Source organism: Eupeodes corollae, chromosome 1, assembly GCF_945859685.1.
Source record: "Eupeodes corollae chromosome 1, idEupCoro1.1, whole genome shotgun sequence".
In the NCBI taxonomy this organism is placed as follows: Eukaryota; Metazoa; Arthropoda; class Insecta; order Diptera; family Syrphidae; genus Eupeodes; species Eupeodes corollae.
Window position 1 is genome coordinate 260,762,583 of NC_079147.1, and position 123,703 is coordinate 260,886,285.

At 37.4% G+C, this 123,703-nt stretch overlaps 9 protein-coding genes, 1 long non-coding RNA gene and 1 pseudogene across 12 annotated transcripts; 5 read left to right on the top strand and 6 right to left on the bottom strand.

Moving 5' to 3' along the window:
- The first annotated feature begins 2,774 nt into the window (after positions 1 to 2,774).
- LOC129942825 (intermembrane lipid transfer protein Vps13D) lies at positions 2,775 to 42,097 on the top strand. 2 transcript variants are annotated; one of them, XM_056051907.1, is made up of 18 exons: positions 2,775 to 3,432; positions 19,584 to 20,377; positions 20,436 to 21,575; positions 21,629 to 22,644; positions 22,704 to 22,840; positions 23,058 to 23,192; positions 23,282 to 24,017; positions 24,074 to 24,244; positions 24,318 to 24,813; positions 24,886 to 26,087; positions 28,898 to 29,039; positions 29,121 to 32,684; positions 32,750 to 32,962; positions 33,022 to 33,912; positions 33,967 to 34,293; positions 34,362 to 34,901; positions 34,969 to 36,078; positions 41,192 to 42,097. In XM_056051907.1, exons 1-18 carry the CDS (start codon positions 3,336 to 3,338, stop codon positions 41,264 to 41,266), a joined length of 12,786 nt encoding a protein of 4,261 aa, XP_055907882.1. In that variant the 5' UTR covers positions 2,775 to 3,335; the 3' UTR covers positions 41,267 to 42,097. The 2 variants fall into 2 exon arrangements, with proteins under 2 accessions (XP_055907882.1, XP_055907883.1); XM_056051908.1 differs by having other exon boundaries at positions 23,094 to 23,192.
- A 3,221-nt stretch (positions 42,098 to 45,318) lies between these two features.
- On the top strand, positions 45,319 to 47,354 carry LOC129950193 (tyrosine--tRNA ligase, mitochondrial-like; annotated as a pseudogene).
- A 789-nt stretch (positions 47,355 to 48,143) lies between these two features.
- Positions 48,144 to 49,595, bottom strand: LOC129940594 (uncharacterized). 2 transcript variants are annotated; one of them, XR_008780718.1, is made up of 4 exons: positions 49,400 to 49,585; positions 49,149 to 49,348; positions 48,765 to 49,088; positions 48,144 to 48,710 (listed from the first exon to the last, which is right to left on the bottom strand). It is a non-coding gene; the product is annotated as an uncharacterized LOC129940594 (long non-coding RNA). The 2 variants fall into 2 exon arrangements; XR_008780717.1 differs by having other exon boundaries at positions 48,144 to 49,088; positions 49,400 to 49,595.
- An 879-nt stretch (positions 49,596 to 50,474) lies between these two features.
- Positions 50,475 to 65,127, bottom strand: LOC129942089 (solute carrier family 25 member 35-like). Its single transcript, XM_056050887.1, has 4 exons — positions 64,277 to 65,127; positions 51,023 to 51,559; positions 50,845 to 50,959; positions 50,475 to 50,778 (listed from the first exon to the last, which is right to left on the bottom strand). Exons 1-4 carry the CDS (start codon positions 64,337 to 64,339, stop codon positions 50,561 to 50,563), a joined length of 933 nt encoding a protein of 310 aa, XP_055906862.1. The 5' UTR covers positions 64,340 to 65,127; the 3' UTR covers positions 50,475 to 50,560.
- A 3,410-nt stretch (positions 65,128 to 68,537) lies between these two features.
- LOC129940340 (uncharacterized) lies at positions 68,538 to 69,516 on the top strand. Its single transcript, XM_056048646.1, has 3 exons — positions 68,538 to 68,766; positions 68,833 to 68,995; positions 69,050 to 69,516. The coding sequence occupies exons 1-3, from the start codon at positions 68,616 to 68,618 to the stop codon at positions 69,495 to 69,497; spliced, it is 762 nt and encodes a 253-aa protein (XP_055904621.1). The 5' UTR covers positions 68,538 to 68,615; the 3' UTR covers positions 69,498 to 69,516.
- A 3,851-nt stretch (positions 69,517 to 73,367) lies between these two features.
- LOC129939578 (YEATS domain-containing protein 4) lies at positions 73,368 to 74,329 on the bottom strand. Its single transcript, XM_056047642.1, has 3 exons — positions 74,178 to 74,329; positions 73,619 to 74,102; positions 73,368 to 73,560 (listed from the first exon to the last, which is right to left on the bottom strand). The coding sequence occupies exons 1-3, from the start codon at positions 74,232 to 74,234 to the stop codon at positions 73,400 to 73,402; spliced, it is 702 nt and encodes a 233-aa protein (XP_055903617.1). The 5' UTR covers positions 74,235 to 74,329; the 3' UTR covers positions 73,368 to 73,399.
- A 947-nt stretch (positions 74,330 to 75,276) lies between these two features.
- LOC129940846 (larval serum protein 1 beta chain-like) lies at positions 75,277 to 78,024 on the bottom strand. The gene is made up of 3 exons (XM_056049350.1): positions 77,865 to 78,024; positions 77,642 to 77,769; positions 75,277 to 77,581 (listed from the first exon to the last, which is right to left on the bottom strand). The coding sequence occupies exons 1-3, from the start codon at positions 77,947 to 77,949 to the stop codon at positions 75,476 to 75,478; spliced, it is 2,319 nt and encodes a 772-aa protein (XP_055905325.1). The 5' UTR covers positions 77,950 to 78,024; the 3' UTR covers positions 75,277 to 75,475.
- Positions 78,025 to 84,357: 6,333 nt separating this feature from the next.
- Positions 84,358 to 86,880, top strand: LOC129942554 (larval serum protein 1 beta chain-like). The gene is made up of 2 exons (XM_056051549.1): positions 84,358 to 84,619; positions 84,684 to 86,880. Exons 1-2 carry the CDS (start codon positions 84,425 to 84,427, stop codon positions 86,787 to 86,789), a joined length of 2,301 nt encoding a protein of 766 aa, XP_055907524.1. The 5' UTR covers positions 84,358 to 84,424; the 3' UTR covers positions 86,790 to 86,880.
- A 4,402-nt stretch (positions 86,881 to 91,282) lies between these two features.
- Positions 91,283 to 93,887, bottom strand: LOC129942275 (larval serum protein 1 beta chain-like). Its single transcript, XM_056051139.1, has 3 exons — positions 93,730 to 93,887; positions 93,541 to 93,668; positions 91,283 to 93,475 (listed from the first exon to the last, which is right to left on the bottom strand). The coding sequence occupies exons 1-3, from the start codon at positions 93,812 to 93,814 to the stop codon at positions 91,364 to 91,366; spliced, it is 2,325 nt and encodes a 774-aa protein (XP_055907114.1). The 5' UTR covers positions 93,815 to 93,887; the 3' UTR covers positions 91,283 to 91,363.
- Positions 93,888 to 106,449: 12,562 nt separating this feature from the next.
- LOC129942311 (larval serum protein 1 beta chain-like) lies at positions 106,450 to 109,151 on the bottom strand. Its single transcript, XM_056051182.1, has 3 exons — positions 108,992 to 109,151; positions 108,797 to 108,924; positions 106,450 to 108,732 (listed from the first exon to the last, which is right to left on the bottom strand). Exons 1-3 carry the CDS (start codon positions 109,068 to 109,070, stop codon positions 106,624 to 106,626), a joined length of 2,316 nt encoding a protein of 771 aa, XP_055907157.1. The 5' UTR covers positions 109,071 to 109,151; the 3' UTR covers positions 106,450 to 106,623.
- Positions 109,152 to 117,394: 8,243 nt separating this feature from the next.
- On the top strand, positions 117,395 to 120,034 carry LOC129942383 (larval serum protein 1 beta chain-like). The gene is made up of 3 exons (XM_056051286.1): positions 117,395 to 117,553; positions 117,615 to 117,742; positions 117,807 to 120,034. The coding sequence occupies exons 1-3, from the start codon at positions 117,469 to 117,471 to the stop codon at positions 119,934 to 119,936; spliced, it is 2,343 nt and encodes a 780-aa protein (XP_055907261.1). The 5' UTR covers positions 117,395 to 117,468; the 3' UTR covers positions 119,937 to 120,034.
- The last annotated feature ends 3,669 nt before the right edge of the window (positions 120,035 to 123,703 follow it).

The following is a 123,703-nucleotide window of genomic DNA, read 5'->3' on the forward strand; positions in this document are numbered from 1 at the left end:
AAAGCAGGTGTCGTTTGGTGCAGCGTTGTAGATGGTTACATTGTATGCACATAGTTTTCGGGTGTAGTACATTTGACTAACGTCACTCGATGAAATTTTGCAAGACAGATTTATATATATATCACAGTTTTTATCAGAATGTCCTAAAGGTATTTTGACTTTAAATTAAACAAATACCATTCTGAAACAAAATTATCACCTTTTTTAAGCTTTAGTAGAACAGTCCTTCGACTTAATTAATTAAGAATTAATTTTTGTTTACGTAAAGTGAAAAGTTGAACCTTTTACACTGAGAACATTCAATAATGAACATTTCCTTACATGTAAATTCAAAGAAAATCTTTTAAAAGGCGTTTGAAAAACCCCCTCATATCTATTTTCAAAGTAGGATATGAAATATTTTTTCTGATAGAATATTTGAATTTGAGGACATGAGCTTTTTTTGCAGTAAAAACATAGATAATAGAAAAAAATTTGTCCAAGAAAAACCCAGGTCCACTTAAGATCTTTTTGCACCACACGTTTGGATGTTTTGGACATAGACTGAATTGTTTTTATACAATAACTACAAAACTAATATATGTTCATATAATAAGCACAGTCTTTGCTTGAAAATCATTAATAACATATCCTTTTTTTGGTAAAGAAGAAATAAATTTATAATCTTTATATTGATATATAATGCCTGCCTAAATACATCAGTCTAACAAAACTTATTCAAAAATGATTAACTTCAATCTAAAATTTTTGATTCCAATTAGGAAATACTTTATTCAAATCACGAAATTTTGTTTTAATAACAGAAATTATCAATGGGCAGGTTCAGACGACATAAGGGACTTGAAAGTGTTTCTAGCATCTAATTGAATTGATGTCAAAATGACAGTTGATAAAAGGGTTCTTTGTCAAATTGGAAATGAAAAAAGGTGATATCTCTTAAAAGTGCAAATCGTAATGAACTAATGATTGTTCTGTAGAAAATAATGTTTTTGGTAGTTTTTGAACTGAAGGTAAAGTTTAGTGAAGTAAAGATCTGGATTTGAAATACATCACACTTAAAAAACTAACAGGGCAACCCTGGTCAAAATGTATGTTCAAAGAATACAGTTGACTGCAAATAAAGATATTTGGAGGTTGACTAAAAATAAAAATTAATCGGAAATCACACAAATCATTTTTTTTGCGAAGTGTAATTACACATTTATTTTTCAATTTTCCGGACGGAAATTGGTCACATTCACAAAGCTAGTGACTACGTAGTCAATTGATTCTGATGAGCTAAATCTAACTACAAAAGTAGTTGAAATTTCTGCTCCAAAAAAATTCGGCTACAAAGTTAGTGGAGAATGATTCTGACGTTTCAGTATCAGCTGCTCGGTAAAGACACACGAATTCAAAATGAAATAAATCATTCAGTATTTAAATGCATGCATACCCGTGCCATGATGGTTAGTGCGTTGGAGATCTTGGGTTCAATCCCTGCCTGTGAAACCTTAATTTAAAAAAATTATTTTTCGCGGGTACTAGCTCTTGCGGGGAATTGACAAATCCTTCAAGAGTAATTCTTGTCATGCAAAAGTGCTTTCTCAAACTAGCCGTTCGGATTCGGCCTAAAATTGTAGGTCCCTTCCATTCCTGACAACAGTACTCGCACACAGAAATGGTTGAGAGTTGTAAGTCACTAGCCCCTGGTTCACAACGGACTGTTCCGCCACCCCATTTGATTTGATTTGATTTAAATGCAAATATAAATCATTCAAATTATGTCTTAAATTTGATTTTATTGAATTTAAAAACACGAAAGATAAGTTAAAGTTATCAAATCAAAAATGTTTCTTTTTGTATAAATTTGCATTTGTCAATAATATGACAGTTCCAGATTAACTATCTTTGTAGTGAAGTTTTGCATTCACAAAGCTAGTTGAATTTTGACTACGTAGCCACTAGCTTTGTGAATGTCGTATTCATTTAATTTTCCTGAACAGCTGATACTTTTATGTTCAAAAGTGAAACGAATCGTTCCACTGATTTGTGTTCCAATTTCACACAACTCCAATGACAGATTTCTGTCATTAAAAATTTTTCAGTGGATTTCAATCAGGAACTTTTTTCAATGACAGATTTTTTTAGTGATAGCTATAAACGACCTGTCAATAAAAAATCCAATGTTAGTTTTCAATGACAGCTATAACTGGCCTTTAAAAGAAGATTCCATAACAGATCTAATGTACCGAATACGATAATTACAAATCATAAAATTCACAATTTATTGATTTTTAAAAGCTTTTAGTTTTTAATTCACAACTGAATAGCAGAAATACAATGCAAAAGAACTTGTCAATGAAGCCTTATTATCTATATGAACATTTCTGCTTCGTCTTATTGGAATAACATCCAGATAATAATCTGATGAAAAGGTAGTAATACTCAAAGAACTCAAACTTGTCCAAACCCATATCGAGGTACATCTTAAAACGTATCACTTGTTTTATTAAAAACCATTTGTTTCTCTTCAATGCCATGCGAAATATTTAAATATTTAATACCTTTTTGAATTTAAAATGTACTAAGAAATTTTTCTTTTTGAGATTAAAAGTTTCCACCTTAAATTTCACATTATCTTGCGAATTATTAAATTAAACCTTAGCTACACCCTGTTTTTCTAATCAATTCCATTTTGTCTCGCAACTGTCATTGGAAGTTCCCCTTCACAATTTGTCAAAAAACATAAAACAAACGTCAGAAATTTTCACTCTCCCATCATCGCAATCGCAAGCACAAGACGAACAGAAGTTACGGAATATTTTGTTCTTTCGCGATGTGTTTTTAATTTTAAATATTTTATCATTTTATTCAATAAAAAAAGTATAAATAATCTCATCCCACTTGTGAAAACAATCAAACCAAAATATATAAGTGAATAAATCACCGGTTGTGCATCGAAAAAGAAGGAAAAAAGTGACGCGAAATAAAAGAAAAGAAAACTTTTTGAGATTGTGAAAAAAAATTTCAAAGTGCAAGATTTCAAGTCGCAATTTAATATTAAATAAAAATTCTATTAAATAAATAAATAGGTAGTGTGTATTTTATACAAATGAGTGATCTCATCACCGCCGTCGTCGTTTTTGTTGTTTGCTTCGCGTCGTCGTCTTCGGGGCTTTTATCAATTTATGTGCCCGTCTAAATTGATTACACGACTCGACTCCAGTAAAGTGAAAATAAAGATAGGAAATAAATCAATTCAATTTAATCACAACGCTCAATGTGCAACAAATTCATTTTAGTTTTAGTGCATTTCGTCGTTGTCTTTTCGATTATCGAACCCAAAAGACAAAATGCTCCGGGAACTAATTACATGGGTCCTTAACACATATCTGGGCAAATACCTTGAAGATTTTAATCCAGCACAGTTGTCAGTTGCATTGTTATCAGGTAAGCTGTGAATTTTCATTGTTTTTTTCTCAATTGAAAAGATTATGTAACGTGAAAATCACAAAATGTAAATAGAACTACAGGACGTGACCAACTTTTACTCTGTCCCAGACCCCAAGTGAGCCCCTATGTTCATGTGTCTCATGGTGAAAACAACTCTCAAAATAGACTCTGTTCGGTGGCCCTTCTGTGAGCAATCAGTGCTGCTAGGGCAGGCGCCACATTGACTCGAGATGTTCTTTCCTCATTCCATTCTTGGTCGATGAACTATTAAAAGAGTCACGACGGCCGACAATGTCTCACGTTTTGTGTGTCTTGTAGGGAATGTGGGGGAACTATTTGCATATCCTCAATCGAGGTCAGCCTGATGTGTTGTTTTTAGTGTTAATTGTGAAGGTTCGCTGTACTTTTTTCGTATTTTCTGCGCACTTTCTCCTTCAAGGAAATGTTTGCCAAACATAAGACTTGTTTATAATTCTATTTTTGTAGCCGCAAGCAATTATTTAATTTGAAAGTGAAACAAATTGCAGACTACAAAGATTTCTACTGATGCAGATGCAGCCAAATGAATTTAACTTTAATTTGGCTTGTGGGTAAATACGACGAGACGAAAGCGAGGGCGAGAGATGTTGGTATTGAAGTTCACAGAGCATTGAACTTGTACCTAACTCGTCTACGTCTTGTTTAGATTCGATTTGTTTTCAATTTCATGATTTCTAATTGGAAGAATTCACACCTCGTCCCTACTCCCTGCCCCTATTCGATTTTCAGGGGTGGGTGCAAAACAGAGTAAAATGAAATTGATCTTGGTCTTTCTTTAGGTATGGCGCAAAGTTGAGGTAATTGTTTTAAGTTTATCTTAAGATAAGTATACCTTAACTAGATTGGTATGTCGCAATTGCTTTCGTGAGTAATTAGTATTTTTCTAACGTCTAGGCTTCAAGCTTGATAAAACATAATAGATTAGTTCTTTCAATGTCAATTGAGTTTGTTTCTTTTTATTTATTTTAATTGTTTATTTTCTTTATTTTGTTATTTCGCGTTTTGAGTGTGTGTTTCACATGAGATTCAATTCATAACTTTTATAAGATGAATTGACATAAATGGATACATTTGTTTATACGATTTAAAATAAACTGAAAAGAATGTTTTACAAATTCCCGTTTGTTGTCTTTTTGTTAAAGAAAATAAACATTTTATAATTTTAGTGTTTATTTTTTCCTTTTTTTCAACCTTGCGTTTGATAACTTATTGCTTTGCCAGTTAAATGTATTCTACATCTCTGCAAAATGTCGCTGACAATACTAGTCCCAACAATTGAGTAAAGACTTCTGTATAGCGAGTCTTGCGTTTTCCTGTACCTTGCTCGTAGGTTGCCTTTCATGCAATAGTTAACTTACGAAATCGGATACAAGTTTTTTGGAGCTCGATTTTGTTCAGTTTAGTTTCTAGCTTTGTATAATTTAAAATCCCTTATCAATATACAGTACGTTCTCGATTAACTCAACTCTCTATTCCCGCAACTCCTCGATTTTATGTATATTTGTTTATTATTATATTTTCGCAACAGCTGAGTTTTAAATGGACATTTATGTATGTAAATAATGCAAAATGTTTTTATTAAGTTTAATGAATTTTGTTCAGTGAGTCAAAGAAAGAAAAATGTGCCAATTTCCGGCGAGGTCCTAAAAAGTATTTTGTATTTTATTTATTTCAAAAATCGCTTACAAGGTAGGACATGAGTCGATAAAGTGTTGCAAGCCTTTACATTAATTTCAGAATTTGAATAAAAATTATGTAACTAAGACTTCTATTTACATATTTATATAAACAAGAGAAAATTAAGCATCTATTTACATATTTATATAAAGAAAACGAAATTTAACATCAATTATTTGCCAAATAGTTGAAAAATAGAAATTTAAATCTACTTATAGGTAGGTAGGTAGAAATGGCGATCTCAAGGCAACCTAGCCTGAAATCCAATTAGCGCTGTAGTGCGCCGTTTAGATACCAAAAACTCGTTTGACCTTTGATTGAAAGGGATAGATTGATAGAGAAGCTTCATAGCGATTATGTTAGAGCCATTTTGTCGCATTGAGAAAAAAGATTAGGTCTCTAATCTTTGTATAGCTCATCAAGTTCTTGAAAGAATGCTTTTCCAAAGCATTTCATTCTGGTGTTTGCCAAAGCATTACATTTGCAGAGGAAATGGATTATGGTTTCACTTCCTCTTTGGTCACTACAACTACGGCAAAAGGTGTTGTAAGAGATACCAAACTTCTCTGCATGAACTCCTATAGGCCAATGTCCAGTACAAACCGCAACAATCCCGGCTATCAGTGGCTATTCCTGGTCATAATTTTAGGATTAGCTACTGGTCTTCTAGAAAATCAAAATACTTTTTCAAGAATAATAATTCATTTTATTCAAAATGATAGTTCAATAAATCCTTAAATAAATAAAAAATAATAACGAGCAACACAAAGAAAAGATAATAACACAAAAATGACCTCCGTACGAAATATAAAATCTTACATTTAAAAAAAGTAAAAATTTGCTCAGCGGCATACAAAATCAATTCTCCTTCCAACTTTTATAAAATTGTCTATGACTTTATCATAAAAATTAAAGTTTTCTTTGAGTTCTCTTAAAATGTCTTCCTCAATAGAGATAAGTTAGTGCTAAATTTACTAAACGTTCTTGCCCTTGCGTTTTTCGAAGATACGTTTTTATTCTTTTCAAAGCTGAAAAGGAACGCTCCACAGAAGCTGTTATGGTACAGATCAGTTTTGAAAGCTTGTAAACTTGCTCAAAACTGTGAGCTACATTTTCTACTATTCAGAGCAAGACATCAAGTGGGGTTATCATCTTTGATGATCCAACTGAGGTGGTCATTGGCTGTACACATTGAACATTTTCATAAAACACAGTTAATTCGTTTTTTAATACCGTGAACTCAAATATATCTGGATAGTTTTCTGTTAAATTGCGTATTGATGGTTCCGGAAAATTAGTTTTGTTGGAATAATTACTTAATTTATTTCCATTAAGTAAATCAAAATACTTCAGATTTTCCAATGATGAAAATCTTTCTTATATTTGCATAAGTAAGTAATCTATTATTTCAAAAAACAATTTTGTATATTTTATTTTACTCGAAAGCATGTTATCATTTCTTGATTTTCTTTTTTCATCCTCTAATGGGACAGTGAGCAGCGTTGCTTGCCAAATATCTTCGAACCCTTCGTTCCTTTGCACTTCAAGAAATTGTTCCATTTTTTGAATTTGGTTCGTACAAAACACAATGTGTTTTGTAAGGTATTAAACAGTACATTTTAATGTGCAAAAAGTTTTGAAAACACATTCAACAGAAAGACTGTATCAAAGGTTTTTAAAAATTTAGAATATATTTGTCACATTATCTTGGATGCCTTCAAAATATTGTTAAACGTTGTCTTTGTAGGAGTGGACTATATTTACAAGTCGAGAACTAAAGCTCCATCTTGTTGTGGCTAACCCTGGAACACTTCTTTTAAAGCATACGTTCTTTTGCTTGAATGTGATTCAAACGTTGCAATGCCATTCAGAGTGCTAAAAAATATTCTATACTCTCTAATATTACTTAATCCTTGAGACAGAACTAAATTTAAAACGTGGGCGTAACAATGAACAAATGTTGCTTTCGGACAAATAGTCTTCACCTTCACTTGAAGTCCGTTCAAATGACCACTCATAACGGAAGCTCCGTTGTAAGTCTGTGCAACTAGTTTATATTGAATTTCATATTTTTTCAAAAAGTCTTGACTAGTTTTGCAGTCCGCCCTGAGCTTACATCGATAAATCCAACAAATGTTTCTTGAATTATTTAAGTAATATTGGAAAAAAATGGATAATTGGGACTTTAATTGAATGTCAGAAGTCTCATCAAGCATAATTGCAACAAACTCTGACTGTTTGACTCTATAGGAAATTTGATTGCGTAAAAGCGTAAAGCATTGTTACATCTATTAGACGTTTCAACACCTTACGATTTTTTTTCACCAGAATGTTATGTTTCGTATTAGCATCTTTTAACTAGGAACTTAGAGCTTCATCTATCCTAGTCTGACCAAAGGTAGCTAGTTTAATTACTTTAATTTAACATTTGAAAAATCCGCCTACTAAACTCAAACACCACCTGTGTTCAATTTTCTCCTTCCCCACACATCGACACCACAAATCAGTATTATCTCTAAAAAGAGCGCTAAACAACGAACATATTCCTGTCGTAGTGCTGGCCGCTGGGCTGGGTCAAGTTCGCTAGCAAACCTCATTTTCACACAAATGAAAATAGATAGAACACAATTTTCTCATTTTAAAAAGGAATATGATATGATTTGAATCATATCGCCGAGTTCGACGATCATGTTCGATTAGTCGTCGGTCTTATTTTTCCTCACATAGTCCATACGATGTATAAAGAAAGGAGAAATCAAACTCATGGTTGCGACTCGTGCAACTTGTCTTTTGTGTCAGTTGTGTGCCTTTAATGTGTCGTATACTTCGCTGGGTTATCGCTTTTATTTGCGCTCACCCTTCTGTTTATTTTTATAGGGTTTTTTTCGAATGTGTTCATAAATCTGTGTGTGTGGAATGTATGAAATTTGGTAGCGCAAATTTTTGCGGTGCCCAAAGCCCAATGCTTTAAGATAAATTATTGTATGCGAGTTTTATTTCATAAAATGAAGATTTGTAGAAAAATTTCATATAATGTAACTACAACTGAATTTTTTAACATTATAGTCAACTGTTGAGTAATTCAATTACCAAATAATATACATATTAGAAAATTCTATTTATTCCAAAATTCTTGGTTTAGCGCCGCTAAACCAGCTAACTATGAGGAATCGCCCCTGCCGGCTATGTCTTGGCCTGCATAGAAGATCGTTTGTACGGGTTTTGTTATAGGTGGGCCATATCTTCCTAGATATAATGCAGGTGGGTAAATTGCTCCACCTTCGGTTTGATTCAGTTTGGTAGAAAGAAAAGATTTTACCCTTCATAGCACCAAAAGGAATGTTAACCATTTCCGCAAGTGAGCTATGAAGGGCCGATCCTTGCCTGGCTAGCTCGTCAGCCCGTTCATTTCCCACGATACCACTATGGCCCGGAACCCAGATCAGGGTGACACCGAGGTTAATATTCAGGTTCGCAAGCTCATCGCGACATTGCTGGACCAATTTAGATGAGGATATGGCCGAGTTAATGGCTTTGACAGCTGCCTGACTGTCTGTTATGATAGCCGCATTTCGGTTTTGGTTTGGGTTTTGTTAAAGTGTCTTACCTGCCTCCCTTATTGCCAGCAGTTCAGCCTGAAAAACGCTAGCAAAGTCAGGAAGCCTAAAGGATTTGGCTACATTTAGGGACTCAGAAAAGATCCCAGAACCAAATCCGCACTCCATCTTTGAGCCGTCAGTAAAGATGGTTGTGTCGAAACCTATCGACACGATATCGTCCTCCCAATCTTCTCTGGATGGGAAAATAACCTTAAAACCCTTAGTAAGCCTCAAAGTAGGAGTGCAGTAGTCAGTGTCTACCGAGATAATATCTGCGGGAATCAATTTCGTTGTGTTGCTGTGACCATAAGGTTTTGATAACCAGCTATTTGATTCCTTCAGCCTAATAGCGCTGCTGGAAACTATGTATTTAATAAAAAGGTCGATTGGTAGAAGATCCAAAATAACGTTAAAGGCGTCCGGTGGGCAAGTACGCATGGCCTCTGTGGTGCCCACTCAAGCTGTTCTCTGAACCTTCTTTAGCTTATCAATATTATAGGCTTAGCTAAGAGCAGGCCACCACACAATCGACCCATATGTTAAGGTTGGACGTACTACGGCTGTGTACGTCCATAAAATCATCTTTGACTGGAGTCCCCACTTTTTGCCGAAAGTTTTGCTGCAGGCGTAGAAGAGAGGCTCGAATCTTCCTACCACTGAGCATGGAAATAATTTATTCTCGAATGAAGTCTTCTACGCCGAACTTAACGAGCGATTCTTCTATGGATTCTGTAAGGACGTTGTTAAAAGCACCTTCTATGTCTAGGAAGGTGGCAAGAGTAAATTATTTATAATGGATTGTTTGTTCTACAATACGCACTACCTCATGGAGGGCAGTCTCCGTAGATTTGCCCTTAAGATAAGCATGCTGAGAGCTTTCGAGAGGTCGTCCAACTAGCATTTCTCTAATATGGTAATCAAGAATGCGCTGCAAGGTTTTAAGCACAAAAGATGTTAAGCTTATTGGTCTGAAATCCTTCGCGGATTCGTGACCTCGCCTACCCACTTTCGTGATAAAAACTACTTTGACCTGTCTCCACGACATGGGCACATGTTTGAGAAGGAGATATCCTTTGAAAATTTGTTCCAGTCATGGAGCTTCCACATCATGCAACTTTTGAAGCATAACTGGCAGTATGCCATCTATGCCTGGGGATTTATATGGAGAAAAAGTATTGATGGCCCACAAAATATTTTCTCTGGTTATAACGGAATTGACTTGCTCCACATGAGCTACGTTTAGCATTTTGGTTTCAAGCGATTCGGGGTTATCACTCTCGCAACCCGGAAAGTGCGTCTTCATCAGTAGCTGAAGAGATTCGGCTGGAGAGGCTGTCCAGGTTCCATCAGGCTCTTTTTAGAAATGAAGGATTACAATGTTCCTTCAATAAGCTGAACCTTGCGGAGTTCTTTATGTCTTCGATTGATTGACAGTATTCTCTCCAGCCTTGTCTTTTGGCTGATGACAGGGCTTGTTTGTAAATTTTAAGAGAGTCTTTATACGGTTGGTAAAACTTATGTTTGTGGCAGATATTGAAAATTGTCCTCGTCATTTTTCTAAGACTGGACAGTTCTTCATTCCACCAAGAAGGAATGGTTTTACGGAAAAAAGAGGTCAGCCCCGGCAGAGCCGATATACCGGCGTAAGGCAGAAGATAAGACGGACCCTGCCAAGGCATTCGAATGAGCTCGTTAGCGACTGGTTTGACAACGTGCAAGACAACTGTGGTGATCATTACCGTCCGGCACCCACTGGGAGGGTTTGAAACGAGGATTTTTACCAGGCTTATTCTTCTCATAGCGATGGGCAGAGAGTGTTTAGGACCTTGTTGAATGAGGGAAATTCACACCCATACAACACAATTGGTAGTATAAAGGCCTTAGCAAGTAGCAGTTTAGTTTTGATCGGGATGAAATTTCGAGTGAATCGAAGACTTTATCAATGGCACTATTAAGGTTGTCATCTCAAGTGAGAGTGCTATTGAATACTACTCCTAGGTTTCTAGCAGTGCTAACATATTCAATGTTTTCGACGTCAAGTTTGAACAAGTTTAAACCCGATAAATCAAAGTTTTTGCGATAGATGGGGAGGGATGTTGATTTGGCAGGGATAAGGCGGAGATCGTTCTTTTTTTACCACTGTGAAATGCGGAGCAGCCATTCTTATTTCATCAGTTACAAAAAGTAAAGCGAATTTGCAGCTGCGCTTAGGTCGAAAACCAGACTGACAGGTACTTAACAGGTTGTTGATTGTAAGATATTTTTGGATCTGCCCCAGAATTGTTTTTTCAAACACTTTCGAAAGAAACGGAAGAATGGCAATTGGCCGAAATTCTGTAGCAGTACCTGTTTGCTTTTAGCCTTCTTCCATTCTAAAGGATACTCGGAAGTAGATGCTGTTAAATATGTAGGTTATATAGCGCAGTATATATGGAAGAAGTAGTCTCAAGAACTTAGGGTCCATTCGGTCCAGGCCAGTAGCATTAGATTGTATCGATATTATTTCCTCTACAATGTCTTCCTCTTGTATTCTCATAAAACTCAAAGAGCTGTTAATAGCAGTTGGTTCCTCCTCAGTAAGGGAATGAACGGGTAAAGCAACGTTTAAGGGCGTGGGCGTAAACTTTTTGTTGAGTGCATCACAATCGACGTCACCAACAGGCTTTTTAGATTCTTTGCCAATACCGATTTCACGCAGGTTTTTTAATAATTTTTTGCTAGAGGTTAAACAACCAAGTTTGTTTTCATAATAAAGTCTTTTTGCCATTCTGACCATTGCGACAACTTGATTACGCAGTCTGCAATACAATTTGTGGAAGTGCTCCAGTTTGTAACGTCTCCATTGACTGTAGGCGGCATCTCGTTGTGACATCAGGGCAGAGATGTCGCTATTCAGCCAAGGTGGAACCGTATGCCCAACGAGAAGGGTTTTGATAGGAACATGTCTGTCAAAAGGCTGATTGACGTTTTGCCGTAAAAGCCTGACTTGATCATTTACATTTTGCATATGGTATAGTGAGTTCCATTCTCCGCAGTCGAAATCACGTAAGTCAGATGTGTTTAAGTTTTTGAAGTCTCGGTATTGAAAAAATTGTTGATCAACCTGAAAAACTAAATCCAAACATACAAAAAGTAAATCGTGCTTGGTAAAACCAGGTGCTAAAAGCTGGCTGTAAAGCATAACCTTACAAACATCGCTGGCAAGATACAGATCTAGTAGCGAACTAGCGAAAAGACATATTCAAATGAACATCGTCATCAGATTTGCATATTAATTTACAACTTATCCCGTCACGCACAAACAAAGCGGCACCTCCCCCACAATTGAACTTTATATCGGCAAATACAAATTTGTATTCATACCATTGCCAGTAATCCCTCTGGTGGCGTTAGCTGCACTCGCACTAAAAAGTAAAAACAAAAATGTGCTCTTTGCATGAAAAAACTAATGGATGACAAATTTTAAGAAAAGACACGGAATACGCGTGTTGAAAATATGTGGAGAAAAACTTTCAAACAAACTCCAGCTTGTAGATTGATAAAACTTAAGGAAAAAGTCTGAGAGCTCGATTTGACACCCAATCAAATTTGTAACGCCGTTGAGTCTGGATAATTCTACCGATTTCTGCCTAACAAAACCCTTGTAGCTTTTAAGGAATCATCAGCACCTATTCGACATTTGTGCCCGAAGTAATAAAATGAAAACGGACAACAAAAGCGCTCTTACTTTTGTATAACGGCATGACCGGCAAATTATACTGTTATTCTTCAGCCAATGGACTAGAACGTTATAAATTTAACAAATTTAGTTGGATCTGAGGGATAAGACCTTGAATTAAAAATTCAAGCACCTTCAAAATGCAATTTGCCTTCTATCCAACGCATGAAATGGATTGCAGGCTGATCCAATAAAAAAATGTTGGAATTTGTTGATGGACTCTCATAATGATTTTCAAAAGCACATTTCGAGCTGAAATTATCAATGAACTTTCCGTCAACGAATCCATTTCGAGTGAAGAAACGTATGATTGGGTACGTGAAACGATTTACAGCAATGAGAAATTCAGCCTCTATTGAATAAATATTGAGTTTTCAAAAACTTCGAGGAATAGCTATTTTAAAAAATCTATACATTCAAAAAATCCAGACAAAAGTGTCCAACTTTTTCCAAAACAAATAATTATGTAAACATATTATGTATTTATGTATATCTACTTTTATATCTTATAATGAATTAACTTATTCTAGTTTTGTTTCATGTTGCATTAAATAAGTGTTGGTTTTCCAATTTTCACTTTGCATCTCCAATTGAGCCTAGAAAAATATTTAACAGGTTATTGCAACAACCTCGGTCATTGTTTAAATAAGTTGCGATAATCGAGAACGTACTGTATTTGCAAGCTAATGAAAGAGGTACAGGGTGGCGCTAAAATTATGCAAAAATCAAAAATTTTAAAAATAAATTCAGCTACCGTTTTTAATTTTTGTTGTTATTGTTAAGTATTGTTATTTTTGCTTACATTCTCTGTGTCCTAAAGGGTTGAAGTTGCCGTGAAAACCTCACTTATCTTTTTTATAAACTGTTTCAATTCAAGAAAAGTTTCTTTATAAAGGGTTTTTCAATTGGCACATGGCTGTCATATTGTTCGGGTGACATCTTTCAAATATTAAGTTTTTTATTGGCTACGTTCAATCTCGTGTTGGATAGGGTATCTTGGAGAGGTGGATTTTTAGATACCTTTGGCGTTTCTCTTTTTTAGTTCAGAGCTGAGCACTGAGCAGAGTCTGAGCGAATAGAGTAAAGTAGAGTAGAATTCTGAGCAGAGTATGTTCAGAGCTCTCTGATTTAATTATGTAACAGCTTGAGCACTAAAGTGTCATGATTTAAAATATAGCCTGTTTGAAGGCGTTCAAAATTTTCTTTAATCAAATTAATTAAAAAAACAGTCATAGAGTTGGTCCAATTGAAGCCTGAAATAAATTTAATTCATAAAAATGCTATATGCAATTAGTTTTTTCTAAATTATCTTTCCTTCTGCACTAAAGCGACTAGCCTCTTCCGCCATTTTTATTGTTTTGACGATGATTTTTTTAATTAACCGGCTTTCAAATATTAAATTGTTTGTGTTCTTCATTTTACTCCGTTTACTTTGTTATTTTATTCTGAACTCACAGAGCGCGCTCTGAACATGTTCAGAACTAAAAATGAAACACGATCAGAGCTCAAAAAGAAACACAATTATTTTTTTGACAGTTCGAGCTCTGCTCCGAACTAAAAAAGAAAAACGCCACTTGTTGAACGAGTTGGATAGCTGTATTGGGATAGCTGTCAAAAAAATAAAAACAAACTTTTAGCTGTTAACAAAAAGCAGAGAAACATTTATAGCTGAATCGTCTGACGTTTACGAGTTCAGCCATATGAAATCAATGCATGCTATCACAATGGAGCTTCGACCTCACGTTTCGTTCGACAATCTTAAGAAAAAGAACGTAATGTAACGTAATGTGACTCCAAACGGAAGCTCTAGTTCATTTATCTGAACATTTGCTTTGTCTGACAGATCAACAGCTGTAAAAAAATGTCAACAAACTAAATATTAGCTCTTTGGAGGGATGAATTAATAGAAATGTCATTCAAAGCAACCTCGAAGCATGACCACCGTAGCGCAGACGAAGCCGAAGCTGAAGCGTGTTTGTGATTCAGCCATTAAGGTTTTTGTAAGATACATACAACATTTAATGGATAACTCAACTGATTCGTCGGACGATGATGAATTAATAGGTGCGTAACGATTTAATGAATAAGAGATAACCTTAATCTGTAATCTATGTTAAATTTCCTTTTAGCTAAATTGGCATAACTAAGTAACTAACTAACTAACATTTTGTATCTTTTTGTTAAACAACAAATACAAAAAGCTGTAATCAATTTTCAAGTTTCTTGAAATTCAACCGTGTGTTGAATCAGCTGTTCTGTCAGATACCTTCATACCCCAGAAATTCTTGGATACCTTTGGATTCCTTTTTGATCAGCAGTTATTTTACACGTAACACACTAACAAAAAGGTATCCGGTTACCCTATCTCCATATCTGAACATTTGCTTTGTCTGACAGCTCATCAGCTGTAAAAAAATGTCAACAAACAAAATATTTGCTCTTTGGAGGGATGAACTAATACAAATGTCATTCAAAGCAACCTCGAAGCAGGCCTAACGTAACGCAGACGAAGCCGAAGCTGAAGCGTGTATGTGTTTCAGCCATGAAGAAGAGCTTCCGTTCGGAGTCACATTACGTTCTTTTCCTTACGATTGTCAAACGAAACGTGAGGTCGAAGCTCCATTTTGAAAGCATCTCAAAACTCCCACATAAGCTCGTTGTGTGTTTCAAAATGACGGATTAAACATCACTCTGCTGCATCGTCGAGATGCTTCGTTTATTTTCCAAAGATAATCATTTAAAAAAATTGTAATATTAAACTACTTAATTTAAAAGACAAAAATTATTATGTGCTTTTTCTGTAGTACCCTGTACTTACGCATTTTATTAGTTTATAGTTAAGATAATAGTTTAAAGTTAAAAATTCAATAAAAAGCGTATAGATGTCTTAAAATAGACTTAATTTTATGAAGATTTAAATTGTTTAAAGTCAATAAATCTAAGATTTTTGTTTGAAGGTCATCAAAAGTCAAGAAAATGCAAATGATTTTCACTGTCGTTAAACTTTCAACACTAAACAAATAATGAAAGTTTGTCTATTCACGTTGAATAGACACTTGCATATAATTTTAGCTTCCCCAATAGAGTAAATTTTATACCCATGAATAAATAAATAAGATAAGTTATGTATTTTAAATGGTGTCATAAAATCTTTCAATTGCATGTTTTGTTTATACTTGGATTTTATAAACAATATAAATTATCAATAAACTAACGACAACTTAGTAATTAAATTTGTTTAAGTAAATTAAACCTTAACTATAATTATTTAAAGAGTGAGCGATGATCTACGAGTTTAAAAAATGATACCCATAAAATGTTTTACGATACAAACAGGGTGAACAATTTTTAAAACTTATGTTTTTTTTTTGTAGATAGTGGGAGTTGTGGCGCTGGCTTATGTCTTCTTCTAAGAAGAACGTTGCAATGATACTTTCCGCACAAATTCTAGTTAAAACAATCGCTTTTCTTTTAATCTATTGAGAGTTTTCATTAGTATTTAAAGAAAATTTTCCATTCTTTCCAGATCCATCAGTCTTTGAACATTTTGCTGAAAAATTTAGTTTTTTAGACGCCTCTATAGATGTTTGTTCCCATTAATCCAACATCGTGTGCGCTTTTACTTTACAAAATCGGTAACCTTAAACAGGTTTTAGTTTTTAACCCCTTTTTTTAGTCGAACCATTCGCGAGCCGAGGCATCAGTCTCCTTATTATATGAACGTCTGAAGCCGTTCGTCAATAACCTGATTGATCCTTATCAGATTAGCTTCAGACCGGGAAAGTCTACTATCGACCAAATATTCACGGCAGGTCTTGGAAAAAACCCAGGAACTTCAAATCGATCCCCACTATCTCCTTATCGATTTTAAGCTGCGTATGACAGCATCTATAGGGAAGAGCTCTGCAGAGCAATGTCTAGTTTTGGCATCCCTGTCAAACTTATTCGTTTGTGCAGAATGACGATGGAGAATGAACGCTGCTCTATCAAGGTCGGGAAAGATCTCACCGATGCATTTGATGTCAAAAAAGGTTTTAGACAAGGCGATGCACTGTCATGCGACTTCTTCAACAGCATTCTGGAAAGAATTGTGTAAAACTCAACCCTCAACACTAGAGGCACAATCTCCCAAAGGTACATCCAATTTTTAGTACGGCTAAAGAACAAATCTCTGTACTTGACAGTACGACGAAAGTTGGGCTCGACGGTATACTGATGAGCATTCCTAGAAGCGCGAGTATTACGGTTGAACGGTTTAAGGGGAGGAATGCAACAGGCTATTTCTCTTGAGCATAAACCATTAAAATTACGGTTCAAAAACCTGAGACAAGAAACTTTACGACGATGTTCAATCGACGTAAATGATCCTATGATGGTGTTATCACCGATTAATTTAAATGCTCTCCGTTCAATGCTGTCCAAGAGGCTTAAGTAGGTTGCAGCTCAGATTTGGAAGTTTTACTCAAGCTTTGAACGTATATAAGTTATGTAGATAACAGCCAGATCAGATGGGGAGAAAAACTTCTTGCATCGCATAGCGAGAATATCGAGATGTTCTCTCTTTAATTATACAAGACAGCATTGGGTTTTCGAAGCATTAAATTCCACGCGGTTTCTTATTCCCCATTGTACAATGCTGTTTAGGTCGGAATTTAATGAGCTTATCATATTTTTTCGTTGCAGTTCCACATCCAAAGAAGAGAGATGTGGCTCTGAAAACGAATTTGAAAACCTGAGAGTACGTTCGTCAGCTAAACAATGTATTGGATTAGAAGTTGCAGACAGGAGATCATTAATAAAAAGGAGAAAGAGTGTTGAAGATAGAACAGAGCCCTGGGGCACACCAGTATGTATTATGTGGTTTTCAGACTTGAATCCATCCAATACAACTTGTATTGAACGATCCGAAAGGTAATTACTAATCCGATGAAGCAGCGATTCGTGAAAACCGAAAGCACGCATTTTCGATAAGAGAGCTTGGGCCAAACCCTATCGAATGCTTTTGAAATATTAAGTGCAATAATATTACTTTCTCCAAAGCGATGTAAAGATTTGCTCCACTGTTCGGTGAGATGAACCATGAGATCACCAGTGGACCTAAGCCGTACTGCCGGTCATTAAGAAGCTTTCGATCTTCAAGATATTTCTTAAGCTGATAATTTTCCAGCGTTTCGTTTTCATGACCTGGGAAAGAAGGGACGTAAGTGCAATCGGTCGGTAATTAGAGGGTGAGGAAGATTCGCCTTTTTTGGGAATAGGCTGGACAAATGCAGTTTTCCATCCGCTCGGAAAGAGACTATAGAAGTAGGACAGATGAAAAAGATTAGGCATTGATTTTGCCAGCGTTGAAGAACACCTCTTCAGAACAATAGCGCGGATACCATCCGGACCAGCGCATTTATGTATGTTAAGATCTTTTAGGACTCTCGCCACAGTACAGAATTACTAACGCGTTCGATGACAGGCGGAGTCATAATACTCACTGGCAGCGTTGAATTGGCGGCGAACTGCCTAACAAAGAGATTAGCTTTCTCTAAAGAACTAACAAACGGAGTGTCAATTACTCGGATACGCAGATGATATTGACACAATTGGAAGATCAAAGCGTGATGTCAGTTGAGTGTTTTTGTGTATTGCGACGGAAGCGAAGAAGATGTGTTTATTGGTCAATGTGGACAAGACTATAAGTATATGCTGTCATCAAAAAAGGACACTGAACTACTACGTATTATGGACAAAACGTCACTATGGGCAGCTATAACTTTGAGGTCGTTGACGACTTTGTTTACCTAGACACCGCTATAAACTCAGACAACACACCAGCGCTGAAATCAAACGAAGAATAACTCTTAAAAAATCGCTGCTTCTTTGAACTTAGAAGGCAATTGAGTAGTAAAGTCCTCTCTCGAGAATCTAAAATCACCATCTATAAGAAACTCATCACCCCGGTTGTCATTTATGGCTCTGAGGCGTGGACCCTGTCAAAGAAAGAGGAGAGCACCTTAGGATGCCTTGAGAGAAAAATTCTTCGGATGATTTTTTGTCCCGTCTGCATAAATGGAGAATGAAGAAGAAGATATACCGACAAACTGTACGGGCTGTACAGCGACGCTGAACGGACATCAACGCTCCAGCCCGGAACGTCTACGAATCCAATCCCAAGGGACGGCGCAGAAGTGGAAGACCGCGACTCAGGTGGCGCACGCAGGTGGGTGAAGACCTCAACTAACTTGGCGTGCGAAACTGGAGACTGCTAGCTAGGGACCGAGCTGGCTGGAGACGCATGTTGGTTGAGGCCCAGGTCTGCCCGGACTGTAGCGCCACCTTGAATAAGTAATCGCGAGACGATAACATCTATTATCTAGGCTTTTCCTGTAGCACACCCTGTCGGGTGTTTTTATAGCAGTATAGAAATGTCGAAAGGGATAACTATCAAATAATATGTCAAAATAATAATAAGATGTGTTTTATTGTATGTTAGTGTACTTTGATATTACCATACAAAGATTTACACGGAAACAACGCTTACAAATTTAAAAAATGTGTTCTCTGTTTGACAAACTCCAATCATCCCTTTCGGGAATGTAAACATAAACGCACATATCGCACAGACCAGATTTGCAACAAGTAATGCAATGACCAACAGGTAGTACGAATTGTTTGTCATTCCTTTGCCCCCTGTCTTCGGTCGCTACGATTGTTTCCCCACTATTATTCTGAAGAGGTGTTCTTTCACGCTGAAATAAAAACTGAGTAAGCTTTTCCATCCTACCCTATTTTTCTACGCTCGTCCCGAGTACATAGGAAACAGCATTTTTTCACTCTATACCGAGGAGAGAAAAACATTCTTTCCCCTAACTATAATTTTATCGGTCTTAAGTCCCTTCTTTCATGGCTTATGGAAACGCTTATTAATTATCAGCTTCAATAAGTCCAATAAATATCGGTGTACCCCAGGGCTCTGTTTTGTCTCCGAAATTCTTTGTTATGCTGTAAATGATCTCCTGTCTACAATTTCTGGTCCAAACAACTGTTTCTCAGAACTCATTCATTTTTCTTTATACCACCAACCGCTAAGATCATTAATCTGTATATTTTTGTATTCTCTTTTCCAGGTGAAGTTGAATTAGAAAATGTCCCAATACGAAAAGATTCCCTCCGGAGCTTTGGCCTTCCATTACAAGCCATAAGCGGCAACATCGGCAAAATAAAACTACAAATCCCAGTTCGTCAATTTCGAACAGCACCATGGTGCATCATAATCGAAGGTGTCCATGCGGTTATCGGTCCAAAAGACCTAAATGATTGGGATGATGAGAAAGAAAAACAATCCGATCTTGAATATAAACTATGTCAACTAGACGACGCCGAAGCCAAATGGCGAGCAGCGAAAGGTGATAGCTGTGAGAGTAATTACTATGCCTCATCGTATTCCAGCTGGTTGAGCTATGGCACAGGTTTGGCAACGAATATCTGTGAAAATCTCCAGCTAAAAATAAATGGAGTTCATATTCGTTATGAAGATTCGATAACAATTCCGGATTTTAGTTTCGTAACTGGAATCACAATTGAATCCTTAACAGCGCACACATGTGATGCAAATTGGCAGCAGAATTCCACGACATCGTGGAATCAAGAAGTTGCCTTTAAGTTGGTTGAGCTCAAAGCATTTGCCATCTATTGGGATCGTCTGTTTCCCGAGAACACCTGCCGTGATATTCAGTCGAGTGAGTTGAGCAATTCGATGGAAATTGTATGCTCCACGAGGGAACATCGATACATTATAAGTCCGATTAGTGCAAAGGCTCATTGTCGGCACGATAGGAGTCCTCTTCCGTTGCGGACACGAAATCGACCGAGACTATCGTGTGAAGTGAATGTGACGGAGGTTAACATCTGTCTGAGTGATGTGAGTTGGATCTTTGGCTCTATTTTAAAAAACTAAAACTTAACTTATTTGATTTCAGTTCCAATACACCCAGATGGTGGATTGTGTGCGAGGACTTCAAGCGATCAGCAAAATCCGGGCTTACCGGGTCCTTCGTCCATCGAATTCAGTGCGAGGACATACAAAAGATTGGTGGCTATACGCAGTGCGTTGCCATGGATTCTTCTTTGAGACGACCAACGAGAAATGGTCAAAAGCCAAAGAGAACATCCGCTATATCAAAATGTACACCAAAGTCCTGCTGAATCCCAATGAGAACTTGTCGCCGGAAGACAAGCAATTCAAGTTTGACGTAGAGAAGTCTCGTGACCTGGACGATCTGCGAACTCTGCGGGAAGTTTGTTTCCTTCAGCTAGTGACAAGTGAATTGGATTTGAAAGGTCAGGATTGTAATCAGGGAAGGAGCATGCTCTTTCAATGGTTTCCAAATTGGTGGGGATGGTATGGCAACTCTGGAGCTGCATCTCCAGCTTCGGAGAACAGCGGTGGTGAATTACTGCCGTCAAGTGATTCATCACACACCCTCGAAGATGATATTTTAAATGCCCTCGAAGGCTCGGTAGAGAATAATTCTCTGCTTAAACGTGATGCTGTTTTTGGTAAATTCGACTTCTCCCTCACCGGGGGACAGTTGAATGTTTGCAGTGAGAATTTCACAAATGCCGAAGTCAAACCAATGATGGAAATGAATTTTGATAATTTGAATTTAAACATCGAAACGAGGCCGAGGTCAGGATCCCACTTGATTGGCTTGTCACTGGGTTCTGTGTGTGTCAAGGATCTATTCACACCGAATACTGAGTTTCCCGAATTGATAAAACCCCAAATGAAGGACGATCCGCTGGTGCCGCCGGCATTCAGTCGTTTTCAAAATGTCAAAGGGAAGAAGGACACAGAAGCGACGACGGATGACAACAACGAACCATGGTTCCTGCTGCAATATGAGAAGAAACCATTGGCATTCAACACCGACTACAGACTGGCTGTGAAAACGAGATGTCTTGATGTGGTTTACAATATGGAGGCTTTGAAATGGCTTACGGACTTCTTTACAGGTCCATTGCAGAATGCAAACGCACGTCGAAGACTCGAGCGGATGAAATACAGCACAAAAATGAGGCTTATCAAAAATTGGAAGAGTATAATCGAAGGAGATTTGGTAAGTTTTTTTTGTAAGGATTGTTGAAAAATGTTATAATAGTTAATTTTTAGGGTCAGCGAAAATCGTGGTGCCTTGAGATCGATGTATCTGCACCGCAAATTATTTTTGTAGAGAACTTCACCAAAAAGAACACGTCAATTGTTCTCGTAGACTTTGGACGTTTCCAGCTGTCCAAAAATTCAACCGACAATCGAATACGACAGCAAAACTCATTAAAATCCGAACAAGCTTCGGCGGGAGTCGAACAAATCAATGGTCAGGTCTTCAACTTCGAAAGCGAAGAAGATGAGGCATTCATGACACCTTGCTCGACTCCGCCCGGTTCAGAAAACAGTCCCTCCGATTCGACTACATTACTCTCAGCCGTGCCAGATCTGTCGGACATTGTAATAAACAACGATACAGGTCTGGAAGATGCTCTTCATGATAAAATCTACGATAAATACACGATTGACATGACCGATCTGCAGGTGTTAGTGTGCAAAGGCAAGGAACGTTGGGGCTTCGCTAGTGTTAAAGGTTCTTCGGCGTTGCATCTGCTCGATAGATTTAGTATATCGTTGCAGTTGGAACGACGTGTAGTTCATACTGTTGACCCAGAGTATCCATCACTGACTCTCTTTGGAACACTCCCAAAGCTTGTTGCACATGTGAACGAACATAAAGTCTCTGCTTTGATGGATATTTTAGCAATAATCTCGGCAGATAGTTCCACGCCGACACCTGAAGCTCATCCATCTCCAGCTAATATCTCAGATCATTCATCGACTTTCCATTTGGATGATGATTCAATTAGTTTGGATGAATCAGCAAACACAACAGAACAACAACAACAACAGATGAATCTGATTATGTTGCAATTTGTCATCGATCAGATGTCACTCGAGGTGCAATCGAGAGGTAGGAGTATTGCAGAGCTACAAGTTTCTGGAGTTCGAGCTGGTCTCAGTAAACGACCAGAAGATACAAATATTTCGCTATCTGTTCATGGCTTGTTGTTGGTCGATGCTATACAATCATTTGGACCTGATTTTGAGTTGCTTGTCGCAAGTCATAGACATGTTGGGTAAGAGATTTAAAAAATGAGGCTGCCTGAAAATGGTTTTGAATGTCTGTTTCTTTTAGAATGGACAGTGTGTCAGGAAGTCTCAAACAAAGTGAACCATGCTCACCAACGTCACCAGCATCACCAGATCCCTTGGACAATCGAAGGCCAACCAGTCCGCTTACCATAAGCAAAGCTATCAGTTCTCTTCAGAGAGGTAAGCATTATTCTTTTCTTTGGTTGCATTTTTCTCGTGGAACCCCGCATTTAATTTTTATTTATTCTTTTCTTAATTTTTGATTATTTTTTATATTTTTATTTAATTTTTTTTTTTAATTTTCGCTTTTCCTGTTTCGATGATTGGTATTTTCCTATGTTCTTCAAATTTGTTTGAATTTTTTGGTTTTGAAAACAAATTAAATAAATATGAAAAGCTAACTCAGCGACTTGGTCGACTTTCGGTGATTTAGATGCTCTCATCACATTGGAAATAAATTTTATAAACTCAACGCCAGATACAGAGCCATTGCAAATAGCAAATATTAATTTTAATAATTTAGATATAATTGGTAAGTTTTTTCTTTTTGCTTACGCAGTTTTCGTTAGATAAAAAATGAACATACTCTTTATCCAATTCCCGACACACTCCCTTTCTTAGCCAACCAAGAGACTATAGTTGAATTACTTGGATTTGTGAATCGAGTTGTTCCAAATAAAAAGCCAACCAAATCATCAACAACTGCTGCTCTCGTTTCACAAACTGGTAGCGCGACGCCAGCGCCAGCAAGACCGACATCAATTGATTTAAATCGTCGCCATCAGCTGCAACGTCAATTTACCGAGACGCGTCTTGGAGGTGGCGGCGCAACAACCAACGCTATCACATCAATTCGCACCGAAATCACCTTCGATTTCCATCGTTTGAATATTCTCGTTCTGCGTGCCCTGAAACGAGACTCCTATCTAGTTGGACGAAAAGTGGGCACATTCACAATGAGCGAGGCGAAAATTCATGCCACACTCGGTCAAGAGATATCGGTTAATGGTTCACTTGGTGGCTTACAAATCCTGGATCTCACTCCAGAAGGAATAAACCATCAGCGAATCTTCTCGGTGGGTAAAGATCCCCTAACCGATCCGCCAGACATGCGACAGGACCTGCTAAACTCTTTGACACAGGAAGTGTATGGCTATAGCGGTGGTGGCGGAGGAGGCTATGGCATGGGTAAGGATAAGATGATTGACCAAAGGCAGGCACTGTCGTTTAATGTCTCGCGAGATGTTACCGCTACTGTGAGTGTTAAAATTCGAATGGCTTCGGTATGGTATACACATTGTGCGAGATTTGTCCAGGAAATCAGTTGGTGTGCCAAGGAATTCAAACATTATCTTAAGTAGACACACTTTCAATTAATTTTTTGTCCATAACATTCATGTATAGCTTTTGCAGGAACTTTGCCCGATCGATTCGTGAGAAGGCCACTGATATGGCCATAGGTCTGGTTCAACCTCTGAATGACCCAGTTGAGATTTTCATTGATACTCCTTTGAACGAAAAACAACCAAGACTATTTGCCAGTCCACACAAAGTAAAAAAAGGCGGTAAAAAAGTCAAAATCAAGTAGGTCCTTTATTTTAGTTGCTTATGGAAAAAAAAATGTCAAAATTTCCTTCTCCCCTTTTTTTACTTACAGACTCGACATAATTCTAGACACTCCAGTACTTGTGGTGCCTCGTTCGAGCTGCAGTGCTCAGGTTCTTGTAGCCCATTTGGGCAAAATCACAGTCACAAACAATCAGGAGGAACTCCGATCACCACCAACCTACTCCCTGGACAACTATACCAATGAAGATGATGAAGAAATTTTCACAATTGACGAAGTCGACTTCCAACGAAACGAACCACAAATAGCTAACAAAACAAATGTTGGTGAAATTGTTCGACTATGTGACAAATATTCCATCGAAATACGTAACATGAATTTATTCTCCTTGGACACAAGTCGACGAAAAGGTTTCCGTTTGTCAGCTTTGCCTCGGGCTGAAGAATTCTATTCCTGTGCGACGGATGCAGTGGCGATACTTCATGACACCGTCATACAATTGGAGGTGAAGAAGTTTGCAATTGAAGATTATACAATAACTTCTACCGGTTACTCTCAAGAACAACGAGATGACGATGATCTTTTGGTAACAATTAAATGAGATAAAGAAGTCTTGAGAATATTTGTTTTATATTTTTGTTTTTGTTTGATTTTTTAGATCGATGGCAGTGTAACACAACCTCTGCAGATCTCTCTATCTCGCAGGCAATACGAACAACTTCTCGAGACATTGGATAACGTTTTCAAGATACCCAACGATCTGGTCCGTCCACCGGCTGAGGTGTCTGTGGATACAATGCATTTAGAATCTGACAATAATTCATCGCCATTCGAATTGAATAATCGCTTGCCGGAGAAAATGTTCCACAGCGAAAAACCCGATAATCAGCACAAAGAACTCACTCCGAAAATTTCATTTTCTCTCCCGATATTCATAATCCAATTGAAGAACGAACACGACAACCCCCTTATTGAGATAACATTTCGGGAGTTCAGCGTGCAGTATGACCAGGCAAGTCAGTACGAGACTGTGGTGCAGGTGATGTTGCGTTCGATTCTGATGGAAGACCTCAAGTGTCCCATCGATTCGAAATATCGACAAATGGTTGTGTCGTCAGCTCAGGAGGACAGAACTTGTCGACCAGTAAATGCTCCCTCGTCGTCGTGTCCTGATTTGGTGCGGGTGGCATTGAATAATGATATGCCGACTGGATCGTTACCAGAGAATCTAGAGTCAAGTGCTGGATTTGATTGTAATTCTTCAGCGGCAGCTCCTACGACTACTCTCAATGCTATAAACTACCATCGCAGTCGATTGCAAGTGAATGCAGGAGCCGACTGTCCGGGAACACCGCCTCCTTCACCACAATCGAAAGCACATGAAGATAACTTGGTCATATATTCGGCTCTGTTGATCGATCCAAAATGTCCTACTTTGGCGACAAACTATCAAAACCGCAGACAAACCAGTTCGATTGATTTCAATTGTTTGAATTTGATCATATCCGTTGAACGATGGTTTATGGTTCTGGATTTCTTTGGTCTTGTCTCGGATGACGAGGATGAGAACACACCCAAAGATGGAGCCGAAGAGCAAATCGATGAAGTACATTCAAATGGAAATAGTGAGCTTGAGATCACAGTGCGTTCGTTGAACTTGGTATTTGTTCGAAATGAATCGGAACTGGCCAAAGCAAATGTTTCGAATGCATTCTTTGTGGTAGCCAAATATGACTTGACCAAAACGGTGGAAGGTCGATTGGGTTCGGTTTCGTTATATGATCTGACAAACTATGGCAAAATCTATCGCGAGAAGTTCCTCACCAGTGGATCAGAGGCCTTGAAGTTTATTTATAAAAGGTGGGTTAATTTTTGGTTTGTGTTTTATGTTTACACTAGCATCCGTGGCGTGACTGATTGTTTTGTGATGAGTGATCTGGTGGTTGGACTTGAGGTTGTTAAGAATGGAAAAATTATCACTCCATCAAGAGAAGAGAAGTTAAGTTAATTTGTAGGGCGCTTTAAAGCTAGACAAAAATTCTTTAAAAAAACTAGCGTAAATTTCAAAAACTTGAAAAAAATATCTTACAGGCCCTATGCGGGTGCTCTAAGTTAATCCATTATCTTATCTCTACTGCCTTTCGGCCTGAGAACAATTTTAATACTAAATAAAAAGAACTTAATCTAAAACCAAGAAAATTAAAAAAAAAACTTGGTATCCTTATCATTATTTTTTTTTATTTTACATAAAAATTTAAACTAAATTTAAAAAAAAAAACGAAACCCATTATAATACTTAAAATTAACCAAAACCAATTATACTACTTAAAACTAATTAAAAATTACTTAAAAACTATTTAAGAACTAGAACAGCCACAGTAAGCTTTTTTTGTGTTTTTTTTTTTAAATTTATTTTATATAATTTTGTTTGGTGCCACCCTGACTGTCCTTAACCTAATCCTTAAACCTATGTAAGCCGGCTAATACCAAACGCCATAGACAACTTTAAATGACATTCTCAATTTAAAGCCACCAAAACTGGTTCTCCTGCCTCACCCTATCTCTTCGGTCCCTAAAGTCCTACTGAATCAAAGGCACTCAGCTCCGTCCAGTGCGAGGACGTCTCGACTGTAAAGGAGTCGCCTATCTACATACTTAGGGCTGACGTGGTAGACTAGCGAAACCACCTCCCTATCTTGTATCAGACCTCGATTGTCTAAATAGAGAAAAGCTTCGGGCGGAATGTTGCCACTTAAACGTGCACTTTCGTTGTACTCATTGTTGACAGCCCCAAAAATTAAGCTATTAGTCGACGACATCGCTCTCGCAATGTGACCTCCAGCAAGCTTCAGCAAGAAATTATCTATTCTGTTTATGTTGGCTCTGTTGGAATAGTAATGTTTGTACTCTGACTCTGGTGTTCTGCGTAGTCCAAGGCAACGTCGCAGACATTGTTTCTCAAACACGCGAATCTTTTCCATTTGAGATGGGTCAACGTTGAACCATACCGGGCACCCTAGGCAATCATCGGCCGGATAAGAGCCATGTAGCAAATAACCTTCACCATGCTGTCAAGACGAGTGCTAAAAAACAACCGTTTTGTCAGCGCAAAGGCTCCCCTAGCTTTAGCCAGAGCAGCACTCATATGTCTGTCGAAATACAAGTACTGATCCAACCAGGTACTTTACTACACTTTTATTCGCCAGTGGCTGTCGATTTGATCCAACGATCACTAGATTTTTCCAGTTCTTTCTCGTATCCCTTGAGGCTCCATACAGCGAAATCCTGAACAGAATAGTTTCGCATTTCTGAATGTTGATTTTCAACTTCCAGTCATCGCAATATTGCTGAATCTTGTCGAAGTCACCCTGCAAAAGTGTTATAATAACCTCAATTTTTGGGGGTGTTCTGTACGGAATTAGGTCGTTTTATGATAACCTCAATTTTTGGGGGCGTTCTGTACGCAATTAGGTCGTCGGCGTCAGAGTTGCTTTTATCAGATCACTGATGTAAATGTAGAATAAGATCGGCGAGTAACCCGCTCCCTGTTGAAGATCATTTTTAATATCAAAGATTTTGGTGATGTTACATTGCCAATTTTGACAATAAACCTTCTACCATTAAGCATGTCATAAAGCATATACAACAGTGGTTTACTTATACCAAGTCTGTTAAATTAAGATACAGACCCTCTAACCATACGGTGTCGAAGGCCTTCTCCAAGTCAACCAGACAAGCACCCGTACATTGTCTCTTAGATTTGTTCCACTGGATATCAGAAACAAGCTTAGACGCAGCATGAATAGTGTCATGTCCCGCCGAACATATTTTCCACCTCAGTCTCAGTCCACTGGATAATATGCATTATTCAGAACGTTTTTAAACAGAGTGGTATAAATGTCCACAGCTTCCTGAGTAAGACGGTATATCCAACATTGTCGTAGTACATTGTTGGATATACCATCGACACCTGCTGACTTCTTTTTCTTTAATTAATTGAAGATATGCTGGAGCTCTATCTTCGTGACTAATACGGTATTAGTCCCGTTTTGCCCGGCGATGATTGCATTTGCCAAGTTTTCGTCATTGAACCTGGTAAAACCGAGGTTCTCGGATCGCCACTGCGTTATGTCGTTACGCAGGTAGAAGTGGTACTGCAGGGCTCTATTCTCCAGGTTGTGATTAGGGCGAATGCTAGGATTCATCTTGTACACTTGCTCGAAAGCAGCCCCCACAGCCTCTGCTTTCTCCTGCGAATATTCGACAACAAAGAAGTCATCGTCCAAGACGGCATCTCCTGGATCTATTCCATCTGTCAGAAGTACGTTTCTGTTCTCTGTCGTCCTCTGAAGCTTAAGACAAGGAAGGTCGTTTTGATCATTCCTCCTAAAGATCATGTTAATTTTCGGAAACATGCTCGGGTCACTATGCTTAAAAGTTGGTATATGACGAATAGTAAACGCTTGACTACCCAAAACGTTTTCCATTGAAAAATATTTGAAGTATTATTATGAGTGTGGTGTTCATTAGGACTGCTTGGCGATATTTGATATCAAACCAATCAATCAGGCTCAGTGATGAGCTGGTCGTTTTGTATTCCTTTTAGAGGGTCGAGTGAAAACGTTTTAACAGGGTATTCATTTTTATTTATTTCTTTGTTTTTTTTTTAGGCAAGATGAAAAAGGAGATCAACGATCTTTGTCGAAAGACGCCACATTAAAGATTCAAATGTCCTCAGTACGATATGTTCATACGAAGCGATTTGTTATGGAAATCCAGGCTTTTATTAAGGAATTCCTGCAGCTTCAAACAGTAAGTTATCTCTCTCGACGATAAACACGATTTCTGGAAATAATCTTTGTATCTTGTTCTTTTTCTTTTGTTCATTTGCAGCCTGTTATGAAAAAAATCAAACTTTCCGATCGAGCCCCGAATGCCCAACAGCGTCCAACCCAGCTTGGGCTTGAAATCAGTGCTGGTTCACCCATTGTCCTCCTACCCCTCAGCTTTGAAAGCAATCGCATGATTGTCGCCGATCTGGGAGAATTCACTCTCTCGAATAGTTTCCATTTGGCGAGTGAAAGTCATGTGATAAGTAAAAAATCGGACCAAGCTTTGATGGATGAGATTCTTGATGTTATGCAAATCCATCTTGTCAATACGAACCTTTTCACCGGCGATCGAGTGTCCAAGTCTCAAGAACTCCAACGCAACGAGAACGATGCTGATATCTGTTTGGATATGGGAAGTTTTTGGGCATTGAAAACTGGAAATAGTATATTCAAGGAGAAGTGCCATTTGAAGTTGCAAGTCGAGAGGAATATGGATTCGGGGAGTAGTCACAATTGTCCCGATGTCAGTGTGCAGGGAACTTTATCACGTTTGAGTGGGGTTCTAAATTTACAGCAGTACAAACTTGTGAGGGGATTTTTGGCGTATAATTTGGGGGAGAATATCGACGACATCTATAATAATTATTCGTTTAGTTTGGCCGAAAGTCGAATGAATATCACGTCAATGGAACAAGTCCAACAACTAACAATACCTGATAAGATTGTCTGGAATAATCTGTCGATAAATCTTGATCTAGAAGATGTCTCGGTTCTGTTGAATTCTCGATCCGACGACCGTCAGCATGAGGATCAGCCTCTGGCTTGCATAAACTTCATCAAATCTTGGCTGAAAATTGACTCGTACAGCGATGCATCTCAAGACATCGACTTGGTGTCGCAGGAAATTCTAATCACCGACTCTCGCTTTCAGCGAAGCAGTCGGGAAGCACCGAAGAATGTTTTCACCAACATCTTGCAGCCGATTCGGGCGGAAGTGGGGTCGAATATCGTGCAGGCAGAAGTGCACAGTCGTCAGAGGAAGGACCATTCGAAGTTTACGATTCTGCTGAACAATATGAGAGTGATGGCAATCCTCGATTGGATCGAGAATCTTCAGGACTACCTCAGTCAAGATGCAGATCCTCCATCGGGGGCGATTATGCGAATGAAAAACACTGGAGCCTCCATGAGCTCAAGCACGTTGGACGAAACAGATAAAATTCCCATGGAAGTGATTCTTAACATCACCGATTCGGAGTTGGTTTTCGTGGAGAAGACAGACCAATACGACACCAATGCGATCATCCTCAAGAGCACAACGGTGTTCTCGTTCAAACCCATGGATCTCATTCGACCTATTTCGGTGAATCTGAATCATCTGGAAGTGTTCTCGTGCATGTTGGGCTTTGAGAATGAAACCGCTCTGTCGATCATCGATCCAATTACCGTTAATTTGGATTTGAGAGAGAACACCATCGATATCCAGATCCAGAAGCAATTGTGCATCCGGTTGTCGTATCACGATGTAAAGATGTTTATTCGAATGATAGAGTCCCTGCCAAAGCAAACTCGAACCGCACAAAAGAAACGCACAGCACTCCATCGGGAATCGGTTTACAGTCTGCCAGATGCCGAGTTGATAGCTCCTCTCATGGCCATGGGATTCAAGCGGGCCGATTGCATTAGGGCTTTAGAAATGTGCAAGAATCAGCTTAACGAGGCGGCTCTATGGTTGACCCAACAGAGAGCCACACGACAGCCGACTATGGAAGTTCATTCGGTGGTGGTAAATGCTCAGTGCATTTCGGTGTGCGTCATTGATGATTGCATGGACGCTGATGTTCCTTTGTTGGAACTCTCTCTGTCACAGCTTAAATTCAACCAGTTGCTGAATGAAAGACTGGCATCGTTGACAAGCCAGTATAATCCCCTGAGAATTCCGGTGTTCTGCAGTGGCCAGTTGGAGGCTGTGATAGCCAGTGACTACTACAATCGTCACTTGAGTGGTTGGGAGCCGGTGATTGAGCCATGGGAATGCACAGCGAATTGGAACTACAGCACTGGACAGACGAGCAATGAGAGCAACCTCCTCAACCTCTCTATTATGTCCAAGCAAATGTTAAAAGTGAACATCACAACAACTCTTATCGAGCTGTGGCAGCTTGTGAGAAACAACTGGACACAGGACTATTATGAGGGCACCAACAATGCTATTGCAACCTCAACCACCAGTGCCAACGATTGCCCCATAAACTATCGACGTCGGGCGCCATTCGTGCCATTCTCACTCAAAAATGACACCGGACAGGTGTTGTCATTTAAGATTCTCCTAACTCAACCGGGAGGGATCACCCGAACTGAGGTCACCAGCCACAATATGATCAGTGAATGGATCCAGGTGCAGCCGTATGAAACTGTTCCCTTTGGTTTTGGTCCACAAACTAAGTTGCGGCATTTGGACTCGCACAAATTGAATTTACATCAAATCCTAGTCCAGGTCAAGGGTTGGGCTCAGGTTGGACCGGTGTCCATTGACCGAGTGGGCATATTCTTCCGGCACGCTCTCCAAGATGATTCACCCTCGGAGAAAGCCCGCATTGTATTCGATGTATCACTTGTTGGTTCAGCTCAAAAACTCATAACTGTTAGGTCGGCTTTGCGATTGATCAATCGACTGGACAACAAGATCCTCCTTAAACTGGACCAGGAGACGGCGGTAGTGGAACCAAGTAAATGTTTCAGTGTGCCGCTCAGTCGGGTACGTTCGGATCTCTTCTTTATGCCGATGTTCGAACTGACTCCAGATGATGAAAGGAATGGTAACGCGTTGGAGCGGGTCAAGGACGCTCCAAGGGACTCAAACTTGAATCACCAGTTAAATGAGTACTTCTTCCAACAAACACTAACCACGTCAAGGAATGGCAACAGACACTTTGGTTTGTGTGATGAGGGAATCTCGTGGTCGAAGTGCATCGAGGATATCATTCAGGAGCCTCGAATTTGTCGGGCCAATCGGGATAAGGTATACAATGTCGTGACCACAATTAAACGGGACGGATATCCTCATCGGGATGGCGTTCCAGGCCACACGATCATGCTAATTCCTCCCCTTAGAATCACCAACCTCCTCTGCTGTGATTTGTTGTATAAGATCTCCGGCCAGGTGCAGGACAAAACCACCAGTCACACTCAGGGTAGGATAACATCATCGACCACCGCAAATATCTACGAAGTTAGTCTGGAGGAAGCCATCAGTTTGAGCATCACTTTAGACAATTACAAAGTATCTGGGCAGCTAAAGATACCAGTTGGTCACACGGGGGTAGTCGAGCCGAAATTGAAACTCCTCGATATAAATAATCGAGATCTACATTTGAGGGCGTCGATTCAAGCGATCAAGGGGAATGGAATGGAAATATTTATAAGTGCACCTTTCTGGCTGGTGAATCGCACTGGTCTACCGCTGGTGTTTCGACAAGAAGGTGTGTCCCAGCCAGCTTCGGGACAGTTTGAAGAACACGAAATGGCTCGCGTAGTGACTCCACTCATGTTTTCTTTCTCAGATCCTGAAGCATCACCGTCTCTGGAGATTCGTCTGGGCGAGCGTTATGGCATTAATAATCAAGTAAGCGCTACAAGAGTCTACTTTTGAAGTAAAGGTCTTTTTTAAAAGAGGTTTTTGTTTTCTAGTGGTGCCAGAGTTTCAGTCTTCACAAGGAGATCATCTATCGCCAGCTGAAGGCAGCCAATTCCAACGATAGCTTTGCCATCGGTGTGGAGGTTCGCCGAGGCCGTGGACGCTACTCGAGAACAAGTGTAGTGACGTTTTCTCCTAGGTTCCAGCTTTACAACCGAAGCAGTAGAAAACTACAGTTTGCTCAGAAATGTCATGTTACTAAGCCCGTAAGTAGATCCCTTGAAACTTCTAGAGTTTTTCCTCACAGACTCTTTGTGTTCTTAAGGTTGATTTGGAATCACGAAGTACTTACATCGATGCAGTTCCAGGCTGTCATTTCCCCTTCCATTGGCCACGATCCGACCAAGAGCCACTGCTCTGTGTGCGTATGGCTGATGTCGATTGTTGTCACTGGTCGAGTGGTATTCCCATCAACGAAGCACAATCTCTCTACATAAACATCCGCAACGACATGGGGGACATGCGATTTCTACGTCTCGAGGTCATTCTGCAGGGTTCCACGTATTTCCTGCTCTTCGGCGATGCTCATGCTCTCCCGCCACCAATTCGATTGGATAATTTCTCAGAGGTTCCCATCAAATTCTTTCAATATGGCTGCAAGCCTGAATGGAGAACCACAGTTCGTCCGAGTTCCTCTCTGTCTTATGCCCTTGATGATCCTATTGGACATCAATTGCTACAAATTGAAGCTCCTGGGGGCAATTCTATTGAAATACCTCTTCGAAATTTAAGCTGTTCCGAGGGATTGACTTATTCGAATTTCATATACCTCGCCTTCAAAGGAACCTTTCAAACGCCATCGGTGTCCGAGCATCTTTACTTATCCTCGGAGTTCGACATAGAGAGCCAGCATCTGGTGCTGGGTGTGAAGAATTCTAAGGTGATCCTGATGCGAAAACACGCCGGAGATCGATCTCAACTGTGGCTAATGAATAAGCTAGGGCAATTGGAGCATGAGGGCTCGTCCCCACCGAGTGAACCTGGCCGATCGTCAGCATACTCGGTGACTCGGATGGTACTGGACTTAGAGAAGGCTCCGAATCCAAATGACTACACTAATCTCTGTGTAAGAGCCCCTAACACCCAACGACAAACGACACAAACGTGGAAATTTGAAAATGGAAGACTGATGTGCCATGCAAATATGTGTGTCCAGGTGAGATCTTTTAGTTGATTCTGTAACAATTTGTCTATTTTGTCCTTTTTACAGGCCCGTAATGGAGTTTTTGGTCTTCGGCCTGGATCCGATGCTGTTCTGGGACGAATCGAGTCCGAAACACGAACTCTTAGTGATGTGCTGGTTCCTATTGAACAGAACATAGAAAGACAGAAGCTACGACCAGGTTCTGGTCAGCTAGATGTAAAAATTCGCATGGATGGACCAATAAAGACAATACAAATAGTAGATGTAAAAAATCCCCTCTCAAACTCTCTGACACCAGATCCGCAATGGAAGCATGCGTCGGCTGTGAAAATCAAATCGAATCGTGGCTTCCGGGAGAAGGATCAAAAATCACATTTCGTTGACGAATTGAGTGTAAGTTTTAAAAGACATTTATTTATTCCACAATTCCATTGGAATCAACAAAATATGTTCCTTTGTAGGTAAAAGTTGATCTGGAGAAGGGTATAGGAATATCTGTGATATCACGACAACCATGCGAGGAACTGACTTACATCACTCTACAAAACATCACAATCGAAGCTCTAGCCACGCCATCAGTTCGTTCAATTGACTTTGGAGTGAATACGCTGCAAATTGATAATCAACTGCTAGACACTCCATGTCCCATTCTATTGTATACTATCAAACCGAATATAAGTTCGTCGTCACCTGCCCCATCGATGGCCATCGAAAGTGGGAACCCAAATGCGTTGACTTTTAATGCTAGGGTTCTCTCGAGTCCAAATAAAAACGCTGTGATTGTGGAATACTTGAAATTTGACTTGAGACCGTGTGTAGTTTATCTGGAGGAGCGGTTGATTCTAAAGATGGCTATGTTCCTGGGTCTGGGCTCGTCACATCATTCGGCGACGAGTTTGGCTGATGAATCCGAATATGAAGCACAACAAGTCGAGAAGAGAATTCTGGCCTCAAATGCTAAACGATACTATTTTGAAAATTTACAAATTCATTCGACTCACGTAAGTTTTCTAAACAATTGTCATCACATCTATCAAATTTTGTTTTTAAATTGAATTCCTCCCGCAGATACGATTAAGTGTGATTACAGCATCAAAACTGTCTCCACAATTGAGCGAGATGAAGAGGAAACTCGGCTTGACCATGATCAAGTTCGAGGATGCTCTCATAGAATTCGACTACTTCACCGATAGACACCATTTCGAGACGCTGGAAATGTACATGAGGGCCATAAAGTCACACTACAAGAACCAGATTAAATGGCATGCTGCATACATTCTGGGATGCGTGGATTTCCTCGGCAATCCTCTGGGTTTTGCAAATGACCTGTCCGAAGGTGTTTCGGGACTTATTTTTGAGGGTTCTGTGAAGAGTTTGGTAAAGAACGTGACTCATGGAATTTCAAATTCCACTGCAAAACTCACCGAGACGATATCCGATGGATTGGGACGTGTAGTGCTCAACGAACAAGACACCGAAACCCGTCAGAGAATACTCGAGGTCCCAACTGGTTCCAACACATCTGGAGAGCATTTAGCTGCGGGTCTGAAGGGTTTGGGTTTCGGACTGCTGGGTGGTGTTACGAGTATTGTTCGTCACACGTACGAGGGAGCCCAGAACGACGGATTTCAAGGTTTCATAAGTGGTTTGGGCAAGGGAATTGTTGGCACTGTTACAAAGCCCATTATAGGTGTTTTGGATTTGGCCTCAGAAACAGCTTCGGCTGTAAGAGAAACCAGCAAGAGTGCTCATCGTGTACTGCCTGAGAGAAAACGCCCACCAAGATGTGTGACCGGAGCACCAGGTGGCCTCCTTCCACCGTACTCATATCGACAAGCCAAAGGTCAACAGTATTTGTATCTAATAAATCGGAGGAATTTCTCCGAACAATTAATGTCGTATGAACAAGACTTATGCAACGATAGAGACGCTAAATTGAGATTACTAGTGTCGACGGAATATTTACGACTGTTCTCTCGCAATGAGGAAGAACCTACTGTGATGTTGGAGTGTCATTTGGATGAGGTGCTATCGTGTCATCCAGTGACAGCACAAAGTTCGCACAATTCCAAAGCTAAGCCGCATTACTACATAGAAATATCAAAGAATCTAGGACAGATTGGAAGGCCAAGGGTTCGTTGTCAATCCGAGGAAATGGCTGAAAAGGCAGCAAGATGTGTAAGTTGAATAATTTTTTTTTTCAAAATTATCAGAGCAACCGTCGGTATTTTCATTTACGTTAAAGTTTCTTAAGAAAACCGGATCATATTTCCATAGGACATATTTCAGCTTAACAAACGTAGTAGAAAATATTAGGAGTTCAAACTTAAACTTCAATCGTTATAACGGTGATTCCAATGTTCACAATTCTTCTTGGCTTTTCCTGAGATTTTTGCGGATCACTCGTATCAAACCACCAAATCAAAACTGGGACCGTGTTTCCTCGATATCGTAATTTATAATAATTGTCACTGAAGTACAATATGATCAAAAATTTTATTCTTTAGGGAATGTTGTTCCAATTAGAAGAGTTAAGTCATGGTTCGATTTAGCTGCAAAGAGGTTAGCTAGGAAAAAGAGGTGAGCTTTCGGTGTTTTAGAGCAAACCAAACTGAGGGAAACTGGAAAAACTGTAACTTACTTACTTACTTAAGGTGGCGCTACAGTCCGGGCGGACCTGGGCCTCAACCAACATGCGTCGCCATTTTCGCACGCCAAGTTAGTTGAGGTCTTCACCCACCTGCGTGCGAAACCTGAGTCGCGGTCTTCCACTTCTGCGCCATCCCTCGGGACTGGATTCGTAGACGTTCTGGCTGGACCGTTGATGTCCATTCAGCGTCGCTGTACAGCCCGTACAGTTCGTCGTTATATCTTCTCCTCCATTCGCCATCTATGCGTACGGGACCCAAAAACATCCAAAAATTTTTTCTCTCGAAGTGTCCTAAGACGTTCACATCTTTCTCTGACAGGGTCTAGGCCTCAGCACCATAAATGAGACCCGGGATGATGAGTGTCTTATAGATGGTGATTTTAGATGTTCGAGAGAAGATTTTATTTCTCAATTTCCTTCTAAGTCCAAAGAAGCAGCGATTTGATGACAGCATATGCTTGGTCTTGCCCTTATTGACCACTAAACCCATCTTTTTCGCTTCCGTCGCAATGCTCAAAAACGCTCACTGACATCACGCTTTGATCTTCCAATTATGTCAATATCATCTGCGTATCCGAGTAATTGGATGGACCTTTGGAAGATTGTGACTCTAGTGCTGACGGTTGAGTTTTGCACAATTCTTTCCAGATCGACGTTAAAGAAATCGCATGACAGTGCATCGCCTTGTCTAAAACCGTTTTTGACATCAAATGCATCGGTAAGATCTTTTCCGACCTTGATAGAGCAGCGTGCATTCTCCATCGTCATTCTGCACAAACGGATAAGTTTGACAGGAATGTCAAAACTGGACATTGCTCTGTAGAGCTCTTCCCTATGGATGCTGTCATACGCGGCTGGTATCATACGCGGTGGGTATCGAGTTCAAGATCCTGGATTTTTTTGATCGATAGTTGACTTTCCTGGTCGGAAGCCACACTGATAAGGACCAATCAGGTTGTTGACGAACGGCTTCAGACGTTACGGCAGAGAGGATCTTATATGCAATGTTAAGGAGACTGGTGCCTCTGTAGTTAGCGCAATTTAGAGGGTCTCCTTTTTTATGTATTGGGAAAACTATGCTGAGATTCCTCTCAGCGGGCATGCTTTCTTCCGACCATATTTTGCAGATGAGTCAAACCAGGCGTTTCGCTGTTGTGGCCGTGTGAAACCTATCACTTCAGAGGCGGCATCTCTGATGGCTGCAAGACAATGTTGCCACTGGTTTTTAATGCTTATTGCAGGCAGCAAATGATTCCTTAATAGGTTACTAGAGACTTGATCGGAAAAGGACATGGCAGTCTCTTGCGATTGTAGCCGTCTAAAAACTTCTCGCAATACTTCCTTGTTTTGGCTTTGACCGAGATATCCGTAGCCGTACCTTGGCTACAACGAGGTAGTCGTCCGAGTCAATGTTGGCCCCTCAGAAAGTTCGGATACTAGCTACCAGAACGTCTCGCCCCGCAGCGAAGTCGATCAGTCTTAATCCGTTGTCGGAGGTGGTGTCGTGCAGGCTGTATCTCCCGATTGTGAAACCAAAGATGTCTTCTCTTCCTAGCTTGACGTTAAAATCTCCTAAGATGATTTGTCCTTATTTCGTTTGCTTGGATTGTCAACAGTGAATCCGTCCGTGTCCGAAGATTGTTGATGCTTCGCAACTAAGGTAGAACAAATCTTTACATCATTTTGGAAAAAGTAAGATTATTGCAATTAGTATTTCAAAAATATTTGATATAGTAGGACATCCAAATACTTTCTTCGTTGGATTAGACATACTCTATTTCGAACCGTTCCAAACAAGCTATTTTGGGCGGATTCACTTCTGGGCTTCGTTTTCTCCCCGACAGTCTATTTCTAAATACCTTTCTGGAACTTTTAATCCAATACATTATTTCGCTAAGAATTGTGCTCTTAGCTTTTCTTATTCCTTTTCTTCGGAAGTGGAACTGCAACGACAAAATGTAATAAGCTCGTTTATACTTCCGAAATGCTGTCCCTTTTCTATATCTTTGAATGGCATTTGCGTCAAAAGAAATATCTACATATTCTCTATATATACATACATGCAGTGGTTGACAAGAATATAAAAAATCATGTATTTTAAAGTTGTTTTGCACTAAAAGCTGCAAGTTTATTTTATTTAACGAATATGTTTTTACCCAAAAGTACATTGTTTAAGTTATACCTTAAAAAAAGTCAATGAAAAATTTGTTAAAAAACTTCTTTTATCTGGACATTTGTTTAGCACATTTTAAATTTTAGACAGATAACTTTTAATGTATGCAAGACCATTATGGAAGATTATGTATTTGTAGGGAATCCTTTGTTTTTTATGACTGCACTGATTCTTCTAGGCAAATTTTCAACCAAAGCGACTCATCGTTGTCTTGGAATGCCATACCATACATCTTGCATGAACTGCCGTAATTATTGCAAATTTTTTGGCTTTTTTTTGGCTTTCTTCATCAATTCACAAATTTTCGATCAGGTTCAGCTTTGTTCATTGCGCTGGCCACTTTAGAACGTTAATTTTATAAACCTCTAAGTAATTCTTCACAAGTTGTGATGTGTTCTTAGGGTTATTATCATGCATAAATCAGGATACTTTTGTACACTATAGGACCAACACAGTGCCAGGAAAATGCAGCCCAGACCATAACATTTCCACCATCATGATTGACCGTTTTTTAGGAGTATAACGAGGACTGTTTTGCATATTCTTTGGTCGAAGAGCCAGATTTAGAGATCCTCAGGTCCTCGCCCCAAATTATTTTCAAAATAAAGCAAACAATTTTTTTACATTCGAGTTTTTCATTAATAATTTATTGTGAAACCAAGTAGATTCCTTTGGTATTGAACAAAAACATATAAATATAAGTTGAAAACAGAATTATCTAAAATTAAATTTTAGGGTTAACGAACGGAAGCTTTCGAGTTTTTTTCGCCGAAAAATCGTTGATGATTGAACCAACTCATTACCAACACTAGGCTCTAAATCAATCGGATACACTTTCACCAATGCCTCTGCTTCAGCATCCATCTCGATGTTATTCAGGAATCCAAATGTCGAACGTACAACTTCACAGGCATTCAATCTTTCAGTAAGAGAAACGGATAGCTGGTAAATTACTGGGATGAAGGCGGATACTTTGTATTTTTCCTAGGGTGACAGATTAGCGTCTTGTGCTTTCCTTAATCGAGCGGATTCAAACTCTCATTTCTCGGTCTGGTGCGGATATCGTTGTTTAGTAGTGTTTACTTGTTGGAATTTGAAACAAAAATTTTCCGAAGAGTCTATTGTGGTGGGCCCCGTTTGTAGAGGCCACGGGGCTTACGCCTCGGTTGCCCCCTTCAATCCGACCCTGTGTAGCCGCCAAACGGATTCTTGGTTGACAAACGATAAATTACTTTGTCTTCTTTTGGTGTGGACTTCCTTTTACGAGGAAATTGCTCGATGTTTTGAATGGTTCCAAATTCTTCAAAATGCCGAAGCGTGTTGTAAACCATTTTTTTGGAGCACTGCAACAGCTTGGATATGTCAGAAACTGTCCTTCCCTTGCCTTTCATCTGCAAAATTATTTTTCGTTTATCTTCTCAGCACCATTGTCCTTTTGCCATGACAATTTAAGTACATTTTGATTTATTTAATAAGTTGATATTAACAAATATTGGACTACCACGAAAAGTGCACTTTTGTTCAACCGATTAAAACTAAAAAGCGCTAAATTTATGTTCAGCTAAAAATAGTTTGAATTACAAACTTATGCAATTTCTCAAAACGCAAACAAATTTACATACTTATTTAGAGTAACAGTTTTAAGTTTTTAATATAGTTGTCAATAACTACATTAAATTAAAAGTTGCTTAGAACAAAACTTATACAAGTAAAATAACGAAATTTGTATCCTTTTCAAGTGTGCTGGGGTGGAATCGGCTAAGGTGATAGTTGATTATCATTTTTTTGATAGTCAAATTGTATATCATTTTCATTCCGTCTGTGTAAGCTGATTCAACTTAATTCAATTCGGTTGAACAATTTCAGATTCAAATTGTCAAAATTCTTTGTTGCCTTGGTGAAATTTTAAATTGATTCTTATAAAATATCTAAATAAAAGTATCAAATTGGCTGATTTTGAATAAAATTCTTACTTTTATTGAATGTCGTAAGCTTGGCTTTTTTAAGTCTCTTGGGCAGTATTTAAAGAATAGCTTTAAAAATGATTGGTGACAGTACCAACACCAACACCATTTAAATTTCGTTAAATTTCTTAGGTCAACCTTTTTTACCGTTATTTTAACGACCAGTTGCAATCGCCTTCTTAAACAGTTAAATAGTAATACTAGGGCTTCTAAGAATGCCCATCAGTTCACCCTTGAATCCAACAACGTTTGCACTTAATAGTACAGAGATTCTTTCCTTACTTGTACTACGCGAATGTGGAATGCCTAATCATACTTGTCTTTTCTAGTCATTGTAATGGTTGAGAATTCAAAACCAATATACAATGACCAATATAATATACCTCCTTTAATGTGCTTTTTATAAAAAAAGACATATTCCATCCTAGAACGAGCAAAAAAATAAGCCCTCAATTTCAACACTTTTAACACGCTTTACTAAAATTCTGACATTTTTCTTTTCAGATAAACTACGCGAAAAGTGTGTACGATGAACGCGAACATACGCTTAGCTACCAATCATCACTTAACGAAAGCTAAATAATCATTTGTTTATAAAAATAAATATACATATAAATATATTTTGTAAATGTGGGCCTTAAAGCAATATACTTGTATGTAAACAAACAAAATAAGAATGAAAAAAAAAAACATTGTAAAAAGACTCTGTAAAAATATTTGTATTTTTTCTGTTACTAATTTATGCTTTAAAAAAAAACACGAAAACTTCTAATTTTAAATCAAAAAATAAAAACAAAGAAACAATATTGATGGGTAATATTGAAAATCGTATTAAGTTAAAATATTATTTTAGTTTCTAACTAAATAGCCAAGATTATTAATTGTGTAAAGAAGAAGCAAATGGAACTTAAATTCATAACCAAAGACTGTGTTTTATTCGAAAGTTATTAATTCGACGATATTTAAAAATGTTTTATGTGTGTTTTTAATTTGTATGTCAATTAAGTTTTTTTTTATTTAAGTAGAATAATATTGCTTACAATAATAAGTACATACAATAATTTTTTAAGCAATAAAAAGAATCATAATCATATAAAAAAACACATACATATAATAAAAATAGAATTATTCGTTTTATTGAAGCAAATGTTTTTTTTTTAAATAATGATACTTTTTTTTGTTCAAAGAATTTAGAATAAGTTTAAATTTTTAGTTTTTCTTAGATTTCCTTAAAAGCTGTATTTGATACAAACAAAAATTCACTGAACCAAAAACTAATGTAAATTAATAATTTTGTTTTTGTTTTATTTTCATTATTTATCTTCGTATTTAATTTAACTTTTTTGTATACAAAAATTTAAATAAATCTTTATACCCAAAATGTACTAACGCAGCAATAAAACTTTTAAACCACAATTTTTACTTTTATTAATCACCTTTTTCAAGACAGACACTGGAAAAGTATTTATCTTTTAATATTTTGTTAAATTTATCACCAATTTTAAAGGGTGAATGAAACACAAATTATTGTAATTTCTTTTTATTATCTTATCCCTTGGATCTTTAATTGTTGCTGGCTTATCGACGTGCACCTTTTCTTTTAAATAACCCCAAAGACAGAAGTCCAACTGTGTCAAATCACATGATCTTGGAGGCCAATTGACATCGCCATTACGTGAGATAACACTGCCGTTGAGTTTGTCGAAAAAGATAATATCTTTTATATTATATTGGGCAAGTTCGGACAACATAAGGGACTTTATTTGCAGTCAGCATAATTCTTTGCACGTAAATTTTGACCAATGCAACTAGCTAGTATTTCAAGTGTCATTAGTATGAAATTCAAAACCTTACTTTACTTACTTACTTTAAACGAAAACTTCTAGTAAAAAAACACTACCAAAAACATTATTGCCACAGAAAACACTCTTCAGGCCAGATACAAGTCCATCACGATTTGTATTTTGTATTGTAAGAAAATATTACTTATTTCTCTTCCAAATTCTCAAGGAACCCTCTTACAGAAAGCATTAAATGAAGTTGTGTGCAAAATAAATAAATCAAAGATTGATAAAGTTCAGCTTTCAGTTAAATGAAAAAACATGATCAACGTCATGTCGACAGAAGTAGGCAGATTTTACTTGACTAACTTTCCAGTCAACTTTCCATAAAAGTTAAATCCAGTTAAATAGAAATCCAAGCATAGAATTACCTCCTGACACGATTTAATCTATGCATGCATTCTAAAAATCCAGTTTGGAATCGAATACAACTCCCAAATCGTTATGATTAGAAACTCTTTGCTGGACACTCGCAGATAAACTATAATCAAAGATAAGAGGATTGAAAGATCTAGTAAGCATGAGAACACAACATTTATTGATATTCAATCTAAAATCATTTAAAAGGCACCATTAAGATAGTTGTTTTAAATCATCTTGGAGCTGTTTACTCTCCGACTGTAATTTATGAGCCTGTATATCTTCACGTCACCTTTCGAAAATCAAACATTGTGAATCTAAAATAAATTTCGGTAAGTCGTTTACGAAAAGTAAAAACAATAGAGGACCCAGGTGTCTGCCTTGGATAACTCCGGAGTAATTTGAAATTGGCACTGATACATGGAACCGATTTTAATGATTTGAGTTCTATATAACAGATAACTCTTAATTCAGTCAAACATCTGAGAATGAGAACCTAGCGATTTGAGTTTATTCAATAATAATTCATGGCTTACCCTATCAAATTTCTTTGAAAAGTCAGTATAAATAACATCCACTTGGCTTCTTTTTTCAATTGCGTTTATACAAAAATTTATAAGCAACGTAAGATTTGTAGCAGTGGATTTTCCACATGGTTTTTAACTGCATCATACATTTTAGTTTTTACCAAAGATTCAAAAACTTTAGGGATCAATTGAATTTTCGCGATTGGCCTGTAGTTTTCAATTTCTTGTTTTGATCCTGATTTATGAATGGGTGTAATGTATGAACTCTTCCCAACATCAAGAAGAACACCCTTGCGAAGCGATAAATTGAACATTTTTTGAAGTGGTTTTGATAAGCTAAATCTGCAGTTTTTTTTTAAATATCGCAGGTATGTTATCAGGAGGCAAACTCAAGTTATTGTCTAAATTGGCCAGGGTAGCGAGAATTTCATTTTCTGATAAGGACATTATACCAATATCATAGTAATAGCTGTGATATCATAGTCAGTCAGTCAGAGTGAATTATATTGGTTAAGAAATTTGATTGAAAGAACGATGCAAATAAATAAATTACATATCTGATTCAGATCACTGCTTCCAACACCATTATAACTTTTAAAGGCAGGAATTCCTAAAGATTTTCTCCTTGTATTTATATAATGCCAGAAACACTTTAATTTAGTCGTCACTTAACCAAGTCTCAGTGAGAGCAATAACAGCATAGTGACAATCAACCACAGCATTATAGAAAGTACCCAACTTAAACTGCATTCCTCCTACGTTCTGATAGTAAACTAGGATATCATCGGAGGTACTTAAATCTTCATGGGAAGTACGAACAACAGCAGCAGCATCAGAATTAAAATCAGCATTAACAACAAACGGACCGATTTTTGGAATGTTGTCCTCATACCTCTGAGAACAAGAGATATTTAGTTTTTTGGTACGAAGATGAAAGGTCGTATCCAGTGATCCAGCAACAAAATCCGTAGTTTCACTAACAGGCACAACATTAGCATGTCGGCTAAACCTGTCCATTGTTTTTTTATTGGTGTGTGGCAAGTGTCATCGTCCTGTTTCGAGCCATACAAATTTCGTTATCATTGCACTTCATTGAACACCATATTCTTAGTAACTATATTCGTAAAAACATGATCAACTGTCAATTTTTAATAAGTAGACTTGACTTGAAAGTAAGAGCGATTAGGCAAGTTTAGGCGATATAAGGGACTTGATAGTAAGCCAAGTTTCTAGTATATGATTGGCCAGCTGCCAAAAGATTACCTTCCAATTAATTAAGAATTAATCAAGAAAAATCTCCCTAACTATCAAGTCAAGTCTACTTATGTCAAAATGACAGTTGATCATGTTTTTTTATTGAACACAAAAAGCTGAACTTTAATATTTATTTTCTGCACAACTTCATTTAATTCTTTCTGTAAAAGGTTTCCTTGTCAATTTGGAAAAGAAATAACTAATATTTCTTTACAATACAAAATATAAATCGTGATGGACTTGTAGCTTGCCTCAGGAGTGGTTTGTTGTCAATAATTTTCTGGTACTTTTTGTACTATTAACTTAAAGAGGAGGTTTGTGGAATAAGGTTCTGAATTTGAAATTCATGACACTTAAAAAACTAACTAGTTGCCTTGGTCAAAATGTACGTTCAAGGAATGCAGTGGACTGCAAACTAAGTCCCTTATGTTGTCTGAATCTACCCATTGGTCATAGAGGAAATATATTATCTAGAGTCCCGACTTAATGGGTTTGCTCTCTTTCGGCCTACAAGCTAAATTGTGAGGATTTTGTCCATAAGGATAAGCATGTGTTAGTGGTCCCGTGCATTTCTTATGGGACCAAGCCATTATGAATGTAGTTGTTATGGAATTTGTGCCCACATTGCTCGACCGCGGGGGAAAAAACTATGAGGTGAACTCAGCTGTTCAAAAAAGAGATCCGTTGAATTTAAAAATTGAAAATAAATGCAATATTTTAAGAAAAATTAATTTTGCAACTTCTTTTTAGTGAAAACAGTCCTTAAAATAATATTTAACTGCTTTTGGCAAACAAATTCTATCATTTTTATGAAAAGTTTAGCTAAAAACAGAATAAATCATGCCGAAAGTATAGGCGCACCCTAGAACTGCAATGCGAACGTGGCGTAATTTGAGTTGTACCCAGTTTTGACAGATCAAAAGCGAGGTAAGTATTTTGAAAGCGAAAATTAAAAAGAAAACAAAATACAATTGCTGGGATTTAAATTTTAAATAAATCAAAACAAATAAATCAAAACAAAAGTGAAAATTAATAAAACAAAGTTGTTAATAGTGCTGCTGATTAACTGTTTTATCTATATCATATAAATAATTGTATACAAAATGATCCAGAGTCAACTAATTCATCGATCTAAAAAGTGACTTCATCATATCCGAAGAAGTATTTCCCTACGTAACTTGGCTCTAGCTGATAGAGGATTCTTTCAGGATCTCTTTCCAGACACCGCTGGGTAAGTTGTATATTGTTTTGTATGTTTATAAAAACTATAAGAAATCGTAATGAATTATATTCTGTTCTTCTTAAAACGGTAGCCCGGAAATGGCAAAACTTTTCACAGGTAAACAACAAACAATCTACGCCGGCTTTGATCAAGCTGCCGATAGTCTAACGTTGGCAATCTCCTGGTAATAATTGGACTTCTGCATGGCATCGAGAAAGACACAATCCAATTGCGTTAGTTGGAATACGGGTCTTATCGGTAATCCTAGTGGCAAAACAAAACGAAATAAACTAGGGTTGTCGGTCATTGAGACAAATTAGGTAACTATAATAGAAACCTAATGCGCTTTAAAAACTCAATCGTTTTGATAATCTTTTTTCAGAGTCGTCAACAATGCATCATGGTAAGAAAATCTGAATGTAGAGGACTTTGTTGCCAATATGGGAAGACACTTTCGAATGGGATTACTGCTCTCAATATCGTCAGTCCAGTCGCGACTTAATAGTGCAGCTAGAATGAGCTTTACCGAATTCACATAACAAATTTTCCAGGGTTATGACTTGTTGCATTTGCTTCAGAAATACAATTGTCGTTTTCAAATGGGAGGCTGTGAACAAATGGGTAACTTAATGATTGGCCACGAACTATCAGCAGAGTAGAAAAAAAGAAATCAGTATTTGGATTGGCACTTCCAATAGTGACCAACGAAGGCGAAGACAAGTTCGGAAAATCTGCTGGCAATGGTATTTGGCTGGACGAAGAAAAAAGTCGTCATTTGTTCTTTATCAGTTCTTTTTGAAAATGCCAGATTCTGAAGTCGAGAAGCTTCTCAAGTTGTTCACTTTAATCCCACAAAGAAGAAATTGCATTTCTCATTGAAGAACACAAAAAATTACCAGAGAAGAGAAAAGCACAAAGAAGATATGACGCTTCAAGTCTATGGAGGTGATTTTTAATAAAAAAATAAATCACTTCTTTTAGCTATTTAAGTTTTTCTCATTCCAGAGGTATGTCTAAAACAAGACGAAAAAGTCACAGCGGCGCTCTATAAGGGAAATGTTGAAGGACTAGGTGAACTGAATTACAACGAAATCCGATCGTTGAGATTTTTTCAGAGCCTGGACTATCCATTCTTGATCTGGCACTAAAAGCTAAATGTTTTACAACAGAGAGTAAGTGAAAAGTGTTAAGTTTTTGCTTCAGGTAATTTGTTTTAAAATTAAAATTCTTCTTTCAGCTGATGCGATCAGAATCATCACAACTGGAGGGTTCAATATCAATCAAAAGTAAATGTAGTTTATGTGTTCCGTTCCCATTTTCATATGTTTTTTATTTTATTTATTTATTACATCAATTAGAGTTAAGAGTATACTCAAATAGACTAATGAATATGACAAGTTTTATTTAAAATATTATATTATAAACTAAGAATGTAAAGTTAATAAAAAAATAAACTAAGCATACATATATTTGAAGGTATTTCTATTAATATGAAAATTAAAGTCGTATTCGTAATCAGCATCAACAATAAACTCACGAACTATTTAAAACCATAAAAGTATTACATTTCAATACTTTAGGTAGAATCAAATGAAACTCATGAGTCCACATGGAATCGCGAAAGAATACACACGAAAGTGATGAACCAAAACATAAGAAGAATAAGTATTACAAATATTAAATTTGTAATGCCTCAATAAAGAAAAATATACTTTATACAGCTTATTCGTTTTTCCAACGAACATTTAGTTATGTAAGTCCTCTGAAGCAAAAAGCACCAACATCTTTGAATTCAAAACAAATTCCTTTATTATTAAAGTAAAGTAAATCATAAATAATTTTGAATAAAAATGATCCTAGAAACAATAGAATATACAATATATACAAAATTACAGTATAGCTCAAAATAAATAAACAAGTTTTTTGCAAAAAAGATTATTTTCTAGATATACATAGAAATAAATCTAGGCTTCAATTTGACCAACTTTTACAAAAACTTTCGATGATAATGCGTGTTTTTGACATTCTTTCTTTTTGGGCGTGTGTATGTATTCACAAAAGTATATTTCATCAAGAAACTAAGGGTAACATCATCGCCTGGTTTCAATCCTTCTTCAGGTGTGAAGTTCAATTTAATTGTTACGTTATTGGACTTTCTCCAAGTGGTGAATCTATAAAAAAAAAAATAAGAAAAACAACATAGAATAAGAATTTCCAATTCGATTTTTTTTGTTTTTTACTTTGGATCCTTTCGTTGAACTTTTATTCGAAGTCGATCATTCGCCGTTCTTCTTCCTTGGTTAGCAGTTTCATAATGGTTGTGGTCATATGGTACATCGTTGGGTTAGTTAGCTTGAGGATCAATTCAGTGGACGTGCCAGGCTTCAGTGGCTTTTCACAACGCACAAGCAGAACGTCTGGCACATGGTAGTTAGCAAACAATTGAATGCGATACTTGATCGATCCTGGATGGTACTCCGGCTTGATGACATTGTGTTCACATTGTCGACAACGCAGAGATCGCTTCTGCTACAAATAGAGGTTGTTCACTGTGAATGGTTGATCGGCAGGTTGACCATGACGCTGCTAAATTGTCGTGACTATAAAGAAATTAATTTTCATTATATAAGGAAATCTGAAATGGAAGTTGACTTACTTTTTTTGATGTTGATTTTCTGTGTGAAAATCGATGGATTTAATTGCCGACATTGTCAGTAGCTGCCGAAAGACTGATCTGAATCTGTTTGGCTTCTTGGGGGATTCTTGTCGGGCCAGCTCATTTGCCTCCGAATGATTGACACCGTTAAGCCAGTGCGATCCTTAGGAGCAAAAAGAATGGATTCGTTGTAGATTTAAAATTTGAACTCACTTACAGTCAGGGTTGGACATTTTTTGGAGTCTTCCTGCGATTGTATTCTTGTTTTGTTTGCGTCTCTTGCAGAACTGCAGACTGGTAGTACTCTTTACACCTAGAAGATGAAGATTAAGCTAGTTGACTACGATATGAATGTTTCGATACGTACTTACACAATTGATGGAGAAGGGCGTCAGCGGTCGACTATTACATGGCAAAACTTCCACTTGCATCATTGACTTGGTCGTGTTGTTTCTAATGGTTTTGATGGTGACACCTCCGCCGTCAACACCTGCGGCAGCTATTGCAGTTGAGAAGTACATACAAAAACAATGGGCAGTATCTGTAGTTAAAAACATTGATATTATTTTGTTGAGAGAAATATAATATACAAAAAACTTACCTGCAAATCAGCGCCTTGTTTGGTTTGCTTTCCAAATTACTTAAAGGAAATTGCTTCCTGCATTTTGGCACTATCTAAAATGAAAAGAAAGAATATAAAATAAATCCATTATTGTTGCACCTCCTTCACTGCAATTTGACTTAATTTTTATTCAATGAAGTGAACTTGTATATACCCTCTTCATTATAAAGAATTTTGGTCTGAAAAATATCAAATTATATTAAAAATCAAAACAATTAACAAAAACTTACTCTAAAAATCCGAAACCCATTGTTTTGTTTTGCAAAATTGATTGTCATTTTTGACAGGTCACAAAAATTCCATAAGTTTCTTTTTAGCCCAATCCCCCATTTTGCTTTTTTTTCTCCACTCACATGCATTCACCGATAGAGAATTTGTGAGAGTTCACCTCGAATTTGGGAGAGTTCACCTCGAATAAAATTTGAGGGTGTTTCAGGTAGGACGGGTACCGGTCGGGACTCTAGATAATATATTTCCTCTATGATGACGTGTTTGTGTCTATTTTGTGTTTCAAATGGTAAGGTAGTGTGAAAATCAAGACAAAAAGAGATAGCTGTTTGCATATGTTTTATTTTAGCAGGGTGGCCTACAAACATATGAAGTTCAAACCTTCAATCGAAAAATTTGAGCATACAATTCGATGTTATTCATATAGCCATAGTTTGAAACAGGTTTTATTGATAAAATTTAGTTATTTTGCAATAATTTTATTTTTGTTATATATTTTGACATTGACAGTTTTGTTGTTGGTATGTTTACTTCAAAGTTAGTATTCATAGTTGTCTACAAATTTAAACTGTTAGTTCTCTGACAAATGGTGCCAATGAGCTTAATTAGTTCTGAACATTAGAATATTGTATGTACCTAAGTAATTGTCAAAATTATCACAAACAATGACCACATAAAAGACTTAAAAATGAGGCAAGTTTCTGGTATCTGATTGGCCAGCTGCCAAAAAAATTACATTCCAACTAAAGCAACTTTAATGGAGAGCTGACTGGAAAGTTAGTCAAGAAAGATCTACCTAACTATCAAGTCAAATCTAGAACTGAGCAAGCTTTTTTTTCCAGACAATTATAAGCTGAACTTTATTGCTTTCTGATTTATTCATTTTCTTCACAACTCCATTTGATGTTTTGTCTAAAGGTATTCCTTTCCAACAAAATTGCCTTAATCAGAAGGCAATAGGGCTTCATTTCCTGTTCATATTGTTTATTTTGGTCCAGTCCTTAGTTCAAAGGAGCATAAATACGATTCTTTTTTAATTTGTTTTGAAAAACTTACAACAAATAACAAACACAAACATTCTAAAATATTCTTAAACTTTATTGCAATACTTTGTACCCGCACAGTTATGTATGTTCACATTTTAACACCACATTGATTTTGATTTATTCAAAGTAAACAGCTCCTTCTTCGGCTAGGTAAATATTTTTCCATCTTTTAAATTGTTCCCAAAATGTTAAATTAAGTATCGTGTGTGGAGCCATCCGCCAATAATTAGGTACAAAACCTTTATACAGACCTTTTAGGCCTTCATAACGGAAAGTTTTTTCGAAACAATCGAAAATATTTTTATACATAAGTCCTTTTCCATTTTTATCAACTCCTGTTAAAGTTAGAGAGCATAAATATTAATCATGCAAATGATGAATAAATAAAATTAAAAACTCACCTTGATTAAACATTCTTGTTGCAACAACATCAAAAGGTGTCATACAAACAACAGCAAAGAAACCACTCACCATACTCGCCCCCATTGCCGTCAAAAGAAAGGAATTTTGAAAAACCTGCAATACAAATTTTGAACCTCGTGAATTTTTCCTGAACCAAACTGATCTTGCATAACTTACTTCATACTGCACAAGAATATCTTTGCACGATGAAAAAGTTCCAAGTTGTGCAGAAGATGCGACAGCAGTTCGTGGTACGATTCCCGAGAAACCACGCCACAATCCAAAATAGCCTTGTTCTTTGACAATATTGACCAGAGCAAAGATTGTGTTCTTATGATGATGCTGATAGCCTACAGCATATTTCCCGACAGATTGTGCTTGCAACTGAGTTTTTATCATATAAAACGGACAGCCCAGCGCTGATCCTAGAATACCAGATACTCCACCCCAAAACACGCAAAGAGGCGGTGAATGATGTGATTTGTCTTTATCTAATTTTGTCCAATTCCAGTCTTCAACGGTTTGATAAAATCCCAATCGGGAACTGTTGAGGACAAATTGAAATGTAAGAGCAGCTCCGAGACCTTTTTGTAGGCCCCATACTCCTTCGGCTTTGATAATGGAACGAATAGATTGATAGACTCCTCTATAGGGTTGTTTAGTTTCTTTGGTAGTTTGGAGTTCACCTTGTAATTGTTGGCGGGTTTTTATCACCTTTAATTTAAAAAAAAATATTTATTTTAAAATAAAAAGATAAATGCTTTTACAAAAAATATTTTATTTAACAAAAAAAAAACATAAAAGCATCCTTGAGAAGTCTGTAACTATTTAAAAACTCTGCTGCCTATCAAAAATCTTCATGTATACGGTTTTGATAAGGCCGTTGTTGAAAATGGCCCCCACGTTAAAGTCATAATCAACACCAAGTCATGTTGCTAAGTTATGGAGTTTTCAATGGATAAATTCAGATTTACTTGAAAAATTGTTTTTTTTTTCGTGACAAAAGCTGTCAAATTCTTAGCTAGGCATTTTAAAAACTGAAAAAAGTTGGGTAAATCTGACAAAAAAACCAGATCTGCAGATTTAATCTTAAATCAAAAATAAATCAATTTATTTTGTCCCATGGAATTCAAAAACAGGGCTTATTTTTGTTTTGACAGATCTAGATCAAAAATAAATTGATTTAAGTTGCAAAATTTACTTACATACATATTAAGAACTTAAAGAACTCAATTATAGATCATATGAAAGTGGTATCGATCGAAGTTTGTGGATTATTCATTCAAAATTGTTAGTTAAAGTTTCTTTTCTACATAATATAATATATTGTTTTTCAAAAAGATGATTGGAAAGACTGCTATTTAAGCGGCTGTCATCTTTTGACATTCGGCAAGCGAAGACTAAGCAGTTATTGAAATTTGTTAAAATGCATTTAAAAGTAAACATTTTGCAGTCACAATTCGCACTTTCCCAAGATATCTTTTCTGACTGCATTAATTCTAGAAAGGCCTTCACAATTAATTCTAGAAAGGCCATCACAACTGACCACCATCAACTTGTTATTTAACACCTTTCGTTGGTTCATGTTGTAAAGTAAGCCCAGATAGAAGGCCAAACACTTTTATATGTATCTTCCTTTTGTTATTTTAAACATTTTTTACCTTTTAAAAGAAAAACTACTACTTTTTCACTAACATTAATGTTTTTATTATTAATTTAACATAAACAAATTGATAAGCGTTGGTGAACGTGGTGGAGCGCATAGAAACAAGTTTTCGAATATATATTTTAGCAAATTATATACTTGTAAATTTTGGTAATCTTGGTAAACCATTTGAGCTATAGAAACTCAAATAATGGATGAGTTCACACGACATAAGGAAAGTTAGGCAAGTTTCCACTATCTGATTGGCAAGCTGCCAAAAAATTACCTTCCAATTAAGACAATTTAAAAGTTAGCCAAGACAAATTCCCCTGCATAAATTAAAAGTGTTATTTTTGTGAAAAAAAAACTATTTTTAAATATGGGTGGAAATAAATATGATAAACATACTAACCAATTTATTATCGAAGCATTTAAGATCGGGATAAGGCAAAGGGAAATAGGAAAGCGGTTAAAAATCCATGAGTTGACCGTTTCTAGGGTTATTTCAAGGGATCGAAATAATTTGCCCATAGAAACAAGACACTCTGGTGGTCGTCCACGTAAAACGGACCATCGCATGGACCAAAGAATATCGAATCTGATTCGGCGGGAACCATTTATCTCGTCGGCATCAATTGTAAAGGAGCTCAATTTAAAGGTGGATTCAAGCACTGTGCGTAGACGTGCCAAAGAGGTAAATTTAAGTTGATTGCGAGTAGTGAAGAAGTCGTTGTTGACCATAATACATCGTCAAAGAAGGTAAGGCTTGTGCAAAACTCTGTAATGGCACTCATTTCTTGAAATTTAGGTTGGAATTTGCCCTAGATTGGTCTTTGCAAAGATGGAAAACAGTTCTATTTAGCGATGAGAGCAAATTTAATATGCTTTCTTCGGACAGTATAGCGTTTGTGCGGCGAGAACCCAGGACCCGATATATGCCAAAACATGTTCGGGCTACTTTGAAACATGGAGGTGGCTCAACAATGCGGTATGTGGTGGTTTTTCAGGTCAGGGATGTGGTCCCCTTCATCAAGTAAGTGGTATTATGGATCGATCAGGCTACAAAAATATCCTGGAAACAGTAATGATTCTATATGCCGAGGAAGAGATGCCGATGGTGTGGAGCTTTCAACACGACAACGATCCAAAACACACCTCGAAGTGTGTTAAAGAATTTTTGGAGGTCAAAAAAGTTGAAATGCTATATTGACCAGCTTAATCTCCTGACCTGAACCCCATCGAAAATTTGTGGGGAATTTTAAAACGCTAAGTTCTTACTCGACCAGAAGATATATGGTATCAAAATAAAGATAATTTTTTTACGAAAACAATATATTATGATAGTACTATAGGTCTTGTACAAAGACACCATCAATTAAACGAAATAAAATGAACGAAATGCTGGTATTTTGCTGTCAGCTGTTCAGTAAGGAGCAAAAGATTTTGTCTTGAATGCCAAACTTTTCAAAGCATCTGAAGATAAATTGGTTAGGAGCATGCAACAACTTATATGAAAGATATGGTCTCGTCATGCCCATTAACGGAACTTCAGTATTGTTTGCCCGATATTGAAAAAAGGAGACCCTCTAAACTCCACCAACTTGAATTAGTCGCCTTAAGATCGCTTATAAAATATTAATCAGTTTTTCAGGAAAATGATTTTCCATCCGGAAAAATTTCATTTTTTCCAAACAACACTTTTGACAGAATTCCGATCTATCAATAGCACGTCTAATCTAATCCCAAAGGAATCTAAAATGAAAGCTCTAAGACTTTCAAAAATTTAAATGAAATATTTTACTGATGGATTTTAATGATAGCTATAACCAGCCCCTAAAACAAAAGTTCTCCATTGAATAAAATATAATATAATCTACAACTCATTATCTTTATTTTGATAGCATAATAATAATCTTTACTAGATATTTAGCTGAAAAAACGTCCCAACTTAAGCATATTTATATGAAAATGTGTCTTAAAGTTATGTTTGTATTTCAGCTTTAATCAATATCTTGATAACTGCAAAATTTTAAATTAATTAATCAATATCAACATGTTGTCTTGTGATCCTCACATCACATGATTATATATACATTTTTTTTTAATTTAAATTGCTATCATAAGTGGTCCTCAAGCACACTACTCGAAGATACAGAGATTTTGACTCTAGATTCATTGAATTTAATCATTCATAAAATAATAACAAAAAGTTATGTAAATGATCACGTTTTCATTTTTTTTTTATTAAAAATTATATTGCCGAAGTCAAATACCCAAAATAATATATAAAATGATTTTTTTCGGAATTTAAGGTTTTCTTAATTCTGGGTTTTAGAAATTTTGAGTTTTCGAAGCTTTCAATTTTCGGCATTTGGGTTCTTATCTGATCAAAACCTTCCTTTTTACACTTCAGAATTTTCAAAAAGTAGTTAGCTTATAGCAAGTGTCAAACTACGATCAGAGGCTCATAATAAGTGCATGTGTTAGTTGTTTGTAAGAAAATAATACAATTATAGCCTAACACACGCATAAAATACAAAACATAATTAACAATTAAATAAGAACTATTACAGAACAAAAAATAGAAAAAAAACGTTTACAATAGTGGCACACTGGTTCTAAACAATGATTTTAAGACCACTTTATTTTAAATGCTCATTCGATTTAAACTTCATTCTTCCCGTAGTTGGTTCTATGGAAGTCAATCTCCAACAATCAATAAAGGCGAGGCCTCACTTCTTATTCGTCTGGTAAGAAACGGAAAAAACATTGCCCTGATACAAGAGCCATGGATTGTGAGATCCGTTGTTCGACGACTCAAGACTCATGGGTACTACACACTGTATGAGACAGATAAAGGTGAACCTAGATCAAGCATACTAGTGAAACGTAGCATTAATGTATTTTTACTCCATAATTTCAGTGATAAAGATACCACCGCATCTCGGCTGGAAACAACGAAAGGAAGTTTCTGGCTGGTGTCGGCGTATCTTGGCCATGACCACCTCTCCCTGGAAAAACCCTTGAGAGAATCACCACTGAAGCGTAACGACAAAGGATCCCCTTAATTATTGGGAGCGATGTCAAGTGAGTTTTTTTTTGATTATATTTTTGGTACTAACCTCTTAGTAAGTAATGTTGGAAATGAGCCAACCTTCATAACTAAAACTCGACAAGAAGTATTAGACATAACTCTTGTTTCAGATACTATGGTACACCATATGATCTTGAAAGAACACTCGTTCTCTGATCGTAGATATACTTTCTTACTTAATTAAGGTGGCGCTACAGTCCTGTGTGAACTAGGGCCTCACCCAACAAACTTCTCCGTCTAACTTGTCTCCAGTTTCGCGCTCCAAGTTGGGTGAGATCACCTTCCACTTGTGCATGCCACCTGATCCGCGGTCTTCCTCTACTGCGCTGTCCTGTGGGTGCGGATTCGAAGACTTTCCGGGCCGGAGCATTGGTTTCCATGCGCTCTACGTGACCCAGCCATCTTAGTCGTTGGACTTTTACCCTTCTGGCTAAGTCTAAGTCGCTGTTCAGCCCGTACAGCTCGTCTTTCCATCTTCTCCTCCACTCCCCTTCGATGCATATAGGACCGTAGATCACACGAAGAACTTTTCTCTAGAAGCGACCCAAGGTGCTTTCATTCTGCACCGTATAGCAGGACGGGGATGATAAGGGTCTTATATAGCAACATTTTGGTCCCTCGAGAGAGGACTTTACCACTCAATTGCTTTCTTAGTCCAAAGAAACAGCGGTTAGCAAGATTTATTCTGCGTTTGATCTCAGCGCTGGTGTTGTTTGCTGCGTTTACAGCGGAGCCTAGGTAGACGAAGTCCTTGACTACCTCAAAGTTACGTCTGTCGATGGTGACGTTTTGATCAAGACGTCGGTGTTGTATGTACTTTCTAGACGACAGCATGTACTTTGTTTTGCCCTCATTAACCGTTAAACCCATTTTTGCCGCCTCTGCCTCAATACTCACAAAAGCCCCATTGACATCACGCTGAGTTCTTCCGATTATGTCAATGTCATCAGCATATGCCAGTAATTGGACGGACTTTTGAAAGATGGTGCCTCTATAGTGTTGACGTGTAAGCTCTGCACTATTCTTTCAAGCACGATGTTAAAAAAAAATCACATGACAGCGCATCACCTTGTCTAAAACCTTTTTTGACATCGAAAGGAGGTTCTGTTAAGTTGTTCCCAACCTGTATAGAGCAGCGTGAATTATCCATGGTCATCCTGCACAAACGGATGAGTTTGACAGGGATGCCAAAACTAGACATGGCTCTATACAGCTCGTCCCTGTAGATGCTGTCATATGCGGCCTTGAAATCGATGAAAAGATGGTGGGTGTCGATTTGGTGTTCTTGGGTTTTTATTCAGGATCTGCCCTAATGTGAATATTTGATTAACTGTGGACTTTCCTGGTCTAAAACCACATAGATAAGGACCTATCAGGTTGTTGACGATGGGCTTTAGACGTTACATATTACAGCAGAGAAGATTTTATAGGCGATGTTAAGTAGACTGATTCCTCTATAGTTGGTGCAGTTTAGAGGGTCTCCTTTTTTCAGTATCGGGCAAACAATACTGAGGTTCCATTCATCGGGCATGCTTTCTTCCGACCATATCTTACAGATAAGTTGGAGTATGCTCCTAATCAACTTATCTCCAGCTGCTTTAAAGAGCTCGGCATTCAAGCCATCCGATCCAGCGGCTTTATTAGACTTGAACTTAGATATGGCAATCTTTACTTCGTATAAATCGTGGGGACGGGATTGTTGGCTTTCGTCGTCTATATTGAATGGATCATCCTGCCTGACAGCGGAATTCAGTTATTCGTCGCCGTTATACAGTCTGTAGAAGTGGTCCTTCCTTATCCTCAGCATTGACTGCGGTTCCACTATGAAGTTTCCACTTTCGTCTTTGCAGAATTCGGTTCTAGGTTTATGTACCTGTGAGTTTCGTAGATCGTGGATATATCTAGTTCAATATCAATGTCGATAAAATCCCTAGTCCATTGACTTTTCAAAATTATCGGAAAACTAACTGGGCTTCATAAAGGAACTTATTACAAAGTTTACTAAAACCTGGACTATCTAGTCCTTCCTCTAACGCTTACGAACTTGACAACAAAGGCAATTACCTCACCTTAGCTAAAAACAGATCGCTAGAAATTGCTTGTCCACTTATACTCATAAAGAGACAGAGGAAACCACAATGGTTGGGTCGCTCAGAAGAAAATAAAGAAAACTCTTCAACCGAGCCAAAGCCGAAAGACTAGCTTCTTACAAAAATCGCTAAGAATTTACAAGAAGGCACTATTAAAATCTAAGCGATATTGGTGGCGATCATTCTGTGGCAAGATAGACGAAATTTCTGAAGCCCCCAGGTTACGAAAAATTCTTTCAACTTATCCAGCGATGGCAAGCTGCTTGAAAAATGCAGACTTCTCCTGGAAAAATTCAAGTTATGAATCGCTAAACTTACTACTGGATACTCACTTTGCTGGTAGTTCTCTAACCGAAACTTGCAACAATCATATTCGTTCAAGTTTTAATACAACATATCCACAAAGTCTGATCAAAAGGGGACAATCTACAATGGGCTCTCAACAGCTGGCCAGATTCAATAATACCACCCGGACTACAAAAACTTAGACATAAATGCACCAATCCTTGAGGCAATTTTTACCAGCTGTCTTTACCTGGTCTATATTTCCTCGGCATGGAGGGAAGTTAAAGTTGTTTTTATACCCAAAGCATGCAAATGCTCGCAAGTAAATCCTAAAGATCTACGACCTATAAGTCTATCATCATTCCTTCTTAAGACCTTGGAAAGATTGACTGATATCCATTTAAGGGCAAGCATTGATATAAGACTTCTGTCTTCGTCTCAACATGCCTACTGTAAAGGTAAATCGGTGGAAACAGCGTTACACACCTTAGTACGAACCATAGAATATTCCCTCCATCATAAAGGTTGTTTTCCTTGACATGGAAGGTGCTTTTAACAACGAGGACACATCTGCAATTACATCTTCACTAACATTTCTAAACGGAGAGAGTTCGCTGAAGAGTTAATTCATTTCACCTGGCAGACGATTCGTTAGTAGGGGCACACCGCAAAGTGGTGTTCTATTGCCTCTCCTCTGGAACCTAGTTGTGAATGAAATTCTAACCAGTAAAGATGCGGAGGGTTTCAGAGCGATCACCTATGCGGACCATTTTCCACCTTAAAACCCTCTTACAAAATTCCTTAGACAGACTAATACTTTGGGCTGATCGGTGTCGACTGGGAGTTAACCCACACAAAACCGATTTAGTCTTATTTTCGAGGAGATTCAAAATTCCATTTGTCAACTCTCATTATATTAAAGGAATATTGCAGAAAAAGCTATTGGTAATAAAAGAAGCTTACAGCCCAGAATCACGCATTGGCTATACACATCGGTAATTAGACCAATTTTAATGTACGGTGTGGCAGTATTGTGGACTTCTTTAGAGAAAGCTATAAACCGCGATAAATTTAATAAAGTCCAACGTTCAGCTTGCCTATGTATAAGCGGATCGTTTCGCACGACCCTATCTCCGGCACTGGACACCTTACTCTACCTAACACCTCTTGATACATATATGGCAAACAAATAGCTGCAAGCTCTGCTATTCTCCTCAAACCTTCGTCACAGTGGATTAACAACAACATTTGTCACTCCGTAATTCTTAGATATTTAGAATCAATTCCAAAGCACACAGAGACTACACAATCCCCCAACTGCAATTCGACAGAAACGTTTAGATTTCTATACCCTCCAGATCTTTCGGTTTGATAGGGCATTTGTGGAGGACGAGTCAATCTATTTTTATACAGATGGTTCAAAATCAAAAGAAGGGCTGGGAGGTGTGTACTCTGAACGACTGAAATTAAGTCTCTTGTTCCGCCTTTGCAATCATTGTAGCGTGGACCAGGCGGAACTTTTTACGATACAACAAGTCTTTTCCTGCCTTAAAGAAAACGTGATATCAACATCTGATATCTGTATTTTCTCAGATAGTCAGGCCACTATCAAATCTCTAGATTCTGTCTCTACAAACTCTATAACAGTCCGTAACTGTCGATCATCTCTAATGAAGATGGCACAACAGATTAATATTCACCTTTGCTGGGGCCAGGCCATAGAGACATTCCAGGTAATTTTAAGGCAGATGAACTCGCCAGGAACGGTACAGTACGGATCATTGTACTTCGTTTGGCAAATACTGGCATACCAATCGCTACTTGTAAGCTATTGCTGATGCAAGACGCTATGAAGAAGCAAACACCAGGTGGAACAACATCACCACGTGTTAGGTCACAAAAAACATCTGGCCAACACTAGATTTGAAGCGATCACGGTGCAGATCGCATATAAGCTCGATAAAAGGTGCCATATCCACTGTCTAATAGGAAAGCACCCCACGTGGCTAGGTGTATCCTCAAATGACTTTTGCAGAAGCTGTATGGACGAGGAAGAGAAGGAAATAGTTCTTCATCTTCTCTGTACATGCCCTGCTCTGGCTGGAAAACGCAAGGGTTGCCTAGGAGAATTCTTCTTAAACGATCTAAATCATATTAGCATAATCAGCCTCTCACGTTTCGTAAGGGACTCAAACTGGTTCCATTGAGCTTAGGAGGAAGCCTCATAATTCATGTGGTATCTCAATGGGTCTAAATGTTTCCGATTCCATTATGGACAGCCACTTTAACCTAACTTAACCTAACCCGTAGTTGGTTCTATGGAAGTCAATATGTATAAAATGAAATGAACGTAGGTGATGAATTCCGCAACGATTATTCAAATGTACATACACAAGATAGCAAATAAGGTCGATCAATTTCACCATTAATGAGTTGATGAAGAAATTTTAAGTCATTATAAACACGCCTTTGATGGAGAGATTACATTTAAAGAAGCTTAATACGATGATCAGAGGGAGGCAGATCATAAGGAGCATCGCAAGGAAGACCCTTTGAGGCTAAGCGAATGAAATTATGTTGAATTGATTCAATACGTTTTCCATACGTATGCATATTCAAGATGAGGACGAACATGGCAATTGTAGAAAGAAAGAATAACATAGGGATCATTGAATTCCTCTGCCCGGCGTTCTATAAAACCAAGCATAGAACTTGTCTTATTGACAGTAAAATTAATGTGATGAGTAAATTCTTAGTTGGAACAGAAATGAACACCTAAATCTTTAAATGTGAAGACGTGAAAGAGTTTTTGCTTTGATATACATGATCAAATAAATTACCGATTCGTTTTTTAGTACAAATTATCGTCTGGCATTTTAAAGGGAATAATCGGGAAGAACAGCCTGCACGACAACACTTCCGACAATGGATTCAGGCTCATAGATTTTGCTACGGGGGGAAACGTCATGGTAGCCAGTACGCGTTTTCCACACCTCAACATCCACAAAGGAACTTGGACTTCTCCAGATCAATCTACCGTCAACCAGATTGACCATATTGCGATCGACGCCAGACACACTCCGAGCATTATTGATGTACGAACTTTCCGAGGAGCTAACATCGACTCGGACCACTACCTCGTTGTAGCCAAGGTAGCACTTCGGATTTCCAGACCCAAGGCAAAACAGGGAGGTGCTGGGAGAAGATACAACGTCGAACGGCTACAATCGCCAGAGATCGCCAAATCCTTTTCCGACCGAGCTACAAGTAACCTCTCTCGAAGTTCTCTCCCGCCAACACAATGTATCGAAAACCAGTGGCAACATTGCCAAGATGCAATCAGAGAAGCCGCCTCTGATGTGCTGGGTTTCAAACAGCCACCAACAAGGAACCCCTGGTTTGATGAGGAATGTCGACAGGCAGATGCAGCCAAACAACAGGCACGCAAAGCGGCGCTGCATAAAAGGACGAGAGCTGCTCTGCTCGTAAGCTCTATGAGCAGAAGAGGCGAGAGGAACGCCGACTTCTCAGAAGGTAAAGAGAGGGCATGAGAAGCGTGCTGTCGAAGATGTTGAGAGGTTTAAAAGCAGGAATGAAGTTCGAAAGTTTTATGAACAGGTGAAACGAAATTCACAGATACATAAACCTAGAGCAGAAGGCTGCAAAGACGAAAGTGGAAACATCATAGTGGAACCGCAGTCAATGCTGAGGATATGGAAGGACCACTTCTGCAGACTGTATAAGGGTGACGAAGAACTGAAGAATTCCGCTCTCAGGCAGGATGATCCATTCAACATAGACGACGAAAGCCAACAATCCCGTCCTCCCGACTTAGACGAAGTAAAGATTGCATATCTAAGCTGAAGTCTAATAAAGCCGCTGGAGCAGATGGCTTGAATGCCGAGCTCTTAAAAGCAGCTGGAGATAAGTGGGTTAGGAGTATGCACCAACTTATCTGTAAGATATGGTCGGAAGAAAGCATGCCCGATGAATGGAACCTCAGTATTGTTTGCCCGATCCTGAAAAAAGGAGATTTCAAGGCCGCATATGACAGCATTTACAGGGACCAGCTGTATAGAGCCATGTCTAGTTTTGGCATCCCTGCCAAACTCGTCCGTTTGTGCAGGATGACCATGGAGAATTCACGCTGCTCCATAAAGGTTGGAAACAACTTAACAGAACCTTTCGATGTCAAAAAAGGTTTTAGACAAGGTGATGCGCTGTCATGCGATTTTTTTATCATCGTGCTTGAAAGAATAGTGCAGAGCTCACACGTCAACACTAGAGGCACTATCTTTCAAAAGTCCGTCCAATTACTAGCATATGCTGATGACATTGACATAATCGGAAGAACTCAGCGTGATGTCAATGGGGCTTTTGTGAGTATTGAGGCAGAGGCGGCAAAAATGGGTTTAACGGTTAATGAGGGCAAAACAAAGTACATGCTGTCGTCTAGAAAGTACATACAACACCGACGTCTTGGTCAAAACGTCACAATCGACAGACGTAACTTTGAGGTAGTCAAGGACTTCGTCTACCTAGGCTCTGCTGTAAACGCAGAAAACAACACCAGCGCTGAGATCAAACGCAGAATAACTGTTGCTAACCGCTGTTTCTTTGGACTAAGAAATCAATTTGAGGTGGTAAAGTCGTCTCTCGAGGGACCAAAGTGTTGCTATATAAGACCCTTATCATCTCCGTCCTGCTATACGGTGCAGAAGCATGGACCATGACAAAAGCGGATGAAAGCACCTTGGGTCGCTTCGAGAGAAAAGTTCTTCGTGTGATCTACGGTCCCGTATGCATCGAAGGGGAGTGGAGAAGAAGATGAAACGACGAACTGTACGGGCTGTACAGCGACGTAGACTTAGCCAGCAGAGTAAAAGTCCAACGACTAAGATGGCTGGGTCACATAGAGCGCATGGAAATAATGCTCCGGCCCGGAAAGTCTTCGAATCCGCACCCACAGGGCAGCGCAGTAGAGGAAGACCGCGAATCAGGTGGCGCGCACAAGTGGAAGGTGACCTCACCCAACTTGGAGCGCGAAACTGGAGACACCTAGCTAGGGACCGAGCTAGATGGAGAAGTTTGTTGGGTGAGGCCCTAGTTCAAACAGGACTCTAACGCCATCTTAGGTAAGTAAGTAAGTATTTTAAAGAGTTGAGGGCAAGGCTGTTTTTCCCACACTATCAATGTCGGCTTGTAAAAGGATACGATCATGTGTAAACTTTTTTATTTTAAAAATCTTCATGTCATCAGCAAAAATGAGAACTTTACTTGAGCGTAGACATGACGATACGTTGTTAATAGACAGGATGAACAAAAAAGGGCTAAGATGGCTTCCCTGGGGAACACCAGATTGAGAGCAACAAAAGGTTCTGAATTACAATTTCTAAGTGTTGCCTGCTAAGAAAAATAGTTAAAAACCAAGAGCTTTAAGTTTAAAAAAAAATTACGTGGCTAAGTTAGTCAAAAGCTTTAGAAAAGTCAGTGTATACACAGCAACTTCATAACCTTTTACAGGTTTTAAATGCTTAAAATAATTTTTTTTAACAACAAAAAGTGTAATTGCGCATTTATTTTTTTGTTAAAATGTATTTTTCTATTTTCCGGACGGAAATTAACTTTCCTGATCAGCTGATACTTTTATGTCCAAAAGTGAAACGAAACATTCCACTGATTTGTGTTCCAATTTCACACAATTCCAATGACAGATTTCTGTTAATAAAAAATTTCTTGTCAATGACAGACATTTTTATTGATAGCTATAAACGACCTGTCAAAAAATTTCCAATGTTTGTTTTCAGTGATAAAAACCAATGGTAGCTATAACTGGCGCTTTATTGCTCACTGTTTTGAGAAGAAAAAATGAGCACTCTAAAAATTTAAATGGCTGTAACGAAAAATATACTTATTATCAACTAATGACATTTTTAAGTAAGCCGTTGTAATGTTACCCTAAAGCTCATTGCTACAAATGAATACTTTTGATTTTATTTTATTGAAAGGATTTTTGATAAAATGTTTTAAAAACTGATCATAAAATTAACAACAAAAAAAAACAAATGTATCTAATTAAATAAAATAGCATAAATAAACTGACGAATGAATTTACAGTTTCCGGTTTTTAGTACGAGTACTTTATGTTAAAATTTAAAAAACCTGTTCGTTTGTATTTATAGCGTGTGGATAAATGTAGCGGATTAAATCTCTTCTAGCTGCGTGTCTTCTAATCATTAATTGTCATTATATTTCTAACATTTTGTATGTAATTACAAGTAACACAATTGATTTATAAATAACCAAAAATTACTTACATCTAACGGATTACTAAATAATCCAGCGCACATGGCAGCTGTACCACCCAAAAGATAATCCATATCTTCTTCTAATTTAATGGGAGCTTTTTTGATATTGTTAAAGCTCTGTTTTATTTACAAACAAACTGACGCGACAGTACGAAGAACCGGTAAAGTGCCATTAGGTCATAACATATATCTATATTATTCAAAAATGAAAAGAAACACACGACAGTGTGAACGACGCGCGTATTTATTTTAAGAACTGCAAAATTCGTAAATAAAAATAATATAGTGCAACACCCGAAATAATTGACATTAATCAACGTAATAGCACATTTAGTCACGTTTTTGCACTATCTCGATGCAAAATTATGTAAGAAATGGAAAATTTCAAATCGAAACACTTATATTACAACTAAGAAATATGAATAAAGCGTGTTTGACTATTATAAATTTAAACTAACACTTTATATGTACAAAAATTGTATCACTTAATTTGTTAATTATACTCTTCGGGATAATTTGATTGATAATAAAACTTTATTCAGAAACGAAGGTTAATTTGTATTAAAAATAGTATCAGCAAAATGTTATAATTTTGATTAGGTTAACACTATAATTTTGACCTATCCACAATCAAAATTCACGCACAAATATGTCATTGTTTTAAGACATCCGATCCATGTTTAGCGGCTTAGGTAGAGTGTGTTGTCTTTTCTAGTGAAACACCTTCCGCCGTTGATTGTTTTAAACTAAAATCTTCTTCTTCATTTACATACTAGAAGTATAATAAGTCAATGAAAATTGTAGTCTAATCTGCAAGATACCGTGACAGTGACAGTTCAGAATCTGTACAATTGACATACAAGATTAGAACTGATAGTTTTGTTTTTTCTTTCATAAAAACGTGTGTTTGAGCTTTATATACTTTAGACAATTCTTCAGACGTTTGCATGATAAAGTGGGCAAATATAACGAGACATAACTGATAAAATATAAAAAAGCAATAACATTTCCTGTTTTAAATTGAATGCGATAAGACATATTGAATAATAGACTAATATTAACTCATTATTTTGTTTTCATCGATCTATAGCATGTTTTTGAAACTATTTATTATTTATATACTATAGTAACTTGAATAAGGTTTTAATTATATTTAAATTTATTTTATGTTTAAGTTTCATCCAACATATTGAAACCATTTTTAGAATACCATTTTAAATACTTAACGCATGCCATCAAATATTATAACGACGTTTGTTTCACTCAAAAGAGTAATTTTAAAATCAATTAAAAGTTTGTGAAAACAAACTATTATGAAAAAAAACATTTAAGAATAATTAGTTTTACTTTACTTTGCAATGATTTAAAATGTTTGATTATACAGGGACCAGCAAAAAGATCTCCCATATTTTAAAAGGTTAAATAAACAGAAAAATTTTATTGAATTTTATAAATTAAATACTATGCCATTTTACTAAATAAAATAATTACTTAGTTTTAAACATTACCATTTTATCTATAAATAGCTTTAAATATAAACGTCTAAAAATACGGGAAGTTTTTTGCCGGATTCTGTACAATTACGAAAACACTAATAGATCCTGAAAAATTAAGGTTCTGTTTCACGATACAAAACTAAATTTCTGTTAAATTTAATAACTTGCCTGTTAAATTTCACATCCGTCCTTTTCATAAATGTTTGTACTAACTACTTGTAATTATTGCAGTTTTGCAATATTATTAAGGTTTTAACAAACACGAGTTGAGAACAAAATGTAAAATTGTTTATTTTTTACTTGTCTTTGTGTAGCGGTAAAAATCTCTCTAATAATAATCTAATACATTTCTCGAAACTCCTTTCTTCAAATGCACCCTTAAGTCGACTTCGTCAAAAGATTTCATTTAGTTTGTTTTTATTCGAAATCCGTGATTTCTTCATAATGCTGAAAAGAATCTTATCGAATTTATTCTTTCCCGAGGGATATCAAATAGAATATATGTTTTGATTAAAAAAGAAAATCAAATTGTAGCTCGTTACGATAGTACTTTGAATACTATTAACTGTCACCAAATAACTTACTTGACACATTAACTTCTAGTTAAACCTTTCCACTAACTGTGAAATACTAATCGAATTTTATCTGTTGATAAAGTTTCAAGAAGCGGAACTGTGGCCTTATTTTTAAGTTTTCAAACGGACCCTAATCTCATTTTGAAAATGATGTTCACATTTCAACTTTTTGACGTCGCATAATTTTTTCTCGCTGTCAGTATTTCTTTTTCATACTTTAATTTATGTCTAACTTTTTTCTATCATGCATCTCTCTAGCGCAATTTGTGTTTAGGTATTACTTTCTTATGATAAGTCCCTGAGACATCCCGAACATTTTGTACTAAATGTCTATTAGGTTAATTTTCAAGGATTTATATTTAATTAATTTAGCCCGTTTTAATTTAAATTACAACTCTGTTATCGAACATCTGTATAAAATAAACATCTGTATAAATCAAACATAGACAAACAAAATCAAATTAAAATCAAACATACCTGTTTTCCAATTCAGCACTTTATTCAGCAAAAAAAAAAACAAGACTTTCAAACTGTCAAAAACATTAAATTCGACTTTCGAATTTGCAGGCTACATAATTATTAAATAGAATTTAATTATTTTTCTTGTAACTAATGCTATAATGCACTTTTTATTAGTAAAACATAACAAAAAAGGTATACATTTATGCTTCCACGTTTAGCGTTGCGTACTACTGATTGTGTAGTACGTGCATTAATAACTCCTTAAACTAAAAGTTGAAAATAATGCTATTTGGAGTTGCTTTGTTAAGCGGCATATACACACATCAAAATCTCATCAAGCATGTGGGAGCGTTTTTGTAAATTCTTTTTCGAGTTGAATACACACACATCAAGCATGAGGCATCAAGCAACATTTCTTCGTAGATTTTGGATGTGAATGGATGTGCGGATTCTTTGTTAGAAAAACATGAGTGACATGGACGATTGTTGCATAGCTCTGGGACTAGCACTGGCGTTAAAAATGAATAAGACAAATTTGCGGTAAAAGCGGATCTGGATGAAAGAGTGGCTGAAAAAACGAAATCAGTTTACACATGAAAATCTTTCGAATGAACTGAAATTAAGTTCGCCAAGTGACTTTAAAAATTTCGTTCGCATGAACGAGGACACATACAACCAACTTCTAGAAATGATAACACCCAAAATTATCAGAAAAGAAACCGAAATACGAGAAGCTGACCTGTTAGTCAACGTCTGTCAGGGATACATTTGCAGACTTAAAATTCATCAGTGCTATTTCTGAACAGTCTATTGGTCGTATTGTCATGGAAACGTGCAAAGCTATTATTGAAGCTCTTAACGATCATATCAAAGTAAATAAAACTTTATTTTTTCAATGTAAATATTTTTAATTTGTATTATTTTCTCTGTATTTTAAATCAAAATTAGAAATATAATTATTTAAATGACGAAAAATACCTTCAGTACAAAAAAACTTCAGTATTTTGGGGAGAAAACTCCGCTGCCTCCTCTTCCAGCTCTGACGTTAATTCCCATACTTCGATAATGTTTTGTGGCGATACCGAACCCAAGTTTTCATCAGCATATGAAAATTCGGATGCTGAACTCTGTATATTGGGAGATATTATCATTTCTAAAAAAGTCGAACTTCCTGGGCTGATCTGGAATAACTGGCTTGATACGATGTGCTTGGCCTACTCTTATCCTCCATCATGCACGTTAAAAAAAATTCTTCCGAATGAGCTTTTGATGCTCGTATATGCCACTTTAGTTGTTTAAAGCAATTTCAAACCGACCTAATGGCATATTCATATTATAAATAACATACTTTTTATTAAATTTTTGGTTTATATTTATTTAATGACAAAAGATATCATAACTACCCAAGTATTTAGTTATAACATTTTATGTTAACATCTGTTGCACTATTGTCACCGATTGTAAATTTATGTTCCGGTTACTCTCTGATTGTACTTTCATCTATAATTTGAAGCCATTACAAATCCATTGACATTTTCCACTATTCCTTCCTCAGTAAGTGGATAAGCTATTATGAATTTTGGAAATAGAATATTCAATACTTTCTGGAAATACTTTCAGAAAAAACTTAGTGTTATAGGGGTTTAACCAAACTCCTTTATCAAAATCAAATCAAACTCTACTTTAATTTGACAGTAGTTACGCCATTTGACATTTTTCAAACAAACTAACCTTTTGTATTGAATATTTTTATTTATAAACAAAATAATACAAGAATTTCTAAAATCTAAATGATACCTTCACTTTTTACTCAAAATGAACAAATTAAACGCTGCTCAGGTTGAAAAATTAATAACATTGATTAAAGAACATCCGATAATTTTCGACAAGAGTGATAAATATTACAAACATCCAACGAAGAAGGATGAAATATGGCAAGACATATCCGAATCTATAGGCGCTGAGGGTATTTTTGTTTTCGATTGTTTTTGTTTATTGTTGTTTCAATAAAACTTTACAATTTTGCGTATAGAACATGAGTGTAAGACCGCTTGGAAGTCTCTGAGAACCCAGTTTGTTAAGGCCTGCAATAAAAATAAACCTAAATCGAAATCTGGACGGCAGACATCAGGAAAAAAGAATTATAAATATTACCACCACCTTTTATTCCTTAAAGATTCAATTTCGTCAAGAAAGTGAGTGATATAAGCATCATTCCTTTATGTTTCATTTATATTTGGTCTTTATAGGACGAGGCCTAGTAAGGGCGACAAATCTAATGAAAAACCAAATGAGAACTATGATGTTCTTTTATACGACGAAGATACTGAAGTCCAAGAAAGCAAAACCGATGTATTCTTCGAAAATATAAAACAGCCCTCGGTTTCCCATAATAGCACCCCAAGGTCTAGTCCTTCACCATCAGACTCTCCAGACCGTGACAATGATCGTCAAGAAAATAATCTAAATGACACTAAGCACTTGAAAGAATTATTCAATACCATCGTTACAGAAGTTAGGGCGTCGAAAGAAACCAGACCCCAACAAGACGACATAGAAACATATTTTGTTGTTATAGGCAATATGGTTAGGAATGCTAACCTGACGACATTTCAGAACCGACAAATTCAAAAGAAAATTTTCAATTTTGTATCTGATGAGCTTGACAAACTTGAAAACAATGAAACTAATAAATAATGTTATTTTACAAACAAAAGTTGTGGAGAAAGTCAAATTCACTATTTGTAGCGCAGATTAGAAAAGTAAAGAATGTATTCTTAGAAAGTTGTCTGCACGGTTAATGATTCGGTTTAAAAAGTCAAATACAAAAAAGGGATGCTCCTTTACTCTAGATGTCAAATATTTTGTGTGCTATTTACCCCAAAGTTCCGTCAAGTTGAGAGAACGAATTAAATAGGGCAGGTTCAGGTGACAAAAGGGACTTGAAAGTAAGGCAAGTTTCTAGCATCTGATTGGCCAGCTTCCAAAAAAATGCCTTCCAATTAAGGCAACTTTATTGGAAAGTTGTATGAAAAGTAAGTCAAGAAAAATCTCCCTAAGGGGCCAGTTATAGCTTTCAGTAAAATGCATCAGTAAAATTTGAAACAGGAGGAATTTGAAATGTTTTACTGATGAGCGATCATAGCAATCAGTAAATTTACGTCATTAAATTAAATGTCACTTTGAAGTTTCTATTTGAAGAGTTCGTTTTGTTATTCATTTGTTTGTTATCGTTTGTGCTTCTGTGAAATTAAGTTGATCTTATCATGGGTCGTGCAAAAAATAAACAAAATTTATTGATTGCAACAGCTTTGTGTATAATAAATAAAAGATCTTCTCAAAAAATACGACGCTTTCAAGTACACCCGCTTTTCCATGCTCGGAAGATACATGGCGAATATTTTTCACTTATTGAGAGACTCGAGTTGTTCCCAATTAAGTTTTTTGAGTACTTTCGGATGAGCCGTCAGCAGTTCCAGTGTATACTTTTAAAAATTCGAAGTGATATCCAGCCTAGATTTAATTTGTTTCGAAACGATACCATAAGTGCCAAGGAGAAACTTTGTTTGACTTTAAGGTACAAAAATTTATTATTTATTCGTGCCATTTTGTCTGAATACTTTTGGTCGTCTTTGGCATAAAGACACATATGGTTTTTCACTTAAAGTATTAATTTGGTTTCAAACTCTTTTTTTGAAGTCATTTTTGTTATTTTTTTAATTTGTTTTGCTAGGAAAATGTTGTTTACTTTCGATCATAACATCGAGCTTCGCGCCTCAGACAATTTTTTTGCTGTTGCTTTCATCAGTAAAATTTTTAATGATGTGATCGGAACAGCAAAAAATTGAAACACGAACAATAAAACGAAATGGAATTTCTTTTGACTTTTGGCAGTCAGCTGTTCAGTAAAATGAAATTTCATCATTAAAAAAATTAAAATGGATTTATAAATTAAATAAAACTTTAAATGCATTGTTTCTTTTTGAAAAAAATACTTCAATATAGGATTCATCTTATTGCATCAATCTTTTGTTAGAAATAAATCTATAACACGCTCAAAAACTAAAAACAAAAATTTTACTGATGGATTTTACTGATAGCTATAACCGGCCCCTTACTATCAAGTCAAATCAACTTATGTCAAAATGACAACTGATCATGTTTTTTTCATTCAAGTGAAAGCTGAGCTTTACTATTCTATAATTTGTTTATTTTCTGCACAAATCCATTTAATGTTTTCTGTGAAATGACTCCTTGTCAATTTAAAAAATACAAAAGACCAACCGTAATGGACTTGTAGCTTGTCTGGGGAGTGTTTTGTAGACAATTATGTGTTTGGTAGGTCTTGTACTATGAACTCAATGTAGAGGTTTGTGAAGTAAAGTTCGGAATTTGAAATTTATGACACCTGGAAATCTAACTAATTGCATTGGACAAAATGTACGTTTAAAGAATGAACTTGACTGCAAATGAAGTCACTTATTTTGCCTGAACCTGCCCATACACAAAGCTTGACACTTAAAAAAAAAAATAATTTTAGAGTAATTTAGCAAAATAAATAAGGGTTGCATTCTAATGACAGAATCTTTCCAAACATTCTTCAAAATAAGAAAAAGAATGAAGACCAGGAGTGAATTCTTTACTTATTTGTGAAGAACTACAAATTTAAAACACTTAATTTATCCGTCAAATTTGAATAAAAGAGGATTGGGTTCGTTTAAAAAATTTTATAAGAAAACAGACTTATTAACATAAAAATTGATGTTTTAAATTTATCTATTTTTGAAATAAAATTGAATTTAAGCTCAGGTAAGTGATCTACGGTGACGATCATGACACGATGACAAAACTAATGTGAAAGCAACGTATGCAGTAATTTATTGGCGTTTTTCTTTTTTAGTTCAGAGCTGAGAACTGACTAGTGTCTGAGCGAACAGAGAAGAGTTCTGAGCAGAGTATGTTTAGAGCTCTCTGATTTAATTATGAAACAACTTGAGCAATAAACTGTCATGATTTGAAAAACTGTCATAGCGTTGGTCCATTTCACGCCTGAAATAAATTTGATTCATGAAAATGCTATAAGCAATTAGTTTTTTTTCTAAATTATCTTACATTCTCCACTAGAGCGACAAACCTCTTCCGCCATTCTGAACTAAAAAAGATAAACGCCATATATTACATTTTCAACTGCACCGATTTAAGTTTCTTGGCGTCTTTCACATATGGCATATTGTCCAAGTTTTGTCCAAGGCCTGCTAGTAGCCAACTTCACGTTGATGCCGTCTATCTCTTAAAGCAACTAGTCGTTCTATAAGTTAAGTTAAGCGGAAACATGGAGAAACTTTCGGAAATTGATTTTTCATAAATCCATGTCTGTCATGTCAATGCTAAAAGCCTTTGTGAAACCCATGTTTCTATTCATTCGTATAGGGTTTTAATTTTGTATCGTGTACACCACCACGCTGGTTTTTTTTTACTAAACTCTCAAGTGTGGAGGACGTTTGGGAAAGTTTAGTTAAGTTAACTAAAAAAGATAATCTCACAATTAAGCAATTTTTATTTTCTATCCCTGAGCAGGGCACTGAGCTTAAAAAACAAACACTGTTCATGTGTTAAATCGGAGTGTTATGAATGCTTGAATTTCATTACATGAACTACCTTGCATATAGTCAATTTTAGGTTTTAAATATTTGGAAATGGTTGGCTTTGACGTTCGTAACTTATTTCTAAAGAGTTCGATCAATCTCAAGAAGATTTTCTGAAGAGCCATGAAAAAAACAACAGTTGTTTGCTTTGTTTTCCAGTGACAACTTATTCAATTCGGTATCCATATCCATGTTTATAATAATTTTGATTACAAAAACAGCGTTTATCTTTTCTCTGAATATACAAACCGAAATAACATCCTGACTTTTGCAAATTTATAAAACAAACATACCTTTTTACAAACTATGATATTGAAAGCGAAAAGGCAGCATACAAACAAACGGCACTTAAATTACTGTTACGGAATCAACCGGTGGGTGAACAGAACATAAACAACCAACTCAAACTTTTTATTATTTTAGGTATAATTAATTAAGCACATTTTAACTTAAATTCTTTGCCTTTAAACAAAATAAATATTTCGTAGTGATAGAAAAATGGACACGATACATTCATCAGCTATTATTACCTCAACTTCAGATACAAACGATGAAGTTCTAGCGGCAGAGCTAACTCGTATAAATGAAGCAACTTCAAATGCAGCTGAACTGCATTTGCTCCAAGTCGAGCATGCCAAAATACTGTTGCTCCAAGTAAAGGAATCAGTTATTCATGCACGGAAAAAGAATGCACTCGAAATTGAGCAAATGAAACAACTTCATCAATTAAAACTTAAAAAACTTGAAATCGAGATAAAACGAAGTAATTCAAGTGGAGACAAAAATTAAGTTACATTTTTGTTCAGTATTACGCATGTTTTTTTAATTACTTAAAAGAAAGAAATAAAATCTAAGAACCTGATATAAAGGTTTTCTAAAATTTTACATTTTTATTTTGGAGAAAGGAAGTAAAAAAGTAATAGCAAGTTTCTTTTTCAATCACGCTGCGTCAAATTAAGTAATTTGCGTCTTTTGTACTTTAGCCAATTCCGTTTTAAACCTTCCGATAGACTCTCGAGCCAGTTTTAACTTATCCTTCAGTTGTGTTATTTCCGTCTTGACTCGTCCTTTCACTTCGAGGATATTGTCAAGTGTTTTAACTTTTTTGTTTTCAACTGCAAATAAAAACAGAAGTCACGAAAAGTCCTATCAATCGATTAATGCAGAACTTACAGTCTGTGTCATGGACATACGGTCCATTTGTTATTGGCGTTACATTCGTCAAGTAGTGCTGCATTAGTTGGGTGGGCTCCTGGAAGACAATCTCTTCATATTGTTCCGACACCAAGCCTTTCTTACTATCTATAGTCGACGAGGAGATTTCCCCATCGACTATGGGCGACTGGAATAGCTTCAAAATGTGATAACATGTTACCGGACGTTCAGTGGGATCGTGAAAGTAGATTTTTATGACCACTTCGAATTCACCCCATCCAGTTTCGGTAACCTCATATGGTGGCTTAGTCACTATTCGATTAGGATTTGCGTAGCTTTCATGTAGCTTGAAGTGCACCTTCTTCACATAGATGGACATATCCTCATTGAGATAGGGCTTCACATAGACTTTCCACTGATGTGTATGTCCATCTTCTTCTCGTTTCTTTCCAAACGAACGGGCGATGTTGCCATAGACAATAGCTTTCACTATTGTTAAGCCCTATGGTGGTGATGTATGAATTTAATAAACATGGAATAAAATAGCAAATGATTAAAATTGTATAGCTTTTTTTACCTTAACTCTGCCGCCTGAATCTGGGCCGAAATCAGTGGGAATATTTAAACTATTCATTATTGTTCATAGAAATCAAATGAAACTACACAAAAGTAAACAAATTTAGAATTTGTGTTTGACAGCTTATAATTTGGCATATAGAGATGACAGTAAAGTTTTCTTACAACGCGGAAGAATATAAGAATAGGAAATACTGTACAGCGGTTTATTCAAGAAGAAAACATTTAAACCTCGAACTCATTATATGCCCATCTTTTCCCGATTTGGTTTTGTATGCGAGAGATAAAATTCTGGAATCGAATCATAAAAATGTAGTTAAGTATTAGTCTCGACTACTTACAGTTTTTATTAAAGGAATTTGTTTTAATTTAATAAGTCAAGGACCAAAAGTCGTATTTAATAAATTGCTAACAAGTTAGACAGGTGTTAAAGAAATATTGTTTTTTGACAATTTTGTTATGGAAGAAATGTCAAAATTGATGAACTAGAATCTGTAATAGGTCGCATTTATAAAGCTAGTGGCTACGTAGTCAAGGGATTCTGATTGGCTCAATCTAACTACAAAAGTAGTTTAAATTTTCCCTCCGAAGTAGTGTACAAAATTCGGCTACAAAGTTGGTGTAGAATGATTTTGACGTTTAAGAATCAGCTGCACACACGAATTCAAAATGAAATAAATCGTTCAGTAATTAAATACAAATATAAATCATTCAAATTGTGTCTTAAATTTGGTTTTATTGAATCTAAAAACACAAAAGATAAGTTAAAGTTATCGAATCAAAGATGTTTCTTATTCTATATATTTCCATTTGTCAATAATATGACAGTTCCAGATTGACTAGCTTCGTAGTGTAGTTTTGCAGTCACAAAGCTAGTTGAATTTTGACTACGTACGTAGCCACTAGCTTTGTGAATGCGACCATGTTTTTTTTACAAAATCTGTTCAATTAGTCAAATCTTGCCATAATTAGTCAATACAAGTTAGTTTGGTTTTCAAAAGTTAGGCCATTCTCAAGAACCACTAAGTCAATTTAAATTATATTTTTTCTAGGACAAGCTATAAAAAGAAGACATACAAAATCAAAAAGAAAAATCCATATTTTTTAGGTTTTTATAAACTATATACTTTATTTATAGTCTTTTATTCAAATTAAAGCTATTCAAAACAAAAGTCAATACTTAAATTATTCAAAAAAAGAACATTGACTGAAAAAAAATTATCGTATCGTAGGTATCACATTTGCGTAAGTCATGTATTTCAGATGTATGCAGATGTTGTCTCCCAAATTATGAACTCCTTAGTAGTTGTAGTCGAAGTTACCGTAGTTCTCGTATTTCAATGGGTAGTATTTGTCAAGTTTATCCTCGTGGTAGATCTTGACATTCTTGACATACATGTTTGGTACCAAGAATTCTTGATAGTTTTCAATCTTCCTGTCGAATGGATAACCTAATGGACGGTTGTCAGAGTAACGAGCTCCTGAACCGATTCCGCATGTGATCTTGTAGTCGTATGTTGGGACTTGTTGTTGTTCGCTATTGTCTGGGCTGATGACAACAACCAAGCTCATTGGCATACCCTTAACCCAACCACGGGGTAGGGCCAATCTAGCTGGGTATCCGCAGTGAGCCTCACTGATTCCATATGGCAGTTCTTGTTTACCTTCGTATGCCAACATAACGTACTTGTACAATTCGGTGTAGGTTGTTTGATCGTTGGTGTTGTAGTAGATGTCCTTTGAGTTGCGCTTGATGATGGTTTCTCCAGCGGGCAATTCGTAGTTGAAGATGTCAATTTCCAAGAAGTTCTGACGGTTGCTCAATAGATCGATCTTTTGGCCGTTTTGGTCGAATTCGGGGGCAAGGTAGGTACGGATAACGACCTTCTTGGGGGCATCAGATTGGACCTTGATGTTGTAGTTGTATGGGATGTGGTTCAAACGCATTTGGCGGGCCAACAGGGTCTTGTCCCACACGAGTTTTCCATCGGCAAATACCATTTTCTCGTTCAACAAGTTGGTCATATCGAGATCGACCAAGTCGAAGTATGTTTTCAGTTCGCTCACTTCAACATCTTGGATCTTGACACCGGGAACGTTGAGTTCTTCACGTTTGTATGATGGCAGGTTGTTCTTGAATTTATAGTAAACTTCAACAATACGCTTGAAAATCTGGTAAGAGGCAGGGTCACGTAGCATGGTTTCGTAGTTTTGGAGTGCGTGAGGTTGGACAATGAATGCTCCATATTTGTCACCACTGAAGTAGGCATTGGTAAGGGCATACCAGTGTCCGAAGATGTTCTTGTCGAGGATATCAACGTTGCCTTGCATCAAGCTGCCAATGTAATCAATTGCATTGGGACTGGAAAGATCGATTTCAACGCCTGTGCTGGTGACGTATTTGCCAGTGTCAATAATGTCCATGACTCTGCGGTGAACAGAAATTACGCGGAGAGCTAGGTCCATGTTCAAATTAGATTGCAAGTCGTAGTAGTTCTTCCTGTATGAGAACCCGTTTCCATTGTAAGCAATTAATTGTGGATCGTAACCGGCCTTGACTGTTCCGTACATTGAAAGTTCACCAATTTGTCCCAAACCGTTTGAAAGACGTTCCATGTAGTAACGAGCCAAAAGTTGTTGCACATTGTAGATCCATAATTCTCCACGACGGTCCTTGTTCAAACCATATTCTTCACCATTGAGAATGTCAGCGTAGTCCATGTTCAAGTAGTACCAGTAAGCGTTCAAACCAGCATCTTCAGTGAAGTAGCTCAATTTGGATTCTTCGTTAAAGATTCCGATGTCACGGGTGTAGTCAACTGGTAGATAGTAAGCTTCAACATCCTTCAAAATTTCCTTGTATTTCGGGTTGTTAATCAACTCCTGGATGTTGTTACGGAGGAAAGTCTTTTCTTCAGTGTAGAATTTCTCTTCCAAACCCATCAATTTCCACCATTGCCAGGTCTTCCAGTCCTTCAAGTAGAATTGTTTGGAGTTTTCAACATTTGTTTCTTGTTCGTAGATGGATTTAAGTTCCTTTTCGAGCATGATTCTCCTGTTGTAAACATCAGAATCGAATTTCTCGGCCTGGTAGACGGATTTAGCGTTGAGGTGCAATTGTGGGAAGATTTCAAAGATGGATGGGAGGATGAGCCCCTTCATGTCTGGGCGATGGATGACAGCAAGGGTCAAGGCGTAGACGAACATACCTTCGTTGACATTCAAACGAGCCCATGCGATGTTTTGCACCAATGTCTCGTAGTCCTTAGCGTAGTAGAAGAAGTTGAAGAGTCCAAGAGCTTGTTGAGAGTGAATCTTTTGAACAGCACTGAAGTATTCTCCCTTGGGAAGAAGACCACCAACCTTGTACGTAGCATAGAACTGGCTCATGGAGTTATCATATTTCTATGAGGAAAAATAAGTTCAGTAAAGTGAAATGAATCAGATATTTAACTTAGGAATTACCTGGTATTTTGACGTATCATTGTTGAGCTTGCCACCAAGTTTGATGTATTCTTCAAATTGAAGAGGGTCCTCCACACGGTACAAAATCTCAAACAAGAACTTTTGCTTCTCCAAGTAAGCCTTGTCAACTATTAAAAAATTGAAATAAAACTCAAGTTAGTGTTAAGTCTGTTTGTTGTTCGAGAAGTTTGACCAAATAACAGATCAAAGAAACAGTACTTACCGACATAAGATTGGTTCTTGGGAACGTTAGCCGCATTAAGGCCAACGATGACCACGCAGGCTAAAATTGCGAGAGTTAATTTCATTATGATTTTTTTGTTGCCGATCCTATTGATGCAAGATTCGTTTGCCGATGCCAACTGTCTAGAAATCTGAAATACCGGCGTCTTTTATAGTAATTCCCGAACTTCAGATCAATTATTCTACATAAATGGAGGTGGTGATAAGCTTGTTTTTTGTTTCACTATCTGCTGTAGGTCTTCTTGAATTTTAATTGCACTGCGATTTTTTTTTTTACTTGAATTTCAAAGGAAGGTTTCCTTAACTTGTTATCAAAATTATATTAATAAATAAATATTATGCTCTTGTATTTTTAATGACTGCGATAGATATTTTTGAAAATAAATTGTGTAGATGGACATCTGCTTCACAACCTTTATGTTATTTTTAATTGTCTACGAAAAAAGGAACACAAACAATTTTTTTGGATTTATTTAATCAATGGTTAACGATATCAAATTGAAAGTGCAATTCTCTTGCTCTATTTGTTAGGCTCAGGTTTATTGAATGGATTTTTTCAATGTCTACATTTTTTTACTATTGGAAATGTGTAAGATGGGAAGTTTAATGGTGCATTTGAATAACCTGTAGGTAACTTCCGGAAGAAGCTAACCTTTGAAATGATTTAGACATTCATTCTTAGTGTCTGCTAATTGTGAATTTTGTACATATATGATGAAATAAACAATTGGCATTAGGTTTTGGTATTATCTCGATTTGTTAAAAGTAACATTATGTTTTATTTAAAGTATGGGGAAAAATGAGGCATGTTTCCCTTTAGAAGTTAATCAATTTTAGTAAAGAAACTTCAAATTTCTAAGCAAAAAACTAACTAGGATAAGGGTGTGAAGCCTCATCCAGTAAGACACTAATATCTATTTGGTGTTCTTCAGATAATTTTGTGTAAATTACATAAGTGCTTTGATAATTCTACTGGCGTCAAGCAAGGTTGCGTCCTCACTACGCTTCTTTTTATTTTATATAATATACATGATATCGTATAACCTATTTTGTGAAAAAAGGCGTAATCATAAGAGGGACAAATCTTCTAGGACTGAGGTTCGCATGTGATATAGTTTTTTTTTAATAATTCAGTCAGCCACTGAGAGAAGATGGCAGGCATATTATTGAAAAATAATCTTTTAGAGCCTTTTTAATTCTTGTGTTTTGGATATAGCGCGTGGGAGAAAGTTACACAGTCGGACTGAGTATAAGGAGCATAAGTCCCTAAGAGTCTTTTATTACCTTTAACCTAAATGGGAAGTAACTAGGTTAGGTTAGGTTAGAGTGGCTGTCTAGATATCATTGACACACGTAGACCTCAAGGGTCCATTGTGATACCACTAATGAGGTTACTCATGGGAGAGTAATGAATTTAAACAAACCATTTTGTGCTTTTAATAAAGTTAGAGAGACGTTTTGTGTCAATATTTGCCAGTTCACTGGTATTATCGAAGAAGGGATTACCGAGAAAGTAATTCCTTCTAATGGAGAGTGCTGGACATGTACATAGAAGGTGTTGGACTGTTTCCTCTTCCTCCTCGTCCATGCAGCTTCTACAGAAGTCATTTGTGTAGACCCCTAGCCTCAGAGCATGTCTACCTATGAGGCAGTGTCCCGTTATTACTCCAATTGTAGAGCTTATACTTTGTCTGCTTAGTGATATCAAGCCTTTTGACCGCTTTAAGTCAATACTTGGCCATATTTGCTTGGTTGCCAGGCAGGTGGTACTTTGTGACCATCTAGTATTTGTTGTTTCTAAAGCATATTGCTTGAGAAGATATTTGCATGTAGCAAGTGGTGTTCCTATGTTATGTTTTTGTCTAACATAAGGCAGAAGTGTTCCGTTTTTGGCGAGCTCATCGGCTTTGCAATTTCCCGGAATGTCTCTGTGGCCCGGCACCCAAATGAGGTGAATGTTAAACTGTTCCGTCATCTCCTTCAGAGATGATTGACAATCGTGGACTGTTCGAGAGTTTGTGGAGACAGACGCGAGAGATTTAAGAGCGGCTTGGCTGTCCGAGAAGATTCGTATATCCTTACAAGATATAACGTTTTCTTTGAGCCAGGATAGTGCTTCTTTAATCGCCATTACTTCTGCCTGGAATACACTACATTGATTGGGAAGTCTATAGGATAGACTGAGATTCAGTTGTTCTGAAAAGATACCACTTCCAACTCCGTGATCGGTCTTTGAACCGTCAGTGTAGAAGTGTACCGCATCGTCTTCCAGCGGTCCCTCTTCTTCCCACTAACTAACTATAAAGTCTTTCGAAGAACTGCATTCCTATGTTACAGAGTTCAGGTTTGGGAATTTAAATAAATAATAAATACATTTTTTTTGGGGACTGGTTCTACCAGATATTATAAATTCAGAAAGTGCGTGGGTAAAGAAGTTTAATAAACTAGCAAACGAATGCTTAGCTACATACTTCTAGAATACTAGCCTACGAAAACCCTGATTCGCTTAAAAACAAAATTTGAAAATTTAAAGAATAAATTAGGGTCTTAGATCTATATACAGACGGAGCTCACTAAGCTTAACCATTTGTTTAATCACAAAACTTATTTTTTAGCTAAAATATGCAAAGGAAGAAGTGAAATCATACAAGGTTGAGCTACGTTACACACTGGCTGGAGTACCAATTTTTGTGAATTATGTAGTTTTAAAAATAGAGGAGCAAATTGAGTCATTAATTCAGTGTGCAGTACTTTTATTTGTATTCTTATTATTCTTCTATATGTGGCACAACTATCGGGGAAAAGTTCCAACGTTGCCGCATAACACGCATCTATAGTTACGAACACACCCCTAATACGCCCGACTCATTGACATACTATACATGAACTGCTAGCAGCCAACTTGACGATGATTCCACTTTTAACGGACAAAACACTAGCGCAAAGAGGGCTATGTGGAAAAATTGTGTAACATTTACATTCTATACTCACAGCGCACAGCCTGCTTTTGCTTCATTTTGCAAGAACTGTCAAAATTTTTCAATAACATACAAAAAAAACAAAACATGGCATCGTCTGTCTTTAACTAGATGTCAATACTTTCTACGTCAGAAAAAGCTTATCTCAACTAAATATAAACAGATGTCGCTAAATATTTCATAACTTTTGTTGCCACTATGTCTGAAACGGCTTGTGTAGCTAGTTTGAAGTTCACACCACTAGCAGTCCATGTATAGTATTTCAATGGCCTGACTATATCTAGCGGGTGTTTTTTTGATTTTCAATCTGGCAGCATTCTTTTCGGAGTCAGTCTTTTTGACAGATATCACTTGGTTATTGCTTCGTTTTGTTTGCCATTTCGTAAATGAATAGATTGGCTCCTGAACAAAACTACTAAAAAATACTGCCAAATTTTGTTCGGTTAAAAGTTTCCAAAAGTAAAAATATGAATACTATAATGGCAGCCCAGTTTATTTCTATTTCGATATAATAAATTGACTTATCACTTTAATGGCTGTGGCTGAAACACAAACACGTTTCAGCTTTGGCTTCGCCTGACTTTTATGGCTCAATCACAAACATGTTTCAGCTTCGGCTTCACCTGACATTTACGAGTTCGGCCATAGGAATTCAATTCACCATAACGCAGACGAAGCTGAAGCGTGTTTTTGATTCAGCCTTAACACGCTCCAGCATTGGATTCGCCTGACGTTTACAAGTTCAGCCATACGTATTCAATGCACGCTATCACAATACAGCTTTGACCTCACGTTACGTTTAACAATCGTAAGGAAAAGAATGTAATCTTACGTAATGTGACTCCAAACGGAACCTTTAGTTCAAATTTGCTGAATATTCGCTTTGTCTGACAGCTCAACAGCTATAAAAATGCAACAAACAAACTACATTTGCTTTTGGAGGGATCGCATTGTTTATTATAGGCTGTGTAAGCTACTTCCGCTATAAATTAAACTTGTTTTCAAAACTCATGTTTTTTACTTCGCAAAAAATCAAAACAAACTTTTGAGAAAAAATAACAGCTGCTAATGACAATAGTTGCATTTTAGAAACGTCATATTGGAAATTTCATTCAAAGCAACCTCGAAGCATGCCCATTATAACGCAGACGAAGCCGAAGCTGAAGCGTGTTTGTGTTTCAGCCATAACTAGTTTATCAATTCCGATGCTACAAATCTCACCTTGAAATCAGGTGATTAAACTGCAAGTTTCCAAATTGTGTAATTAGATAATAATGTACCTCTTGTAGTTTTGAAAAGGAGAATAATTCTCACAGAACTCAAAATAAGTTTGGTCTCATGACACATTTTCGAGTCACCACTTAACCTAGGCCATAGTGTTCGGGGTTAAAATAAGACAATAAGCCTATTCGGTCAGACCTTTTACTATGTTATGAATTGCCATAAAAAATATGAGTTACCACAAAAAGAATTGAGTTATTTGGTCTATTTATCTATTGTAAGAGTTTCTAAAAAAACTGATTCCGCATTCGGCTACAACATTTTACAAATACCATCCAAAAGGAATGTTTCTCTAAATCAAAGCATACTTGATTAGTTGAATCTAAAAGTTTTAACATTGAGATGAACATCTTTACTATTAAGACTTACTAGTTTACTGTGACGCAACGTTAAGCAACCAACTGAGCTCCATCTGCTTCGGTTTTTAAACGATTTAAAGAAGACATCTGTGAACATTCATACGCCACCTGTGATATATTTATTTTGTCAACCCTAAGAAAATATCCGTGATTTTGAATTGAAAAAGCAAATATTTTGACATATGTGAACAATTTCTTACAACGTTGGTCCTTTTTTTTTTAGGTTAAATTAAAGTTTTTATTTGCGTTTCACATTTTAGAAAACTTGAAACTTCGTTTGTATTAATGAAAGCTTTTCAATTGTCATACTTTTGAAAGCATTTGTAAGTAGGCTTCTGCTTAACCTATAGTCGTTAACTTTAGTTGTTTTTTGTTTTAATGGCATTCACTCCCCAAAGTCATGCTTCGTTATTTCGAAATTACCTTTTATTACTTATATACTCATAAATCATAAATTGCCCAAAAGTGCTTAGATTTTATAATAGCAAAATATACGTTTTAATAAAATGTCTGTTCAAACGTTTCTTAGATTTCATTGCAAGGACTAACGATTCAGTTTCACATGTTTGCTAACTATGACGTTTCTGGTAACATTATCATACAAAATTAAAAGTTCACATGATTATATGACATTTGGAACAATTAATTGGCGGATCTGACAATCGTGTGAACTTAGCTTAAGACTTTACAATAACCAATTCTTTTTTATGGCTAATGGCTCAATCACAAACACGCTTCATCTTCGTCTGCGTTATGGTAGGCCTGCTTCGAGGTTGCTTTGAATGACATTTCTATTATTTCCTCCAAAGAGCAAATATTTTGTTTGTTGACATTTTGTACAGCTGTTGATCTGTCAGACAAAGCAGGGGTTCAGATAGTTGAACTAGAGCTTCCGTTTGGAGTCACATTACGTTCTTTTCCTTACGATTGTCAAACAGAACGTAAGGTCGAAGCTCCATGCATTGAATTCCTATGGCTGAACTCGTAAACGTCAGGTAAAGACGAAGCTCAAGCGTGTTTGTGTTTCAGCCATAAAAGTGAAAATTAAAATGTAACTTGAAGCTGTAGAAAACCGTAGTTATCTCGAATTTGCAAACTATACAAATGATTTGTTTGTAAATGTTTAAACTGAAAGCGAAAAAAAATGCATTATGTTAACTTATTGTGAAAGTGCTTATTTTGCTGAAAAGTTAGTTTATCCATGAAATTAATTATCGTTTTATTTTTTACTTACATCTGTAAGAGTAAAATAGTATTCATAAAATGACAGTAAGGACGGTTAATCAAAAAATATTTGATAGATATGATAGATATTCTAATTCCCGTCAAGACTTAAATTGGCACCAAACTTCTTTATGAGTTAAGTTAAGTTAAGTACTTTAAAAAGAATGCATACATTTTGAGTCCTTTCAAATTGTTTAGAATCCTAAACCTATAAACAATTTTGTCCTTCAACAATGGAAATTAACATTACGGTTATCATCACCACTATATCAGCAAATATAATTTATAACAATGTTTATTTCATTAAACAATAATAAAGGTCTGACCTTTAACATTCGCCAAAACGTTTAAGTTTTCAACAATTAAAATGATAACACGATTAACTTCTTGTTGACGCCAATATTTTTATTAAATAATTTATTAACTTAAAAAAACATTTAACATAGACCACAAAACAGATGCAACGATTTGAGAGAAAGAAGGTCAAGTATCATGATAGCACTATCATTAATAGCATTTCATCAAATTTTCGAAAAAAAGTACAACAATAATAATTGTATGTCGAGCTTATCACACCTTCGAAATAAGGTATGAAGTCAGATGGCACCTATAAAAGATCTTTAGGTTGGTCGATTTGCATCAGTTGGGATTTGGCTAGCAAAACAAAGCAAAGCTCAGGAACAACAAGATTAGAAACAATGAAATTGACCCTCATAATTTTAGCTTGTGTGGCTGTCATCGGCCTCAAGGCTGATGCTGTCCAAAAGGATATGGCTTATTTGGAGAAGCAAAAGTTCTTATTCGAGATCTTGTACCGTGTGGAAGATCCTCTTCAATTTGAAGAATACATCAAACTTGGTGGAAATCTAAACAATGATTCGTCGAAATATCAGGTGAGTTCCAAACAAAAAAACTCTTGTATCACTTAATTTTACTCAATTCATTTCGTCCTTACAGAAATACGACAACTTCATGAGCCAGTTCTATGCTACGTACAAGGTTGGTGGTCTTCTTCCCAAAGGAGAATACTTCAGTGCTGTGCAGAAAATTCACGCCAATCAGGCTTTTGGACTTTTCAACTTCTTCTACTACGCTAAGGACTACGAGACACTGGTGAAAAACATCGCATGGGCTCGTATGAATGTCAACGAGGGTATGTTCGTCTATGCCTTGACACTTGCCGTCATCCACCGTCCAGACATGAAGGGCCTCATTCTTCCATCAATCTTCGAAATCTTCCCACAACTGCACCTTAATGCCAAATCCGTCTACCAAGCTGAGAAATTCGACTCTGATGCCTACAACAGGAGAATCATGCTCGAAAAGGAACTTAAATCCATCTATGAAAAAGACACAGTTCTGGAAAACTGCGATCATTTCTACTTGAAGGACTGGAAGACCTGGCAATGGTGGAAATTGATGGGTTTGGAAGAGAAATTCTACACTGAAGAAAAAACTTTCCTCCGAAACAACAGTCAAGAACTAATGAACGACCCCAAGATGAAACAATTGTTGAAGGATGTTGAAGCTTACTATCTACCAGTTGACTACACCCGTGACATCGGAATCTTAAACGAGGAATCCAAATTGAGCTACTTCACTGAAGATGCTGGTTTGAACGCTTACTGGTACTACCTGAACATGGACTACGCTGACGTTCTCAGTGGCCAAGAATACAGTTTGAACAAGGACCGTCGTGGAGAATTATGGATTTTCAATGTGCAACAACTTTTGGCTCGTTACTACATGGAACGACTTTCAAACGGTTTGGGAGAAGTGGGTGAATTTTCAATGTACGGAACTGTCCAGACGGGCTACGATCCACAATTGGTTGCTTACAATGGAAAAGGATTCAATTACAGAAAGAACAACTTCAACATGATGTCAAACCCGGACATGGACTTAGCTATTCGTTTGATTGCTATTGACCGTAGATTGGTTGATATGATTGACAGAGGCAAGTACAACACCAGCAATGGCGTAGAAATCGATCTCAGCAGCCCAAAATCTATTGAGTACATTGGTAGTTTGATGCAAGGAAACGCAGATGTTTTGGACAAAACCTTCTTCGGACATTTTTATCCTCTTCTTAACGTCTACTTGAGTGGAAGTCATGTTGGAGCGTTGAATATCCAGCCTCACGCACTCCAGAACTACGAAACCATGCTACGTGACCCACTTTCGTACCAGATCTTCAAGAGAATTGCTGACGTTTACTACAAATTCAAGAACCAACTGCCTTCATACAAACGTGAGGAACTTAACGTTCCCGGTGTCAAGATCCAAGATGTTGAAGTAAGCGAATTGAAGACATATTTCGATTTGGTCGATCTCGATATGACCAACTTGTTGAACGAGAAAATGGTATTTGCCGATGGAAAACTCGTGTGGGACAAGACCCTGTTGGCCCGTCAAATGCGTTTGAACCACATCCCATACAACTACAACATCAAGGTCCAATCTGATGCCCCCAAGAAGGTCGTTATCCGTACCTACCTTGCCCCCGAATTCGACCAAAATGGCCAAAAGATCGATCTATTGAGCAACCGTCAGAACTTCTTGGAAATTGATATTTTCAGCCATGACTTGCCCGCTGGTGAAACCATCATCAAGCGTCAATCAAAGGATACCTATTTCAACACCAACGACCAATCCACTTACACCGAGCTTTACAAGAACGTTATGATGGCATACGAAGGCAAACAAGAGTTCTCATATGGAATCAGTGGTGCTCATTGCGGATACCCATCCAGATTAGCCCTGCCTCATGGTTGGGTTGAGGGCATGCCAATGCAGTTATTCTTCATCATCAGTGAAAGCAACATCGAATCACAAGGGGTCCCCAGTTTTGATCCTAAGACCTCATGTGGTATTGGGGGAGGAGCTCGTTACGTAGACAATCTTCCCTTGGGTTATCCATTCGACCGGAAGATTGAAAACGTTCAAGAATTCTTGGTACCAAACATGTTCTTCAAGAACGTTAAGATCTACCATCAGGACAAACTCGAAAAATACTACCCAATGAAGTATGAAATGTACGGAAACTTCGACTACAACTATTAAGAAAAATCAAGATGAAAAACAAATTTAAGCAAATGTGATGCATGTCAAGAGTCTCTTAGAATAAATGTACATATACATATATACAATATAATGATTGTGTCTTCTTAATTTTGAAAACAGACCCAAGTTCTGGTACTTTAATTTTTTCATATGAAGTTGTCGGTCCTTTTCACTTAATAAAAAAATGACAGATTTTTAGAGCAATGGAACGGACGCCTGATATAACTGTTACAACCAAAATCAAACTGTAATTTATGTTTGCATTATGAAACTGCATTACCTACATACCGACTTGAGTTAGCACCCAAGAGTAGGCTCTAGTTTCGAAAAACTCTCAACAAAATCTTTAAATTCGAAAAGTGAGCTTCTACTGTCATTTTAAGAATAATAACAATTTCAACTGCCAAAATTTGGAAAGTATTTCAAGCTTTTGAAATAGTGGTTCATTTCCAATCCAACCCACATGTGTCAGTTCACGATTTTCTTGGAATCAGTGATTTAAATAAATAAATATTTTTTTTACCAACAAATTTACTTTAACTTTATAGGCTTTTCACACTAAACTCAAAACCGGGTTTTCGGCAAAAAGTTTTCGAAAACCCGAAAATAGTTCACACCGAAGATTTACACGTTTTCATTTGACATTTAAATTTGTTTAACACCGGCTGTCAAATTTTGTATTGATGAAAAAATTTGTGAGTAAAAAGTTTTGTTCTTCTCAAGTTATTTGTGAAAATAAAATAACTACTGCTTCTGTTGGCCAAATGTGCCTTCAAAATCGCTATATATTGTGGTCGTCCGACTATTAGGCGGGGTTGAGAAGATTCTGGACGATTTTAGTTTGAGCGCTGAATGTTTCGAAAGGTTTGTTTGTTTAGTTTAACTTTGAATTGCTACTAGTTTTCGAGAAGTTTTATATAAAACTTGTGGTTTACCAAAAATGTATGGGAAAACTTAAGTTTTCGATGTAGATTGGTCAAAACCGATAATTTCGCGAAAACTGGGTTTTGGGCTTGGTGTTCAAAGCCTATTAGGGAAATTTTAAATTTCAATGATAATCCTTGTAAGTATTTAACATTTTAATAAATAAACCGTTTTTTTTTTTTAAGAAATCCATAAGTAGTTTACGTCAGGAACTACATAAAGCAGTATTCACATGAGCGCGACCAACGAACGACGACTGAATCACAAAATGTGAGTTTATGTATATACGTTTGAAGACATATTTCAACACAAATTCTTAATAAAACGATTACAATATAGTTTCTATTTGATTTATGATGCATACTTTTACTTTTCAATATCATATGTTAATAAATTTAAGAAAACAGATTTATTCGTCGCGAAAAAAACTGTAGTTGATACGAACTGTCAAACTTTATTCGCGTTCCACATTATCCACACTGGCAACGAATAAAATAATCGCGCTTACTAAAAAAATCATTCTTGTTTTGGTTTCGGTGGTAAATGGTGTTCCGTGTGTTTCGACTGGCTTTAAATGGATGTACATGAAATCCTTTTCTAGTTTTGTTTAATAAAAAGGACACCAATAACTTTTTTTTTAAACAAATATAGCACAACACAAAACAAAATTGGCAAAGTCAAACTTCATTCGCGACGAATTAAAAACTCTCATGTGAAAGAAATGTCAAAATAGAGGAATATTTGTTCATTCGTTGGTAGTTGGTCGTGCTCATGTGAAGAGTGCTTAACAGCATAAAAGATAGTTAAATTATTAAGGTAATATTTAAATGCATTTTGTATTCGCGAATGGCAATTATTGAAGATTTAAGTACTATTCCCATGAAAGCGACCAAAGCATGAACGAAGATTGGCCCATTTTGACATTTCATTCTGTTTTTGTGTTATTACAAAATATAGATGCATATAGTATTATTCGTTGATGTGTGGATTGTATGTGGAACGTGAATTGAGTTTGACAATTCGTTACAAGTTACAATCAGATTGCAATTCGTGACCAACTATTTGTTTTCAGAAATGTCTCTCATTTTGGCAATGAGCAAGCTAAATAGCGTTGCACATGAAGGCGAACAACGAATGGACGAACAAATTTGATTTTACACATTTCAAAAGTCAATTTTAAACAAAACACATTTAAATTACAAGAAACTAATTGACACTCATGTTACAAAAATAAAATTTGCATTTTGTTCTCTACAAGAAGACAATTTTGTAAAACAATTTGGTAGTAACGAACTGCAGTGTGGTTGCTCCGAACTGTCAAACTCTATTCGCGTTCCACATACCTTCCACACTGCAACGAATAAATTGTTCGCGCTCAACTTACTTCAAAATTATACCACTTTTCTTTTGTTTGTTGAAAAGGGTAATTATAAATTGACAATTCGTCGCTGTCTGTGAATAGAAACAAAGCTTATGGGAAAAAAAAATCAAAATATTCGAACATCCACAGTTCGCAGTTCGTAGCTCATGTGCAAGGTGCTTAAGAAACCTTAAGATTATTTAAGCTTTATTTCTACTTTTTTTACAATTTGCAAGAAATTGAGGTTTATAAATTGTTTAAACTCCTTTAGAGTTCGATAAGTTAGTGATAAGATAGAAACCAACAAGACCAATGTAAATGAATGTGGTAAATTATAATGCTATTGTCACTTTGACTTGCGCAAAAACTAAAAGACTTTTTTCTCTGAAGCACTTGTTTGAATTGTCGACGAGTTTAAACTAAAAATTCATCAATTTGTCCCATAAACTGTTCCTTAATTCTTAATCGTATTTTCGGGTCATTACTAATGATCATTCTGGTTGTTAGAAAAATAGGACATACTTTTGGGTGTACTGACAGAAAAATTAGATTTATTTAGTTTATTTTTGGGCTGAACGCTTAATAAACTTGACCTTCTTTGCTCCCTCGAAAACCTTTTGATTGCTTGTTTTAGCCGACTGAGCTACATTTGACAACATCCGTTTCCGTTTTCCATATAGTCAATGGCATTACCATCTGTCATTATAAAGTTAGCATTTGTTTGTTTCATGATGTGACTATTTTTACTTTTGAAACGGAATATTTAATTTTATTTTGACAGATATTATGAAAAAATTAAATAAAAAATCCGCAACAGAACTCTCGGTGCAGCCAAAAAAAAAATTTGTAAGTCATTTAATCTTCGAGCTTTTAGAAATTCGAAAATAGGTTTCATAAGGTCCATAGTAAAGTAATTAAACAGAGAGGGTAAAAAAACTGAGCACAACTAAGAAAATTATAACAGTTAAGTGTTCAAGATTTTCTGAACACACACTATCAATACAAAAAATTAGTAAAGATATTGGCAATCATTTGTCAAGCAAATTATTTTTAAGGGTTAAGCATTTTCTAAATATTTAGTATTCAATTTGAATCATTCGTTCACAGTAAAAAGAAAATAGTTCTCTTTTACTAAAAACGATGTAACACGTTGGTAGTGACAGATGTGAAAAAAAAACCAAACAAAACTAAATTCGGAAAACGACATATTTATTTGAAGTGTCAGAAACTCAGAAGTTATATAGCCATTTTGTAGTTTTCACTTTATTAAAATAATAATGCTTAGTAAGATAGTTAATTCGTTTAAAATAAGAAAAATCAACTTCTTAGCTCAGTAAGTCTCTAGAATAGCGATAAATTTTTCCTAAATCTTTTCAAAGCTGTATTCCATTTAAACGCTATTAAAATGGACAAAATGGCGGATCTGTTTTGCGTTTGTTTAGCTGTCAACTGGATGTCCCTTCAGAATGCAACTTAGACCACCTGCTCAATTCACTGCCTTTTATTTGTGTGACGTTCTAAGAACTCATATTGGATAGAAGATTCTTGGAACATGCTCGATGCGTTTTGATTTTTGAGTGAAAAGGTAAATGATCTTGATTCTTGATGCCTTGAGTTTTCTTCAATACTTATTTTATACTTATTCTAAAATAAAGCATACATTACATACCTTAAACTTTTTAGTTTTTCAATGAAGTTTTAAGTGTTTTTTTCAGTTAAATCAAACTTTTGTCTCCAAACTTAGCTAAAACTAAAAAAAATAACTCATAAATAAAAACACTCTCGATCATCAATATTGTAATCTTTATACTAAACTGAAATGATTTGTGTTATCACTAGACGCGGTAATGAAATAATACAAGTTAAGTCATTCCCAATTCTGGTTCTATATTTTTTTCAAACCATAAGAATGCTTCCCTCGATAGTGACGTAGTTTTCCATTTAGAAACATTATTAGTCATTAGTCATTACACTAACTACAGATGTTTCGAACTATTCAAGGTGCTTATCAGTTATTACTCTAACAAATTGATCATAAGATAACCTTTGGCACTAATTAAAGCGAATACTATAACCATGAAAGTATGCTTTGTTGTTGAGAATTTAATTATACAATAAAACACAAAACAGTTCATTATTCAAATAGTTTTTATCAACTTGTTTAATCTCTGCGAGCGATTTAAAGTCCCTGAATTAAAAAAGTTCAATATAAGTTTTTTGTTTTGGAATCACTTTATTCTTAAACAATTCAACAACTTTTCGTTTATATCTTACGAGGCATTTCTTAAAATTAATAGTTGTAGTCGAATTTTCCAAAGTTTGAGTATTTCTTTGGGAAGTATTTGTTCAATTTGTCCAAGTGGTAGATCTTGACATTCTTCAAGTACATGTTTGGAACAAGGAATTCCTCGAACTTCTCGATCTTCCTGTCCAAAGGATATCCCAAAGGCATGTTGTCGATGCGTCGCACTCCCGAACCAACTCCAGACATGTATGATGGGTCGTATTTTGAGTACTGTTCGTGCTTAGCGTTGTAAGGACTGATCATGAAGAACATCTGCATTGGCATACCACTAATCCATCCACGGGGCAAGATCAAACGGTCTGGGAACAACGAGTGTGATTCGGAAATGTTCATGTTCAATTGGTGTTTGCCGTCGTAGCACGTCATCAAGTAGTTGTAAATTTCAGAGTATGAAAGTGGATCGCTGGCAGTCCATTCGAAATCGTTTGAGCTGCGTTCGATGAGGTTCTCACCAGCATTCAAATCGACAAGGAATTCATCGAGTTGCATGTAGTTCTGACGGTTCTCACTCATGATCATCATCCTGCCGAATTGGTCGAATTCGGGTCCCAAGAAGATACGAACAACAGCCTTTTGCATCTTGTCGGAAGAAACCTTCAATTTCATGTCGAATACTTCGTGGTTGAGACGCATTTGACGGGCCATTAGAGCCTTGTCCCAAACGTATTTGCCATCTTGGAAGACCATTTTGTCGTTCAACAGAGTGCTGATGTCCATGTCCATCAAGTCGAAGTAGGTCATCAGTTTGCTAACCTCAACATCTTGGATCTTAACACCGGGAAGGAGTACTTCTTGGCGAGTGTATGATGGCAGCTTGTTCTTGAACATGTAGAATTTGTTTGCGATGATCTTGAACAGTTTGAATGAAACTGGATCACGGAGCATTGTCTCGTAGTTCATGAGTACATTTGGCTTGATCAACAAATTGTCGGCGTTTTCACCGCTCAAGTACATCGAGGTCAACATCCACCAGTGGCCCAAGACGTGTTTGTCCAAAACATCAACGTTTCCTTGCATCAAGTTGCCGATTTGTTCAATGGCTTCAGGCTGGCTAAGGTCAACAATGGTACCGTCCATCAGAACATACTTTCCTGAGTCAATGATGTCATCGATTCTGCGTTCGACGTTCATGATCTTCTTTAGCAAATTAATGTTTTGGGAGGTTTCCAGTTCGTAGTAGTTCTTCCTGGTGGTGAATCCGTTTCCGTTGTGGTAGATCATTTGTGGGTTGTAACCGGTCTTGATCATTCCGTAGTATGAAAGGGTGTTGAAGTCACCAAGTCCGTTGGACAAACGTTCAGCGTAGTAACGAGCCAACAACTGTTGGATGTTGAAGATGAACAATTCACCGCGACGGTCATTTTCCAGTTTGAATTCCTTGCCAGACAACATTTTTGAGTAATCGAGGTTCATGTAGTAGAAGAATGCGTTCAAGCCAATATCCTCGGTGAAGTAGCTCATCTTGGAGTCTTCGTTCAAAATCTCGATATCACGAGTGTAGTCGACAGGCATGTACATCATCTTCAGGTTGCTGTTGATGGAGTTCAACAAGCTGTTTTGCTTCAGAGCTGGGATACCATCACGGAGCATGCATTTCTTCTCCACTTGAATACCATCGCCGAGACCCATAAGGTTCCACCATTGGTAAGTCTTCCAGTCCCTCATGTAGAATTGGTCGTTCATCAGCTTGGACATACTGTGGTCTTGATCGTAAATGGTTGCCAATTCCTTTTCGAGCATAATTTTCCTGTTGAATGCATCGAAGTCGAATTTCTCAGCAGCCATAACGTATTTGCCGTTAAGGAACATGCTTGGGAAGATTTCGTAGATCTGGGGAAGGATTATTCCTTGCATGTCGGGACGGTGAATGACAGCCATGCTGAGGCAGTAGACGAACATACCTTCGTTAACATTCATACGGGCCCATGCGACATTCTGGACGAATGTCTCGAAGTCCTTGGCGTAGTAGAAGAAGTTGAAAAGTCCGTGGGCTTGGAGCATGTGGATGCGTTGCATGACACTGAAGAACTCTCCCTTGGGCAAGAGTCCACCAACCTTGTAGGATTGGTAGAACTTCATCATCAATTCATCGTATTTCTGAAACGAGATTAAGAAACGGTTGAATAATGAGCAAGGAATCTGGGCTTAAAATATTTCCTTACCTCGTAGTGAGCCTTGTCGTTAATCAATTTTCCTCCCATTTTGATCCATTCTTCAATTAAGAGATCGTGATCAACACGAAGCAAAATCTCAAGGATGAACTTTTGCTTGTGCAACATGGTCTGGTCAGCTAAAAGAGAAAACTTTACTCTTGGACAAAGAACTTTTATGCAACTTTAAAATCGTCTTACCAATTTTTCCATGGAAGGAAATGCTGGCTGACTGAACGGCCACTAACGCGGCCATACAGGCAACGATGAAAACGGCTAATTTCATTGTTAAAATGTTTCAAGATACCTATGCACTTCGTCGAATCCCAAGTTCAACTCTGTTGTATTCTAGAAAAACATGGCTTTTTATATGGTCTTCGAAAGAATCGTACATTGCACATTTTTTCTTTGTTCAAATTTGCCAGCGATAAACTTTGTCATATTTAAATAAAAGAATTATAATTATTATTTTTGGAATCCTCCTTATCACTTATTTCTATTGCATGCATCATGAAATTTGATTTATATTGTTTCAGTTAACTAAATTTGCATTAGAAATAAATTCTTATCGCACTCAATTAATAATTAATTTTTAAAAATCAAATCTACCTACGTCCTGTTCTATGTCTTACCTATAAGCTATCGAAAAGTGTTTAAGATTATGTTGTGCAAGAATATAAAACTAAATCGATCTGCATAGATATCTAAACAATTATGTACAAAGGTATGTCTAGGTTAAAGATTATAATAATTTCATTTCTAGAAAAGTTGATGTGTATCACGTATGTTTATATGAGAAGGTTAAAGCTGACGAAGATTATTGAAATCCATTATTGGATATTATGATTTTCTCAACAAATTGTTTCCAAACAAGTTCAAGTGCTTGGCTTTCTCAAAACACAAAGTTGGTTGACCAATTAAAGTTCTGATGGTAGAAGTACTCTAAAAATTGTTCGAAGGTAAATATGACGTTATTTTCCACAAAAACACCACTTGACCGTAAAAGTTTGAATGGATTGTTTTAGGTCTTATATGAATAAATCAAACAACCATCTTTATTTTAAAAAAATTTATAAACCCTTTTGATTCTTAATAAATATGAAAAATCAAACATTGGCGTAAAAATTTAAAAAACCACTGCTAAGTGTTTAGATGTTCAAATAGTAGACATGTGCATTCAAGAGGACACAAGCGTCCACAGGTTTTTCTCAAAACCCAACTCTGTCTATCAACTCCTACTCTCACCTCCCCGCGGTGAACATCGGGTGCCTAGTACCTCAACTGGAGATTGGGTTCCAACCCCAGTGGAAAGTTGTTGGGGGCAGCAAACGAGAGAGGGGGGGAGAGGTGTTTCCACTAAGGCACCTCTCCTTATCCAGACGGCAGCGGAGGAATTCCCGAGATGGAATCAACGGTGGTGTCTACAGTTCCAGTAAGGTCGAACTACTTAGTGAACACCTTTAGGGCTTCGACATATTTGGAGCCCAGGCCTATAAGGAGCGGTTCATCCGGCTCCCCTTCCTTGGAGTTATACTAAGGATCTGGCCCTCCAGGTTGGGGGTTGTGCCGTCGGGGTGACTTCCTGGCCACGTAAAAACATCATAGTTTCGAAGCAACAACAAGCCTCGGATACAGACGGATTCACTGTTAACAACCCACGCAAACGAAATAAGGACAACGAACTTCGGATATGTACGTGGAATGTTAGGTCCCTTAACAGACCACGTGCAGCCGAACAATTAGCGGAAGCCCTAAACTGCTGCAAGGCAGATATTACAGCCATCCAAGAAGTGCGATGGGATGGACCGGGTAAACACAAACTAAAAGACTGCGATATCTACTACGGTGACTGCTACCGAGAACAAAGACAGCGTCTATTTGGGTGTGGATTTGTTGTGAGGGAGCGCATCACGACAATCCGCATCAAGGCTAAATTCGCCAACATAAGCCTAATATGTGCGCATGCCCCAACGGAGGAGAAAGATGAAGACACCAAAGACATATTCTTCGAGCTCTTGGACAAGACATATGAGCAGTGCCCTGGCTATGACATTAAAATTGTCTAAGGACATTTTAATGCCAAGCTAGGAAGAGAAGACATCTTTGGTGGCATAATCGGGAGATACAGCCGGCACGACACGACCTCCGACAACGGATTCAGGCTGGTCGATTTCGCTGCGGGGCGAGACGTTCTGGTAGCTAGTACGCAGTTCACGCATCTCAATATCCACATGGGGACATGGAAATCTCCTGATCAATCAACCGTCAACCAGATTGACCACATTGCGATCGACGCACGACACTTCTCCAGTATCCAGGATATCCGAACATTCCGAGAGGCCAACATTGACTCGGACCACTACCTCGTTGTAGCCAAGGTACGGCTACGGATATCCCGATCCAAGCCAAAACAAGGAAGTACTGTGAGAAGATTCGACGTTAGACGGCTACAATCGCAGGAGACTGCCATGTCCTTATCCGATCGAGTCTCTAATAACCTCCTAAGGAGTCCTATGCTTCCTGCATTAAGCGTTGAAAACCAGTGGCAACATTGCCTTGCAGCCATCAGAGATGCCGCCTCTGAAGTGCTAGGTTTCACACGGCCACCACAGCGAAACCCCTGGTTTGACGACGAATGCCGGCAAGCTCACGCAGCGAAACAAGAGGCATACAAAACGGCGCTGCACAAAAGGACTAGAGCTGCTCGCGAGCTCTACGAGCAGAAGAGGGGAGAGGAACACCAGCTTCTTAGACGGAAAAAAAGAGAGCATGAGAAGCGCGCGATCGAGGAGATAGAGGGATGTCACAACAGGAATGAGGTTCGTAAGTTTTACCAAAAGGTAAAAAAAACCTCCCAAGGGTACCAGCCACGAACCGAAGCCTGTAAAGACGATCAAGGGAACATCGTAGTAGAACCACAGTCGATGCTGAGAATATGGAAAGATCACTTCTCCAAATTATATAACGGCGATGACGAACCGAACTCCGCTGTAAGGGAGATAGAACCACTCAACCTCGGCGACGCAGATCAACAATTCCGCCTACCCGACCTTGACGAAGTGAAGATAGCTATATCTAAACTTAAGTCAAACAAAGCTGCTGGAGCTGACGGCATCACCGCCGAACTATTCAAAGCAGCAGGCGATGACTTGGTAGGGAGCATGCACCAACTCATCTGCAAAATTTGGTCGGAAGAAAGCATGCCCGATGAGTGGAATCTCAGCATAGTGTGCCCGATACATAAGAAAGGAGACCCTCTAAACTGCGCCAACTACAGAGGCATCAGTCTCCTTAACATTGCGTATAAGATCCTCTCTGCCGTATTATGTGAACGTCTGAAGCCATTCGTCAACAACCTGATTGGTCCTTATCAGTGTGGCTTCAGACCAGGAAAGTCCACTATCGACCAAATATTCACACTACGGCAGAACTTGGAAAAAACCCAGGAGCTTTAAATCGATACCCACCATCTCTTTATCGATTTTAAAGCCGCGTATGACAGCATCTATAGGGAAGAGCTCTATTGAGCAATGTCTAGTTTTGGCATCCCTGTCAAACTTATCCGTTTGTGCAGTATGGCGATGTAGAATGCACGCTGTGCAAAACTCAACCGTCAACACTAGAGAAACAATCTTCCAAAAATCCATCCAATTACTCGGATACGCAGATGATATTGACATAATTGGAAGATCAAAGCGTTATGTCAGTGGAGCGTTTTTGAGCATTGCGACGGAAGCGAAAAAGATGGGTTTAGTGGTCAATAAGGGCAAGAGCAAGTATATGCTGTCATCAAAAAAGGACACTGAACGACGACGTCTTGGACAAAACGTCACCATGGACAGCTATAACTTTGAGGTAGTTAAGGACTTTGTCTACCTAGGCACCGCTATTAATGCAGACAACGACACCAGCGCTGAAATCAAACGAAGAATAACTCTTGCAAATCGCTGCTTCTTTGGACTTAGAAGGCAATTGAGAAGTCAAGTCCTCTCTCGAGCATGTAAAATCACCATCTATAAGAAACTCGTCATCCCGGTTCTCATTTATAGCGCTGAGGCCTGGACCCTGTCAAAGAAAGATGAGAGCGTCTTAGGATGCTTCGAGAAAAAAATTCTTCGGGCGATTTTTGGTCCCGTACGCATAGATGGAAAATGGAGGAGAAGATATAACGACGAACTGTACGGGCTGTACAGCGACACTGACCTAGTTAGCAGAATTAAAGTCCAACGGCTTACATGGTTAGGTCATGTAGAGCGGATGGACATCAACGCTCCAGCCCGGAAGGTCTACGAATCCAATCCCGAGGGACGGCGGAGTAGAGGTAGAGGTGGGAGAGGACCTCAACCAACTTGGCGTGCGAAACTGGAGACAGCTTTCTAGGGACCGAGCTGGCTGGAGACGCTTGTTGGTTGAGGCCCAGGTCCGCCCCGGACTGTATCGCCACCTTAAGTAAGTAAGTAAGTAAGCTAAGGGTTTAACAACTTACTAGTTAGCAATTTGATAACTATTGAGCAATTTAAACGATCTAGTAAAATGTTAAAGCCATTTTTAGCAATTTCCGAAATTAAATGGGGATTTACCTAATTATATAGCAGATTGCTAACTAAGTAATTGTTTACCCCCTAACAATAGGTTGTGTACAATTTTGAGCCTAAAATTAAGCATTTAGCTAAGAGGTCCTTAGAAGGTGGATCGAACCTATTTATTTTCACTTATGCTTCTATCGAAAAGGATACTTGAAACCCTTTCGGCAATTTCTGGTTGTTCTTGAAGCATTTTAAAAAGACTTTCGGAACTGAATTTTATTCAAAATAATAAAACTTATATGTTTCTTTTTACACAAATTTTCTTTTTTTTATTTTTTAAGTTGAATTCCGATCATTAGAGTGCATGACTTTTGAAAAGTCTTAGAATAACCATAAGTACAGAACTTGAAGTTATAGTACAAAACACATGGAAGAAATCTTATTTATTTATTTATTTAATCCGTTAATTATCTAACGTTAATATAAACTTATAGCTATTTACATAATTTTTAATTTAAAATTTTAATTAACATAGAAATAAATAAATACTATAACATATTAAAAAAGCTTTCTTTAAATTGTTTACTTTTAACATTGTCATTAACAGATTGATTTAATTATAAAATTTATTGAAGACTGAAATCAATTGATTAAAAGGGCTATTCATACCATAGTTAGTTCTGCTAAAGATCGGACACAAAGGTATATGTCTTCTTATGCTAGTTTGACTATAGCTAAAATTTAGACGATTCAGAGCTGTTGCGGATATAATAGAACCATTAATTATTTTTAAAATAAAAAAAAATTGGAGATTTCTCTATGTTGTGAAAGTGTAGGGAGGTTTATTAGCAAAAGTCTCTGAGAATAAGGAGGTGGTGTGGATATTTGGGAAAACGGAAGAAAACGAAGACAAAAACGCATAAATCTTCTTGAAGCTGTGAGCAGTCATTAATTGAACTAATAGATTTTGAAAATTTTAATGTCATCAGCGTATATTAAAACCGAGGGGTTTTTTATAACGGATGTTATGTCATTTATATATAAGATAAATAATAAAGGACCTAAATGGCTACCCTGTGGAACACCAGAGTTGGTGTAAAATTGGTCGGAGAGTTAATTTCTGAATATAACGCTGAAACTTCTGTTCTTAAGATAAGACAAGATCCACGTCAAGAATTTGTCGTTAAACCCCAAGGCCTTAAGTTTATGGACTAAAGTCTTGTGACACAATTTGTCAAAAGCTTTACTGAAATCTGTGAATACGCAATCTACTTGCTAACGATCTTCGAAAGAGTCAAGGCAGAAAGATGTGAAGTGAAGTGAAGTAGGTTTGTAATTGTTGATTTATTCTGGAAGAAATCATGTTGGTTTTCACATACAATTGAATTACAATTAAAGGATAACATCTTACCGATAATGCACTCAAATAGTTTGGGAATAACGGAAAGTTTGGCAATCGGTCGGTAATTCGTTATTTCATTCTTAGACCCTTTTTTATGAATCGGAGTTATAAATGCACTTTTCCATAATAGTGGGAAAACTGAGCTTCGAAGAGATTCATTGAACAAAACAAACAGAGGGTACGATAAATGAGACACACATTTTTTTAAAACACATGATGGTACTCCATAAGCGCCAGGGTGAAAACAGTCATCAAGTTCTGAGACAAAACGAACAATTGAATCCTCACATATTGTCAAGTCAAGTGAGTTAAGGTGTGGATAATTTTGGGCTGGAAAGAACGAATCGGGAATTTGAAAAGAAGGAGGCACGTCGAAAGCATCTTTGAAGAAATTAGCAAACATATTTGAAATTTTTTGGGAGTCATGACTTGTTGTGTTATTAAAAGACATAGAGTTTGGGTAACCGTCTGGCCTTGGTCATAGCAGCTTTTATATGTCTGCCGAAATATATGTACCGATCTAACCAGATACCGAGGTACTTCACTACACTTTTGCTCGCTAATGGCTGCCCGTGAAAATCAACGATGACCATCTTGCGCCAATTCTTACACGTATCCCTCGTGGCCCCAGCCAACGGAGTCCGGAACAGAATTGTCTCCGACTTCTGAACATTTATTTTCAGTTTCCAGTCGTCGAAATTTCGCTAAATCTTGTCGAAATCACGCTGCAAGAGAATTCTAATAACCTCAACCTTTCGGGCCGTTCTGTACGCAATTAGATCGTCGGCGTACGCAATTTACTTTGTATAAGACTACCTATCAGATCGCTGCTGGTGTAACTGCTGATGAGAATCGGCGAATTCACCGCTCCCTGTTGAAGACCATTTTTAATTGAGAATGTTGTGTTAAAAGTGGTAGAAGAATAAATTTTCTACCGTTAATTATATCATAAAGTATGCTCAGTTTTAGGTAAGGACCCTCTAACCATTCGGTGTCAAAGGCCTTTTCCAAATCAACCAGAACAGCACCTGTGCATTGTTGTTTTGATTTATTCCATTGGATATCAGAAACGAGTTTAGACGCAGCATGAATTGTGTCATGACGCGCCTTGAACCCGAACTTGTTGTTTTGTTGTCCGCAGCCCACTTAGTCAATGATCTTTTCGAAAACTTTGCTGATGCTCGGAAGAAGACTTATCGACCGAAGATTTGAAGGATTGGAGTTGTCCTTTCCTCTTTTTCGGGAGAGGATGAACCACAGCGGTCTTGCAATGCACTGGATAATATGCATTATTCAGTGCATTGTTGAAGAGTGTGGTGTACATATTACCTTTACAATATAGTTGAAGTGTATTGCGAGGGTGTCCATAATCAAAGGTGGTGTACCTGTTTCTAGGTAAACCATGTAATTTGGGGTAGTTTTTGGTAGTCGAAGTATTCTTTTCACAAAATATCTTAGGAATTTTTCCACAGATTCAAAGGAGGAATATCCCCAAACTTGCGTTCCGTAGAGCAGGATTGACAGGGCTGTAGAGCGAAACAACTTGTACTTAGTACTGTGCTCAACATACCTGTTTCTGAAGCACCTTTCCCATAACGATGAGATTGCGCGCTTGGCTCCGCCAATTTTCCCTCCAGATGTTGTCTCATATTCAGGGTTGAGGTTATCAAAACTATTGGGTATTTGCACTCGCACACAATTTCAATTGTCTGAGCGTTATATTTCCTCTGCTCATTTCTTAAATATCTGCCACCCCCACCTCTGAAAATCATCATCTTCGATATTTGCAAATTAACTTCCAGATTCCATCGATTGCAATATATCGCAAGCCTGTTTATCATCAGCTGCATGCCATCTACTGTTTCGGAGAATAGCATGATGTCATCTGCATACATAGGGGCTGGAACAGTCAATCCTTCTACAGTGATTCTACCTCTCACTTCTTCAATAATATCATTTATGAAAATTATAAATAGGAGGGCGCTAAGAATACAGCTTTGCTTAAGAGCAGTTACTGTTGCAAACTCCTCGGATACAGACTCGCCATCCCAAACGTAAGCTAGTAGTTGTCGTACATCGCTCTTAGCACGTTTATAACTTTACTTGAAACACCTGATACAGAGAGCTTGTAAAAGAGAGCTTGACGGTCGACAGAGTCATAAGCTGCACGGAAGTCTATTAAGAAAGCGTATAATTTCTTCTGCCTCATTTTAAAAAGATCAGCAATGTTCAGCAGTGAGAAAATGTGGTCTATGGTTGAATAACTTTAGGAAAAGAAACCCTCTGTAGTTTGCTGGGTCCTCGTAGCTACCTTTTTTGTGAAGCGGAAAAATAATTGACTTATGAAAAACTTCCGGAACAGAGACACTTTCGAAAATTCGGTTGAATTCGGATGTTAAAAGAAAGATAAATTTTTCTGTGGCGTGTTTGAAGAATTTAAAGGGGATTCGGTCATCCCCTGGGGCTTTGTTTAATTTTGCATTTGCAATAACTTTTTTCACTTCTTGGATCGAAAAAGGGGCATCTAACTACTCATCGAGGATTGAGGGAGCTGTATATTGCACCAAAGCACCATTTGTTGAGCGATTGAGAAGGCTGATGAAGTAGTCTCTAAGATCAGATGCCTGCAAACCCAGAGCGATAGTATTTATTTTTCCATTAAGATGCTTAACAGCTTTCCAAAACTCTGAAGATGAGCGGGTGTTATTTATAAAGGCAATATTTAAATTTTCAAAGGAAACTCTACTGGCATAACATAATCGTTTGAAGTTCCTATTCGCATCCGTATATAATTTTCTAAAAATCTGTAGGTTGTGGGTTCTTAAAAGATTGAGGTAATTAAACGACGCATTCAACATCAAACCATTTTTGTTTAATTAATGCTTTATTTTTTGCAGATTGTTTTTCGGATTTGCTTTCTTAATCATTTCTGGAAGGATGTGTATATCAGCACGAATATCCAAATTTCCAAGCGTCTCCAGTTCTTTGTTTAAGTTTGTTGTTTGGTAAACGTTTCGGTTCCTATCGTTCCAAATCAGCTTTGGAACAAGGTTAAGCTGTCTTGTATTGACTGGAGATTGTGATGTTGTACACGAAAGTGCTATTTCAAGCGGCATATGATCTGAAAACGTTTCGACTCCTACTTCAAAATTACTTATGACATCATTCCATTTTCCAGATATGAAGCAATAGTCAATGACAGAACAACTAGTTTCTCTAATGAAGGTATACTCCCCTTTAGCGTTTCCTTCACAACTTCCATTTAGAACATGACATGAATTCATCTGCAATTTCCAAGATTTTCTATCCCTTGATATTGTTTAGCTCTTTAATCAATTTTGGCTTGTTTTACGGCATCACTTCCGCGCCGCTCAGATCGTGAGATTCGCTTTTCATCACGTTTCTCAACATAAGTATGGGCTTCGCGGCCTATAGAGCATCCCAGCGACATTACTTTCAAATTACCTTCAAAACCTTCATTAAATATTTCTTGAAGAACTTTATCAGTAAGTTTACCTGGTCCGTTTCCACCGATTTTTGTATCGATTTTTTGAACCCATAACATGTGATGACCCGCTTAAGATATCTTATTAAAATCATTTCTGCCTATTATCTGATACATAAAATAAATTGATACTTAAGACGAATCATCCTGTTCATAAGTTGTTTTACCTTTTGAATAAATACACTTATGTCGAGTTAAGAGCCTTTAACTTTTTACAGAGTAAGATGTTTTATATAATTGCTAATAAGTTTGTGCTACAGCATGTAGAGAACTATAGCCTAGAGACTTAATAAATACTCTCAACTATTAATCTGTTCGAGTGATGTCAGGCATTGAGCTTTAGTTAGTGCGGTAAGCTTTAACTATTCCAAAATATCCATTTTAGATTTTCCTTAAACTTTACTATTTAAATTTTTCCTTGGTATCACTCATTTCCCGATGTTCAAATGGTAGACATGTGCATTCAAGAGGACACAAGCGTCCACAGGTTCACTGTTGACAACCCACGCAAACGAAATAAGGACAACGAACTTCGGATATGTACGTGGAATGTTAGGTCCCTTAACAGACCACGTGCATCCGAACAATTAGCGGAAGCCCTAAACTGCTGCAAGGCAGATATTACAGCCATCCAAGAAGTGCGATGGGATGGACCGGGTAAACGCAAACTAAAAGACTGCGATATCTACTACGGCGACTGCTACCGAGAACAAAGACAGCGTCTATTTGGGTGTGGATTTGTTGTTGGAACTAGGCTCAGGCAAAAAGTCTTGAGTTTCAACAGTGTGAGCGAGCGCATCACGACAATCCGCATCAAGGCTAAATTCGCCAACATAAGCCTAATATGCGCGCATGCCCCAACAGAGGAGAAAGATGAAGACACCAAAGATATGTTCTTCGAGCTCTTGGACAAGACATATGAGCAGTGCCCTGGCTATGACATTAAAATTGTCTTAGGGGATTTTAATGCCAAGCTAGGAAGAGAAGACATCTTTGGTGGCATAATCGGGAGATACAGCCTGCACTACACTACCTCCGACAACGGATTCAGGCTGGTCGATTTCGCTGCGGGGCGAGACGTTCTGGTAGCTAGTACGCAGTTCTAGTTCGACGTTAGACGGCTACAATCGCAAGAGACTGCCATGTTCTTTTCCGATCGAGTCTCTAATAACCTCCTAAGGAGTCCTATGCTTCCTGCATTAAGCATTGAAAACCAGTGGCAACATTGCCTTGCAGCCATCAGAGATGCCGCCTCTGAAGTGCTAGGTTTCACATGGCCACCACAGCAAAACCCCTGGTTTGACGAAGAATGCAGACAAGCTCACGCAGCGAAACAAGAGGCATACAAAACGGCGCTGCACAAAAGGACGAGAGCTGCTCGCGAGCTCTACGAGCAGAAGAGGAGAGAGGAACACCGGCTTCTTAGACGGAAAAAAACAGATCATGAGAAGCGCGCGATCGAGGAGATAGAGGGATGTCACAACAGGAATGAGGGTCGTAAATTTTACCAAAAGGTAAAAAAAACCTCCCAAGGGTATCAGCCACGAACCGAAGCCTGTAAAGACGATCAAGGGAACATCGTAGTAGAACCACAGTCGATGCTGAGAATATGGAAAGATCACTTCTCCAAATTATATAACGGCGATGACGAACCGAATTCCGCTGTAAGGGAGATAGAACCACTCAACCTCGGCGACGCAGATGAACAATTCCGCCTACCCGACCTTGACGAAGTGAAGATAGCTATATCTAAACTTAAGTCAAACAAAGCTGCTGGAGCTGTCGGCATCACCGCCGAACTATTCAAAGCAGCAGGCGATGACTTGGTAGGGAGCATGCACCAACTCATCTGCAAAATTTCGTCGGAAGAAAGCATGCCCGATGATTGGAATCTCAGCATAGTGTGCCCGATACATAAGAAAGGAGACCCTCTAAACTGCGCCAACTACAGAGGCATCAGTCTCCTTAACATTGCGTATAAGATCCTCTCTGCCGTATTATGTGAACGTCTGAAGCCATTCGTCAACAACCTGATTGGTCCTTATCAGTGTGGCTTCAGACCAGGAAAGTCCACTATCGACCAAATATTCACACTACGGCGGATCTTGGAAAAAACCCAGGAGCTTCAAATCGATACCCACCATCTCTTTATCGATTTTAAAGCCGCGTATATGACAGCATCTATAGGGAAGAGCTCTACCGAGCAATGTCTAGTTTTGGCATCCCTGTCAAACTTATCCGTTTGTGCAGAATGACGATGGAGAATGCACGCTGCTCTATCAAGGTCGGGAAAGATCTCACCGATGCATTTGATGTCAAAAAAGGTTTTAGACAAGGCGATGCACTGTCATGCGACTTCTTCAACATCGTTCTGGAAAGAATTGTGCAAAACTCAACCGTCAACACTAGAGGCACAATCTTCCAAAGATCCATCCAATTACTCGGATACCCAGATGATATTGACATAATTGGAAGATCAAAGCGTGATGTCAGTGGAGCGTTTTTGAGCATTGCGACGGAAGCGAAGAAGATGGGTTTAGTGGTCAATGAGGGTAAGACCTAGTATATGCTGTCATCAAAAAAGGACACTGAACGACGACGTCTTGGACAAAACGTCACCATGGACAGTTATAACTTTGAGGTAGTTAAGGACTTTGTCTACCTAAGCACCGCTATTAATGCAGACAACGACACCAGCGCTGAAATCAAACGAAGAATAACTCTTGCAAATCGCTGCTTCTTTGAACTTAGAAGGCAATTGAGAAGTAAAGTCCTCTCTCGAGCATGTAAAATCACCATATATAAGACACTCATTATCCCGGTTCTCATTTATGGCGCTGAGGCCTGGACCCTGTCAAAGAAAGATGAGAGCGTCTTAGGATGCTTCGAGAGAAAAATTCTTTGGGCGATTTTTGGTCCCGTACGCATAGATGGAGAATGGAGGAGAAGATATAACGACGAGCTGTACGGGCTGTACAGCGACACTGACCTAGTTAGCAGAATCAAAGTCCAACGGCTTAGATGGCTAGGTCATGTAGAGCGGATGGACATCAACGCTCCAGCCCGGAAGGTCTTCGAATCCAATCCCGAGGGACGGCGCAGAAGAGGAAGACCGCGACTCAGGTGGCGCACCCAGGTGGGAGAGGACCTCAACCAACTTGGCGTGCGAATCTGAAGACATCTAGCTAGGGACCGAGCTGGCTGGAGACGCTTGTTGGTTGAGGCCCAGGTCCGCCCCGGACTGTAGCGCCACCTTAAGTAAGTAAGTAAGTATATGCAAGTGAAAAATGGCGCTTCATAAAAGCAAGTTTTATACAATTACAGTCTTAAAGGCGCTGCCAACTAATTTTATCACGTAAATATTATTAATATTACTATAACTTTAACAATAAAAGAACGTTTTTGATGTTTGGTTTTTCAAAGGTTTTCCACATACACACTTTGTTCCAATCTTCAAATAAATTATTCAAATTGTTATAAAAAGGCAATTTATTTTTCGTTAACTATACGCAATTTATTTAGAGTTCTATTTTATTAACAACGAGAATCTTTGAAAGCTACTAATCATTGACGAGCTAGATGACACATAAAATGTCACTTATTGCCCATCAAAACACATACATACATTAATTCTACGCGTTATGCATCTAAAATGACAAACTCTACGCCAGATGGTAGTCAAAGGTTCCGAAATTTTCGTATTTGTGTTCGTATTTCTCAAATTTGTCCATGTGGTAGATCTTCACGTCCTTCCAGAACATGTTTGGCACAACCATGTCCCTCATGTTCTCGATCTTCCTGTCGAATGGATAACCGAATGGCATGTTATCAACGAAACGAGCTCCTGATCCAATACCGCACAAGTAACTGTGGTCGTATGTCATGTGTTGTTCTTGGTCCATCTTGTAGGGGCTGATCATAACGATCATCTTCATTGGCATACCCTTGACCCAACCACGTGGCAAGACCAAGCGAGCTGGGAAGGCACAGTGAGGTTGAGAAACGTCCAAACGAAGTTTGGTTTTGTCTTCGCTGGCCATCATAACCATTTTGTAAAGTTCAGCGAAGGTGGTACGGTCCTTGCTGGTCCACACGTAGTCCATGGATGATCGTTTGATCATGTTCTCACCCATAACCAGGTCGTAGGTGAAGGCATCGATTTCCATGATGTTCTCACGGTGTTTCATCAAGTCGATTGTGCGGCCAAATTCATCGAATTCTGGAGCCAAGAAGGTGCGGATGACAACCTTTTGAGCTTGGTCAGCCTTAACCATCATCTCAACAGTGTATGGTTTGTGGTTCAAACGCATTTGACGAGCCAATAGAGTCTTGTCCCAGGTCATCTTGCCGTTCTCGTAGATCTGGTTGTGGTTCATGAGATTGGTGACATCGGTATCCACTAAATCGAAGTAGGTCATCATCTTGTCAACTTTCACGTCCTGAATGGTGACTCCTTGCATCAGAAGATCGTCATGTTTGTATGATGGAATCATTTTCTTGTAGCTCTTCAGCATAACCATGGCCTTCTTCAAAAGTTGGTAGTAGAGTGGGTCACGCAACATTGTTTCGTAGTTCATCATGGCATTTGGCATCACAGTCATAGCCTCGTAATCTTCACCAGCCAGGTACATGCTGGCGAGTTTCAACCAATGGCCGAAGAAGGAACGGTCGATCATTTCCATGTTTCCTTGCAACATGTTTCCAACAATTTCAATGGATTCAGGCTTCATCAGATCAATGCTCTCTCCGTCCAATGTCTTAATTTTTCCGTATTCTAGAGCATCAATGATGCGACGTTCCATGTTCATGATTTTTTGAAGCATCTCCTCGTTCATGTGAGATTCAATTTCCCAGTAGTTCTTACGCATTGTGAAGCCAATACCATTGTAGGCAATCAATTTAGGATCATAGCCCATCTGAATAGCTCCATGCCATGAGAGTTCACTGATCTCTCCCATTCCATGTGACAAACGTTCCATGTAGTAACGGGCCAAGATCTGTTGGACATTGTACAACCACCATTCACCACGACGGTCCTTCTTCAGAGGGATCTGGTTGCTGTCCAAAATCATCGAATAGTCCATGTTCAAGTAGTACCAGTATGCGTTCCAGCCCAAATCTTCAGTGAGGTAAGCCAATTTGGATTCTTCGTTCATGATCTCAATGTCACGGCTGTAGTCAACAGGCATCCAGACCATCTTCATTTCATTCATCCATTCCATCCATTTGGGGTCGTTCTTCATGGCTTCCATGTCTTCGCGGAGAATGCACTTTTCTTCCAAATGCCAGTCTTGGTCAAGACCCATCAATTTCCACCATTGCCACATCTTAAAGTCCTTCATGTGGTATTGTTTGTCGTGCATGTTCTTGGCGTGTTTCTTCTCGAAGATCGACAGCCATTGCTTCTCGTACATGATCTGTTTGTTCCACAATTCCCAGTCGAATTTCTCAGCTTGCATGATAAGTTTGCCATTGAAGAACATCTGTGGGAAGATCTCATAGATGGTTGGTAGCATAATTCCAGCCAAATCGGCACGGTGGATCACGGCCATGTTCAAGGCGAAAACGAACATTCCCTGGTTGCAGTTCATGCGGGCCCAGACAATATTGTCAACCAATGTTTCCCAGTCCTTGGCATTCAAGAAGAAGTGGAAGAGTCCTGTGGCTTGTTTGATGTGATGCTTATTCACAACACTGAAGAAATCATCTTGGGCCAAAAGTTCACCCATCTTGTAGTTTTCATAGAACATTTTCATATATTCATCGATCATCTAGGAATTCGGAAGGTTTTATTTGTTATAAGTTTGCTTAAGAGCTCCTATAGTGAGAACTTACCGTATATTTTGATTCATCGAAAATCAGCTTCTCACCGTGCTTCATGTATTCATCTAGCATCAAGGGCTCACCAACATGACGAAGCATCTCGAAGAAGAATTTTTGCTTCTCCAAAAGTGTCTTATCAGCTGAAAATATTGCAATTAAAATCGTTGTGGTTTGATATAAGAAAGTGGAAAAGTCCTTGAAACTTACCTATTTTGACATCCTTCTCGACGGGGATCGAGTGGACCGCTACTGCCAAACAGGCTAAAATTACTAGAGTTAATTTCATTATACTACTTATGTTTCTGGTGCTCCTCCGATTCAATGAATTCTATAAGTCTCAAAGAGCATAGACTATACTGTCTTTCTAAATGAATTTGAGAAGCTTTTATAGCTCTGGTGCGGTATAGAAGTTTTCACCTGTTTGATATCAAAATCAGTGATAACAGAATTGTGCTTAGAAACACATATAAGTGTGTGTCAAATTCAAATATTCAAAGTTAGGTACTGTTAATTTGCATTCGAAATGTACATATCTCGAAGTTCAAAAGGTTGATTTTATATTTATAGATTTGTTTTTGTTTTTGGTTTTGATGTTTTTGGTATGATGCGATATGTTTTCTTTTTTTGAAATCTTAAATGCATTGGTATTAAAAATTCGTTTGATAACCCATAATAGGTCAAAATGGAAGCAGTGTATTATTGACAAAATAGCAACAATCATCAATTTTGTACAAAAAAGAAACAAATATTAATATACAGGTGATAACGTGATGGTTTTTTAGAAGAAATCCTATAGTTACTAGTTTAAACTCATTTGCTAATCAATTAGTTTAAAATTGGTGTAGTAGTTGTTCAAGTAGTGATCAATACTCTATACGTCAGGAATTTTCACTACCTTTCGTTTAAAGTAGTCTTACAAAGGCTTTGGTAATAACCATAAATTACGAAAATTCAAAAACCGAAGGTTTTGGAACATTTTTAAAATAGACTCACGTTTATAACGCTATAAAAATCCATGAAAAAGATTTATATCAGCAAAATTGGTTTTAATCATTGAATTTTCTCGAAGTGTTCGTATTTTGTTATTACATTAATTCCTATCTTAAACGTGGAGCCGGGATTTAAAGTTTAGCTTTTATGACAAAAAACTGAAACTTTAGACCTTGAACAAGCTTAAGTGATATTTGGTAGAAACCACTTTAAAATTTTGTTTACCAATGTAAATGAATAAGTTCATCTAATTCGAATTACAATGACCACCGCTTATCACTAAGTTTGGAGCAAAAGTTAAGTCAATAATTATTTGATTAAATTATATAATACAAACATTTATAGACATTTGTGGGGAGAATTGATGATGAACTTATAAATAGTTACTGTTAAAACTTATCACTTTCAAACTTGGCATCTTCAAAGATCGATATTTACTCTGTTGAAAAAAAACGATTTTTTATTCACTTATCGTCTTTCTTACAAATTTCATTTCACTGATCATTTTATGACATAACCAAACAAAATTGATTAAGTAACTCACACTGACACAGGTGACAATCAAATTGAAAGCCGTTTGTCATTCTTATCTGGCGTCTATAAGTCTGCTCAACAAATTCGAGTTTATTATAAAAACGTCGAGATTCGACAGTCTTGTATCAGTTACGTTAAAGTAGACTGAAACGTTACTTGAATGTAACTGACGAAGCCGTTCTATAAGTAAACAAAGCACTACTATCTCTTTTTTAAAATCTTTTTTCTCTTTTTGTTCTTTTAATTGACACTTTTTTGAATAGTTGTTAGGTTTGTTCAATTACTACACTGGATTGTATTTAAAGCCGTAGAAGCTTTGGGAGATTTGACAGTTGATTGACATTTAAATAAATAATTATTTTAAGCGATGAAATCTTGTTTTTTTTTGTCTCGAAATAGGATCCAAAAATCGAAACATGCATTTTCCTGATGAATTTTAATCAAAATAGTTTTTTCTTAATTATACTTAATTTCTATTTATGAAAATTAAAAAACATACAAATGGTCACTCCTTTTTTAGTACAAGGTCCGGCAAAAAGATCTCCCATATTTTAAAAGTGAACGCCGTGAAGTGTGTGCTGTGGCTCCATCTTGTTGGAACCAGACTTCTTTGTGGTTTCTAGTAAACTGATTTACGTTTGGTTGGAGGAAGGTCTCAATCATGTGACAGTAGCGATCTGCATTAACAGTAACTTTTTGATCATTTTCTTCGAAAAATACGGAATTACGGAGATATTCCTCTACGACAAATGAGCGATGCTCACCGTGCCACGTCATTATGATTACTTAAAACGGGCACGTAGACCTCTATCTATCTATACCCGGAATACCATTTTATCTTTAAATAGCTTTAAATATAAACGTCTAAAAATAGGGAAGGTTCTTTTGCAGGACCCTGTATATTTAGAAAGCAGATTAATTCATTAACACTTTACAGTAGGCCTCTTTACTTTTAAGTTTACTATCTGTTTGACAATTATACTCATTATGAAGTTCTATCTATAACGGCATAGAGTCTTATGAACTTTGGTCAAGCTTCCTTGACATAGAGTTGATAGAAATATTTCTTCTAATGCTGTTTTCCATATGGTTTAAATTAGTCAATTCCGTTTTGATCTAGATCTATCAAAGCTGACATTTCCCCATTTTTTGTAATTCCATGGGGCTAAATAAATTGACTTGTTTTTGATTTAAGGTCAAATTTAATGATCTGGATTTTTCAGAAGATTTACCAATTTTTACACTAATACCAACACCATTATAAAAATTGTTAAGCTGTTAATTTGATAGCTTAAGCGCCCTCGTTGACAAGTATACGAAGTTGTATTGATACAATAACGAAATATAAACAATTTCAATTGTGTTCCATGTGCTACGAAAAAGAACCTATTTTTGAAGGAAATGAGGCGCGAAAATGACGTATTAGCAACAATTTATTTAATTAAGTTAATAAAATAAAACTGCAGGACAATTATGTAGAATAAAAAGACTTTGTTTAAAATAACAACGATCAAAAATTAATTGAATTAGACTTTCTCAGAAATTGCATATCTTTCATTTAAAACAAAAACGCACCACACAATGGCCTCACTTCGCAATACAAGAATAGCTCTATCGGAAATACTCCTCAGAGTAGCTACAATACCAACGAATCCCAAAGCGGCAGAACCAACTCCGGCAAATATTCTAAACCAAACCAATTTCGACAATGCCATCAGTAACATGTCCTTGGATCCCGAATCCCCTGTTACTTCACCTGATGAAATTGTTATGAAAAAACGAGGACGTCGTCGTTTCACGCTTATACCTGGTCCCCAGACAAGTTACCTTTACAGAGTCCCTTTCAGAAGACTCCAACAAAGATAGCTACACATATGACACTGAGAAGTTTCCTCGGAAACGTCTTCTCATGACTGAGATACCTTATTCGAAGTCACCATCTCCAGACTCTTGTGGCTCTGATAACATTGGAAGGCTCTCAGGTTTTAGGTCTCCGTGTAATAGACTCCGATTGTAAGGAAACTTTAACTTGACGAAACTCCGGTGGGGCAAACAAATTTCAACACCACTCTAGACGTGATGCTCAAAGGACTCAGTCACAATCAAATTGTCGAGATGATTGGAGATCTGGTTGCGCAGGATGCTAAGGTTGAGGAAGCGATTCGTACTGACTTTCCATTGCCAGAAAGAAAGCAGACTGCTCTGTCTATGCGAAGGCAGTTGTGCAATTATGCATGTCCCTGCTTTTAAAACGGCAATCATAAGTCACACTCGGAAGCTACACGACTCATCACACTGGGATGCCCTGTTGGACTATGTCCGGGCAACACCCATATGGGACAATAACTCGCACAATGCTATTAGGCGACAATAAAATCTTCAAATCATGAGGCTGTTCTATCTTGCGTAAATGCTCTAAATAAAACTTTTAATTTCCGATCCAGTATGTGATTTTAATCACTTCAGTTTACATCTAATCTAATCTTAAAATTTACGAGAATACAAAATTACTAACTCCCTACCTCCTAGCTTTAGCTGTTGTTTTCCCTTATAGAATATATTTTTTTATACATATATATAAGAAACATAAAATGATCTTAAAATTAATTACGAAAATATCCCTTGAAAGTCATTCATACCTAAACTGATCTAATAAAACACGGAATGGTATCAGAGAAACTGTTAAACTTTTCTGACAGAAACAAACAAACAAACCTAAGTTTAATAAAACGCAGCTTACTTGGCCTTAAGATCAATTACAACTTTGATGCGACTAAAAAATTGGAACGACCAACGAACGAACGAATATTCGTCGATTTTGACATTTCTTTCAAATGAGAGTTTTTAATTCGTCGCGAATGAAGTTTGACAAGGAGCCACAGCCAAACACGATTCACCACCGAAACCAAAACAAGAATGATTTTTTTAAGGTTAAGTACGAGCGATTATTTTATTCGTTGCGAGTGTGGATAATGTGGAACGCGAATTAAGTTTGACAGTTCGTATTATATATGATATTGAAAAGTAAAAGTATGCATCATAAATCAAATAAAAACTATATTGCTATCGTTTTGTTAAGAATTTGTGTGGAAATTGTCTTCAAACGTATATAAACTCACATTTTGAAATTTATTTGTCGTTAGTTTTCGAATGGAAAATTATGATGGATGGGAGGATGTGCTTTATGTTACTTTAGTAAACAACCGTAATTTATAAGTGGAGAATTGAATAGTTTCCCCTTTGAATTCGTTTTCGGATCACAAGTGGTTTCTTTTTCAAATGAATTTCGAGTCAAAAAACTCTCCACCTTACAGAAATCCCAAAAGAACTGACTGGACGAAATTCAGTCAAATTGCGAATTCCAAACTGAGCAACTTACCGAATCTCACTGAATCGACCTTGAATCAAAGGTGAAAACCTTTGAAACTTCTATAAGTAAAACTTTTAGAGTCTCTTGCCCAGTTAAATATAGCCGTAAAACCCTTCGTGGTGGAATGAAGAACTGCCGAGTCCTAGGAAAATGACGAGGACAATTTTCAGTATCTGCCACAAACATAAGTTTTACCAACCGTATAAAGAGACACTCTTAAAATTTACAAGCAAGCATTGTCATCAGTCAAAAAACAAAGCTGGAGAGAATACTGTCAATCAATCGAAGACATAAAGGACTCCGCAAGGCTCAGCAAAGTTTTATCGCAGGAACATTGTAATCCTTCATTTCTAAAAAACCCTGATAGAACCTTTACAGTCTCTCCAGCCAAATCTCTTGAGACGCACTTTCCGGGTTGCTAGAGTAATAACCTCGAATCACTTGAAACCACAGAGCTAAGCGTAGCTCATGTGGAGCAAGTCAATTCCGTTATAACAAGAGAAAATATTTTGTGGGCCATCAATACTTTTTCTCCATATAAATTCCCAGGTATGGATGGCATACTGCCAGTTATGCTTCAAAAGTTGCATGATGTGGCAGTTCCATGGCTGGAACCAATTTTCAAAGGATGTCTCCTTCTCAAACATGTGCGCATGTCGTGGAGACAGGTAAAAGTAGTTTTTATCCCGAAAGTGGATAGGCGTGGTCACGAATCCGCGAAGGATTTCAGACCAATAACCTTAACATCTTTTGTGCTTAAAACTTTGCAGCGCATTCTTGATTACCATAATACAGGAATCCTAGTTGGACGACCTCTCCATGAGGTAGTGCGTACTGTAGAACAAACAATCCATTATAAAGAATTTACTCTTGCCACCTTCCTAGACATAGAAGGTGCTTTTAACAACGTCCTTACAGAATCCATAGAAGAATCGCTCGTTAAGTTCGGGTAGAAGACTTAATTCGAGAATGATATTTCCATGCTCAGTGGTAGGAAGATTCGAGCCACTCTAGGCAATACAATCTCAACAAAACACGTGAGTAGGGGAACACCCCAGGGTGGTGTCCTTTCGCCTCTTCTATGGCTTCTGGTCATGCACACAATTCTCGGTAAATTAGAGAGATGTGGAGTGAAGGCGGTAGCCTATGCGGATGATTTGGTGCTATTAGTGTCAGGAAAGTACACCTCTGTGATTAGTGAAATCACGGAGTCAGCTTTGAAGAAAGTTAGCAACTGGGCCACGAGTTGTGAACTAGGAGTTAACCAAAGTTAAACTGAACTGTTGCTCTTTACCACCAAAACTAAAGTACCGCCCTTCACGCTACCTCGACTTAACGGTCAAATCCTATCATTGTCTTCCAGTGCAAAATATTTGGGAGTTATACTCGACCCTAAACTAAACTGGAAACAAAATATTGAAGCACGGGTCAAATGCGCCCTAAACGTTATTTTGGATCTTCTACCAATCGACCTTTTTATTAAATACATAGTTTCCTGCAGCGCTATTAGGCTGAAGGAATCAAATAGCTGGTTGTTAAAACCTTATGGTCACAGCAAACAGCAACACTATTATCTCGGTAGACACTGACTACTGCACTCCTACTTTGAACCTTAGTAAGGGTTAAGGTTATTTTCCCATCGAGAGAAGATTGGGAGGATGACATCGTGTCGAAAGGTTACGACACAACCATCTTTACTGACGGCTTAAAGATGGAGTGCGAAATTGGTTCTGGGATCTTTTCTGAGTCCCTAAATGAAGCTAAATCCCTTAGGCTTCCTGACTTTGCTAGCGTTTTTCAGGCTGAACTGCTAGCAATAAGGGAGGCATGTAAGATACTTAAACAAAGCCCAAACCAAAACCGAAATGCGGCTTTCTTTATAGACAGTCAGGCAGCTGTCAAAGCCATTATCTCGGCCATATCCACATCTAAATTGGTCCAGCAATGTCGCGATGAGCTTGCGAACCTGAATATTAACCTCGGTGTCACCCTGATCTGGGTTCCGGGCCATAGTGGTATCGTGGGAATGAATGAATGAACGGGCTGACGAGCTAGCCAGGCAAGGATCGGCCCTTCATAGCTCACTTGCGGAAATGGTTAACATTCCTTTTGGTGCTATGAAGGGTAAAATCTTTTCTTTCTACCAAACTGAATCAAACAGAAGGTGGAGCAATTTACCCACCTGCATTATATCTAGGAAGATATGGCCCACTTATAATAAAACCCGTACAAACGATCTTCTATGCAGGCCAAGGCAAGACATAGTCAGGATTGTTGCGGTTTGTACCGGACATTGGCCTATAGGAGTTCATGCAGAGAAGTTGGGTATCTCTTACAACACCTTTTGCCTTAGCTGTAGTGACCAAAGAGAAAGTGAAACGATAATCCATTTCCTCTGCAAATGTCCTGCTTTGGCAAACACTACAATGAAATACTTTGGAAAATCATTCTTTCACGAACTTGATGAGCTATCTGAGACAAAGATCAGAGACCTAATTTTTCAATGCGACAAAATGGCTCATACATAATCGCTATGAAGCTTCTCTATAAATCTATCCTTTTCAATAAAAGGTCAAACGAGTTTTTGGTATCAAAACGGCGCACTACAGCTCTAATTGGATCTCAGGCTAGGTTGCCTTGAGACCGCCATTTCTACCTATCTATGTATCGAATATTTAACGAGCCCCATAGATACGTTCATTGGACATTTGAGCCTTTTTTGTATTTATAATTTTATTTTTATTTCTAAACAATTTAAAAACTTTGTATTACTTTCAAAAAGTTTCGCCTCTTAACAAATCAGTTCAATTACTTGAAATTGTGTCTCAGGAGTTTAGTATAACTATTATATATTTTTTAAAATAAAGAGGATGGCCTACAAAGCTGTGGAGGAATAAACAGTTTAAATTGTTTTTGGAACTAGCCCAATACTGAATTTCACAGAAAGGTTGAACGAGCCCACAAATTGTCAAAATGTTATCATGGCGATAGCTTTTATGTTGACAGAACTTGGAGGAGATACAATTATTATAAGCACTTTCGTAAGTGGTAAGGGTGCGATTGATCAGTATTATTTTTTGACCCTTAAATTATATTATATTTTTGCGAATAAGTTAACAGAAAAACCTCGGATGATCTTATTTTTTTTCAATAAATTACAATTAAAAAACACTATTATTAATTGTATTTCTTAATGACATATTTGTCTAATGTTTTGACTTATTTAAAAACAATGAACAATTGAAAATCCTCATATTCATGAACGTGATGATCCTTTTTTCGCACTTTAGAGCCTTGAAAGTTCCATCCAAAGTTTTCAATTCAAAACAATTGGTGTCATCCAAAAAAAACTACTAAACGAACGTCATCTTAGATAGTTTTTTCCTATTCAATTTGATTTAGTTATTAAACAACAAATTATTAATATTCCAAAAATGTTTTTGATAACAAAAATCTGAGAACAAAGAAGAAATCAAACACACACACGCATCTGATTCACCAATTTGTCTGAGCATAAGATTGCTGCAAGTCTTAAGGTGACGATCCAAAATTTTGATAATAGGTTAATTTAAATTTTGATTTTTTTCCTCTGAATACAAAAACAACCAAGTTCAAAGATTTTCAAGGCCAAAGAACTTCTGAAACAATGCATCAGCTAAGCTTATCGCTAAAATTTTGCATAAGCACCAAGTATGCTCGGGACTATATAAGATCAGTATGATTTTTCAATTAGATGTAGTAGTCTTTGGGATTTGAAGAAGTGCATCTTATCCTCTAAGAAAAAGTTACAATGAAATTAGCCGTTTTCATAGTTGCCTGTATGGCCGCGTTAGTGGCCGTTCAGTCAGCCAGTATTTCCTTCCATGGAAAAATTGGTAAGACGATTTTAAAATTGCATGAAAGTTCTTTGCCCGAAAGTAAAGTCTTCTCTTTTAGCTGACCAGACCATGTTGCACAAGCAAAAGTTCATCCTTGAGATTTTGCTTCGTGTTGATCACGATCTCTTGATTGAAGAATGGATCAAAATGGGCGGAAAATTGATTAACGACAAGGCTCACTACGAGGTAAGGAAAAATTCTAACCAAGATTCCTTGCTCATTACTCAACCGTTTCCTAACCTCGTTTCAGAAATACGATGAATTGATGATGAAGTTCTACCAATCCTACAAGGTTGGTGGACTCTTGCCCAAGGGAGAGTTCTTCAGTGTCATGCAACGCATCCACATGCTCCAAGCCCACGGACTTTTCAACTTCTTCTACTACGCCAAGGACTTCGAGACATTCGTCCAGAATGTCGCATGGGCCCGTATGAATGTTAACGAGGGTATGTTCGTCTACTGCCTCAGCATGGCTGTCATCCACCGTCCCGACATGCAAGGAATAATCCTTCCCCAGATCTACGAAATCTTCCCAAGCATGTTCCTTAACGGCAAATACGTTATGGCTGCTGAGAAATTCGACTTCGATGCATTCAACAGGAAAATTATGCTCGAAAAGGAATTGGCAACCATTTACGATCAAGACCACAGTATGTCCAAGCACATGAACGACCAATTCTACATGAGAGACTGGAAGACTTACCAATGGTGGAACCTTATGGGTCTCGGCGTTGGTATTCAAGTGGAGAAGAAATGCATGCTCCGTGATGGTATCCCAGCTCTGAAGCAAAACAGCTTGTTGAACTCCATCAACAGCAACCTCAAGATGATGTACATGCCAGTCGACTACACTCGTGATATCGAGATTTTCAACGAAGACTCCAAGATGAGCTACTTCACCGAGGATATTGGCTTGAACGCATTCTTCTACTACATGAACCTCGATTACTCAAAAATGTTGTCTGGCAAGGAATTCAAACTGGAAAATGACCGTCGCGGTGAATTGTTCATCTTCAACATCCAACAGTTGTTGGCTCGTTACTACGCTGAACGTCTATCCAACGGACTTGGTGATTTCAACACCCTTTCATACTACGGAATGATCAAGACCGGTTACAACCCACAAATGATCTACCACAACGGAAACGGATTCACCACCAGGAAGAACTACTACGAACTGGAAACCTCCCAAAACATTAATTTGCTTAAGAAGATCATGAACGTCGAACGCAGAATCGATGACATCATTGACTCAGGAAAGTATGTTCTGATGGACGGTACCATTGTTGACCTTAGCCAGCCTGAAGCCATTGAACAAATCGGCAACTTGATGCAAGGAAACGTTGATGTTTTGGACAAACACGTCTTGGGCCACTGGTGGATGTTGACTTCGATGTACTTGAGCGGTGAAAACGCCGACAGTTTGTTAATCAAGCCAAATGTGCTCATGAACTACGAGACAATGCTCCGTGATCCAGTTTCATTCAAATTGTTCAAGATCATCGCAAACAAATTCTACATGTTCAAGAACAAGCTGCCATCATACACTCGCCAAGAAGTACTCCTTCCCGGTGTTAAGATCCAAGATGTTGAGGTTAGCAAACTGATGACCTACTTCGACTTGATGGACATGGACATCAGCACTCTGTTGAACGACAAAATGGTCTTCCAAGATGGCAAATACGTTTGGGACAAGGCTCTAATGGCCCGTCAAATGCGTCTCAACCACGAAGTATTCGACATGAAATTGAAGGTTTCTTCCGACAAGATGCAAAAGGCTGTTGTTCGTATCTTCTTGGGACCCGAATTCGACCAATTCGGCAGAATGATGATCATGAGTGAGAACCGTCAGAACTACATGCAACTCGATGAATTCCTTGTCGATTTGAATGCTGGTGAGAACCTCATCGAACGTAGCTCAAACGATTTCGAATGGACTGCCAGCGATCCACTTTCATACTCTGAAATTTACAACTACTTGATGACGTGCTACGACGGCAAACACCAATTGAACATGAACATTTCCGAATCACACTCGTTGTTCCCAGACCGTTTGATCTTGCCCCGTGGATGGATTAGTGGTATGCCAATGCAGATGTTCTTCATGATCAGTCCTTACAACGCTAAGCACGAACAATACTCCAAATACGACCCATCATACATGTCTGGAGTTGGTTCGGGAGTGCGACGCATCGACAACATGCCTTTGGGATATCCTTTGGACAGGAAGATCGAGAAGTTCGAGGAATTCCTTGTTCCAAACATGTACTTAAAGAATGTCAAGATCTACCACTTGGACAAATTGAACAAATACTTCCCAAAGAAATACTCAAACTTTGGCAAATTCGACTACAACTATTCTGAAAACCAGCAGCTTTAAGGAGGGACTTGTGAACTAACTCCTGTTGTTGCATTGATGTTTTACATGTTGTAAAAAGATTTTGTGTTTCAATAAATTGTTACGACAGTTAAGAAGAATGTTATTTAGTTTTTGTTTTTTGAGTTCTATGTTTCTCTAAAACATTCAAGAAATGAAGCCATTGAATAGAATTTATAATGTTGAGCTATACAAACATGAAAATGCTCCCCTAACCCCATTTAGAGATAACATAATTTAAACGTAATTATGTGCTGTGTGAAAAATGTGGTGCATCGATGCCATATTTTCAATTTAACCTCCCCTGTCTCTTGTCCTTCTTATCCCTTATTCAAAAATTGCCCTCTATTAACAAAAAATAAACACATCATGCACATACAATTATCGTAGGATGCCTAAATAAAGCGTCTACCACCCTCTACTGACCCATTTCATATTGGAATCCAGCTATCGAATATGCCTTCCAAATATGTACTGTACATGTACGCCACGGTCGGTAGGTACGTGGGGTAGGTATGTAAGAACATATTACTGACTTAATAGCCAAATTCCCGGTTGACACCCAAACCGATGACATCAGCTGCAGGAACATCAAAAGCTATGTCATCAGACAAAAGGATAAAGTGGATATAGTGTGGTAATGGTCATACATCAGGATATATGTATGTTCAGTCTGTATATCCATCTAACGTAGTTATATGAAATGCGCTGCGCGTCATTCTCATCCTCCAAACTGTTAAAAAATTCACATCTCTATGTACTCTACATCGTGATAGCACATTTTTCCTGGAGTTTCTGGAGCCAACAAGGCAAACTGCAAACAAAAACAAAACAATGAAAAATTGATTTTCCGTCTCCCCTTAAAAATTCCCTTTTGTAAAAAGTTAAATAAAAAAATGGAAACTCTGGCAAACAGAAATGTTGGAGTGGTCTTATGTATGGATATGTAAAAGGGTTGATATGAAACCCGATTTTATCAATCCACAATCAGAGCTCTACCAGTGTTGGCATACCTTAATCTACCTATATTTTGTATTTTTTGCGTTGTAACCTGAAGAAGAAAAATGTGGCTTTCTAAATCTCAAACCGGGAGTAGAAATCGGAGTAGAAATCCATCGGAATGACTTTGAAACAACATTGTCTTGAGTTCTTCGATTTATTAAGGAAAAGAAAAACAATTGAAAAAATTCTCATTGAAATCTTTTGACAGTTCTTACTTTTACGTTCCAGCATATTTTCTCTCGCTTCTACTCAATGATTTAAAAGAGATAAGGAAAAAGAGTACGAATGTCCATATACAGATATGGAGTGTCTTTGGGCTGAAACGCAAACACGCTTCCGCTTCAGGTTGGCTGCGTTACGTTGGCCTGCTTCACGGTTGCTTTGAATAACACTTCCAATATGACATTTCTAAAATGGCAATTCTGTCATTAGCAGCTGTTATTTTTTAGCGGAATTAGCTTTCACAGCCTATAATAACCAATGGGCATCCCTCAAAAAGCATACGTATTTTGTTTGTTGACTTTTTTACAGCTATTGAGCTGTCAGACAAAGCAAATACTCAGCAGTTTTGAACTAGAGCTTCCATTTGGAGTCACATTACGTAACATTACGATATTTTCTTACGATTGTCAAATAAAACGTGAGATCGATGCTTCATTAGCATGCATTGAATTCCAAAAGCTGAACTCGTAAACGTCAGGTGAAGCCGAAGCTGAAGCGTGTTTGTGTTTCAGCCGTGATTCCTGTCATGAAAAGTTCTTTCTTAAATTAGCCGTTCTGATTCGGCATACAACTGTAACTGTTAGTACCCTTCATCTTTGAAAAAACTCACATAAACGGTGATTTTTTAAGAGCTTGAGAACTTTTTTAATAAAAAACGCATAAAATTTGCAGAATCTCATCGATTCTTTATTTGAAACGTTAGATTGGTCCATGACATTTACTTTGTGAAGATAATTTCATTTAAATGTTGACCGCGGCTGCGTCTTAGGTGGTCCATTCGGAAAGTCCAATTTTATGTAACTTTTTCGAGCATTTCGGCCGGAATAGCCCGAATTTCTTCGGAAATTTTGTCTTCCAAAGCTGGAATAGGTGCTGGCTTATTTGTGTAGACTTTAGACTTGACGTAGTCTAAAGGCGTCAAATCGCATGATCTTGGTGGCCAACTTACCGGTCCATTCCTTGAGATGAATTGTTCTCGGAAGTTTTTCCTCAAAATGGCCATAGAATCGCGAGCTGTGTGGCATGTAGAGCCATCTTGTTGAAATCACATGTCAACCAAGTTCAGTTCTTCCATTTTTGGCAACAAAAAGTTTGTTAGCATTGAACGATAACGATCGCCATTCACCGTAACGTTGCGTCCAACAGCATCTTTGAAATTCCACCAGCGTACAAACCACACCAAAAAGTGCATTTTTCGGGATGCATGGGCAGTTCTTGAACGGCTTCTGGTTGCTCTTCACTCCAAATGCGGCAATTTTGCTTATTTACGTAGCCATTCAACCAGAAATGAGCCTCATCGCTGAACAAAATTTGTCGATAAAAAAGCGGATTTTCTGCCAACTTTTCTAGGGCCCATTCACTGAAAATTATACGTTGTGGCAGATCGTTCGGCTTCAGTTCTTGCACGAGCTGTATTTTATACGGTTTTACACCAAGATTTTTGCGTAAAATCTTCCATCTGGTCGAATAACACAAACCCAATTGCTGCGAACGGCGACGAATCGACATTTCACGGTCTTCAGCAACACTCTCAGAAACAGACGCAATATTCTCTTCTGTACGCACTGTACGCATTCGTGTGGTTGGTTTAATGTCCAATAAAGTAAACTGAGTGCGAAACTTGGTCACAATCACATTAATTGTTTGCTCACTTGGTCGATTATGTAGACCATAAATCGGACGTAAAGCGCGAAACACATTTCGAACCGAACACTGATTTTGGTAATAAAATTCAATGATTTGCAAGCGTTGCTCGTTAGTAAGTCTATTCATGATGAAATGTCAAAGCATACTGAGCATCTTTCTCTTTGACACCATGTCTGAAATCCCGCGTGATCTGTCAAATACTAATGCATGAAAATCCTAACCTCAAAAAAACCACCCTTTATATGTAGAATTAAGAGTTGTAAGTCATAAGGCCCTAGTTCTTGACAGCCTGTTTCGCCACAAAATTTATTTCATTTTTTTTAAGGAATATAGTAGATATTTTGTCGTGAGAGGAAGATACAATATTTTGAAACTCTTGTATCTTTGCAAATGTCAAAATTGGCACTTAATAAATTTGACATACAGTTTTTTTTTTGTTTTTCTATTTCTGACATCATTCAAATGTTCTGTCGTTAGTTTTGGTTGAAAAGATATGCTTTTGGTGCAAAAAATCGATTATCTTCACGAATGCAAAAGAAGCTTGTTTTAAATCATCCCTGTTCTACAAATTTGAAGTGTCAGTCTCGAAATTATCGGAATCTTAAATTTAACTTATATGAATGAAGCTCCATTTTTGTTGTGTTCAGACATTAAGCTGAGTACCGACGATTGACAGATCGTAATATATTGTCACATCAGTCAGTGCTATTAAAATTGTTGCCAATTTGCTAACAATATCCAATTTTGTCTCAGATTTTGTTGCATACAATTCAACTGCCGAATGGTAAGCTGATTCGTTTTTGCAACTGAATAGAATATTTGTAAAATACATATTTATGACAATGAAGACATTGTCAGAAAAGATTTTAGCAAATAGATCTAACCATTTCAAATGTCAT

Excerpts from the sequence above, each read along its gene's own strand:
- LOC129940846 (XM_056049350.1), bottom strand. The coding sequence starts at position 77,949 with ATGAAATTAACTCTCGCAATTTTAGCCTGCGTGGTCATCGTTGGCCTT. Across the intron at positions 77,770-77,864 it reads CAAGAACCAATCTTATGTCG|TTGACAAGGCTTACTTGGAG; the intron begins GTAAGTACTGTT and ends ATTTTTTAATAG. Across the intron at positions 77,582-77,641 it reads ATGATACGTCAAAATACCAG|AAATATGATAACTCCATGAG; the intron begins GTAATTCCTAAG and ends TTTTCCTCATAG.
- LOC129939578 (XM_056047642.1), bottom strand. The coding sequence starts at position 74,234 with ATGAATAGTTTAAATATTCCCACTGATTTCGGCCCAGATTCAGGCGGC. Across the intron at positions 74,103-74,177 it reads ATTCAGGCGGCAGAGTTAAG|GGCTTAACAATAGTGAAAGC; the intron begins GTAAAAAAAGCT and ends TCACCACCATAG. Across the intron at positions 73,561-73,618 it reads GTATGTCCATGACACAGACT|TTGAAAACAAAAAAGTTAAA; the intron begins GTAAGTTCTGCA and ends TTTTATTTGCAG.
- LOC129942554 (XM_056051549.1), top strand. The coding sequence starts at position 84,425 with ATGAAATTGACCCTCATAATTTTAGCTTGTGTGGCTGTCATCGGCCTC. Across the intron at positions 84,620-84,683 it reads ATGATTCGTCGAAATATCAG|AAATACGACAACTTCATGAG; the intron begins GTGAGTTCCAAA and ends TCGTCCTTACAG.
- LOC129942383 (XM_056051286.1), top strand. The coding sequence starts at position 117,469 with ATGAAATTAGCCGTTTTCATAGTTGCCTGTATGGCCGCGTTAGTGGCC. Across the intron at positions 117,554-117,614 it reads TTCCTTCCATGGAAAAATTG|CTGACCAGACCATGTTGCAC; the intron begins GTAAGACGATTT and ends CTTCTCTTTTAG. Across the intron at positions 117,743-117,806 it reads ACGACAAGGCTCACTACGAG|AAATACGATGAATTGATGAT; the intron begins GTAAGGAAAAAT and ends ACCTCGTTTCAG.
- LOC129942089 (XM_056050887.1), bottom strand. The coding sequence starts at position 64,339 with ATGGATTATCTTTTGGGTGGTACAGCTGCCATGTGCGCTGGATTATTT. Across the intron at positions 51,560-64,276 it reads TATTTAGTAATCCGTTAGAT|GTGATAAAAACCCGCCAACA; the intron begins GTAAGTAATTTT and ends TTTAAATTAAAG. Across the intron at positions 50,960-51,022 it reads ATATTCTTGTGCAGTATGAA|GTTTTTCAAAATTCCTTTCT; the intron begins GTAAGTTATGCA and ends TTTGTATTGCAG.
- LOC129942275 (XM_056051139.1), bottom strand. The coding sequence starts at position 93,814 with ATGAAATTAGCCGTTTTCATCGTTGCCTGTATGGCCGCGTTAGTGGCC. Across the intron at positions 93,669-93,729 it reads TTCCTTCCATGGAAAAATTG|CTGACCAGACCATGTTGCAC; the intron begins GTAAGACGATTT and ends TTTCTCTTTTAG. Across the intron at positions 93,476-93,540 it reads ACGACAAGGCTCACTACGAG|AAATACGATGAATTGATGAT; the intron begins GTAAGGAAATAT and ends ATCTCGTTTCAG.
- LOC129940340 (XM_056048646.1), top strand. The coding sequence starts at position 68,616 with ATGAACAAATTAAACGCTGCTCAGGTTGAAAAATTAATAACATTGATT. Across the intron at positions 68,767-68,832 it reads CGAATCTATAGGCGCTGAGG|AACATGAGTGTAAGACCGCT; the intron begins GTATTTTTGTTT and ends TTTTGCGTATAG. Across the intron at positions 68,996-69,049 it reads GATTCAATTTCGTCAAGAAA|GACGAGGCCTAGTAAGGGCG; the intron begins GTGAGTGATATA and ends TGGTCTTTATAG.
- LOC129942825 (XM_056051907.1), top strand. The coding sequence starts at position 3,336 with ATGCTCCGGGAACTAATTACATGGGTCCTTAACACATATCTGGGCAAA. Across the intron at positions 24,018-24,073 it reads GAATTCAAACATTATCTTAA|GAACTTTGCCCGATCGATTC; the intron begins GTAGACACACTT and ends TAGCTTTTGCAG. Across the intron at positions 34,902-34,968 it reads TACAAATTCATTCGACTCAC|ATACGATTAAGTGTGATTAC; the intron begins GTAAGTTTTCTA and ends TTCCTCCCGCAG.
- LOC129942311 (XM_056051182.1), bottom strand. The coding sequence starts at position 109,070 with ATGAAATTAACTCTAGTAATTTTAGCCTGTTTGGCAGTAGCGGTCCAC. Across the intron at positions 108,925-108,991 it reads CGAGAAGGATGTCAAAATAG|CTGATAAGACACTTTTGGAG; the intron begins GTAAGTTTCAAG and ends CAATATTTTCAG. Across the intron at positions 108,733-108,796 it reads TCGATGAATCAAAATATACG|ATGATCGATGAATATATGAA; the intron begins GTAAGTTCTCAC and ends CCGAATTCCTAG.